Source organism: Achroia grisella, unplaced genomic scaffold (genome assembly GCF_030625045.1).
Source record: "Achroia grisella isolate CSIRO2021 unplaced genomic scaffold, CSIRO_AGI_Agris_v1 utg474, whole genome shotgun sequence".
Classification (NCBI taxonomy): domain Eukaryota; kingdom Metazoa; phylum Arthropoda; class Insecta; order Lepidoptera; family Pyralidae; genus Achroia; species Achroia grisella.
The window spans coordinates 1,279,328-1,411,556 of NW_026712878.1; the positions used below are offsets into that span (position 1 = coordinate 1,279,328).

General features: G+C 32.5%; 6 protein-coding genes and 2 long non-coding RNA genes across 9 annotated transcripts; 6 read left to right on the plus strand and 2 right to left on the minus strand.

Annotated features, from left to right (window-relative positions):
- Positions 1 to 19,648: 19,648 nt before the first annotated feature.
- On the plus strand, positions 19,649 to 23,324 carry LOC131845560 (peroxiredoxin-2-like). Its single transcript, XM_059194634.1, has 7 exons — positions 19,649 to 19,813; positions 19,924 to 19,972; positions 20,280 to 20,421; positions 20,780 to 20,915; positions 21,306 to 21,408; positions 21,785 to 21,913; positions 22,738 to 23,324. Exons 1-7 carry the CDS (start codon positions 19,781 to 19,783, stop codon positions 22,827 to 22,829), a joined length of 684 nt encoding a protein of 227 aa, XP_059050617.1. The 5' UTR covers positions 19,649 to 19,780; the 3' UTR covers positions 22,830 to 23,324.
- A 509-nt stretch (positions 23,325 to 23,833) lies between these two features.
- LOC131845499 (protein SHQ1 homolog) lies at positions 23,834 to 26,584 on the minus strand. The gene has a single exon (XM_059194565.1). It carries the CDS (start codon positions 26,324 to 26,326, stop codon positions 24,914 to 24,916), a length of 1,413 nt encoding a protein of 470 aa, XP_059050548.1. The 5' UTR covers positions 26,327 to 26,584; the 3' UTR covers positions 23,834 to 24,913.
- Positions 26,585 to 27,337: 753 nt separating this feature from the next.
- On the plus strand, positions 27,338 to 29,792 carry LOC131845515 (uncharacterized). Its single transcript, XM_059194585.1, has 2 exons — positions 27,338 to 27,671; positions 28,556 to 29,792. The coding sequence occupies exons 1-2, from the start codon at positions 27,488 to 27,490 to the stop codon at positions 29,326 to 29,328; spliced, it is 957 nt and encodes a 318-aa protein (XP_059050568.1). The 5' UTR covers positions 27,338 to 27,487; the 3' UTR covers positions 29,329 to 29,792.
- Positions 29,793 to 32,096: 2,304 nt separating this feature from the next.
- On the plus strand, positions 32,097 to 42,454 carry LOC131845482 (wolframin). 2 transcript variants are annotated; one of them, XM_059194545.1, is made up of 9 exons: positions 32,097 to 32,284; positions 32,679 to 32,783; positions 33,277 to 33,376; positions 35,827 to 35,946; positions 37,343 to 37,464; positions 38,346 to 38,471; positions 38,811 to 40,000; positions 40,461 to 40,969; positions 41,702 to 42,454. In XM_059194545.1, the coding sequence occupies exons 1-9, from the start codon at positions 32,251 to 32,253 to the stop codon at positions 42,066 to 42,068; spliced, it is 2,673 nt and encodes an 890-aa protein (XP_059050528.1). In that variant the 5' UTR covers positions 32,097 to 32,250; the 3' UTR covers positions 42,069 to 42,454. The 2 variants fall into 2 exon arrangements, with proteins under 2 accessions (XP_059050528.1, XP_059050529.1); XM_059194546.1 differs by lacking the exons at positions 32,097 to 32,284; positions 32,679 to 32,783; positions 33,277 to 33,376 and adding an exon at positions 34,446 to 34,521.
- Positions 42,455 to 44,976: 2,522 nt separating this feature from the next.
- On the plus strand, positions 44,977 to 52,170 carry LOC131845517 (myrosinase 1-like). The gene is made up of 6 exons (XM_059194588.1): positions 44,977 to 45,172; positions 45,670 to 46,242; positions 46,600 to 46,842; positions 50,021 to 50,178; positions 51,187 to 51,428; positions 51,969 to 52,170. Exons 1-6 carry the CDS (start codon positions 45,094 to 45,096, stop codon positions 52,114 to 52,116), a joined length of 1,443 nt encoding a protein of 480 aa, XP_059050571.1. The 5' UTR covers positions 44,977 to 45,093; the 3' UTR covers positions 52,117 to 52,170.
- Positions 52,171 to 54,558: 2,388 nt separating this feature from the next.
- On the minus strand, positions 54,559 to 68,249 carry LOC131845493 (serine/threonine-protein kinase pelle). Its single transcript, XM_059194560.1, has 10 exons — positions 68,060 to 68,249; positions 63,891 to 64,122; positions 62,878 to 62,942; positions 61,520 to 61,609; positions 60,964 to 61,129; positions 60,206 to 60,343; positions 59,917 to 60,043; positions 59,484 to 59,648; positions 59,080 to 59,273; positions 54,559 to 55,161 (listed from the first exon to the last, which is right to left on the minus strand). Exons 1-10 carry the CDS (start codon positions 68,177 to 68,179, stop codon positions 54,986 to 54,988), a joined length of 1,473 nt encoding a protein of 490 aa, XP_059050543.1. The 5' UTR covers positions 68,180 to 68,249; the 3' UTR covers positions 54,559 to 54,985.
- Positions 68,250 to 88,848: 20,599 nt separating this feature from the next.
- On the plus strand, positions 88,849 to 89,689 carry LOC131845541 (uncharacterized). The gene is made up of 2 exons (XR_009357640.1): positions 88,849 to 89,012; positions 89,315 to 89,689. It is a non-coding gene; the product is annotated as an uncharacterized LOC131845541 (long non-coding RNA).
- Positions 89,690 to 100,292: 10,603 nt separating this feature from the next.
- Positions 100,293 to 116,378, plus strand: LOC131845533 (uncharacterized). Its single transcript, XR_009357639.1, has 3 exons — positions 100,293 to 101,574; positions 115,956 to 116,092; positions 116,179 to 116,378. It is a non-coding gene; the product is annotated as an uncharacterized LOC131845533 (long non-coding RNA).
- The last annotated feature ends 15,851 nt before the right edge of the window (positions 116,379 to 132,229 follow it).

The window sequence follows — 132,229 nt, forward strand, 5'->3', positions numbered from 1 at the left end:
GCCTAATATTATTTAATTTTGTATTATTCCTTATTTTAAAGGCCACATGAGGGTTAAATAGACATTAATTCAAGAGTACCAAATCAGTACTCCTAACCCGACTCGCGACATTCCCACCTAATTGTAAGAATTGCCTGCAATAGTAGATATTCTCCTAGTTCTCTGAAGCTACAAAGTGCTGCGCAATTTACAATCCAATTTGCATAAGGTCTAGAAGTCTTGAACTGAGGTAATTGCGAAATTTAGTCGGTCGTCGATTTAACTTAGTTCTCGCTTCTATTACTCGTGACAAGGCAACTTGGCAATTTCCTAGCAAATAGTAGGAGCGCTGACATTCGATCTGTCTGTGTTATTCTGGAAAGTTCATTATCTATTTATAAATATGTTTACCTGCTATTCCTACCACATCTCCTTTTTTAGATAAAATACAGTTCTTGTGGTATAATTCATATTCTTTCCTTTTACTAAAATCAAATTAGGTAGTAGTTTATTTGTAAAAAAGTAACAAACAGATATTCGCATTTCAATATTAGTATGAATAGAAAGAAATTATTAACATAAAATAATGCATTGGTTTTCTGTCTTTTTACTAATACCAACGACCGACCTCTAAATATTTACGCATTTACGACACTTTCATTTCGAGGACTCCTAGGATTTGAGCGTAATAGCATATCAAATATTTACGCAAGCCACGCCACGAATAAAAACTAGTAAATAATGAAAACCAATTTGCTTCCGAAATTATCTTCGACACCCACAAACTGCTCACTTTCTTAATAAGATACACAAATTAGATACAAAATTTGATGCACACATACAATTTTGGGTCGATTAAGTAGATCTAATTTAAAAACAGAGAGAATTGGCTTAATTTTAAGTATGTTTTCAAATTAAATGACATCTAGAAAAATATTATACGCCACTGCGTCGCGTATAATATATATATTTATAATTCAACACATCATCTATTGACAATTATCAAACAATAAAATAAAATAAATTAAATGATTACCAGTTGTAAAAATATAAAAAAAAACTAATTTACCCCTTTATTTTTGGAAAATATTAATACAAAAAAAAATACAGGGGTAACCCTTCTATTTTTTGACCTTCATTTGACGACATTATTAAAAAATTTCTTCATCCTAATCCCTCCAGACACTTTTACATGAAATCTTAACACAGAAGCAAATAAAGAGAAAAAAATATATAATTATGACCAGGCGAAAACAATTTGTCGGTCACAATTTTTCAATGTTATTTTATGTAAAGTTGTTCCTAATATTTTAAACCCGAAAGTTTATGAGTATGGATGTATAGATTAACGTTTTGATATTTTTTCACACAATAACTACTAAACAGATTTTGATGAAACTTTACAGTAATATAACTTATAGGTACATCAGAATAACACATAGACTGTTAATGCGCACGTGTTAATTTATTAGAATAACATATAACCACAGATAACATAATATTACATACTAATAAATTAACACGCAAGTGATCACCACTCGGACAACTAGTGTTGAATAAACCAATTACCTATTACCTTTTATAGAAAGCATTTACTATCTGCTAAACTACAATACAAGATACAAACAATCATAGTCATGAATACAACCGTTTGTGCCATACGAGGAATCAAACCAGCGACCATCGGACGTAAAGCGGTGTCTACCACACCGCTAGACCACCGAGGTCGTCAAAGTCATTGTAATTCCTATTAATACATAATATTAAGAAAATTAGGGGCGTATTCCTAATGATACTATACGTGCTACTCTATTTTCTGTACTGCTTATATTATTATTCAAATCTTCATAGGATCATTTTCACTGCGTATTTGCCTTTCAAATTACATACTACAACAAATATAATTTGACTGTTGACTGTACATTCTAATTTCAAATATTTCATACAATTAGTTCCTTCTGTGAATATACACATCATTCTAATTTCAAAAATAAACAACATTTTCATGCATTTGGTACTAATAAATAATTGGCAGCGTAGTTTCCGTGCCTCTTGCAACCAGTGCCGGATTAAGTTAGCGCGGGACTTCTAGAAAATTCTTTTAGAGACACTTTTGAAAGATAGGTTTCGTTTCGGGTTTCGGTTCTTCGGTTTGAGTTTTAAAAAGAAACAACATTTTCAAACTTTCGTCTTTTACTTAGTTTTTATGTAATGTACGTACTATGTATAAACCAAAAAAAATTAAGGTTTTTTTTTTTATTATTATTGTTTTGTGTTCAGACAGGAGTGAGTGTGCGCTGAGGGTTTAAGTCAAGATTCGTAGGTTCTTTCTCTTGATATACCTGCGACTACAACCGCGTGGAATTAAACTATTTTTATTAAAACAAAAATAATTTCTAAAATAAAAGTAGCTTAATATTCTCCTTATAACATTAACTATCTGCAAGTTAAATTCACGTCAAAATAGATCTAGCCGTTTCAGAGATTAGCAAGAACAAAGAGACTGACGGACAATTTTTTCTATGTATATAAGTACTGTATATGTTCTTTCATATGAATTTAGGGAAGAGCTGTTAATATGAAATTACAAACATACAATTTATATTTATTTGTATAGAATAGACCAAGAGCTAATCCGGCACTGCTATAACTTCCTATTTCCGTCTCTCTCTAACTCTACTCGTTCATAACTACATTAACATGCCGAAATACAGAAGTGTTGCTGCCTCCTAGTCACGTTTCCACGGCCTAATAACTTAATCAATTTTTATGCTATACTCAAAGATGCTATAGCGAGACAGATCCGCTTATATCAGTAGCTCTATCTCACTTATTCATGTGACATAATAAGATCCTAATGTATACAATATCGAATATTATTACAGGGGATGAAGACCGTCTATACAATTGAAGTGAGACGGAAAATTATACTCATGACATCTAAAATGTACAGTAATATTTTTTTAATAGATTTTTTAAAATGTAATTTCATGAATGGCTTAATGAAATCAATTTTTATGATTAGAAAGAATTCGTTGAAAAATAAAATAATACATAAATTAATAGTTATTAAAATTGTATAAAACTAATTTTAATATACAGTAATTTTCATACCAGATAAAGCTGGCAAAATATTTATGCATACTGTATTGTAATTACGTTTCAACAAAATAAAATCTTATTAATATTATTAACGCGAAAGTTTATGAGTATAGATATATGGATGTTTGTTACATATTACGCAAAAACTACTGAACGGATTTTGACAAAACTTTACAGTAATATAGCTTATACATTAGAATAACATATATAGGCTATAATTTAAAAATATATATTATAAATGAAGCGACATATAATGACAAATGTCGAGTATTATTAATAAATTATAATTATAAGACAGAAATTGTGCGGGTCTGCTCGAATAAAAAATAGTGGATGAGCAAGAAGACAAGTCAATCAGCCCATAGTAATGAAAGGATCAGAAATAAACCATGATAGTTACCGGAGAGACCGCGTGATGGTCGATCTGACATAATAAATTTGTAACAATAAGGGCACTAGTCGCCCCTATTGATCCCTCCTCTTCCTATAAAGGAGAAAAGATAAGTCAGTAGAGCATGTGCAATAAATTATTAAACGTTATAGTATTGCAATGCATTTGTATATATTTCTACCCGTAGGTCACATTCCATGCGCAAACAGCGACAGTAAATATAGATAGAAATATAAATTTCAAACAAGCAGAATCAATACTGCAGTATTATTGTCACACAATGTAGATATATAACACTACTTACCAAAGGTGTATTACCAATGGTACAGGTAAGATAATATTACGTATGTGGTAAGGTTGTCTATGGTCATCATAATCTAGTTGCGCCTAGAGTTCCTGACTAGTAACTTCCATATTACGACCTCCTTGGTATCAATAACTTGACTTAACGTACTAAGATTCTCCAAGATAAAGTGACAACGTTCGATCTTACTAGATTGTATACGAGATTGATGAAACTCTGCTAATAAATTTAAAACGATACAATATCTTGCACTCATTTTATAGATAAAAGAGGAAGATATTGTACAAAGCATGAATTATCACCTAAATAACTAATTTGCATGCTGTATTAGCTGAATATATCAAATATTCTGCTAATACAGTTGACCCGGTAAACGTTTTGCCACGCCAATTAGTTTCAAAAATAATTAAAGTACTAATATCGCTAATAAACAATAGGAGTTGATGGTAAGAAGCTGTAAATTTTGGGTTATATGATTTTTAATTCCGAGTCATAAGTTTTTTTTTTAAAAACACTACTTGTTTAGCACTAGGCAACTTTATTGATCTGATAAAGAACACTATTTTAAATATTAAAATAAAACTTACTTCATTGAAGATTATTTCTATTCTGTTACCTATAGATATAGATAACCCAATATTATTATAGCATAGGTTACAAACAAGCTTATATACCTGATTGTAAGTTATTACCGCAGCCATGCAGCAGCAGGGGATTTGCAGGTAAATACCCGTCCATTTAAGGAGAAAAATTCTCTTTTCATCAAGGTATATCGATATATCGGTAAACATCGATAAGGTTCATGTTATATAATGCTTAACTTCTTTAACAGAAGAGTTTACCGAAAGCTGTACAAAAATAGCACGTCTAAGAATACATCCAAAATACAATAAGTAATTAATAAAACAATTAACGTTCACCTGCGGTTTTACACGCACGAATGAAAGTACTTAACCCTCGTTATCCCAACATTACACACTGGGATGAAAACGCGGTAGAGTGGTAATATTGTTTTTAGTAATATCGTTGTATGAGTTTAAGTATTACTTTGGAGGACAGGAATTGTAAGTATGATAATAGGGAATATTAAAAGTATTGGCATTGCTAATAATATGCCCGAATCAGGTCGATTTTCATACGATCCCCTCGCCTCGGTTGGTTAATGCGTAGTTTTGTAAAGAGATACGTCAATGGTGCCTTATCAACAGATGCCGTTAGCGCTATACCTAGTTACCCAGATATGTAATAAAAATACACAAAAATGTAATATACATAGATATACATAGAGTCGAAGCCAATACAGTTACAATTATGAATAACAATAAATATATTGCGCGAGAATCAAACTAGCGACCCACAAAACTGAAGGACAGTATTAAGTCACTACAAAACAAGTCCTCATTTATGTGGAAAGACATACACATTTAGTTCCTCATTGTTTGATGATTGGATACTCTCCTTTTATATCCATTTTTTTCGGTCATGCTCTTCCTTTTCATCCAGCCGTGTACATGTTATATTATCAGGCATATTATATATATATATATGTATGTACTTAAATTTATTCCACAGATACTCAACTTTAATATCCTAGTTTAATATCGTTTCACTTGCTAATAATATTTCTCCATTAAAACAAGAAAAACTATCAATATTAAACGGTTAGCTAACTGACAGAGAGCGTTGCATAGTTAAGTTTTAATCTACAAGAGAAGCGTACTCTTAATTAATTCTCAACAGGGTGCCGTCTGGATTTCATCGATATTAAAAATCAATACATATTCGATGTCTTTATTAACACGTTGACTACTACGGTAATTTTTAGAAATCTCGCCTAAAATGAAAATTTTCTTTAATCACTTTACATTATTGAAAACTCTAATTCTAGTGCAAAGATATTATCAAAAAGCGTAAAAATGTATTTTTAAAAAGTTCGACGAACAATGAAATATTATTTTATTTCTTGAATTTGAATTAATATATTGCCTATAATTATATTTTTGTTCGTTTTGTAAATAATTTTTCTGTTGAAACTCCAGTTAAATACAGGCCAGACGTTTCAGAGATTAGCAAAACTAAACAGATAAACAGGTAACAAATTTTAAATCATTTTTTTATTTATAGACTTTAATACGCATTTAGTGAAAAGTTGTTAATGCTTATATTGTATCTAGTTTATTACATATATAATTATTATTGTTTACATAAATTGTAAGTTCATATTATACTTATTATTATTTTCCTTCATCAATATATGTTTGTTATTTTTTTTAATTTTCTCCTGTATGTATATTACTCTACCTGTTCATTTTTCAATCCGTTTCCCAAAGGTTGCCTTGAGAAGATTGCTTTCAGCAATAAGGCCGCCTTATTGAAACTATACATGTCCTTTAATATATTGTTTATGCCTTTTCTTTACTGTGTGTTACAAATAAAGTATATTCTATCTATCTATCTATCTACAAACAGACACTCCAAAATTCATAATAATGTAGGTGCTATATTACTGATATTGATATATTTTAAGGTCGCTCTCTAATGGAAACAACTATTAAACACAAATAATGGTTTCAGACTCCATTCCAGATTCGTTACAAAATAGACATAAACCATGGTAGCTACATATCAGTTATATAATAATATAATCATTAACGTCATTTCGTTCCGTCTCCTTATATTGATATTCCATAAAGTCCATTACGTTTTGTTGGTACGAAATAAAATCTTAGCGACATCAAACGAATCGGCGACAAATATGAATTCGTTTGATAAATTATTTCTGGAAGATATTGCAAATTTTACAATAATAATAATATTATGGAAACCAGTTCGAAAGGAATGGAAACAAGTTAAAATGAAAATGTCAAGGGAACAATGAAATCGAATACAAAATATTATTAAATAACTTTATATTACGGACCCGTAAGGAGCTAGCATATACAACAAAACATACACTTTATGCATCTCTCACTTTGTGCATTTTCATAAGTTCATACAAGACAAATCATATAATTTAATGTAATGTTTATTACAGACGATGATGTAATTTTTATTACAGACACATATAAAGATAAATCTACCATTACTTCGGAGTGCAATTTGAGGAAAGGACTTAGAAGAAACTTTGTTATTTTATAGATTGTTAACCGGGTCTTAACACGAATATTTTTATGATAAATAAATTGACAATAAGCATCTCAGGCTGAAACGGCTAGTGCAACCTAGTCAAAACGAGAGTGATAAATAACTTTATTTACCATTTACAAATTATTACCCCTGAAGCATGTACCTATACCTTTTTTTGCATATTTTTATTATTCATAAAAATCTGTAAACATTTATTTAGTGAATTTATCTCTTCATTTCTTTCCTCGTGAATTCACAATAATCTATTTAGGATGTAGCAGCCGAAATCTTCTGAATAAAAATGGATTTATCCCGTTGTACAAATAAGATAAATAAATTATTATTAAATCACATATTTAATTCACAAAGTAGTAAATTTGCGTTTCATTCAACTTCCATAACTGGTATTTCGTTAAACAAATAGCTCAATGAAAATTCCGTTCATAGGTATTTTCGGTTCCAACAAACAAGTTGAAGGCAGAAATATTTGACGAATCCACCTATAATGAAAAACTGTCGAAAGTCGATCAGGTATGTGAACACTTGGGGGCTGGAATTCTTAATGATTCGTAAACATGCAATTGAATGCTTCAAATTAATTTACCGTAACAATACAAATTAATCTATTATTGATAATTACATTTTGTAAAATGAGCTGAAAATTAAATTAAATTTACGTCCAATCCAATGTTTGCATATGACATCAAATGAGCGTCTAAAATTCATAATATAAATAACTATTATTCTATACATATATACATAATTTATTTAGGTACACTACACAGCATAATGGAGGACGGAAATAAATGGTACAAAATTTTATTTTCATTTTCACATATTATGCAGTTGCCTACTAACTGAAACCCACTGCAGTAAGAAATTATTATATTTGTCAAATGTAGTATATTTATGAAATATTAAATTACATTCCAATCTAATGGTTTTTGCATAAAATAATAACAAAAATCGATCCTCATAATATTTCGCATTTATAATTTTAATCTAATAAAAAACTATTGACTACCTATTTTCGTGTAAAATATAATAAATAGATATCTAAATATAAGTACTGTAATTATGTTCTTATGCTGTGTTTTGTCACAAAGATATATACAAAACAGTATATAGGGTAAAGGGTCATTAGGCCAAAACAGTCTTGAACCTTAACACCAGTCCAAGGAGAAGAATAAGACCCCTATAGCCTTGACAATCCGTCTTCATTAACAAAAAATTACATTAAAGAAACCAAAATAAACGCCATGACGACCCAGGACGGATGTGCCTGGCGAAGAAAGAATAGGAGAGCTTTTATATTGCTCACAACTTCAACAAAAACAATTTCATATCGTGTTACATAATTAGCCCACTGATCCAAATGGAATGACAAAAGTCTAGGCAGAGTGGGATAGTATATGGGGTAGCTAAGTTAAGCCTTAAAGTATATTTATTTCAGAAACTAACAAAAAAACTGTACATACAGATAAACAAAAAACCGAAACCATATAAAGAATTCTAGTAATCTACAGAACCCAAGGAAATGACGTAAATCCTTTTAACTAATAAAAAATGCAATTTACAGACACAAACCTCAACCCAAATAAAATTACAATCGATACGGTCCCTCTTGTAAGGCTCACGGATTAAACGTCAAGGCAAGCATACCCTTAAGTCGGTACACTTCACTCGGCGATTGCGGGCGACAATATAATGTAAATGAAAGATATAGCCAATGAAATGGAAACGTCGTATGTTTATTTATTTGCCATACATACAAACTATTATTAGCTACTGAATTAGACATCATGTCTAATTCAGTAGCATGACAATGGAATTGAATGCAAAAAGTCTTTATTCATATATTAGCTGTTTTCCGCGATTCCTTCTTTTCATTTAGATAGCCTGAGTCTACCTCGTGGTATACATAATTTAAAAATAGTTGTGACTGTTTTTTAGTAAGTATTGTAATTTTACCAGTCATGTGGAAGGTTAGAGGAAAGGACAACAAACTCTTTGTCCTTTGAATTTTTATTATTTACGAGCTGTGCCCGAGGTTTCACTCTCGTGACATTTATAGCCTATATGTTATTCTAGTGTATAAGCTATATTACTGTAAAGTTTCATCAACTGAACTGATTAACTGATCGGATGTTCTGTAGTTTTCATGTGAAAGAGTAACAAACATCCATCCATACTCACAATCTTTCGCGTTTATAATATTATTAAGATAATCTCTTCTCAACTTTTTGTTATAATACCTATGGCCGCAAATGGTCTTTACAGCTTTACCGTGAATGTTTTGGATTCTTTACCACGCTCGAGCAGTTATTCGACTACATTTATATCCGTATTAAACCCTTAATCTACAGTTGTTAACAAATTGTGAAACCCTCGACGTCATTTGCAGTGTTGCTAAGCCTACCTACCTAATAAGACCATTGTTTGCATTTCAATTACCACCAACTTTGATTAGATACCTAACATTGAAAATATATAGCTATGAAAGGATAAATATACTACGTCCTGCCTACTAAACTCAGAGAAATACATATTACAACTAAAATATCTATAACTATTCCCTCTGCTGTGTCCTAGAATTTTCGATAATTCAATAAAAGCTATATATCTATTTGATTTTATCTGCGATTTCGCATTATTGACGCGAAGTCGTGTTAGTAACGATCGAAGAATGAATGGAGAATCAATATATTCTTCGAATTCTTCGAATCTATTGCTTGTTTTACAAAGGTTGATTGTGCCGTTAACTGAAATAGGATAAATATGCAAAGTTTCAATAAAATTTAATAAATATTTTTGGAACATCATCATTTACTTTACCTAATCCTATATCATGGAGGGTTTGACATAACATGTTTTTCTCTTCCATTCACTTGTGTTCGCAGTCATCTCATTCAGTCCCTTTCTTGCTATATCATCTTTCATACAATTCATTCATATCTTTTTCGGTCGGCCTCTTTTTTTATGACCATCCACATTCATACGTAAAACATTACGGCGCTACTTTCATACTTCCTCTGATGTACCTATTCTTTATTTTGTCCATTGTCACACCATTGTCCACTTGTCACACCACACTTTCAAGATTACCAAATCGTTTAGAAACACTTACAGTATCTAGGAGTATAAATATGTCCTTATACAAATAAGATATTTACACAGGAGAGAGGAAAAATATATCGAGTTAAATGTATGCGTGTATAAATAAAATTATAATAAATATAATATTTACCTACTTTACGCCAGGCATGATTGTTGTATTCATTATTTCTATTATGTATGATCAGATCATTATTTTTCAATAGCTCAATACTTACTCGTATACTAACAAACTGCGTGAATAATTTTCCAAGAATCCAAAACGAAAATGTTTTCATTTTTATTTTTGTATAATTCGAATGGTGCGGAGGATCATTCCGACTTAATTTAACTGCTTATTATTTCTTATTAGCATATGAACTCTAAATATGTTTCAATATTTAGTGACATGTAGATATTGCTATAACGGAACTATTTAAGAGTTCCGAACTAAAAAGTTTTAAAAGGGACTCTATGACGAGACTTCTTCTGTCCGTCTGTCTGCCACAGCTTTATTCAATATTTCAGAACTACTTATGTAAATGATATTATATTTGTTATTTGTATACGTTAGTCTTTTTTGTGTTTCTTTTGCTATTTATGAAAGTTATTAAATATAGTAAAAAAAAATCGATTACTAGTGATAATAAGAGAAACTTTACGGTCTACACGTCGAGAGTGTGTCGGCATAAAAAAAAAATATGTACGTATTAGTACGGTTTCGCCCGGATGTGCCTTATAAGACATAAGGCATAATAAAATAACTTAGTTGCCATTAAATATTTTAACAAAATTACAAGAAGTTGCTACAATATGGTCACACCACTATACATTTATTGTGATCCTTATATTAATTCAGCTTTACTAAATAGTGGTTACCGAGCAATAAATTTACTTTATTATTGTATGAAAGTTCTATTTTCTCAACAAAAGTTGTTTGAGGTATTTACTATGAATTCGTAATTAATTTGAAGTTGATATACGCACATAGTTTATTAATAATATAGATAATTTGAATTTAGTTACTGTTTGTTCGATTTAATAAGCCCACGAGTAATTATGATATCTCGTGTTCAAAATTAAATCTGATGTTAGTTAACCATTTTAATTGTTAGCTATTCACATTAATTAGGTAAAAATTATGTAAATTTTTAAATAAAATTGTTATCTTATGGGTAAATATAATCTATTTATTGCATTTATTGCTTTAATGCACAAATATAGATATAAAGGTGCGTATGGCGAACATAACAGCTTAAGGCATTTTTCTCCTTGACAACCATAGAGATTAGAAGGGGATGCATTTAAGTAAATAACATATAATGGTAACACTAATATGTTTTTCTAACAATCCCTGTCCTTCCTACTTTTCATACAAGTTTTGTAGAAACGAAAAAAACTTTAGCAAAATAACTTTGTACAAAGCCATCATAATATAAACAAATATAGAATACAAATCTTGCATAGAATTAATATGTTAAAAATTTTATTCCATTTTAGTTAATTGTGTAAATGTTTATATATTGTAAATATAGTCACTTCCGTTGCCCGTTCGCTTAGATATTTTAAACTACCCAACGAATTTTAGTACAGTTTTTAGCAACAGATAGAATGATTCAAGAGGAAGTTTAATATTTATAATACATGTAGGTACCCCTTTGCGAAATCGAGGTGGGTTTCAAAATTAAAAAATATTTATTCATGTAGGACATTTTAGCCGCTTATGAACGTCAAATTTTTACATTATAATTTTATTTTTTCCCTACCGTCCGGGGTACCGTCGTGGGTAGCTAGTAAATAAAATGTTTACCTCTTATTTTAAATTATGCACCTCTTTGCAATATAGACGTGGATATACTCAGATAAAAAAATACCTCTATATCACCTATTTCAGTTGAAAACCAACTAACTTTATAATCTGTGTTTCGGTTGAAGATAAGGCCGGGGTATGGGAGAATGACATCTTAGTCATCCGTAATAAAAACGCATGAGTGGTACCACGTAGATATAGTATGTTATCAAAGACATGATATCTATAGTTCTATTCAAACACTAAGACGGCGGTTGGCACTTACTGTCAGATGGACAGTCGTAGCTAGTTTGCCCATCTAGACAAATAGAAGAAGTCACTAAACGTTTTAGAAAATGCTATTATAAGTTTGAACAATTTCTTACCATTAAAGAGGAGCGAATATGGAATAAATCATAAGAGTTGAAAGCGCTTCTTAATGGCAAGCCGGGAAAACGTTTTCCACAGAATTTCAGAAAAGTTTTAATAATTCTCTTATAAAAATAGTTGAAAATCCTACTTAAATTAACTCATAAAAATGAATTTGCAGTACTTTACTTTTTTAAACATTTTATTTAATAAATAATTAATTCAGAAATAAAGAAAAGTTATTTCAGAAAAAAGGGTTATGCTTCCGTATAGGATGGAATGGGAGAGAATTATTAGTAATAGGGCTCTGCTATTACTGCAGTACATTCATCAAATTAAATAATAATAAAAAAAACCGCGCGGTTTCGCTGGAAATCATCATGATTTATTCCTGTTAAATTCGCCATTAACTAACTTGACTTCATGCTCATCGTAACATTCTAAGCTGCTGCCCCGCTTGCGTTATGATGGGCTAACTGATCGCATAAACCTCCAGCATATATAACTTATGCTTTAGCGCAAGCGGCTGCACTATCATTATTTAAAAAAAACGAATTCGAAACACAGCTCGGAAACATGCTGCTTAGCAGCAGATAAAGGTGAAATAAATACAATCATGTAGATAATGTTATATGGAGTCTACTTCGCTGAAGATGCAAGAAATACTGGCCAAATCTTGTTCATTTTTCAAAAAACAAACAAGAATATCGTCGCAAACTCATTAAATGCTAGCTCTAAAAATAAACAGCTTGGAGACTGAACAAACACTTCATTTTAATATCAATTTAGAATGACAGACGCAACATTTGCATTTCGGAGAATCTGATGCAAATTGCGATCAAAGCTGCTTTCATACTGGAGAGGAAAAATATTATTGTTAATGACTGAGACTAACTGCGGTAACGATTTTTCTTCTCTTCCTCTCAGCGATTCTATGTATACTATTTTTTTTAAAAGGATGATAATGAAATGGTGCAACCGTCAGCGCTAACGGTATACGCTGTCGGAGCGTCGGTGGAGGATAATAAGATGAATATAAGGTCAGATCAGTTAGCCCATTGTAACAATTTCACTAGAAATTTATCATGATGGTTTCCAGAGGGAACCGCGTGGATGTCAACCGGACATGGCACTATGCTAGCAATGGGGTCATTAGTCCACATTACTAACAATCCCCTTTCCCCCCTGTATACTAATATTAAAAATGCTAAACTGTGTATGTATATATAGAAAAACGCACTTTGACACGAGAAGATACGTTTGTTACCTTTTCACGGCTAAACGAATAGTTATTAACCGTGAAGATAAATCATACCACGATGACCGACATCAGCTATCTTTTTTTTTTAAAAACCAGAGAAAATCGTGCATGATATCCTTATATGATTTTGTTTGTGGACTGCTTGAAATTAAACAAATACAAAATGTTACAGTGACCAATATTCTGAGTACTATTTCTTCGTGTTGCTTCTTTAAGCTTTGACTGAATATTGTCGCATAACATGCACACAAAAAATATCGTCAAATTTGAAAATATAACGTATAGTCGATAGAAAAATGTATGCATATTGTAAACAGAGCCTAAGTGAACACGAATAGAGCGCAGATTATGAAGAAATGTTTTAATATTTTATTATTTGAAATGTATATTTAATTTTATTTTTCAATATTCATATTTCAAATATTTCTATTAATTTTATGTTACTATAAATCTTGCTAAAACATTTTAATGGATGACAATGCAATGGTGCTCCCGTCTGTTCTAACAGTTCACGCTGGCGAGACACCTGTGGAAGATGATAAGGTGAACATGAGGTGAGGTCAATTAGGCCATCGTAACAAATTCACCAGTTATATCATGATAGTTTTCAGGGTGAACCGCGTAGAGATAGATGCATTGTTAGCAAAGGGGCCAACAGTGCACATGACTAACAATCCATTTTCTCCCCAAAACATACATTAATATGATTACTATTAATAACTATTAATTTATGTATGGCCATTCAAAGAGGCAATATTGGATTACAATGATTGTTATTTTTTCTGTTAATGTTTATATATGTAACAATTTATTGCTGACAATACAATGTATATAACAATGTTTACTTAAATAATTTAATACGATTAAAATATCCTATATAATATTTCTCATATACCTATATAATTTACTACATCTATGCCAATATTAAAAAGAGTTTGAATACCTATAATGTGTGTGAGTTTGGATGTTCAGAATAATCCTACTGTTCTAATTTTAAAAATTGTTTAAGTGTTGGATACCACATATATTGAGAAAAGCTGTATAATATCAAGCTACGACCAAAAAATAGTGACAATCAATGTTGCATAGATAGAACAAATGTGACGCAAATGAAGTTCTGCGGATCAACCAGTAGTTTATATTATAAAAAGGAAAACAAGATAAAGTTTCACAGCGCTAGAGTCCACACAGTTCGATAACGAGTTTGACCAGCCGATTGTCATGTTTCATACATAATTCATTATTTCAGTGTTTCCTGTTCTCTGAACATTCTTCTTGGCATTTTTCTAGCGGATATATTTTACCTTCAGTTGTGTTTTATTAATAGTGACATTCTATTAAATTCTCATAACGTATTTGAAGCTATACTGTATTATGTACTTAATACCTTTATTGTCCACTTCAATGTCGACTTTTAATTTTTGCTATTCCTTTATTATATTTTCAAACTATTTAAGTTTGAGTGTGTTCGTTGTTACAACAAGAAAATTAAGCATGGACGACATTTAACAAAATGGTAAATGTAACACACAAAATATCCTAAATATAATATATTGTATGACCTTAATAAGTAAATATTCTCTGATAATTTATTTTATTTGGGTTTTAACTTTGCCCACTCAATAAATAAATCATGTAAATAATCTATAATACTTATTCATAAATGCAGCTAAATGACTAATGAAATTTTTGTGTACGTAAATGAGAGTCTATACTGTAGCATTAGTAGCATTTAAGCTGCTTAAACAAGCAACGACGACACTCTCTACTTGTATATCTATAGGTAGAGCCTTGTCACATGCGTCATAAATCATGTTCCAATTAGAGCATCCAGGTAAGCTTCAGAAATGGAGGACCGTTATAACATCATTTGAAGAGAAGGATGATAACGTATTGATAGTCTTGTAACAAGAGATTAAAGACGATTGTAATAAAACGACAAAAAAAAATACCGTATATTTTTAAATTTACCAACTAATATTATAAAACAGTATAATTATTATAAAAACATAGACAATAAAAATATATACTATACAATAGTTTGCAACACTTGGTGAATAGTGGTATACCTACGATGGCGGGAATCTGTATAAGATCACAGGCAGAGGAAGAAATCAGATTAGTTAGACAACAATGGCGACATTAAGGTATATTATAACCTATAAATTATGTATATCTAGCCGTATATATATAAAATATTATGATATAAATCTGGGATCTGTACAAACTTTCATCTGCTATTTCAAATCCTCTCCTATACCTACATATTTTTAGATAAAAAATAGCCTATGTCCGTCCTTGTAATACTATCTAGTCATGATAAATAAATAAAACCTGTTTACCTACGTCGTAAATTGTCAACAAACAGATGGATAGACAGATACACTTCGCATTTATAATATTAAATATAAATTAATGCGATATGCTCAAGTGGCCAATGAATAAATGCTTTTGAGTTTATTCAAATTATATAATAATTAACGGTAGAACAGTTTTGTGGTCCATGAAACCGACCATATTTTGGCATAGTAATAATGCAAATGTGATGAAGTTTCAAATTATACCGTAATCTCGCCAAATAACTGCGAAATAGGGATAAACTTCTGTGTAGGTACATACCTACCACAAGTTAGACAAAGTTCTCGCTGGGTTCGCTTTCTGTCTGTGTGTTTTGGTTGAAATACAAATATTGACCGTAAAATATCTACAAAGTTTTATAAATTTCCTCTGTATATAACTACAGACTACATATATGTACAACTACATACATACATAATGTGTACCTACGTGGTTGACCGTTAAAATTTCATAATGTTAGGTAACGAAATGTAACTTTGCAGTCGGATAGTTGGCATTAGACATATATTTATATTATAAAAAAATATAAATATATATGTCTCATGTCAACTATCGGAAATATATTGATATTACATGCATAATAAATATATTATTAAGTACTATTGTGCTCGCGGTTTGCAAATTTCAATAACAAATATAGCCTATGTGTTATTATGAGCCATAAGTACTAATGCTGAAAAGTTTTACCAAAATCCGTTCAGTAGTTTTCGCGTGAAAGAGTAACATATATCCATACTTACAAACTTTCGGCATTTATAATAATAATTAATAATACGATATAATACAACACAAACATAATACTCTATGTATTATGTTTGTGTGGTATTATATATAAAATAACCATATATCCACCACTGCGTCTAGTATACCATTCGCGATACAACTTTTGCTCCACTTTCGCAGATAGACCGATCAACAGCATAAAAAACTATATACCTGCAGGCACATTGTAAAACAATGTAGTTTACCAAATATTATTTTACTAGACTTTAAAAAATAAATATCATAGAAAAGAAATAATCTGCTGATAGACTACCAACTGGAAAATCTGAAACGTGTATGTTAATTGCAGTCCTGTTTCTATTAAAATCGAACGGATTTAACTTCAATTAGATAAAAAATATCTATATGAATTGGCGATGCTCTGAAGTCCTTGTTTGTCATCTGAAAATATCTGTATCATTGAACTGTTGCAAGCCTAATCAAATCAAATCAAATATAATCATTTATTTATGTAGGACATTTTAGACGCTTATGATCGTCAAGTTATATGTGGAGGATCTGCAGCATATTTGGAATACTAGTTTGATTTTTGAGAATAAATTGAAAGAGGAACAGAGAAGCAGGGTAAGTAAAAAATACATTTAATTATTGTCAAAGTATTTATACAATGCCACTTCATGTTGGCAATTCTTTTGAATAGTATCGTATTAGGTAATAATCAAAATATTTTGTAATGTTTCTTTCATGAATGATGGCCGTTATATCCGCACCATGGTATGCATAGGAAGTTGTATGAACAGGCCTAATCAAAAAGTTTAATGAAATAACCATCAAACTTGCCTCAGACGCTTAACCGACCACATTGAATTGCGCCAAATTGAAGTACCTAACTTTGATATGACCTACAAAAACTTGTCTAACTTCTGCATCGTGTTTTGTAATAGATTTTCTTTGGTGTTAATGAAAGAGCTTATAAGGTCTTAAGGACAGGATAATGAAAACTTTGAAAATTCCATGTAATTTACGTTGCGAACAATTTTCTACGCAATTTAGTTATCAAGGTACATAAACCGATTTTATAATAATTATTATTATTTATTCAGTATACCACTGTACTGTGTGAAAAATATAAAAGAACTTAAAAACTAATGCTGCACTAAAAGCTGAAAGAACTTCCAGTCAGCTGGTGCAACCTTTAATTTCAGCGCTGATTCAAAATTTAATTATTCTTGAAAAATTATGTTTATTTGAAAAATAGGTACTGTACATTATTCTGAATACCTTTACATGGGCACCGTTTACTATCGCACTGTTTGCCATCGATAAAGAATTTATTCCCATATACTGGAACCTAAGTGATACTACTCGGACAGTACTATTTCAGAGGAGCTTCGTCCCGCGTACCTACACTTACATAAATCTTGGAATGAACTACCTGCCGAGGTTTTATCCAGAGACTGCAGCTTGGAGTTTTTCGAGAAGGGTATTGCATTAACTGAAGAGTCTTGTGTAGCTGTGTAAAACTGAAAAATATATATTTCATAATAATTATATTTGTAGTATTGTACCTACAATGACCTACATACATTAGCGAACTCGCGAGACTAGTCCATGGTATAATAGTATAATAGTTACTATGATAATTCAAATATTAATTTTAGTTTATATAAGTATATATACCTACTAGTAATATAACTTTAGGTATAATAATAATAAGTGTAATTCATTATTTATTATATTATGTATTTGTAATTGCATAAAGTAAAGTAAGTATATATATAAATGATTCAGATTCAAATGCTACATTCAGCTATTGCATTCATTCTTTTTTCTCAATAATGAGAATAACAAAAGCACATTAGCCAGTAATCTTTTGTACAGGCACTTATCCCAAAAAATCCGATGGTCCAATCTGGGTCATTCAATTAAGTAATCTTATTGACGTAGTAAGCCGTCAGTCTACTAGCGGCCGCCTTTTAAAGGATCTTGGCCTATTCATGCCTTTTTGTTTAATGTATCCAACGAAATCCCATAGTGCTTTTATTTATACTTATTCATAGTTTTCAACTTGTTCATGGCTTAAAACACAAAAAATACATATGATAAGAGTCTTGTATGAATTTACATACATGATTGTAACTTCATTCATATTACCAGAACATTACCTACATAATGAAGACGCCAAACGCATTGTTTATTTTTTTATTAAGTACAGAGTTGGTAAAAACCGCACCCCAATCAGTTTAGCCGTTTCTAAGATTACCGCGCACAAATACACAGATAATGGTTCTAATACCTACGGTAATAAAGTATTCTTGAGAATACTCAAGAATAACAATATTTCTCATATATCTTCCATGTAGGTACAGCGATCAGTTATTTTTATTATATTTTTATTACCTATACGTAAATCTGAACAATAAAAAGTAGTCGTAGTATTATAAAGCCGATAGTAATGTCCTTTGCCTTAGCGAGTAGCAATTTTCTAATAGTGTTAACGGATCCGTAGTTCCTCGCTTAGGAAATGAAAGAGAACGGTGCTCGATTAATTGATTTCCAATATTGCATTGCAACGTACAAGTGACATAATTTGGCCAATTTGCTTCAGAATAGTAGGTAACTAATAGTAATTAGCATCACGGAAAGAAGAGTACTGAAAATAATACGTTGATACACAGTCATATTCACATATACTTAAAGGTATATAAATATTTCTATGATTTGTGAGGGTATATCTATAAATTAGAAACTCTTTCGTTGACTTTCGATTTAAGAGTCCCTAAACAAAAACAATTTGAAAATACAGAAAAAAAACATATACGCCTAGAAGTGAACTGCCTTTTTCTCTTTTTAGAATCGGATGCGAATAAATAAAAAAACGAGCTAGTTCTCAAGAGAGTTGCAGTTTAAATTGGACAATCCCTGTTCCGATTTATACGCGAAACTAATAATATAGCTAGGAAAATATAATAGGTACAGTTTTGAGTGATTTATTTAACTTAAGAATTAATACATTTTAATTAAATAACAATATTGATAACGTTTTCCCGATATTTTAAATATTGAATCTGGCTACACTTGTCGAAACTTCAGTTGAATAGCTCGAAAATTACGTCTATTCTACCCAAAGAGTAAAGTACATATACCAAAAGGATTCTACCCAAAGCCTTAAAACAAATAAAAAATATTCACTTCATTTCAATTTCTTATTTTTTAGTGTAGTGATTTGTTAGTTCTTCATATTTTAGCGATTCACATATCTTTAATTCAACATACTTATTAATAATGTCTGTTTTTGTGAAACACCTAGTGCGCAAAGTGAGTGTCATATTACCAAATAAATAATTTAATGTCTATAACCTCTCAGATACCTACATAAACATTTTAATTACTAAAACTTCATATTTTTTTATTATTTGTGACTTCAGGTACTGTCGCCTGCGCTTTCAACTGCATCGAAGACAAATTTTTCTACAAGTAAATACTTATTGGTTTTACTTTAGCTTATTGTTTTATTACATAACCTCTTGACATTCGGCTTTTTACTATCACAAAAATACTATGGTGTTCCATATAATGAACGAACCTTCTTCATCTTTTTTTACACACCTACAATTTAATTGGGCGCCTATATTTAATATCAAGTATTATATTGTGGATGATGAAATATATCATTGTCTTACTGAAGAACAAATGAAACGAGAAGCTACATATATTTTTGCAATAGATTGTAATGTTGTCAATAAAGACTTTATAATTTAAACCATTAAACATTTCATTTCAGCCAGTGCTGCCTTTGTACCAAGGGTACAAAAACCTGCACCAGACTTTGCTGCAACTGCTGTAGTAAATGGAGAATTTAATCAGCTTAAATTGTCTGATTTTTCTGGAAAATATGTTGTACTATTCTTCTACCCATTAGATTTGTAAGTGGACATAGTTAATTATTTCTTTTTATATATTTTATGAAAATGAATGAAGCAAATAACTGTAATCCTAAATGGGACACACTTCAAGAAAAATATTAGCTTCATTCTACTGTCTTCAATTAATGTATATACTTTATTTTAATATGGAATATCAATGTTGTTAAATAATGAATAATGTAATAAAATACATCATCAATTACTCGAGAATCAATTATGTTATCAACACAACAAATTCATTACTATTTGGATTTTTTATGTAAAAATTAAATCTTTTTAATTATTACATAAAAAATCCAAGTATATAATATAATATATAATAAATAGAATATTAATTGACAATTTTTTGCCATTTCAGTACATTTGTTTGCCCAACAGAGCTGATAGCATTCAGTGATAGGGCCAAAGACTTTGCCAATATTGATTGTCAGGTCATTGGTGTCTCTACGGACTCAGAGTTCAGTCATTTAGCCTGGATTAATACACCACGAAAAGTAAGTTTACATTTCTTCTTAAGTCATGACAAACTTTTAAATAATAATTAATTATTTGTTGATTGATGGTTTACTAAACATTTATTATCTAAAGAATGGTGTAAATATTTGTTGTCACATTTTTCTTCTCATACTGATATTCTATTTTCATAAAGCCTACCCTATTGCAACCCAGTGCCATTATTTCACATTCATAATTCATCTAATATATGTACTGGATATGAAATTTAAAATAACAGTTTCTAATTGCATGTATCTAATCTTACGCTGTAGTAACATAAATTTGGCAACTGTTAACTGAAGCAACTATCACCTGTGCCATGCTACATCGCTTAGTATAAACTAATTCAATATTGTAATGCCCTTAAATGTATAATTTATTATTTACAGGATGGTGGTTTAGGTAAACTAGACTTTCCATTACTGGCTGATTATAATAAGACAATATCCCAGGATTATGATGTCCTACTTGATGGTGGTTTTGCACTCCGTGGTGAGTATATCCATAATTCCATACTGATATTCTATAAACAGAGGGTGAGAAAAATATGTTGTAATATCCTGTAAAAGGAGTAAAGTCAATGGTTATAGTAGTTGAACTCACCATCTTACTTTCAATGCTATTTTGGCTTGATAAAAACTGTTGTAATCAGTTAACGCTAAATTATGAAATTATTATATTTCATAATTTAGCTATATAAATTAATCACCTGTGTTTAGGAATGTCAGCTCTGACACCCTTGGTACAAAATGCTCTATTTCATTATGTTTTAAATATATACTCTGTTTAAACATCTAGTCACATAACACTCCCACTATCTATGATTAGTGTATGTTATTATTATAGAGTAACAAATATATTTTTCCAGGTCTATTCATCATAGACAGAAATGGTATACTGAGACACTTATCGATTAATGATTTGCCTGTAGGCAGATCAGTAGATGAAACTCTCAGGCTAGTAAAAGCCTTCCAGTTTGCTGATAAACATGGTGAAGGTATGCTTATTAAAAATCAATATTATGTACTATAATTAATACAATATATTGGTAATTGTTACTATATGCATAACATGATGAAAATATTCTGTTTGTCTTATATATCTGCATAGTAATATTATAAATTAAAAGGTGTGTATGTTTATTATATTTTAAGACTTAATGGCTGAATAGATATTAATAAAATTTTATATGAAAATAGATTGTAGATAGGATATATGCTGCATGTAATCTCTCAATATTATTTGTGTGGAGGAAAAAGTATAAGATGAACTTTTGCATATGAAATAACAGCTGTTATACATTAAATCAAGATATTTATCTTAAAAATCACTACCATGTGTATAAAAATATAAATTAATATAAAAAGATTTTATTTACAGTTCTGGATAGATCTTAGCTTGATTTTACATTCTGATCTGTATTTTTTTAGTCTGTCATTTTCTCATTTCACTTGTGTTGTTATGTTTTTTGGTTGTTTGGTTATTGTATACAATTTTAATCTTATTCTGAGATTCTTTACTTATAGGCATATTATTTAATATATAAAAAATATACACTGTAGTTTGAGTTTGTATTTAAAATTAACAATTATTATGTTTAACAGAAACAGTGCATAAACCAAATGGGTCATTTGTAATTGTAAACGATACAGAATTGTAAATGGAGACATAAATTTGTCCAAGACTTAACCTCCGTAAGATTGTGCTGTTTAATCATAGTTACTTAATTTTTGCATACTTTTTATTAATTTTATTTTTTATACTTAGATTAGAAATAGATTTTTATTTATATTTACTTATATCAAATTTATTCTTTTTCAGTTTGTCCTGCCAACTGGAATCCAGACACAAATGCTGACACCATAAAACCAAGTCCAAAGGAAAGCAAGGAATATTTCAAAAAAGCTAATTGAATATTAGAATGCAATAATAAGTGGCTACTTTAAATTACTCTGGTAAGTAATAATGAATATGTACATCAGTTTATTTGATATTGTTATTGAATTAAATAATGGTAATTCAATATAATATTATGTTGTGTAACCAGTAACACTTAATGTAGAAACGGAGGTCATATGATAGTTAAAAATCTGATATTAGTTTTATAATATATAGAATCTATTATTTTATTTTAATGTAGATATCACAAAAATCAGTCATTTTGTAGTTGGGACTCCATTATTAGTATTTTTGTGATAGCTAAATTCAGTTGCTGAATTGTTTGAAGGTTCCAGGTTTATGTTGTTGATATATATGGATTACAATTAGTACTATTTATTGCTACTTAATCACTATATTTTATCAACAAAGTATAATCTCTATTGATATGTATCAAGCAGTTACTCTATGAAATCACATATTTTTTACAAATATTCACAAAACAATTGTTAATAATAATAAATAAATAGTTTGCAATTAAATGATTTGCGTTAATAATGTAATCTAGTCCATTAATCTGACGGTTGTAAGGAAAAAATATTAAAAATATATATATACTTAACGTTTATGTGACTAAAATGTCGTACAGGATCGATTTTTAATTTCACTTAATATTCCACCCTCAATTAACATTACACTGGGCTATAGTTACAAAGCAAATATTATTATTTATGTAAAGCATGGTTTTTAAATCCCTAAACCTATCTTCCATGTCAAGGCCTGTATAACCCACAGTATACTTTTTTGTAGGTTTTGAATCCTTTCATATACTCCGAATGTTATTGAATATTGTATTTATTGTATAAAACTATATAAAAGCATTTATAAATAAGTGGTATGGGTAAGTAAGTACTGATTGTTGTAATTCTCACCTTTATTTTCTGTTAGTTAATAAAAAACTCAAATTAATTTTCAAGTGTTTTATTTAATTCTCCTTTCAATACATAGACTACATATTTAACTAATATTTTGATTATTTAATTCTAATAGTATAGCAGAAACTACTATCTATAAACTACTAATAAGATTGTAACATTGCTAACTAACCACTTTACCAAGTGGATCAAAATTCAAAATAGTATATATGGTAGAATTACATTTAGAATAATCACTACCTCTAAAGTGATTAAAGAATTGTTTAAATTGGTACAGAATTATTTTTGAGATTACACCCCATAACGCGCTAATAATAACATTTCTACTACAACTATAGATATTACATTTGAACACAATACTCATTTAACACTATCTGACCTACAAGTATTCTACAGTTATACATGTATTAATCAGAAACATTAATTTACAAGAAAACTGGCATATATTTATAATTATCTTCCATGGTGTATTAAGGCCATGAGTTCTACCTGTATTACCTGTGAGTATTAAGCCATTATTATAGAAGCTAATACTATTAGACTATGTAAGCAACTGGTTCATTAGTTCCAGAGACAATAAACACTTAATGTAGAACATATCTTTTAAATATCTTTGATTCAATAAGGTTTTCTATACATAATAGAATTTACCTATTATTACATAAAATCGATAACAATTACACAGATCATTTCCAATTATTAATATATTTTCTGATGGTTAGAATAATACATTTACTTATTCAAGTAAGTGATAGAAGCATTACAATTACTATGGTTACACATAATTTATATGTATACATTTACTGCTAAGCACTATTTTTATTGTAAGTGTTCCAGTATTCAATATCCAGTAAACTATTTAGTTAGCCCATATGTAATGCATATGGTATAACTAAATAGTTTGTTTACATCTATATTTTTGAGAAACATTGAATAATTCTCATATATTCCTAATATGTATAATAACAAGAGTTTATATTACATTGATATAATACCTAGCTAGGATCTGAAATATCTATGATAGATATTTATAGACTCTTAAAATAGATAAAGGATAACCCATATATGCATGACTTTATATCATTTATATGTGTTCATTGTTCATGTTTGTCACAATGGTTCAAATGCAATTTGTAACTTTTCAACTATTACAAGCCTTTGCTTGAACAGTCGAAGTTCTGATGTTATAATGGGTCATCATCAGAATCCAGTTCCTCAGAAGAATCATCAGATGAATCGCTGCTGGAGTCTGATGAATCACTGCTGGAATCCGATGAATCACTACTTGAATCAGAATCGGAGTCAGTCTGTTCGATTATCCTATTCCTCTTTGGTAATAAAGACATTGATGCAAGCTGTAATGCCATCTGATTCTCCATTATTTCCAGTTCATCCTGCTGGACCAATCTTCCTGCCATTTCAAATTCTTCCAAGTCCAAATTTAAATCAGTTTTTGCAATTTCTGTATTGGCTATATTATTACATAATTCATCAATTTCATCAGTATGACATTTCTGGAGGAATATTAGGTAGTCTTGTATATATAATTGATTTAATATGTATCGAGCATCATTGCTTGTAGTAAACATTTTATAAATTTCAATAACACATTTAATCACAAATTTCTTGCCTTTCCTAAACAATGTTACTACATCATTCTTCACTTTTTCACATAGTTCAAAGTTGCGAAATATAGGATAAATTAGTGCTCTCCGGTAACATGATATCAAGGTCTCCTGTACATTGTTGAATGCACAAAACCAACTTAATGTTGAAGATAACTTATTTATGGTCCAACTTGATTCAACAGTGCTTTCATTTAATGTTGTCCGTTTATCATAGCAGTAGCCATAAAGAATGTCAATTAGACCATATAGTACTTGTTTATATTCATTTTTACTTAACAAATAATTTTTATTGGGCAACTCTTTCAACACACCGACCTCAGCATCAGTGAATTCTATACTGTTAATATCTAAATTAGTCCAATTAGGTGATGAGGATAAATATGGTGCAATGAGTTCCTCATCAAAGTAATCAGCTAAGTAGTGATCCGATGAGAACTTCCTATCTTCATAGTCAATTCTAATTTTATTCCGTTCTGCAATTGAAACTCTTTCAGGATACCGCAACTCAAATATCTGAGGAAATTCTGTACCTATGTCTTGAAACTCTGTAGTGACTTTATTTGCAAAACCATAGCTATATTTGTCACCACTATCACTGTCGTCGCTGTTGTCAAAAGTTATCCCATTATCGTCAAGCATTTCTACCAAATCGGGATTGACAGATGGTATATCACGAGGTGCAATAAGACATGTTATCATGTCCAAGTTTTCAAAATACTCTCCAGGAACTTCCTTATCAAAGGTTAGATTGAAATCGCCAGAATCACAGGTATAGGTCCCTACCGAGTTATCCGACTGATCCACGATCTTGCCTGGAAGCTGGAGCCGGAGGAAGTACGGACTGGAGAGAAAGAGGAAATTATCACCATCTACATCGATCTCGGTATCTCTAACATTTGTATACGGTGCATGCACACATATGAAGACATGGTTGTCGTCTTGACTTAATTTGAAACGTGGAGTTAGCATCTTGAATAAGATATCTATCACACAGCTGCTTTAGAAGGACTACGGAAAATCGACTCTAACATGTATTGATCACTACCCTACCAATGAATTTAAATCTCACTTCCAAATACTTTAATTCAAACTTGATTGTATTAAAAGTGTAACAATAATAACCAATCTAAAGCATGAATCTGTATATTGAATCAACATGGCAAAAGAACATGGTAATATTAATTTATTTCAATTCAATCGAACTGGATGGATAATGATATATCTATGAATTTCATATATTTTTTTATAGAGGTAATAAGATTTGAAACCATAGATAAATATACTTAGAATATTGACGTTTGGGCACAGAACAGCAATATTTATTTTTTTTATTAAGTATTTAGAACAGCAATATTCCCGTTAGGGTGGCCAAACTTAAAAAAGTACCTCTGATAATTTTTTTTATAGAAAATTGACTAAAATTTTCGTTTTAACATTAAACTTTAATTAGTTCAGTGAATTATTGTAAGCATAATTATTTGGTATTATAATATAAGATTTTTAGAAAAAGCTTATTTTTTATCCAAAATCATTATTGTTTTTTTTCATAGTTTAATAGTTTCATACGCATAAAAACTTCAAGTCTGAGTACCGATTATACTATTTCTTGTCGTTTATGGTGTTCTCCTTAGTGAGCTCAATAACAATTTTTAGCGTTTATGATGGCCACTACAATCTGTATTGTGTGTTCAGTATTATAGTGTCTTCCTTTCTAAGAACCGATTATTTATTTATATATTATTATTTAGGTTATTGTAAGAATATTTATAGATGCGGTTCAGTACTATATATAAAGCAATTTTAAAATAGCAGTAAAAAAAGAAATTCGGTTCGTAAGTTTGTTGATTATGAGAAAGAGTTACCAAGCAAGGATGTTTTCATGTGCAGTCAGTAGATTCGCCACACATTGTTGGCAGCACTGTAGTCCTTCATGCATTTTGAAGTCGGAAACACTCATCGCAGCTTTTTTAAAACGCTGAGAAAGTGGAGAAATTTGCTGAAAAACGTCAATAAAACTTAAAAATTATTTGATTTTGAGAGGAGCAGTAGAAGCTTTGCGTTATAACTTCGAAATCGTGTGCGTTTACTAATAATGTAAATTGGTAAACCCGAAAAACCGATTGTGTAGATATGTCGTTAATTGATGTAGAACAGTTTATAAATGAAATAAAGTCGAGACCATTGTTATATAGTACTAATGCTGTATCGACGGACCCTAGAATTAGGCATGAAAGGCAAGAGTTATGGCTACAAGTATGTGCCAAACTTATATCAGGTTGGGACACGATCGATGAAAGAGAAAAATATGCTACGAGTAAGTGTTGCCCTGTGATATTTTTAATATGTCCACAATTTCAAGATTAAAATATTGTACAATTAATGTAAGAGTAATATATCTGATAGTGCAAAACTAATGAAAAACGCAGTATTCATACATAGATAGTAGTATTAGTTACTACAGTACTGTTATATTACTGGTTACTTTTAATACAAATGACTACTACAATTTTTAAGCTACAACTGTAGTCTATCCTTTCTTTTTGTAGGTAGTTAAAATTTTAGACATGCATAAGATGTTAGTTGAGGTGGGGGGAGGGGTGTTTGTATTGGACACTAGTGGTCTCATCACCATACTTTTCCTACTTGTAATATACCATATCAGGTCCACATCCATCCAGTCCCCCATGGGATTTTGATTTTTTGCTCATATCAGCATCCTCTACTGGTGGAAATGATAATTATTAAAAGGAGGTAGTAATGTCCTATTTGTAAAATGTACTTTAATAATAATTATTGTATTATTTTGAATTGTGATTTTATATTTGAATTTATTTTAACTTCAATATTAGTAATTATGTCACTATAATACATTTACCAGATACCTCCTTTAACAAGATAACTACAGTAATTACAAATAAACAACACTGGACTTCAGCACAGGTGATATATGTACTTATTTTGTACTCTCTCTATTTACATAATTTGCAACAATACTAATAACTGGGTAATGTACTTTAAGCTTAGATACTAACCTTAAGACTTTAATTATAATGAATTAATTATATTATTTTTAAAATGTTTATACTTAAAATAACTAGAGCAGTATTTAAAAACACAAAATATTTATTTATAAGCTAATGGATTGGTACACCTGCCTGAGCTAACAGTATTTAGAAGTTTTATAAATATTTGTTATAGGTAAGGAAATGCAACACAAATGGAGGCATATCCGAGATAATTATCGAAGAGAATTACAAATACAGAACAAAGTAAAACGTGGCTTACTTAAACGGACTAGGAAAACTTACAGGTATTACACACAACTGCAATTTCTTAATCCTTCTAATACCTGCACAGGTAGTGTAACGTCTGGTGATAGAGCATCACAACAAGAGTCAGATGAGGACGAAACAGACAGTACTCTAAGTACAAGAATGAAGATCTTATTACGCCATAAACGCCGTAAGAAAAGTAAGAAAATACAAATCATGGAAAGGTCTACGAAAAGTATAACAACATCTGTAGAAAACAATGCTCAAGACTTAGTATCAGATCATAATAAAAATGACCATGAACAACAAGAATGTGATGAAGACAGAACTTTTTGCTTATCATTAGTAAAATCTTTCAAGAAAATGAATGAAGAAGCAAAACTAAGTGCAAAGATTGATATTTTGAATGTTATCCGTCGCTTCTCATATCCTCAAAGTAATTTTCAACAAGTTTATACTGATCCTTTGACATATGATTCACCGAGGCAATCACAAGATTCAATTTTAAACAATCAATGGCAAGTAGAGAGTTCTCTTGAAGATTCTGAAGATGAATTACCTCTTGATCTGCATTCTATGCATAGAGAGAAAAGAAGTGGTCGATATGTAAGATCAGTAACACCTGATTCTGCAGCTAGTTGTTCAGCATTTGACATCAGCCCAACAAATTTCCTTTCATTTTCCCATTGTCTAAAATGACCCAGCCCAACTATTACCAACTCAGAAGACCGCGACTTTTGAACGGGTTCAGCAAACAGTACCATATTATTATACTTATTACTAGCTGACCCGGCAATCGTTGTTTTGTCATCTAAATTAAACTTACTATTAAAAAATAGGGGTTGGTAATAGAAGGATGAAAATTTAGGGTTGTATGAATTTTTTAATGCCACATTATAAAAAATTAAATACTTATCACTTAGGGGTATGAAAAATAGATAATAGCTGATTCTCAGACCTACTGAATATGCATATAAAATTCATAAAAATCTGTTAATAAGTTTAGGGCATTTGTTAACTTACATTGTGACACGAAAATTTTATATATATCAAGTCTATAGTAAGTAAATATCTAGTCAATGTCACTATTCGAGAGCATGGTTATTCTTCTAAGAAAAATATTTCTCTTAAAATCCTTCTAAATTAAAAACATAGTAGAAACATCAATATACATACCATTATGTGGTATAATATAGTTCATTTTCCCTGTTAGTGTTTGCGCCAAGTATTTTTTAAGTGGATAATGAATGATGCAGGAATGGTGCTCTCGTTTAAGCTGACAAGTCTATATTGTCAGTCCCTCGACCACATACGTGGCCTGAAAAGGCGTAGGTTACTGGAACCCGATGACTAATCAGGATCACCTAAAGAGACACACTGTAGCGTTAGGTATATTTGATGTGATGAGGTGTCGCACCATAATATATTGTTTATTGTAGTATGTAGGTAGTGAGTGTACCGGTGAAATAATACTATTTATTGTACATTAGACATTTAGTAAGTTTATTAGGTAGTGTGCTACATGGCTTATTAGTAACGCCGTAATTCGGACAGACTTTAAATCAACTCCAAATCTATGTTATCTTGAGAGGTAGACTAATGGGATTGTGCGGAATGTTGACTGAAACATTACAAGACGCTGATTCTGATGGGAATCACACTACCTGCTACGTAACTTTTACCACATCTATACATAGTCTTCGTTGGACACAAAAAAAAAATGTCGTATATATATGCTGGCCTGTCCAAACATACTTAATAAAGTCAAGTCAGGTGGCAAATTCAGCATCGTGGGAATTCGCTAGTAATCATACCACGATGTTTTCGCGTGGACATGGATGTAACATCACTATCCCACCGAAAATTTATTACACATTGCTCCACACAGGTGCTCCATTGCTAGCAATGTACCATGTCAAATCGACCTAAATGTTGTCCCCTTAACAGGATCTTTGTTAATTCCTGATAAATTTATTATGATCATTTATACGATGACTATGCACAATATATTTATGCAGGTCGCAGTGCTACAGGTGTAAGAGCCTGACAATAGACCAAAACCCTCAATAAAAACTGACCTGACTTCATGATCATATTATCCAACTCTTGTGCCCCGGCGCCATATACTTTTAGCGCAGGTGAATGCACAATTTTATTACCATTATTCATTATATAATAACCTCAGAGCTATAAACGCCTAAATTTAACTGAGCCAGCGACTTAATTGATTTTAGAGTAAAAATAATTTATATATATTTTTATTTGTAAACCAATTTTAATAACACAAACTACATTATAAATTAAAGTTTATCGGTTATGATTCTGAGACACAGTAAAAGTGCTAACAATTATATTTTGGGTTCTGTTAAGTCCATAAAGTCACTTAATAATGTCTTCTCAAATGTATTTAATGTACAGATAGCTGTCAGTTACAACAATAAATTATGAGTGAATGAATCACCACAGTTGTAGGAACCCTGCGGTTTTTTTACTTTTCACCGCATCGCAACGCGTCACCCGTCTTTGTTTTTACTTCGTTTACTCTGCATTGATTTTTATATTTGCTCGGATACTAAAAATCTAAAGGGCAATGATGAATGCTACATTCAAATAGAAATATGTACAAGTTTTGTTTTACATTTAGCTGACAGACCAGTTAAACAGACAAGGCCACTTAACTTACATTGTAGGTATACACTTAATAAAAACTAATGGGTATGATATTAAATTTTATTAAAATTAGGTGCACTGTTTAAATTAAATAACTGTTGATTGACATATTATGTCCTATATACTATTTATTACCTATTATAGTGTACCTACATACTTATTCTCTTGTATTTTAGGAAAGGAAAATAGTAGGAAGTCCTTTTTATCTACCTGCACACTACATATGTAGATTTTAAAGTTTTACCAATTGTATATTGTGTTGTTATGTTTTAAGACTTACAGTATATTAAATGAATATAGAAGTAATTTTGTATTTATTTTTATCTACCCTTTGTCGTAAAATAATAAATAGCTCAACCCACACGCGTCGTTTTAAATTTTAAGCAGCAATCAAGAGGAAGTCCTTTTAGGAGTGATCTATTTTTACATTAGAAGTCCAATATTAACAGAGGTGCAACATTCTCAGTGACAACTTGCGTAGGTGTATACCGTAGGCGACGATATTGTTAGCATTTGATTACTTAGTAGGCGTTCAAACTTGGACGGTTAACTGTTAATTGGTAATGTGGTGAAATTTTTTACGAGACATTAAAAATACATTTAGCAAATATCTGTCGAATGGCATATCGATGAAGTAATTTTGTAAAAGTCTTCTTTTAATTAATATCCTTCTATCATATCGCATTTGATTGAAAGAATAAATTACGTGTAGTATGTAGCGGTATGTTCTTAATGACTTTAGCCTGTCGACAAATTTGGCGAACATTAAAAAAAATATTGACAATTTGACATTGACATTTTGTCAACAAGAAAAAACAAATTGGCAAGTGTTGAAATAAAGTTCAAAATATTTTCCATATTATATTTTACAGTTAATAAGACAGTTTTTTCTAATAATATTGAGACTACTTAATTATATAATTTCTATAATTGCATCATCAGAAGAAAATAATGCCCGTTGGACGTAAACGGTGGAATCTTCATGGTAAGTTCATTTTATAAAATTTGTGCAACAGATTTAAATTGTATTATTTCATTAATACATTTTACATCGAACTTTCTGTGTTAGGCAATAATTTTACCTTTATACTAGAAACATAACTTTATCCTTAAATATCTAAAAGATATAGTATTAATTAATTAATAACAATGATATATTATCATTGTTGACATTCAGAGGTAACTATTATACATTACATTATTTTTATTATTAATAAAGTAATATCTTGTGTAGCTTAGGAATAAAGTAATCATGTATATTATGGTTTGCCTCCAGTGCAGGATAATATGATAAACATGAAGTTATCTCTGCTAACATTATTAACCATTATGGTGAAGGTTGTAAACAATGTATACTTTTTAAGTTTATCTCTCCTCAGATGGGCCACAAGGCTCCTTGAGGAGGCTACGTAACCAATTAGCTGAGGATGGGTGTGCAGAATCGCAAGTTGTTTTAGCCAAGCAGTTATTAGAAGAAAAATGTGGTATGATACCTACTTTATTGAATTCCAATAGCTTATTACTCTTTAGTCCTCTTGTGATCAACCTCTGTCCCATTCAAACGAGGAATACAATGAAGAGCCCGAGCTGAGGTTTGAATACTAAAGTTGTATCTGTGAGCCTTAGCTGGCTCCATGTCTGGGTTTAGATTTCATTGGGTGAAGTTTCACCAAATGAAAAGAGTGCAGAGGCAGCTGATATTTACAACTGTAAAGGCTGTGTAGGTATATAGGATTACTGTTCCTATAGTATATCCTGAAGGACTGGCTTATGATATGTTGAGATTTAAGTCAGTTGGTACTATATTTACTTTCATTAATAGAAAGTAAATATAGTACCAATAAAATACTGCCTGAGGAAAAACTACTATTATTATTAATGTTATTATTATAGATATCTTCCTATTTACTTACACTAATTATGATAGTGATGAAAGTAGAAAGTAAATTTATTAGCATTGTATAATTTAATTTTCAGAATTGGAAGCTGATAAAGTTTCAAATTTCAAACAGGCCTTAGATTGGTTGATTTGTGCTACTGAACAAGCTCATCCAGAGGCCAGGAGAATGCTGAGAAGGTACCTTACAAATATGAATTTTATTTAAATTGCAATGTATACTAGTCTTTAGTTCATTTCAATGCTTGTTAATGTATTAAAATTTGAAGTAGTTCAAATTAGCATTCAACATGATGGCAGTCAAAGTCTAATATGGCGGACCATCCAATATAATAATAATACCCTGGGATAAATCACATAGTCCAGTTTAAGGTTATCACTAGTAATATCGACTAATGACTCCATTGCTAGCAATGTACCATGTCAAGTTGACCTTCAGTGACAACACGATGAAGATACGATGTGCTAACCCAACCTCTTACTTATCTTATCATCCACCTTCATAGAATACTCCAGACCAATATTAACAATCATACTCATGACTACAAACATATATTGTATGAAAATGGATGCAACGGAAGTAAACTATTTGCTAAACTGATTATTTTCTTTTGTAAATACATTTATTATATATACATAGTAAATACATTTATTATATTGACCTGGTGTATTATATGTAGCTTCACTTATGTGTAATGTAATCCCTTAATCACTCCATTAAGCACTTGCGTAATTGTCCGAGGGTGTTCGCCCTAATTTGTGGGGATCACAGCTCGTGCCATATTGTCCCATCGTCACCGGTTCAAATGTTAAATGTCACGAGCAGTGCCGCTATCCAGAATACGTACCATCAAACTCTGAATATATCTTTTAAATAATAACAATAAACAACCCCTTCACATATTTCTTGAAGATTCAAACTAATCAGAGCTCATATTACCTGCTTCGTAAAAGGAATAATTACTTTTAAATTAATGAAGTATTGAAAGAAACAAAGAAAGAAAGAAAAAAATATTTATTTATATTTTCATTAATTTTATGTGATTCATATATGAATATACTAAGATTTTTTAGTATAATTTATTTGTATGTATTTAATCCTAGTACTTATATATTTAAAAACTAACGGTTTTATTAAAACATATAAATAGTACAAATAATAAACAAAAAAGTTTCAATATACACTTACTTGCACTGGCCAGAAAGATGTTGACATTTATGCAATTATAAAAAAAATATTCATACAACTTGGACATTGGCGTAAAACGGCGCTATTGTTAAAGACCGGCGACATAAAACAACACAACTCCACATAATGATATGAGGTAATGTTTAGAATCCACATTCCCTGGTAAAGTAAACACAAACATTGATCCATTTCGAATTTGTCATCGGACGCTAGTTGACGTAGGGCGTTTATTTGTTTTAATATTCCGTGAAGCTTCACCCATGAATATAAAAATTGACGACTTTGCCCTTTGGAAAATAAGATGGGATCGAGTCTGCGAAGAACTCCGGCGTTCTGTGTATGTATTTTAATTATAAGTAAGATTTAGCACTGCTACAAATTCGTTATAGGTCGAATGGTCTTGGTCCTCCGAAAAACTACGTTCAGGAGTATTATCATCATTGCCTTACCTTTATCCCATTATTTGGACTGAGCGCAGTATGTCATCTTCCACTGATCCCTATCGGTCGTTTTATCTAAGCTTACTCTCCTTTTATGTTAAATATTTATATCGTATATTGTTAATTAAGTCTAGTTCGTATCTACTCGTACTTGTAGAAGTGACCCCACCGTGCCTGTTACAACAAATATTGGTTTTTCTATAGTTTAGTCGTAAAAAAATTAATAGATAACTAAAAGTAAGGAACACGGAAATTCAATCCGTCTGGATTTCATACGACACCGATATATACAGATATTCGGACTGAATATTTTTTGGTCTTACACGTACTAATAGTAGAATTAAACAAAGTAATATAAATTCATTAAGTAAATATATTTATCATGAAGGGTCGGGTCATTGGGCTCCCTAAAATATGGTCGAGCGTAGTGATGGCTGGCTCATCCGTTATACTCATGATTGAGTTCTGATTGTAGGGACTGATCTGCTCTAATCAGTACGACGTGATAGTTTGTATTCACACGTTTCGACTTAAAAATGTATAGTTACAACGATTATTTAACAGAGCAACAAGTAAGTTTCTTGTTAATTCTTCTTGTGATGAGACAGCTTTCCGAATGAAGGGTGGATAAAAAAAAACTATGACTTAAAAAGTGCCTAATCTTCGGAATTGTGAGGTCGTTCTGTGAAGCCTGTGATGACGCGATGTGTGTATAAAAAAAAACTATGACTATTCAAAAGTGCTTAATCTTCGCAATTGTAAGGTCGTTCTGTGAAGCCTGTGATGAGGCTTCCTGGTGTTTTCACAAATTTCAAGGTTCATAGGCTTTTGCTGGGAGGAGGTTGGCTGGCCACTTTAGTAGTCACTGCTCGACACGCATAACGGCCAAAATGAGAGGCTAAATGCTTAAAACAGAGTCCAACATAACATTCCAATACAGGTGCCTAAATTTAAATTTATTTGTTTAATGTATTTTCTATTATATTCTATTTGAATTACAGGTGCATTCGAAGCGGTGTAATCGACGAGGACAGCGCAGCGATCGTGCGCGCCAAGTCGTGCCTCGCGGCTAGCAGACAAGAGACGGTCGCCAGGAAAGCGGCCAGAGATCTATTCGCAAGGTATAAGGGTCTACCATTTACTAGTAGCATAGCATAGGGGTATATCTCAAGGCTTAACAAATGGGACGACAAGCATCGCTATCTTTTTTATAGGATAGCGTGACGGCTTGCAGAGGGGTGGAACGCCAAAAATGATAAAAAACATCATAATCTATTTTTTTAATTAAGATGAAAAATGAAAAGGACAACTATATTTTTTATTAATTCCCTTAGCTTTAGGCGGCATACTAAAAGGGGTGGAGTGCATATCAATATTTTTAAGTAAAAAAATAAGTTTATGGTATTTTTTTTTTTATTACCTAATTAACAAAATGTATACAGTTAAGTTGCATTATTTCAATATTTCTATTTATTTTTTTGAGGAATAACTACAATAGCGTAGAGGGTTAATTTTAAAATTGAAAATGGAGAATGAACCATCCAGATGGAGATGAAAAAACCAGCGTGGTTCTTCGTCACTGGATTTTACATCTGTCTGTCAAATTTTAATTTTCTTTATAATATTAGTAAGGATAACAATACATATTTCTAGGTATTTTTATCCGTCGTTTATAAATGTTTGATACTCTGCCCACACCATATTTGGCTATCACTATGGCTATTTGTATCCACAAACGCTTTAAATAAAAAATAATAATTGTATTTAATACATGACATGTTTAAACAAATAACGAAGTGTCGGGCACAGTCTACTTAGCTTATATTTGTTTTTGACGTCATATTTTATATGGAGGCCTAGAGCAATCAAATTAAGACGGTCATTTAAACTAAATTAGTGACAACCAGTAACAGCACTTGTATAAATAACATTAACCCGCTTTTTACAATGATTAAAGTGTCTTATTTATTCATTTAAATGTAAATAGTAGTTGAATTATATTTTGAGTTTTTATATAAATTTATCATGTACCCTTTGAAATTAAGATTGTGTCAATTTTTTGCCATCGCGTATACCACGGTCATTGTGCTGATTAATCCCTACCATATAATTTATTTGTAACATATAGTGAAGTAAAGACAAAAAATATATTAAAGAATACATATATAATTACAATAAGGCGACTTCATTGCTGAAAGCAGGGTTGTCAAGGCAACCTTAGGGAAACGGATTTAAATGTCGAAAGTATAATTCTTCCTTCTTTACCTATTATTCCTTCCTTATTTTACTATTATTCCTTCTTTTTCATGTTTATTTATAATTTCGTATATTACAATATAATAATTGTTTTTTGTAAGTCGTAACTGACTTACAAAAGAGATTCTCAATTTGACCATCTCTTTTAGTGAGAACCTTCTTTATATATATTCTTGAAAAATTGTACTACAGACGCGTTTCCTCTTCAGTTTATTTGTTTGTTTGGTTTATAGTAGTATAGCTTATAATTGATAATTACAGTTTGTCTAACGGCGAGCAGTACATAACAACGGCGCAGTTGGAGCGGCGGATTCGTGAAATATGCAACACCACGCTGCGTAAAGAACCGGACGATGCGGACTCGCCGGATGACGAGGCGCCAGGTAATGTTGTATCACTTGTTTCTACTAGCATACATCAGATATACATCTTTCTACTAACATACTTTCCATTTGTCCATTTGTATCCGGACTTTTTATTTATTTATTACTCTTTATTGCACCTTATTTATGAACGTCAACCTATTTGGTAGTTTATATTTACACAAAATTCTGAATAATATTTATTTAAAAGAGGAACACGCAAGTTTTCGTTCTTCTTGAGACGAGACTACGGTCCGAATGAGTAGAATAAAGAAACATGATATTAAATTAATTTGAATGAAGATTATTTCTATTTCTTAAAAACACAAAAAAAACAATAGATAGAGTATGTAGTAGAGTAGTAGTACAAGGCGGTCTTATCTTCTAAGCGATCTCTACCAGCCAGCCTTTGGGTAGAGAAGAAAAGAAAGAAAATAATGGCGCATGAATAGGTTGAAAGAAACAAAATAGTAATAGTAATATATCAAATACATACACATATTATTGAATGTATTAATATTTATATATTGATAGGAATTAATACGTGAACAATGTATTTTAAATACTGAGTTAATACCGAAATTATTAATAACCCTGGACAATTCGCAGCGCCATTTAGTTCCAAGCTCTAATTAATAATTCCAAGCTCTGCTTAGGGTTTATGTTACAGGTACTAAACAGTAACAACAGTATAATACTCAAAAACATGTTTTATAACACACATACATAATATATATAGGAAAGCGAGCGCGAATAAGCGGCGCGCGCGGACTTTGTCGTTCTATTTGTCTATACTTAACTTATTTGCCTATATATACTTAACCTCTTCGCGCGTGAAAGATACGCTCTATCATATCGTATCGTGTAAAGGCAGCAAAATGTATTTTTCTATGTGTTTGCAGGCATGGAAGAGGCGCGAGCGCTGGGTCAGCAAGCGTTGGAGCCGGTCGAACACTTGGAACCACTTCAGGCCGGAGATCATGCCCGTACTAATGGCGCGCTCCGCACCACGCAGCCCGATACACCAGGTACACTTACGCGCGTTAATATGACAGAAAACAGGTTATGTACTACTGTCGTACACTTTTTTCTGTGTATTTAATAAAAAAAAATCGAACTATTTTAAAAACAAAGTTCTCTTTAGTTCAGTTATCGAGATATTTAATTTGGTGACCCTTTGTGAACTGCGAAATTCTGGTCACGCTTAAACTTCTAGGTTAAAATTATGCTCTTATAATTATTATTAATTTATGCCCCCGCAAGAAATGGTTTGTTAATGGCAGATTGAAAAACAATGCTCTATACCTAGAAATATCACAACCCACAGATTGAAAACCAATGCTCTATGCGCCTATTTTTTTTTTCAGATTACCCTGACACATGTGGTCCCAGCGAAGAAATCAGGAATCTCACCGTCGATAACTTAGTCACGGCCGCAGTTGACTACTGTCAGGGCGAGTTGCCACTAGTCAGCTACGAACTGACTCTAACAGACCCCAGTATCAAGGCTTTAGACCACATACCCATCCTCCAACAGGCCTTCTTACATCCTCTAGTCTTCTTACAAGTTTTATACCTCAAACTATTATACTACTTCGGTTCATTCTCATTTAGACTGTCAAATATAGAACTGTCATTATTACTAGTAGCGTATTTGTCAGTCAATGCTGACAGTTTATACCACTTGGTGCCACTAGTGTTGTACTACGTTAGTTTTGTAGTTATGGTTATTTGTACCTTTAAAATGTTGCACGCGAAAAGACAATTCATAGACTTTAGAAAATGGTCAGGACTGTTTTTAAGGTACAGCGATGGTAATCTGCAACCGGACGAATCGGAGAATCTATTCGTCCGGAACAATTTAGGTCCATTCATGCAGTTCTTCGTTGCATTATTCATTAATTTGTTTCTATACCCGTTTATAGCAACCCAATGGGTGCCGTTTTCAGAGTTCTGCGTACTCTCGTTCTTCCTAATGTTCCTAACATTGTTCTCGTTCGGGAAAAACGGTAATCCATATCCTGATATTCTCGCATTACTTTCCTTCGGTATAAACGTGCTTGCGAAGTATCCGTACGAGAAAGACACAGTTGTCCACCAAGGTTGGCGGTTCCTTGATCTCCATATATCCAATTATCCATCTTATATACTAGGTAATAGCATTGAATTTTGTTTGAATGCGCGTGTGTTTTTCTCTCTTTTAATACCAATGATATTGATAGTGATGGCTCGTAGGAGCGACTGGCAGGGTTTCTTCAAGTGTGCCATCCCGCATTGTGTGACCCTGAGTTGGTTACAGATGTTCATAATGTGCTCCCATGGTTGTACAACGTATGGCTTGATAAGGGGTACATTGGCTTTAGTCTGCTCATTCCTATTCTTGCCATTAATCGGAATGGTGACAGTGACATTACCTATATTTGCTGTTCTGCAGTACATTACGTTATCGAGAGTCTTCTATACGGTTACGATAATCGTTTGGTTTGTGTTGAGCATGGGAGTCACGTGTTTGCTGGCCAAGTCAGAAACTACGAAGAAATTTGTGACACCCTTTCAGGTTGGTTTTATGTGTGCTTATATATTAGTTTAAGTGAAATGTAGCATGTGTAATTGTGTATAATGAATTTTACTTTAATTTTAGAGGATCTATAAATAAGCAAAACAGTCCAAATCGGAAAAAATATATGTTTGTATCACGAGATTATAGATAGAAAGGTTGTATTAAATAAATACGTAATACTTATTTGGAACTGTATATTGTATAAACAACGGTTAAGCACCACGAGACAACTACACAGAGAGAGAGAGAAAGAGATGTATGTATAACAGAATCTTCTGTTAGACAGAATCTTACGTAGTCATAAATGCATACAAACATGAAGGTTATTGTTAATTCAACTCAAATTAGATGCTCTATCTCCCTCTAATCTAGTATAAGATTAAAAAAAAATACGGAACATATTGACATAATCGAATTAGTTAGTTATTTATGTTTTCTTATTTATATTATATTTCAGCTTGCAGTGGGCTTAGTAACAATCATATACTTTGGCAACCAATTTTTAAGCGAAGTGCAAGATGATGGTTTACCTTCTGGCTTGCTAGAACTAATTGGTGACGAGAAATCCGGTATAAGAAACCTATTGAAGAACGAATTTATATCGGATTATGAAGACAACAGTTATTATATAAACTGGGAAGATTACTATAATCAATGCAACAACCCATCTTGGTCGGATGATAATATGGCGACAACGCAAATAAAATGTTCAGTTCTTGAAGGAGCCAACGTAAATTGGGAGGGTTATGTTAAAGAAGTCAAATTGAAGAGTGTAGTGAATAGATGGAACGCTGTAGCCGCTTGGTTGCCTGGCATTATGCAGGAGTATTTCAAGTGTTATTATGGCGAGGAATATGCGACCTTGTGTCAAGAACCCGATGGTCCATATTCGAAGAAAGACTGCGAGTTTGTTAGGAGTGTGGCGCGGCAAAGTGGGAAAAGTTGTCACTTGAACAATCTAAACGAGTAAGTTTCTTTTCATCATTACCTTGTTTTTTCTAATAATAATGTACATAGAAATATACATTGTCTGCAGTAGAACTAACATAGAAGTTAAACACATGAAATTAATGACTCTTTACGTTCGTTTAGTAACAGTATTTATTTGTTTTTACTTTCTAAATTGTATTTCAAACATATCATTTGAATATTGTGGAAAAAATAATGAATAAAAACATTTTTTTTAGAATTCTATTTGTCTATGGTTGCGTAAGGAAAATAATGTATAATAAAAAATTCCGATTATCTCGGAATTTACTCAATATAAATAACAATGACGTATCCTAGGACTATTTTACGATTAATAAGTATTATTATTTATATATTATTAGTATTTATGTCTTGAAAAATATCGTTATTATTAATAAGGAAGTTAAAATAGTGTTCATTCAATAATGTAAAAATATTATTGTAAGAATATTATTTCAACTTTATTTTATTAATATTTGATTATTTTATTTATTAGTTGATGGTATTAACGTATGTAATATTGTATATACTATAATTTCATGAAAAAAACTATGGTCTAATCGCTATTCAACGAATGATAAGAACATTAGTAATACGGTTTTTAAAATATAAATAGAATTACAAAAGTGCTAGGCACTTAATCCTTCCCAACTGTGAGAACTTTAAATTTCTTGTAAAACATCTTATTTGTTACATCACCGAGATTAATTGATTGGTTTCTATCCCCAGATACACATATGAAGTGAAACTTCTTATGGAGACATCAGGGGGACTCTTGAAACGTCACGCAGAGATATCAGTACAATTCGAACATCATTTTAAAAATTTTACCCACCAACTACGGGCCGACGATAAAATACGGTTCAAAGGTGTCCTCAGCAATACAGAGACATACGATATCGGTGCCAAAGAATTGAACGTAAAAGGTCATGAAATACACTGCTTGGAGTGCAAACAGGCGAGCGGTACAGTCACAACGAGAACACCAGCAGTGTCCAAATTATCAGAACTCGTTAAAACCATAATGAACGATTGCATAGTTTCTACAAAGTATATATTGAATTTTCTATTGAATCCAGTTATTGTTTTCAAATAAATTGCATGTGATATATCAAATAATTTATGCTAGTATATACTATACCTGTTTTTTTTTATTGACAAGAGAACACAGGTAGGTGATTTTTTTAAATTGCCATGTAATATTAAAATCAATATCCGAAGCAATAGTTATTATATTCAAATATAACTAATTGATGAATAATGTAATGTTATTTATTTATAAAATAGCGACTGTAACGCAATGTTCTAAATAATATTTTAAATTATATGATCTCCGATATGTTTGTTATTACATTGTAATAATGTGTTTGATTTAATATTAAATCTATATATTTATAAATATCTTAGTCCGCCGTTATACGAAGTGTATTTTAATTGAAACCTGACATTAGCTTACGATAAATTTGGTTTAAAGTTAATCGTGAAAGGGCTCCATTCTAGCCAAGAAGGCAATTACCGCTTATCTATCACATTAAGAGAAAAAATATGGTATTTTGCTTGATTACTGCCTCCTTTATAAAATTTTGTTTTTATAGGAAAGTGTTGCCATTTTTGCTTATGAGTTTAGGGAACATGTCAAAAAATAGTATAATAATATATACTATTTTTTGACATGTTCCCTAAACTCATGTAGACATTCTACAAGAACTCAAATGTAGACATGACAGTTTGAACTAAACTTGATATGAATCGAGTAATTTTATAGAAATTAGAAAACTGAATTGGAAATAATAAATCACCTGATTGATAATATGTTAACTCACATTTAATTTGTTTATTTTTACATGTTACCTCAATGGACAGTTAATACTTTAAGATATTTTATTATTTAATCCATATATAATATAACCTACAATATAAATAACTAAATGAAATAATAAATTTACTGATTGATAATATCTCAACTCACAATTAATTTATTTTACATGTTATTTTACATTTATGTCACGATTAGCAATTAAAACTTCAAGATATTTTATTATTTAAGCCATATATAATATAAAATACAATATAGATTTCTAAATTAAATACTAAAATAGCAGATTGTATCATTAAACAATAGTTTACGTATTTTGTGAAAATGCTCTATAACATGCTTTAGTGATATAAAAAAATATATTCTGTAATTTAATATATCTCAATGTTAGGGTACTTTGTCATGACTTTAAAGTTATATACAAGTAAATTAATTATATTTATTAACAAACTTGCCAATGTATAATACAATGTCCTAAATTACTTGGATTTTTAAATTTTAAAGGGTAATTCAATTTTCAAACTTAATTTTTTTTATTATATTCCTGCCATTTTGTGTTATAATATTTTTTATTTTATTTTATAAATGTAGCTTTGTTACGAAGTAGTTGTTTCAACATGTAATACAGTTGACAGGATATTAAGATGATCTCAGTTTGGGTTTGTGATTATGGAAATAATGTTATACATTTTCCGCTTTTTGTCTAAATAAAATGGTTTTGTAAGCAAGTTGTAGAAAACACAAAATAAATCCTATTTTTAATATTACACCAAATTTTTAGCTAACTTACTAAGAGGTTCTAATCTGTATAATAATGACAAAATTAGTTTTATTCTGTAATGTATATTTATGACTAATTGTTTAATCAGTTAATTAGTTATCATCTTCGATTACAATTTTTTTTTATAACTCTTCTAGAATATTAATTTTAATTCCATTTTTAAAGTTTCTAGAGCACAAAGCTGGTGTTAAATTATTATTATCTGACTCTAGTATTATGATAAATCCATACTAGTATTATGCGAAATTATGTCAGTCTGTAGGTAACAGATCATGATCAAACTCTTGGATGGATATTAATATTAATATCCACCCAAGAATATGAAACTGGGTGTGAATATAGATCGTACTACGAGGATGAACATAGAATATGTGTTATCTAATAAAATCAGATGTAGTAGCTGATAACAATGTATTTTTCTGAGCATATTTTAAAGGGATTTAAAAAAACTGAATATTATTCTCTAAATTATCATTTTTTCCTTTGTAATTAAGAATGGTGTTATCGTTGAACTCATGCCATAATATATTTAATAATACGATATTTATACTGTAAAAAGTGGAAAATTCTTTATGACAAATGTTACTTTAGATTAGATATATTGTTTTTTCAATAATATTGTACCTCTATCAATTGTGATTTTACGTTTTGTCTCCAAGTTAGTTATATTTAGAATTTAGGAATTTGTAAAAGTTTACTAAATGTTATTCGCCTATAGAGTAAAAGGGTATTGTGTGTTTAAATCGTGACAATAGTCGTATGTTATGAAATAATAGTGTTAACAGATCAAATAAATGAATATTTTGATTGTATTGTTTTGTATATTTGATAGATTTAAGATTTATTTTTAAGACGACATAAATATACTATTAACACGTAAAATACAATATTTATTTATTTCTTTAACAGGCTTTATTGAGTATATAACTATACAGTCTATCCATAAAAAATATATATGTTTTTACATATTTTTCTTATTACAATAAAATCATGCCCTATCAAATCACAATATCTTTATTCATATGCAAAGATTGATTATTCATCATTCATATGAAACAATCTAGCAAATAATTTTATATAAAAGATAGACAAGTGCTCTATGGTAACATTCACACATTTGTACGATTTGTTATAGGTGTTTCATTACTGCAGAGTTAATCAGAAATATAAATTACCACGAAGTTTTCTAGTGTTGTTTAGTTTTTAAATAAGGAATATTCCGGTCTAATTCAGTATAGTAAACTATTGAGCCACAACGTTCTCGCTACATTACATTACACATTACTTACTAAATAGTGTTTAAATTTGTAATGGTATACAAATATACACTTTGTTATGAACTGTACTGTATCCTCTTCGGTAAGCATTGTTTATTGATGATAAGGATACGTCTTAATTGTAAATTATTAAGTACTGCATCTATTTGATAAGATCTGATAATATTTTATGATTCAAAATGTTATTGTGTTAAAAACTCGAGCCATTTGTTACTTTACCGTTAAAAGAGTGTAGTGTCAATTGAATATGAGGAAAATACCTGATAATATCAAATTTGCGGTAGCTTCAGCTGCTTATCAAATCGAGGGAGCATGGAACGCAGCAGGTAAAGTATCTCCATAAAGGTACATACTTTAATACGTGTCTACCTCGTAGATACCTTAGAATGGAGACCTTCGCCCACGTTAGGGTACTTGCAATGGACCATATTTTATATTTTAACTAATTGTTGTCGGTGTTTCCATCACCGGGAAGTTAGTAAAAATATAAATTGACGACATTTTATATCAACCTGCTAGATTTGAACACAATCTTCATAGTAAACAATGAATGAATATACATCCGTATATATATGCGCAAGGATAGCTTGCTAATATTACAAATTCGGTAGTTTGTGAGCGTGGATGGATTGATGTTTGGTACTTTTTCACGCAAAAACTACTGAATAGATAGATTTTAATGAAATTACAGAAATATAGCTTATACATCAGAATAACAAATAGACTATAAATTTTTACAGTGAATCCGCGGGTACAGCTAGTAATGGTATATGTACATAACAATACACAGACTACCTAAGTTCACTAAGTTCTTAAATTGCAGATAAATCACCGAGCATATGGGACACATTCTGTCAAAAGCCGGGAGCCATTATGGACGGCACAAATGGCGAAGACACCTGCAAATCGTATGAGTATTACAAACGAGATATTGAGATGATCAAGTTTCTAGGAGTCTCGGTCTACAGGTTCTCTATATCTTGGCCGAGACTCCTTCCTGACGGTTTCGCGAACAAAATAAGTAAAGAAGGCACAGAGTACTATAACAATTTGATTAACGGATTAATAGAGAATGGAATTGAGCCTGTAGCTACTATGTATCACTGGGATTTACCACAGAAACTCCAAGACCTGGGTGGTTGGGCCAATCCTGATATAGCGGTCTGGTTTGAAGACTATGCTAGGGTTTTGTATGAATTATTCGGGGATAGAGTAAAAACGTGGATTACATTGAATGAACCGAAGCAATTCGCTGTCTTTGGGTATGGAATGTCTAGATTTGCACCAGCTTTGAACATGGGTGGTATCGCTGAGTATCTGGTGGCAAAGAACTTACTGCTCGCACACGCCAGGGCGTGGCATTTATATGATAAGGAATTCCGGTCAACGCAAAAAGGTGACTAATGTTTATACATATAACGACAGTCTCTTGTCGTAGCGGTTTAGCACACTCTTACTCTCGATAGTCACGGTTTCAATTCCATCGGTACAAACATTTGTATTCATGAGTATGATTATTTGTATCGATCTGGGTTTTTCTCTATGTAAATTATGTATGTATTTACAAAAAATGAATATAAGGATTTCAATCAGTTGTTTACCATAATGGAAGCTATAGGTACTATCTTGGGTCTGTATGCCGCTGGAAGAAATTGGATATCCAGCTTTCACTGTATAATACAAATACATAAATCACACAATAAATATGCTAAATATAGTTGAAAGTACATATAAATATTATTAAATTTTCCAGGTGTATGTGGTATTACTATAGCTACAGATTATCGCGAAGGTGAGACAGACTCCCCAGATGACGTAATTGCAGGCAAAGAGGCAATGGACTTCGAAGTAGGCCTGTATAGCCATCCTATATTTTCCACTGCGGGTGGCTTTCCTGAAAGTGTGATACGCCTAGTCGGACAGAAAAGTGCCAAACAGGGCTACCCTAGAAGCAGGCTGCCGGAGCTCAGCACGAAAGAAATCAAATTTATTAAAGGTAAGTTATTCTTCTATACAATTCATGCTCCACTACTACTTTTGTTGGTTTTTCTCTACCTAAAAGCTGTCTGGAAGATTGCTTGCGAGCGATAAGACTGCTTTTTGTACTTCTATGTGTAATTCTTGTGTAAAATGCTTGGTACAATAAAAAGATTACAAATAAATAAGATAAACGTAAGTTATAACGGTTTACTACTTTAAGTTAGACCCCCAAGATCATGGATTTGAATCTGCCCAAAAATATCATCAAATAGCTTGTGTAACAATTTATGTTTACATCAGAATCCTGGACCAAATTAATCAAGCATTGTCATCAGTTTGTAATAGATCTACACGAATAAAGATATTTTGAATTTGTGTGAACTGTAATTAAACGGTTCCTTTAAAATAGCAATTCTCTATATTTCGATCGGTTTCAAAAGAAACATATTCGCAATGTAGTTATATAATAATATTATCTTTATTTACTACCCACAAGGAACTTTCCAATGTACATAATAAATGTATTATTCTGCATATGATACGTACATGATTATCTAGTCACTTATCTTTCGATGCATGAGTCACCGCACGTTTCACCTCGTAATTATATATTACGACGGCCCCGGTGGTCTAGCGGTTTAGCACGCCGCCGCCTTCTGATTCGCGGATTCAATACTTTATTTGATACAAACATTTGTGTCATGTATGATTGTTAGTATTGATCTGTGTATATTTTATTTTATTTGTTTCTAAGATTTTTGTAATCTATATGTGTAAATTATTATTTTGATTAATAAAAAGAATTTTTTAATTATATTAATAAATTATTAGGCTCCTACTGCAATTTGATACTGCGGAAGTTTTTAGTATAAGTTTCACTGTTGGACATATGTATATATTTTTTTAAGGAAAATAATGGAATGGTGCACTCGCCTGTGCTAACGGTAGGTTTACGCTAGCAAGGCACCAGTGGAGGATGATGAGTATGATGTCAGGTGAGTTAGCCCATCATGACTATTTCTCTAATAATTTATCATAATGGTTTCTAGGAGGAAGCGCGTGGAGGTCGTCCTGGCATGGTACATTGCTAGCAATGGGGTTATAAGTTCACAAAACTAACAATCCCCTCCCGCCGACGTATATATATACTATTACACAGGTATTTAAAAAAACTGTATTTCAGTATACTTATCTATCAGTGGTTTAGTGCCCATAACAGAAGTTCTGCTTAGCTTGTGAAAATAAATAATAATACACATTGTTTGCATAAACAATATATACTATTATTTATATTTCACTGTATAGTCTATAGGCACAGATAACATAATATTATTTAGATTAAATAACTGGCTTATCCAACACGCTATTAGGGCCTAATCATAATAACAGTAATAAAGAATCAGATAGTAAGGATAAAATACACTATAACGAGGTATTATAAATATGATAATTGATAAATGTCAATGAAATAATAAGTACAGGCGCCATATTGGTCAATAACCGATTGTGACTACGCCTCTTTTAATTCACAAAAATTGTAGAAACGTAATTTAAATTGATTATTTTAGGTATAACATACCTAAGTACAAGGTCTAAAGTCGTAAATGAATTTAATCGAAATCATAATAATGTAATCACTGTATAACATTATTAGATTTAGATATTGCAATGAATATAACGTATGCATTAAGATCTACATCAAAATTTTGGTAATTCCTTATATTATAAATGCGAAAGTAAATCTGTTTGCCGCTTTTTCATAACAATGACTGCTAAACCAACTAGACTATATGTCTAGAAAGGATATTGAACGGGGAGATGAAAATATCATTTTTAACCTAGAATCTTGAAAATAAATATGACATTCAAAATCTAAAAAGGTATACTTTTAAGGGATTAAATAAATAGGGAATGAAAAGTTGTAACGAAATTCTTCATTTTTTTATGCTAGAACAATGTATCTTTTTGTTGTGTTTTTATGTTAGATTATTATTATACGTCTTAATACGTATGTATCTATCTAATTTGGCAAATAATTAGGCTATATAATTAAAAATGCTATCCTAGGTAAATTTTACGTTATTTCTTGTATTATATACTCCTACGTATGTATTGCTTTCGGCGAGGACGGATTACAATTTTTTTTATTTTTTTTATACATACCTACTAAGTATGTTATTGTTGTTAATAACATAGGATTTCTTATCTACCATATTCATATCGCGATAAACCCTTGTAAATAAATTACGTGCATTTGCACTTATCAAATCAGTAATAAATGTTTTATTATTTGATTAAGTAAGTAGGTGTATGTTGTTAACCTAAATGCAACCACAGGGGGTGGGAAAGTGATTGTTAGTAATGCCATAGATAAGATAATATTACATAATAATGAGGACTATTGAACCCATTGCTAGCAATTTACCATGTCAGCTTCACCTCCATTCGTGTCCCACTGGAAACCATCATGATAAATTCCTAGAGAATTTTCCACGATAGGCCAAGTAACCTGACCTCAGGCTCATCTTATCATCCTCTACTGATGCCCCGCGAGTGTTTGTTCCGTGATAGGAATTGATCCCGCGACCATCAGACTTAAAGCGGCGTACTAAACCGCTAGACCCACCGAGGTAGTCAAATTTATTTTGTTATTATTACATATTTTATTTTATCTATTAAGCTTATGGTTTTAAGCCGTCCTTGTGGCCTAAACAGAATAACAGCGCTATGACAGTTAGATGTCATAGCATATGCTGAATATTGGTGGGCCATATTGCTAATTAATAACTATACATATTAATATAATTTTGTGTAGTTTAATTATATTTTTATGAATTCATGTTATTAGAGATTCTTTCTTCTTTCTTAATTAATTATTTTGTTATAAAAGAAAACCTGTTGTTGACGAAGGCAAACATTTTTGATAGTTTTATTATATATATTTATTATTAGTATTTTATATTTTGACGTTGTTTCTTTTCTATATACCGATTGGTTTCTAATGCATTAAACACAATATTTAGTCACCTAGAAACGTGTTTCATTTTAAACTGTATAATGAACTGGATGGTAGGGAATAATTAGAATACAAAAAAAAATTACGTTCACAACCGGCTATAATGTTCTACATTAATAAATTATTTTTTAATTTGAATTTTAAACCAGCCTAATACATTCCGTCATACCTATTACAGGAACAAGTGATTTCTATGGTTTCAATCACTATTCCACGAAGTTCTTTACGCGGAACACTTACAAGCAAGGAATGTTTCCCGTGCCATCCTACGATGACGATTTGGATGCAGTCTTCTCCATTAAGGATTACAAACCGGCTGCCGTCATACATTCAACAGTAAGTATATACTTATAATATTATCAACTGGGGGGAAAGGGATTGTTAGTAATGTGAACTAATTACTCTATAGCTAGTAATGTACCAAGTCAGGTGTGACCTCCACTGGTGTCCAGCCAGCGTAACCCGTTAGCGCAGGCGTGTTTACCATTTTATAATCATCCTTTAAAAAAAAAAATATATATATATATATATATATATATATATATATATATATATATATATATTATCAACTTTTATAATAATTATAATTCAAGAGAATATGAGACAAACGTGCTTGCGGCTCACCTTATGATAAGTGATTACCACTAACCTGTGAACCCCCGCAACACCAGGGGAATTGCAAATGCGTTGTTTTATGAAGGAATAAGCTCTTTTCTTGAAGTTTTTAGTAATATTAAATGATAAGAAAGAGAGACACTTGTAGACATTTAATACAGCAGAGCGCAGTGACAGAAGTGTATATAAAACAAATGCATAAAATCAATACTCATATTTGAATTATGAGTATCCTTTTTATATTCAAATCTACATCAAAAACTGCTACTGATTCTCATTGTAGGTAAGGTAAGTTTCAATGTCGTATTGGTTCGAAAATAACATTGTTGGAGGTTGATTCCATGGGTGCGTGGCAAAAAGTTCTAGAATAACGCACAGTTGTGACCGCCAATCATTCAGATAATTATGATGGTATGATATGGTAGATGGTTTGAAAACGGGGGAAGGGGACTATTAGTAGTGGATTCTTTTTTATGGATCATTATGTATTTGTGCAACCGCTAGTTGTGCTAACAGTTTACACTGGGGGAGCATCAGTGGAGGACGCGTAAGGTCAAGTCAGTTAGCCCATCGTGACAAATTTATCAAGATGGTTTTCAGAGGGCTTCGTGTAGAGGTCAACCTGACATGGTACAGTGCTAGCAATCTTCATACAAACAGAGTCATTCAGAATTTATTTGTCGGTAGAAAACCACTGTTATATTTTTGAAAATGAATAAACGTTTTCAGGCCATACCGTGGGGCATGAGAAAAGCGCTAAAATGGGTGAAAGACAACTGCAATGATCCAGAGATAATGATTTTCGAAAATGGTTTCGGAGATCTGGGTGGTACGGACGATGTCGACAGAATATCATATCTCACCAGGTATATTGATGCCATGTTGGATGCTATTGAGGTTGACAAGTGTAATATCACAGTGTACACTGTGTGGAGCTTGATGGATAACTTCGAATGGTGTAGTGGATTGAGGTAGGTATTTGATAATATTTTTTTAATGTACATAATTATATAACACCATGTCCTACAACAAAGTGGTACATCAAAGGGTAGGGCTACTAAAAAGCCCTCTATGGTTACAATATTGCTAAAACCTTATTAAATCTATCTTCAGTAATAGTCGCCTTAGAGACCCAGGCCTCCCCTAAACTCGACACGTCTCTCTCACGCGCCTTTCTCTTCCAGTCCACTGCATCTTCCTGGCTTATATATAGATATTTACTTTATAAATATAGGGGAAAAGGGAATTGTTAGTAATGTGGACTAATGACCCTATTACTAGCAATGTCCCATGTCAGGTTGACCTCCACGCGGTTCCCCCTGGAAACCATCGTGATAAATTCCTGATGAAATTGTCACTATGGGCTAACTGACCTGATTTCATGTTTATCTTATCATTCATATCACTACTGCTGCCAAAATCGAACCCGTGATCTGCAAAACCTCCGTGGTCATCAAATTAGAATTAATTAATTAATGATAATAACTTAATAATTATAATTTTGCCAACAGCATTAAATTCGGCATCTTTGAGACGGACTATGAAGACGAGGAAAGAAAGCGAAGGCCTAAATGTTCAGCGTTTTGGTTTCGCCATTTGGTTGCCACGAGGACGCTAGACCCTGGCTATAAAGCACTGCGAGAAGATTTGACATTCTAACAAGTTGCATCGTATTTTATCCATCATAAAGTTATGCTAATGACGACCTCCGTGGTCTAGTGGTTTAGTACACCGCTTTACTTCCAATAGTCGCGGATTTAATTCCCCGCACGATTCAAACATATATAATTGTATTATTGTTTTCATTATTATATATTATATATTTCCAAAAAAAAAAAACGTATTTAAGTATTACTATCAGTTGTCTAGTACCTACCAATAACACGAGTTCTGCTTACTTTAATAGCGTTTTTCATTGTCCGGGGTCATTATTATAAAAAAAGTTTAATAATTTATTTTAGCAGCCGAGCTAGTTATGTTTTTTGAACTTGGGACAGTTTGTACGCTGTAAATTAGGTTTTAAAGGTATCCTTACATGTCCAATAATAATCAGATCGTGCCGACGACGCCGTTCGGTTGGCACTGCCCTTATATAATATTTTATTTAGTAAATAAACTAGTGCGCGGATTTTTCATTAGTTTCATTTTTACAGACACCTTACATTTCACATCGACTGCATCGGTGCACTAGCGGTTCCGCTAAATAAGGCGGTATGCATCACCTCTGTATTTCTTATGGTCACGGGATCGATTCTTCGCTCGGTACAAACATTTGTATTGATGAGTATGATTGTTTGTACCGGTCTGCGTATTTTCCATGTATATTAAATATATATTTAAAAAAGGTGTGTATTTACAACAGTTATCTAGTAACCATAACACAAGCTCTACTTAGCTCAAAACTAGATGGCGCTGTACATTAGCCTGAGATATTATTAAAGAAATGGTTTAGTAGTAATATCAATTATACTTGCTAAATAGTATAAAAATATATCACTATAGACAAATAAAAGATGAAATAAAAAAAATATATTTATTAATAAAACATTCTCGATACAATAAAATATATCACAACTATATATTAAACATTTCAGTCGTTAAAAGTTATGTAATATAAAGTGTGTGAATGAGCACCAAGTTATTTCATTATCACATACAAATTTCATCTTATTATCGTTACTTTATAGACAACAAAACAGTTAAAAGAATTTACTATGATAATATTATCTTTAAATTATATTGATTAACCCAAATAAATTTTTAAATAATTCCATTAATTACTAAAAATTTGATTTTGGCAATAAAATGACGAAATATGTCGGCTATTCTGTTAACTATTAACTTTTAATATTGAGACCATATTTCAAGTGAATAAATACATTTAATATCAACTCCAATGGACTCGGAATGGAGTATCTGTGACATCTTTGTATTACAGCTTACTTTAAGGTTGCATCCTCAAATATTACAAAATTATCCTATGCCCTAATTATATACAACATGATTAATAACCATATTATTTTTATTGATTTACATTGGCAATTATTATTACACAATAATTACAATAACACTGAGTAAATAAATTTACAGTAAAACCGATGACTAGCTTTGCCTGCATCTTGTTTGTAGTGATGTATGCGTAGCATAGCCTTTTTATTTACCTATTATTGACTGCAGTTTTAAAAATGAATATTTTTTTAAATATTATTCATAAAAATACCCAAATTACAGTCTGCAGTTAAATATTGAAATGTTATAAAATACAAAATAGCATTTTTTGGTCATTAAAATCTTTTGACGATTGGTACTGTAGTGGTTAACTGGCCGACGTTTGTCGGATACTTTCATCGTATTATACAAGATGGCTAAGATGCTATAGAAGATGGACAGGACCTATTATTTACCGTTACTGTTTTGCATTCGTACTATTACACAATTAGTACTGGTTTCCAAATTTAAAAATTGCATTTTGCCGACTTGCCACCATGCAGTTACGCCACTGGCTACAGATTACGTAGTCAACAATAGTACCTTCAAAGAAAATAATGCAGCAGGTAATTTCGCAATCAATTTGGATCCTTACATACAGTAGTGTAGATTATTAACTATAATAATTTTATCAAATACTGTTAAATATATATTTTAAAATTACCTTCCATAAAAACAACTACAGAATTAACGGAAACAATATAATTAAACATTTCCTGCTTGTCAATTCATTGACAAACAGATACATGAATGTTCGTTAACAATGTATGAGGATCCATAACACAAAATGTTAAAACTTCCTTCTGTTTATTCAATCATCAATCAAATTGTTATATCACATTTCTGGAAAATGATTGATGTTATATTATAATAATCTGTATTATACACATATACATCTATTAATAAAAATGTCAAATGTAAATTCAAATGTTCATACATGCATATCGCGTATGCGTATCTTTGTATGTGAATGTATGACAAATTTGGTAACAAGAAACATGTCACAAAAACATTCAAGAAAAACGCGGCTAATAGACATCATATTTTAGATATCTGCCTTTTACTCGTCTAGAACTCAATACTTGAAATGAAATGGATAGTGGTTTGGCTAAATACTGAATAACGGATATTCGGCAACTTACGCACAGTATATTCGGCCCTTAATCGTGTTACACGACGGGGTCAGTTTGATATGTATATAGGCACGGTGAACGACATCCGAAATATCCGAAATATGCGCGTTCGTACGTAGCGTAGCGTGTTGTAGTTCATGACAGTTTGTGTTTCCCAGTTCGCTTGTTTAATTCATTTGTAGATCCTACATACCCCGGCATACGTAAAGAAACGTTCAGTCCTTATTGTCCTAAACTTACTTTACTTCTATATTTTATTAATTTTACCATCTGTCATCCGGCTATATACTAAATGGGTACCAGATATCCCTTTCATCTCTTCTCAGTACTATTTCATATTCTGACGTTTTCCTGACGCGCACTCTCTGTTTATAGGTCTAACTGTTTATCAGCTGATCATACTAAGGCTACATGTAGTGTTTCCCTGGGAAGTCCAGGTTATCCAGTCGTTTGTAAACTTCGAGCATGGTCGGTCGATCGCCGCGGGAGTACTTGGTGCAGTGGACACCGATGGCCACAAACTCGCGACACAGTTCTGGGTTCGAGTGCGGTGTACCTTGCAACAGACGATCTTCCAGGGTTGCTGGGGAGTCAAATGATTATATTGTAATACAGTATTTTGACTCTGCATTAATCATTACAGAGTAATTTATTTATTATATAATTAGTTTGTATCTATAATAATCAATATAAAAAAAATTCACTTATTAGTTCAGCTAGCCACTTCAGTTGCGAAGAACTGGAAAGAAACTAATCTAGTACATTTTCTATAAAGCTGCTTTTTAATACAGCTTGTATGTTAATCAATTTATAATTATATTACATACAATGATTCTGGTCAAATTTACTGTATGCAATGAAGAACGTATGAAAGGAAACATTAGTAACTGTTGTCGGATTTATGACAAGGAAGTAATATTACATTATAGCCCAAGAGCCCACGACTGCCAGACATACGTCATTTTAATAAACGTGAAAGTTCTTGTATGTGTGTCCCCAACACAGGTAAGAACGATCCCCAAATATGAAACCTGAATCGTGGTTCCTTTGGCAGGTACCAGGTAACAAAGGTGTAAAAAAAATCATACCAAATTCGTTATTTTAAGAAACTCCATATTTTCATATATAGATCGTAGCACTAATATAACTTGCGCTGCTCATAGCCAGACACGTAGTGTGGTTACCCCCCGCCGGACCCCCCCTAAACTATACTATTTTAGAAATAAACTTACGTCATTTTAATAAAGCTGAAATTTATATATATTATTGAGAGTTCTCTCAAACTGAGTATCCTAAATTGCCAGACAGTTTTCTTGGTTCCTTATCATACCAGACTCATTGAAACCGTATATTGGATAAAAAAGGTGTATACAATTTCATACCGAATTCGTTATGAAAACGGGGGAAGGGGACTATTAGTAGTGGATTCTATGGATCATTATGATTTTAAGATGCTCCATTTTTTCACATATTGCTCGTAACAGTATTATAACTTGCTCTGATCGTTGTCGAACCAAGAAAACTGTCTGGCAATTTAGGAAACTCAGTTTAATAGTTCTCTCAATAACATATATAAAGTTCAGCTTTATTAAAATAACGTAAATTTATTTATAAAATAGTATAGGTTGGGGGGGTCCGGCGGGGGGTTGGAACCACACTAAGGGTCTGGCAACGAGCAGAGCAAGTTATAATACTGTTACGAGCAATATGTGAAAAAATTGAGCATCTTAAAATAACGAATTTGATATGAAATTGTATACACCGTTGTTACCCAATATACGGTTTCAATGAGTCTGGTAGGATAAGGAACCAAGAAAACTGTCTGGCAATTTAGGAAACTCAGTTTAATAGTTCTCTCAATAATATATATAAGGTTCAGCTTTATTAAAATGACGTAAGTTTATTTATAAAATAGTATAGTTTAGGGGGGTTCGGCGGGGGGTTGGAACCACACTAAGGGTCTGGCAACGAGCAAAGCAAGTTATAATACTGTTACGAGCAATATGTGAAAAAATGGAGCATCTTAAAATAACGAATCTGATATGAAATTGTATACACCGTTGTTACCCAATATACGGTTTCAATGAGTCTGGTAGGATAAAGAACCAAGAAAACTGTCTGGCAATTTAGGAAACTCAGTTTGAGAGAACTCTCAATAATATATATAAATTTCAGCTTTATTAAAATGACGTAAGTTTATTTATAAAATAGTATAGTTTAGGGGGTCCGGCGGGGGGTTGGAACCACACTACGTGCCTGGCAATGAGCAGCGCAAGTTATAATAATGCTACGAACAATATGTGAAAAAATGGAGCATCTTAAAACAACGAGTTTGACATGAAATTGTATACACCGTTGTTATCCAATATACGGTTTCAATGATTCTGGTATTATAAGGAACCAAGAAAACTGTCTGGCAATTTAGGAAACTCAGTTTGAGAGAACTCGATTCTTCGCTCATATATATTGTCACGGGAATAATATATATATGATTGTTTTAGTATTTTCCATTTATTAAAATGACGTAAGTTTATTTCTAAAATAGTATAGTTTAGGTGGGTCCGGCGGGGGGTTGGAACCACACTAAGGGTCTGGCAATGAGCAGAGAAAGTTATAATACTGTTACGAGCAATATGTGAAAAAATGGAGCATCTTAAAATAACGAATTTGATATGAAATTGTATACACCGTTGTTACCCAATATACAGTTTCAATGAGTCTGGTATTATAAGGAACCAAGAAAACTGTCTGGCAATTTAGGAAACTCAGTTTGAGAGAACTCTCAATAATATATATAAATTTCAGCTTTATTAAAATGACGTAAGTTTATTTATAAAATAGTATAGTTTAGGGGGGTCCGGCGGGGGGTTGGAACCACACTACGTGCCTGGCAATGAGCAGCGCAAGTTATAATAATGCTACGAACAATATGTGAAAAAATGGAGCATCTTAAAATAACGAATTTGACATGAAATTGTATACACCGTTGTTATCCAATATACGGTTTCAATGATTCTGGTATTATAAGGAACCAAGAAAACTGTCTGGCAATTTAGGAAACTCAGTTTGAGAGAACTCTCAATAATATATATAAATTTTAGCTTTATTAAAATGACGTAAGTTTATTTACAAAATAGTATAGTTTAGGTGGGTCCGGCGGGGGGTTGGAACCACACTAAGGGTCTGGCAATGAGCAGAGCAAGTTATAATACTGTTACGAGCAATATGTGAAAAAATGGAGCATCTTAAAATAACGAATTTGATATGAAATTGTATACACCGTTGTTACCCAATATACGGTTTCAATGAGTCTGGTATTATAAGGAACCAAGAAAACTGTCTGGCAATTTAGGAAACTCAGTTTGAGAGAACTCTCAATAATATATATAAGGTTCAGCTTTATTAAAATGACGTAAGTTTATTTATAAAATAGTATAGTTTAGGGGGGTCCGGCGGGGGGTTGGAACCACACTAAGGGTCTGGCAATGAGCAGAGCAAGTTATAATACTGTTACAAGCAATATGTGAAAAAATGGAGCATCTTAAAATAACGAATTTGATATGAAATTGTATACACCGTTGTTACCCAATATACGGTTTCAATAAGTCTGGTAGGATAAGGAACCAAGAAAACTGTCTGGCAATTTAGGAAACTCAGTTTGAGAGAACTCTCAATAATATATATAAATTTCAGCTTTATTAAAATGACGTAAGTTTATTTCTAAAATAGTATAGTTTAGGGGGGTCCGGCGGGGGTTGGAACCACACTACGTGTCTGGCAATGAGCAGCGCAAGTTATAATAGTGCTACGAACAATATATGAAAATATGGAGTTTCTTAAAATAACGAATTTGGTATGATTTTTTTTACACCTTTGTTACCTGGTACCTGCCAAAGGAACCACGATCCAGGTTTCATATTTGGGGATCGTTCTTACCTGTGTTGGGGACACACATACAAGAACTTTCACGTTTATTAAAATGACGTATGTCTGGCAGTCGTGGGCTCTTGCTCTATTACATTATTTCATCAGAGGACGAGGTCATCAGATAAGATAGATTTAAAAATACATTAAATCAATAAAAAACACATTACCCACCACCACATGGTGGTGGGTAATGTGTTTTTTATTAGAGCAAGAGATATATAGCAAGAGCCCACGACTGCCAGACATACGTCATTTTAATAAACGTGAAAGTTCTTGTATTATTGAATTGAATTTAATACAGTTTTGTTTACTGTTGTAGTCTGTGGTCAAATTGAGAATAGATTAATATTGTTTGTCTTTAATATTATTTGTATATAATCTTAAACTATCGTAAATTTATTATTGTCAAATTCGACCATTGGGCGATTTGTCTATTGAATGTTAAATTAATAGTAGTAGTAATAGTATTTTTATTGAATGTTAAATTAATTATGGTCGAATTTCGATCACCAGTAAATAAAATTTCACTGTCAAATAGTATAAAATTATAACAGAAATATTGACAGTAACTAACCATAGTCAATCCCATCCCTGGCCTGCTGCTGTATCCAGACGCTGAGGAGTTGGACTGGCCGCTTGCGATCGATAGACGCGAGACAGCTGGCCACTTCCACCATCACCACTCCATAACTGAACACGTCCACCGCTGGCGAGAGACACCGGGATCGTAGATACTCGTCCGGAAGGTATGGTCGAGTGCCGTGTACCCTGAGACGAATTAATCTTATATATAAAATTCTCGTGTCAATGTTAGTTACCATACTCTTCCGAAATGGTTTGACTGTTTTTTATGAAATTTTATATTCATATTGAGTAGGTCTGAGAATCAGCTACTATCTATTTTTCATATCCCTATATTTTTTAAACCCTAGTTATAAGGGTTGTTGTTTTTTTACAGATTTCGAGTGTAAAGCTTACCTGGAGACCTTCAAGTGTGTTCTCTCCTCTCCGTAGGGCCCCTTCCTGGCCAACCCGAAGTCACCGATCTTCGGCATAAGACACTGATCCAGCAGTATATTCATGGGCTTTATATCACCATGTATAAGAGGCGTGCCGGTCATAGTGTGCAAATATTGCAAACCTCTGGAATTAGAATACATATTATCTACATAAAGAAATACCAATTTCTGAATGTATGTAAATATCATTTCAGAACTGTCTCTATTTCCTTTTTTCTAACTAATTCTAAGAACAAGGTTGTTGTATTAAAGGAAGTTCTTAATAACACGTACGGAAATGTGAACAATATCGATTAAATCTCTATATATAAAAACTATATTAAATAGATATTTCTCTATAACAAATGCTACATAATAAATAATATAAGAAATGACATTTTAGTTCACTATACCTGGCAACCCCATGGGCTATCCGGTATCGTTGCGACCACGTGAGCGGGGGATAATGTGACTCTGACCGCAGTCTCTGTTCTAGGGAACCACAAGCCATATATTGGTAGACCAAACACGCTTCAGCGCCTGTAAGTAAAAGGATATATTTTTACAGTACAATAGTATTGCTTAATCCTTATTAATATTACAAATGCGCGCTTTCACGCCAAAACTACTGACCAATTTAAATGAACTTTGGTACACAGTTAGTCCAGTAGGGATAATAGTAATGAATAAATAAACGCTTACCTCCAAAACTGTATGCGTAGAGCGGCAGTATGTTATCATGGCGGTACTGGTTGAGGCAAAGTTCTCTGATCAATTCGCGATTCCGAGCATCTGTATCGCGGAGTCGTTTAATTGCAACCAATGAGTTCAGCCATACTCCTGTAAGATTATTATAAACCTTGCATATATAATAAAATAATAATACATAAATACAATTTAAATAAATAAACCTGGACAATTTGCATAAAAAAAAATAAACGGTACAATCCCATCCTCATCCTTTTTTCTAAATTGGTTACGTGTTAATAATAGAAGTCAGTTGGAAAATCTTGTGAATATCTTTATTTTTTGCACTGCGACCTACATAGATCTATTTTGCTCGCGGTTTTTCAGAGTTCGCTACCTAGACCCGTCAGGGACAAGAATTTACGGATAATCTTAGGAGCGATGATTTTTATCTCCTCACAATATAGTGTAAACTATTCAAAGTAGATATTTCGTCTATGTAAATGTAGACCAATCACATAGCATGTATGTACATATCGAATTGTTTGTAGGGACGTTTCCTCTTCAGCTTGTCAATATTTTCAGACTATCGTTGTGCACAGGCTTTTTTTTAACAATCCTCATGGAAACCCGCCCGCCCCTAGGGAGACAAATACTGCCAGACCCTTCCGGCTAAAACTCCAAGGTGTTCCTTCTCTTAACCATTTGACAGAGTTACGGTAATACGCAAGCAATATTGTACAGGCCTAGGTTTGCCATTTTATTGTGAATACCTTTAAACACCTGTCCAAATCCACCGCGTCCTAACAGGTTGGCGTCACTCCAATTGTCTGTGGCCGCTTTCAGGTCGTCATACTTGAGCATTGGTATCATTAGTACGTTGCGCATGATTTCGTCCTTCACATCGTTAGTTCTATCGTCTTGTGTTGATGATACAGTCTGGAAAATAATTTATTTTTATTTATGCCATGTTTTGTAAGTTTGTATCGCTAATAGTTGAAGGGTGTAAAATTTTGAATTTTATGTATATAAAACAAAATTGGGAAGGACCACCTTTATCACTTTTATAAAAAATAAATAACCCATACTAGAATTTTTTTGAGTGGTAAACTATGATGGCCCGAAGGTCAATGAAATTTGGGTCGATCGGTCAAGCTATTTCGGAGGAGTATCTTTACAAAGAGTGTAATTCTGATTCTAAGATCGCTCTGCGCAATAAATAAAATAAGTTTATTTTGTGTGTTTTTCATGTAATTCATACGGCAAACAAGTTGATAACTAACTATACAAAACATTCACAGGTATATATACAAAACCGCAAACGCTCACCTTACTAAGATCACTGGTTGAATCATCAGTCGGCGAGTTGCCATTCAATCCATTGCTCGACGTCGGCGGCGCGTGGTTCACATGTATACCCTGTACAGGAAAATGAGAATTCTTGGAAATTACCACTACTATGTCACAATCTTATTAATATTACAAACGCGAAAGTTTGTGCGTATGGATGGACTCTTTCACGCAAAACTACTTAACGGATTTTGATGAAACTTTACAATAATATAGCTTACATATCAGAATAACACATTTATGTATACATATATAAGTAAAATTGGAGTGTCTGTTTGTAAAATTGAAATAACCGTTTGTTACATGCATGTAGCATATTAATACGGTACATACACAAAAATAACATTTTTTACAATTTTTGTCTGTCTGTCTGTTTGTTCCGGCTAATCTCTAAAATGGCTGGACCGATTTTGACGAGACTTTTATCGGCAGGTAGCTGATGTAATAAGGAGTAACTTAGGCTACTTTTATTTTAGAAAAATAAAGTTAAATTCCACGCGGACGAAGTCGCGGGAACAGCTAGTAGACAATAAAACTCAATGAATGCTCAACTTTGGCTTCAACATTTATTTGTATTCAAATTTGTTATGATAAAAATCTTATTACTATTGGATATTGTTAGTAAAAACTGAATAGTTCATTTGCATAATTCAAATATTCAAATAAGCGGCGAGTGAGTCACATTGGATGTTACAAGTGCGTCATCAGGTCAATCGGTTAAGGAAAGAGAAAAAACACTATTAGATTCTTATTTACCTACATTACCTACCTTAAACCGATTACAGTGAGGTACATTTTGTATAATATAATCATCTGAGTAGCTTTATTTTCAATTATTTCTGATACCGGTTTACTTTTTGAGGGTAAAACAAAAAAAATGCGCGCTCTGTCATTGTGTTCATTTTGCCATCTAGGTCGAAAATAATTAGACCTCTTCAAGCGATATGGAGCGGCTGACGGCCTTTTTCCTTCTGACTTTACATACGACTTTGCTTGCCAAAAGGCTGCCGACCGCAGTACTAAAGCACAAGAAGGCATTCTCGAAATACTCATATATAACAAACAGTTCGACAAAAATTAGGGCACTGTAATCTCATGGAATGACATATGGAGCGGCTGCAGGGCAACTTCTGCATGATTGACTTTAACTTCAGTGGGTAACGCTACGGGTTCGAACCTCAGCTCAAACTCATCATTTCGACCTCCATTGATCGAAATAAAACTTTGTATAGTTTTATTTCGAACAGTGGGGATCGGTATGCCAACTTTAAAAAAGTATTAGTGTGGGATTTGTTTTACATTATATAATTTACTATGCAATAACATTCGCGACATACCTTTTCAAAAACCGGCAACGGTATTGATGATTCATCTGTTTTCAATTTCTGTTTTTTTGCATTGTCTGTAAATAATAATTGAAACTATATTAGTCAGTAATATTATTTAATTACCCGTTAGTTCTAAACTAACAACTAGATAAGAGGTTCTCACTATGTTAAATGTAATATATCAAACAAACTATTTTTGATATTCATAAATCACACAAAGTTATAAATAAACCTAAATATTGTACACTAAAATGTGTACACTAAATATTATTTAAAAACAAACAATTATATATGTACACACATGTCATACTTTGTGGTTACTCGTACACATATAAACAAAGACAAAAAAGTGTTTTTAAAATTTTGTCTGTGCAATCTGATATCAAAAACAACTTAACGTATTTGAATGTAGTATTTACTAATGTGTAGCAGCAAGCATAACGTAAATTTTAGTGTTTATTGCTTTTTAATCGGTTCACAGACAAAAGTTTCAAACTCTTGTTATTCCTAATAAGTGAGGTACTGAAAGCGATTGTTTTTAACGGGGAATATAATAATATACCCCATTGCTAGCAATTTAGCATGTTAACTCGACTTCCACGCGGTCACCCCTGAGAAGCATCGTATTTAATTCCTGATGAATTTATCACGATGCGTTAACTTCCCTATCTCATGCTCATCCTAGGGATAAGAGGAATGATAGTAATAAATGTATAGAAGTAATGTGTCAGGTTGACCTCCACGCGGTTTCTCCTGGAAACCATCATGGTAAATTGCTATTTGCCAATATGGGTTAACTGACCGACTTCAAGCTCATTTTATCATGCACCACGGGTGCCCCGTCAGCGTCAACCGTTAACGCAGGTGGCTGCACTATCCCATGATCATGCATAAAAAATGCTCATCCTATCATCCTTTACTTTTGTTCCGCCAGCGTATATCTTTTTTGGTGCCATGTGCCACCCCATTCCATTATCAATTACTGAAAACATTGTATCGGGTACGTATAATTTTATACCTACCAATAAACGCAGTGCAGTCCTTTCCTCCTATACCATTCCTGCTAATTAGTTTTCTCAGAAGAGGTTGGTATCTTGCGTCCACTGCAGGAGTCAGAGACTGCATAGCGGGGACGTGCTTCATATAATACAGCAATATATACAACTCCTCCACTCGATGATTCAATTGTCCCCAACGAGTCAGCAACACTGACGTCGGAGAGATTGCCTGTCGTCGAGCTGATTGCTCAATTTCCTGACAATTTGGAAAAAAAGTATAATTGCAATGGCAAGCAACAACAGTACCACGGACATTACGTTATTATGAGACCCTATTACTGGAATGGCAACCAATGAGTTGCCATTTCACTACCATACTTCACTCTCCAGACGATATAGACTACAAAGCATATAGATTACGAATGCGGTTCGATGTAATCTGTAGAATCTACGCAGTGTTTATTACAACCGCATTTATTCTCATTCCATTTGAATTCATACACTATTCTATAACAGGTAAGATCTATAAATGTATATTTATATCGCACACCTAATACAATAATGGATTAACACAAAAATTATTTTTTTTTAATTTAACGTTTAACGTTAGAGTGGTTTTATGATATCTGCTTCACAATTGAGTCGCAAGATTTCACCCGAACCAACATAGTTACATCCTTTTTTTAGTGGAAAAATCTTCAAAAGCTACAGGGGATGGGATACACATCATCGCACACTCCTGGCTAGCTTTTGAAGATTTTTCCATACGAAAAAGGGGATTAAAAAATCATGTATTTACAATAGGGTTGTTGATCTTAAATTAATAAACTCAGGTTAATTCAGTTTTAAAACAGGACGTAGTGTACGTGAAAATAGGTGAAATGAAATTCAAGTAACTAAAATATTAGTATTATTTAATAATAATAATAATAAATAAATTTTATTTCATCTCCACAAATTACATAATTTTAGTTTTATTATATAATTGCTAACAAATAAAAATCACAAATATAATTTAATAAAATTATACCTGTGAAAACTATTTTATAAAATATAATTTAAATATCTAGTACGCTGCTTAATAACTATTCAGGACGTCCCAGGACACTACAAACAATAGGACATGTTTTTAGAAAACAGTACGGTTGCCAACTCTATCCTACGATCACCAGCCGGAGTCGCGACCTCACGTTAGCATTTAGCCGCGTTAGAACATATTATTATGTTACATTTTATGTTAAATAAAAGCTCGTAATAGCAATATGTCTATTTAATCTACACACTGATCGTAACTGATTTGAAATTGTAATTTTGGAAAATTCAGTATTGCGCAGTTTAGGACTGGTTAATACGTAATATGACCCGTCGTTCGCGTGGTTTCCACCTACATGCATGTTAACGCAATATCATATTGTGTAAGTATAAGATTGTAGAAAACTTGTATTATTAGCCGACTGCCAAAAGAAGAGTATATTGTATAATAAATGTAGGGTCATTTATTATACAATATACTCTTCTTTAATTCATAATTCAATCTAATCCCAAGCTCTGCTCAGCTTTTATCTACTATGTATACTGAAAAGCACACTTCTGTAATAACATTTCATAGAAAAACATCGCGACTAATTTCAATAGAATAACCGTTTGAATTTTGTAGGAATTGAACCTGTGACGTCACGCGTTACGCGTTTTTTAATGACATTCGTTTCGATGATTCATTTTTAATTGGATATTTTATTCCCGCTTTGGGACTTTTTTTTACAAATTGCTTATATTTTCATGTTTAGTATACCTATTCTACCTGTAATAAGTACTGAAGAGGTTTTGATGACCCTTTTATAATTGATAGATATTGCACCAGAGTCCATGTTATACTAAGTCACAATTGAATTGCTTATATAGTAAGCATTTTTAGCATTTTCTAAATACACATAGTAAACACACTACTTAGTTTTGAACTAGACGGCGTTGTATGCATTATCCTGGGTTAATTTAAAAAAAAAATGGTAGTATTAAAAATTTGTGACTAACCTTACCTCAGTGGCTTATACCTACATAAAGACAAATTGTTTTAAAGCAAAAAAACGTAGCACATACAATAACAAGTTGAACTGATTGAGGAAAATTTGTGGCGGCCGACGCATCGCTACTTAAACTGCGTCAATCCTTCATTGCGTCCTATATTTATAACCGATCATATACCTTTTGTTTCTTTTTTTTCGAACGGACTAGACCAAGTATTTATGAATGTGGTCGATTGATTTTTATCTATGCTACGTATATATTTATAAGTTAAGTTATAGGCTGGGTCAATGTGCTACGGTTGAGTGCAATGATGGCTCGCTAGATTCGTCATACTCGTGAACGATAATAAAATACATTTTTGCATATATTTACAATTTCCTTTGGAAAGAATAAAAGCTTAAAAAAAGAATAAAAAGATGTTCTTGTTCCACGTGGACAAAGTCACAGGCTCAGTTAGTTTAATACCATCTTACTAAATCATTATTAAAACAAATATTCAATCTGTTAACTAAAGTCTTAAAAATATTTCTAACAAGAAACGAGTTCATAAATACTAGTTTTACTAGTGCATTGCAAAATATGTGATGACGCATTAGGGAGGTGAAAGTCACACAAATAATACCAACTGTGACAATACTGGTGAACAGGTAAAATCATGAAATTGTTATGACATAATTTATAGTTGTACCTAATAAGAAATAATGGGCTTTTTTAGAGAATTGCAATAGAAAGATATGCAAATGACCTTGGCAAAAGTTGAACATCTAGAAGCCACAGTATATTAATGGTGAAAACATTTACTTATTTTTGTAATATACAAATAATAATAATAAAAGCCTTTATTATTATTTTATACAAATAATATAAAGTTTATTATACTTTGGACCTCGCACTAGACAAATCTGTTTTGCGGGAGTTCACAAAAGCATTGCTAGATATTAATAACTAATACAGATCATCGAATAGAGTAGATTTGACATATCACAAGGGCTTTTCTATGACAGATGTAAATCACACATACACACATCTTTTTTATAATTTGTTAATATTTTTTCTAGTAACTAAAAGTAATTGTAGGAAAGAAATCAGTAGTTTTTAGTATTGGTCGATATTAGAAAAAAGCTAAAAGAAAATAGCTCTAAGTGTAAGTTGAACATTAATCAAAATAACATATATGATAGGGGGAAGAGGATTATTAGTAACATGGATTAACAACCCCATTGCTATCAACATACCATGTCAGGTTGACCTCAATGCAGTTCCCCCTTGAAACCACCACAGTGAATTTGCCACAATAGCTAACTGACCTGACCTCATACACATCCACCGCTGGTGCTCCACCAACATATACCATTAGCGCAGGTGAGCGCAATCCATTATCATCTCTTTAAAAAACAGTCATGGCAACCATATAGAGCACATTATAGAGTATACTGTAAAAACCATACCTCATATGTGATAAAGTATTAAGATTTCATAAAGAGTAATTTTATTGATTTTTCCAGTCTGTACACTCAAATAGGTTAGATTAGTAATGACAATTGATATTGTCTGTAAAAAAAAATCATTTGTCTATTAGTAGCAGTGGTTCAGGGGTTTTGCACACTGCTTTATGATCACAAAGATGATTATGGGCTTAATTGCTTGCATATTTCTAAACAATAAATGTATCTAAGTATTTCTATCAGTTGTCTATTACCCATAACACAAGCTCTGCTTGGCTTGAGTCTAGATGGCACTGTGTCAATTGTCCAGTGATATTATTATTATATTAAGTAACTATACAGTAGATATGTAATTTTATTTTTATATCAGGACTTAGACATATATTATTTAAGATATATTTCAAAAATATATCTTAAAATAATCCCAGAGCTGAATCATTTGTAGGTTTTCATGTTTATATTCGCAAAAAAATATAGGCAGGACTATAAATGATAGTAATTCTATTAAAGTAAACAAACAGATAGGATTTCTGTGAATGATTGCGATACTCAGGTATTATGAAACAGTTTTATTTATTACAAGTCTGAACAAATTAACAAAATAATGGGGTTACTGTCACCTTTTGCACTACAAATTGGTATTCCCAATAAACTGGTTATAGTAACGTAATGTAAAGCGTTGGGATGTGGGAAAGCCCACGGCAAAATATTTTAAATACTCACATTTACTTCAAAAGCGGTGTATTTCATATGAATACCAGCCAATTCTTTCCAATCATCATCATTGTCAAGTAACCTACACAATTCTCTATTAACACCAAAGGGTAGATCGTAGATATACATTTTTTTGCAATTTTTCCTGTACAAAATACAAACGAAGAAGTGAACACAAACAAAAAGCGTAGTTAAAAAATTAATTGTTTTTTTATTAATAATATGTTTTAAGGCTCTGGATACAAGTCCTTTTTAGCCCAATCTCGAAGTTTTACAATACATGTTACAAAAATTAAAGTCAATGTCCGATATATGTCAATTAGAATTGTTTCGTCTGTCATTTCTCTGTTCTAACAAACTTATCTAAAAAATTCTTTGCATGGCATGTCATATTACTCTTTTCAAGTGGGAAACAGTGAATCAAAATAAAGAATAAAATAAAATGAATCAAATTACATTTGTACAATTGTAAATTCATTCACAGAGTCTGAGTAGTAACAGATAAAGTACTAGTATGTACTAGTTAACAAACCAAGTAACAAAGAATACTCGTTACGTTACTTTTGATATAACGACAGTGCACTATTTTTTTGAACCGTAATTGTTTTTATTTATGAACCGATGATAATAAATATATGATATATCTTGTTCTTTTAAGACCGCAACCTTTTCTTTTTAAGCAAAATTTACAATGCCTGGAAATGGTAAAAATATCCTATGTAAATAATTTTTTTAAAACTATTTAAGGAACTAGAATTAATAATGCTACAAGCTGGTAAGTTCGCCATTTATAAGTAATATACAAGTACTATGTATGAAGAATATAAAAATAACAACATGCACCGGATACTGTTCCGTTGCTGGTACGACACCTACCCGTACCAGTTGTTTTGTTCTCAATATAGCACTGATTCAATTTTACCATAGCTAAATATATAGATCATTCATTAATTCATCCTTTATGCTGTATGAATTTTTTTTATTAAATTCGTTTACGGCATTGAATAATCTTTAACAAATAATCTTATTTACTTCACTTATTTGTGAATATTATGTTACCTGTTGTAGTAAAAATAGTTTTAATAAACACCTTAGAGAACGCTTTATAGAAATTAAAAAATTCAATTAAGTCACAATCTTTTTAATTAAAATTTTAATTTTGTATACATAGCAAGTCTGCAGCACATTGTAAAAATTGATGATACTGTTCATTTCTGGCTAGGCACATTTCTGTACTCAAATTTGTTTATTTTCAATCTTACCGTAATTGCGTAAAGTTTAAGGTTGTATAGCAAATTAATTGATGTCTGAAATATGCACCATATTCCTTCTGCAACAATATCTAAAAACTGTAATAAACTTGCCATAAGAAAAAAAACATTACTTTTTGAATGATTGGAAACTGTCTCCTTGACTGATCAGTTCTTGTCATTCTGTTGGATCAGTCACCTTCAGTTAATGATTGTAATTTGTAACCATTCTAGAACTCGTTTTCTTTCTTGACGTTTTTGTCATTAATTTTTTAATAAATTTTAATTTAATTTTTTAATTTTTTAAGTTTTTGTTGTAATTTAGTTTAATTACATTTTGTCTTGTGTCCTATTTCATGAATTGACACATTAAAATATATTAAAAGTATGTGTCTAAACATACTTTTTTTTAGACTACTCTAATGCTGTTGGCTGCAGCCTTTACAGCTACACCGGACGATTCTAAGGATGACAATAAATGTAATTATCTATAGCTGGTGCAGAATTATCAATAAAATCCTATTTGTAAACATAATCTAAGACGGCGAGGATACGAATCATAAAAATTATAAAGTAATAAACTTAAAATTATAAATTACGTAAATAAAATTTCAATACAAAATAAAGGCTACCCGCTCTGGATTTGCACGGGTTTACATCTATTATACATAATCCTTACTTTTTAATCACAGCTAAAACAGCATTAAAATTCATTGCGTAATTTAAAAGACTTAAGCGAATAGACAGTGGAAGCGACTTAATTTTATACTATGTAAAGATTTTAAAAATATCACTACTAGTGCCTAGCGCGCCCGGGCGCTCCACACCGGCGCGGCGCCCCTCCGATCGATCCCCCGTCCAATTCAAACGGGGATCGATATTACGACGGCCGGAGCCGAGGTCGAACAGTCGAACCCCTAGTGCTGCCCTCAGACTAAAGTCGTATCCGTCCGGCAGGACTTGGCTTTCAGCCGCTCCATAAGTCCTTCCGCGGGTTTGAATTGCATTTACACATCTCTATCAAATATTTCAATTTTCTAATTTCCATTGGATTGAAATCTTAAGGAATTTAGAAAATTAAGTATTACATGGAACATTCATAGTTGACAGTATAATCTTATATATAAAATTCTCGTGTCACAATGTTAGTCGTGTCATAATGTAGACAAACCCTAGTCCTCTGAAACGGCTTCACTGATTCTTATGAAATTTTATATGTATATTCAGTAGGTCTGAGAATCGGCTACTATCTACTTTTCATACCCCCAAGTGATAAGGGTTGTCCACCCCTAACATTTTTTTTTTTGGGCAAAACTTTATTTTTCATTTTTTATGTATGTGTCATTAAAAATACATACAACCCTGAATTTTCACCCTTCCAACCCCTATTTTTTTTATAGCGATTTTAATTTATATGGCAAAACAACGTTTGCTGGGACAGCTGTCCCGGTTAGTCTATATAATTAACTATTTACCTACCCATATGTATTGTACTCGTAGTTCTTATATTGATAGATAGAATATACCTACTTTATTTTCAACATACAGTAAAGCAAAGACATAAACAATATAGGTATGTATAGTTACAATAAGGCGGTCTTATTGCTAAAAGCAATATTTTCAAGGCAACTTTACGGAAACGGATCGGATTTAAACCGAATAGATAATATGCAAACAGAGAATAGTAAAAATAACAAACATATATATCCTTACTCCTTACTAATATTATAAATGCGAAAGTAACTCTGTCTGTCTGTCTCGCTTTCACGCCAAAACTACTGAACCGATTTAAATGAAATTTGGTACACAGATAGTCTAGACCCTGAGAAAGGACATAGGCTACTTTTTAATGCGAAAATAGGGTTGTAGGGGGTTGAAATTGGCGATGAAAGATTGTATGGAAGAATCGTCATTTTTGAAGCTAGAAGATTCAAACTTATTTTTGAGGCTGCTAATTAAATATAAATAAATATGTCATACAAAGTTTTTAAAAATTTTACCCTTAAGGGGGTTAAATAAGTTAGGGAATATTATTTTATAAGGGGTTGAAAGAGTTATGTATGGAAGTGTCGTCATTATTGAAGCAAAAAGGATGAAACTTTTTCATTTGGCATTTTGTTGATGCGTTGTGCGATATCGCTACTGTCACTACCACATTCTAACGCAGAAATGGAACGAGTTTTCAGTCAAATCGCATCTAGTTAAAAACAAACTTCGCAACCGTTTATCAATAAAAACTCTAAATGCCATTTAGTAAATCAGATTCGGTCTAAACATGGAAGAGCATCTATATGTATCATGAAGAATTACAGTTTCGACAAGGAAGCTTCCACATCCAAATCAGCAGCATCATCCGTCGAAGATGAAGATCAAGATATTAATATCTTATTTGAAAACACTTGATTAAAACATAAAAGTTTAGATTTTCTTAATTATTAAAGATTCACATTTTTTTTATTCATCAATTTAGGAAAGGCAAAGAATCTAAGACCATACATCCAAAAGATTCACAATTAAATGACGTTTTATTTGACATTGGAAAATGTTGGCATAATTTTAAGAGCAATTTAAGCATATTTTGTAGTAGAGCGTGTTGGCAACACTGGTTTTCAAGGTAATTTCTTATCACACATATTTACTTCTGTGTTCTTTGATTATATATGATTTCCCACTACGGAGAGTCTGACAATTGTGACAAAGACGAAGCGGAAGGGGGTCAAGTAACTTATGAATGGCAACTTATCTAGAAGTCATTAGACTGTGTTCCTTCGGGAAACAGATTTACCTACTAACATTAAAGAAATATTTGTCTCTGAACCGATTGGAATGCAATAAAGTTTCTGCTGGTTTCTGCTAAGCTTGCTGCTACACAACAGTGAATACTGCATTCGTCTTGGTTAAGTTCTTTCTGATATTAGCTTGCACAAAATTTTAATAACTTTTTTTGGCCTTATGTATGTGCTACCATAAATATGATATGTGTATATTTAGATTCTACATTAAAATTTGTTTGATATAGCAGGCACCAGTGTTTCAATTCCTAAAATAGCTACTGCAGAAGCTGCTAGATATTTTAAACATGAACCAACGTCATCAAATACATACATAAAATCCCCAAAGACGGTAGAGAAGAGATTGGCATTAAAGCAAAGGTGAATAGTCTAAGAATATTTTTATCATAATTTACAAAGCAGTATATATTTTAATATTACAATAAAACCTTAAACTTGTTCAATATGTCTATTGAAGAAATTTAACTATGTCTAATAATATTAAATACTTTCTACTTTTTTCCTCATAAATGTCAGGTACAATAATCATTAAGTTATATAGCTTGTATAATTGTTAGGAAATACGTAAACATTTACATGAATAAGATAAATAATCTAAAATAAATAAAGAGCACTGCTTATCCTAAAGTACAGGGTTACACCTTATTTTTAAGGATAAAATGCAACATTGTATTGTGCTGTCAATATAAATAAATAAAAATAAGTAAAGAACACGGGTTTTGTTTATCATTTTATTTATTCAATTCTTTGCATGAATTTTAAATATTTGACCTTCAGGGATAACTAGCAATCCTTGGCCAGCCATCAAGATTTCTGTCATGTTTTTGTGTTCAGTTCATAATCCAACTCCAATGGCTGTTCATCAATTTCCAGTGAGGCTACCAAATTGTGATTGTTAGTGAGAACGAGAGAGAGAGGCGACTGCGGCGTGGAGCTGTAACAGTATATTGTATAATAAAAAAAGTAATATTACAAATTACAATCTTCCTTATTTCAGACTATAATCATATGGTCGAAGATAATTTTTTTTCAATAACTTTGTATATAAAATTTACATGCAACAAAATGCGAATTTAATGCTAGACGTATTCTTTACCAATATGACGTTCGGTAAATACAATGATCATTTCGCAACACTGTTATATATAATGACAACCAAGCTGCTCTAAAATTACCTAAGTGAAAATCCTATGATCACATCGAAGTCGAAAAACATTGTTTTAAAACAACACTATAATCGTTATTGTGTTAAAGACGGAGTGATCCAAGTAAAATACAAAAACGATGGAAGCTGATCTTCAGGACCACGACTATTATATATCACGATTGAGAAGTCGGGCATCACAATCTAGTAATAGTGTTCATCAATCAAGCATATAATGGGCATGAAGTCAGGTCTGGTATCCCATTGTGAGCAATAGAGTCACTAATCAATATTACTAACAATCTCTTCTCTGACTTGACATTAAATGTCCACATTTTATCGAAGAGAAGCTAAAACAAACGGAAAATGTGACAAACAAAAGCAATCCTTGGATTAAAATGAGGCCGAAAAATGTAGACTAAATTGCGTTATGTTTGAACAATTGTACTGAATATACAGGTATTATCTGCTCTGAATAATCGATTATTATTTGAAATTTACGCTAACGAACGACCGAACGACCTAAATCAACATAGTAATTATAAATACCTATCCATATTTCGACAAAGTGGTGTATTCACGACTACATCAAGTAGATATTGTACATTATATTCGCTTCGTGGACGTGGTCTCGCGGGTTCGATTTCCTCGCATGGCACCAACATTTGTATATGAATATGATTGTTTGTGTCGGTCTGCGTGTTTTCTATGCATATTATGTATGTATTTTAAAAAAATCTATGTATGGAACTAGATAGCTTTGCGTGAATGGTCAAGTTCACTATTTATTTATTTTTAGGTACAAAAAAAACAGACAAAAGAAAGTAGAGGAGTATCTTAGTATGTTTCTACTACTTTCTACATAGGGCAAAAGATAGAATAATTTACCGGTTCCTATTATGCCATAATGAAAATTCATCATCATAATCATTACGGCCCGGAAGTAGTCCACAGCTGAACAAAGGCCTCCCCCAAAGATCTCTATGGCGATCAGTCCTGCACTGCTCACATCTAGCGCCTTGAAATGACAAATTATGTCGTGATAATCGTACGATATACAGTTTACCTCATTTGTTTGTTTTTTAGGACAAAGTTTCCAGCTGTATAAAGAAATTGTGACGATAACTTTATATATTTCTTATCGTAGTTACATGGAAGACAAATATACGCCCTGTAAATGTAGATTTCATGATAGATACTTACTTTACTGGATTATGTGTCATGCGATAAATATGTGTTCCAAATTTCATAAACACATGTCAAACGGTTATATAGATATTAATGTCCAAAAATCGACATTTTTATCACAGACTCAACTAAAAATTAAAAGTAGAGATCCAAATTGAACCCAGATGACCTAGGAAGTTCAAAGTTGGCATGCAGACAGGTGAATGCAAAGGACAAAATCAGAAACTGGTAAATTGTTATCGTTTTATAACTATATATGAAAACTAGGCAAGTCAGACCTTCAGGTAGAATATATTATCCTAAGTTATAAGAAGAAATGATCTTTTATATTGTTTTAAATACATTTCAGGACAGACCATTGAACTTGGCACCCATTTAGATCTCATCTCTTTTGTCGTAGAAGTCAACAATCAAGGCATACCTATATCATAATATTGAACTTGGCTATTATTTCACATTTATGTTTTTGATGGGATACTAAATAACACCAAGGTGTTCTTTTATAATATATTTTATGTCTTGTCTTTATAATCACGTATTACCTATACATGAAGAAAAACTTTTGAACACTTTAAAAAAAATTACACGGACGCAGCAATATGAAATTGTGCACTGATAGTTTATAGGGCGTAGGTGAATTTATACGCAAATGCTAATATTATTTTTTAATTATTCATAAAAAATACATTAAATGTAGAAAAAAAACCTTACTGACTAACATGTAGATATATTTAACACAAACACACACACATAAAATTGAAGTCTTTGACAATAGAACGTCAAGAATGTTCAAACTTATAGGTAATTTAAACTAGCTGCACCCACAACTTCGTCCGCGTGGAATTTAACTTTATATTTCTAAAATAAAAGAATTTTATAAATAAAAGTAACCTAAGCTACTCTTTATTATAAAAGCTACCTGTCGAAAAAAGTCCCGTCAAAATCGGTCCAGCTATTTCAGAGATTAGCTAACGCTATACAAGTATATAAGTGCTATACAAACACACAGACAGATAGACAGACAAAAATTGTAAAAAATGATATTTTGGTGTATCTATGTAGTGTGTATCGTTTGGTGTATGTATTGTCACTCTGACATTATACCTACTTGTATATCAATAGGCGTGAGTGAACTTTCCGATAAATTTATGAGTTATATGTTATAGTTATTAGTAAAAATTAATTATAACTGACGCTAATTAATAGTGTACAAGCTGTTGATTACCTAAATAATAGTTATAACTTAATCATTATAATAATTATAAACTGAATGTCACCGTGGACACCAGGCCAGGACCACTCTCATGAAGACATTGTACTGTAGTCTATTATAAATAAACCGAAATAAAAATATTTACTACCTACGATAAATCAACTAGACACGAATAGCGTCGTCTGTCGTTAAGCCGTATACATGTATTGAAAATAAAACTAAGTACAAAAGGCGTTCTTGTCAGTTAATAAATATTAAAAACGTACATATATACAAAAATGTGTTTCTGACAACTAGGAATGCTTTGTCAGCACGTACCTATGCGACAGAGGCATTTCATTAAAACTGCTTTCACACCTTGGGTTTACTGGTGCAATTTATCAGTAAATATGTATATCAGGACAGTCTAAACGACTTGCGTATGTCATCTATGCCTTGACCTTATCCCATTATTTGGGGTCGCTGCAGTATCTCTATTGCTTTCTTGATTCAATTATTTTAGAAATATGAAAGCGTAGCGGGTTTTGTATTAATTGCCGCATGCATTCTTATGTGAAATGTGAATACTATAAACATCAGATGGCAATTGTGAGTAGCTATGACGTGGCCTGGTGTTTTGAGTAGTCATGCTCACTAAAATGTCCAGACTTGTGGCGGCGTGGTGGGCCGGGTCATTGGGCTCCCTAAAATATGATCGAGCGCAGTGATGGCTGGCTCATCCGTCATACTCGTGAATGGGTGCTGCTTGTAGGGACTGGTCTGCTCTAATCACTATGACTGATTTCCTCTTATTAATTGTTTAACCAGTTGGTTATGTATTTCTTTTTTGAGTATTTAATTGAATTAGTGCTAATCGGTGGTTAGTATTCACACACTTAAACTTAAATTGTAAGTAAGAATAAATTATTTAAAAGAGCAACACACAAGTTTCTTGCTTGTTCTTCTTGTGATGAGACAGCATTCCGAATGAGCGGTAGATTAAAAAAAAAAATGTTATGACTATTCAAAAGTGCTTCAATGTAAGTTTATTTGAATAAATGATTTTCTATTTCTATTCTATTGGCCGTCATATACGAGCATACTCTCCTTTATATTATTCATCATATTTTTAGGGCGTCCTCCCCCTTTCCATACATCCACGTTCATATTGAACACTTTCCTTAAGACATGATCCTCGTTCCTCCGTATAACATGCCCATACCAGCTCAATCTGTTACCTCGTATGTGTATATACGAGGTAGTTTGAAAGCTGTGCCTTTTCTTATTCTGAAATTCCTGGTCACCCCACACATTCATCTCAACACTCGCATTTCTGCCACATACACACGCCTTTTGTGTATCCCCTTTACAGTCTATTCAAATCCATAGAAAATGACAGGTCTTATGATAGATTTATAAACTTTACCCTTTAGGGTTCGCCATTTCCAGCACTAATTCTGTGCCGTAAGGCACATTGCGGTCTATACAAACATTGAATTGACAGAATAACTGAAACGAGGTACCGAAAATTAGAGCAGACTGGAAGCATTACACCGTTTAGGCAGATAGGCTTGAAACTGGAGAGACAGCCGTACTCGCAGAATAGGTATTCAGTTTTAGTTCTACTGATCTTCAAGTCAACACTCTCCAATTTTTCTTGCCATCTGTTTGTTTTTTCATTCTGTTTGTCTTTCCTCGAGTCTATCCTCACCAACAAGCACAATATGTCCTAAATGTTTGATGTCAGAGCATCCGACTTACGTATGTGTATGACAAAATTATAATTATTGTAACATAAAAAACTACTATTACTACTAATACTATTTATTAATAAAAAATATTAAACTAAAATCAATATGTTGCTATTTTCATAATTTTATTAATAATTTCATCGGTACCAGCAAAGTTAACATATTCCTAGCAGTTTTTTGTCCACATGCGTCATAATTCTCGTGCACCATATACGCTGGAAAATCACCAGCGAATGATAAATAGATTAGAAGAATATAAACAATCTTTATTCGAATAAAATTAAATTTTGATTCTTTTAATGATAGGACGAGGATAAAGAAGTCAGATCAATTTGGCCAAGACGTGTAATGGCAAGGGATAAACCTTGTGAAATTGTAAAACGCTTCTCAGTAACGGAAATTATTAATTGTATTACTAGCAATTGTTAGGTGAACTATGTATGAATGGTAATATTATAAACAAACACTCCAATTTTATTAATGTCACTTTGACTTCATACGCGTGAGTGATCTTTCCGATAAATTTATAAGTTATTTGTTATAGTAATTAGCGGTGTACAAATATTGAAGAAGAGAACAGAAACAAAAGATAACCGTAATCTTGAGAACAAAGCGTTCTCTATTTGAAAATTATGAAATAAATTATTAAAGAGGCTATAATAATGATTTTTATTGTAGTTTCAAACACTTGTCATATCTGAGGACTAGCTGATATGCCTCTGTCTGTACTATATAATTCTACTTCTGCTTAATTTACAGTACATTTACAACATATTATTATTAATTTTTACTGCCCTTTTTGCATAGTACAAAAGGAAACTGCTGGCGCCAGATGTAGGTAAAACAGATTTTCTACAATATCACCCTCTGTCTTGCAGACTGGGAGAATAATATGTATTTGGTATCATAAGAAAAATGAAATTATAATAATTCTTGTGAGTTACACGTATCCTATGTTAAATTAGAACAAATATATGAGACACTTGAGCACACAAGAAACCACACGTATACAGGGCTGTACTAGTCACTATAGGCGATAAAATCATTATAAATTAATAAGTTTATTCTTTTTATTTATATTTCTACTATAATCTATTATTATAAATTATTAAATTTATCATTTGTATATATTATATTTTGACTATATCCATTAAGATCTTTGTACCCTCTGTACTGCACAAATAGAGAACTTGAATTTGATGCGAACGTATAGCTTTGAATATGACGACCCCGGTGGTGTAGCGGTTTAGTACACCGTCTTACTTCCGTTAGTCGCGGGTTCGATTCCTCACAAGATACACGCATTTGTATGAGTATGATTCTTTGTATTGGTCCGATTATTTTCTATATATATTACGCATGTGTTTACAAAAAATAATTAATATGTGATATAAGGTAGGTATTTTTAATGCCGCTTTACAAAAAAATAAAGATTTTGTAAAAAATTTAAAATAAATAAAAGTATGGATATAAAGGATGATAAGGGTTATTATTTAGACACCAATCAATTCAAAGACCTACCAAGTATACATATGAAATATCATTAAAATCGGTTAAACCGTCACACTTTTATATGCATAGATTTCTAGTTTTTTTTATATATAGGTACAGCTAAACTGCTCTATTTATGTGTGTACTTAGTTAAATATGGAAAATGTATGTTTCTGTTTTGTTTTCTTATACAACGTTAATGTCTATGTTATAGAAGAGCATTCTTTGAGATTTTTTCTCTGTTACAAAGTTAATTAATCATGTAACGAGAAACATTAAAACTATGTCAAAGATAAGAAAACTTAAATAAAAATATTTGCACCGATATCTTTGTATTTATTGTTGATAAAAACTTGAGATTACTCACGTCAATGTTTGTTGTCAGTTGTCCATGTTTGCGTTGTCTTAATCTCTATTGACTACATATTAGGCACTTTTTTCGATCCATAACATTTTTATTGCCGATAATATTATAATAGGCTTAATTTTGAATTTCCGATTCCACGACCTCGCAGATTGTATGAAGGTATTGAAAATAATAATAATAATAATATAATAATATTTCAGGACAATTCACACAGCGCCATCTAGTCCCAAGCTAAGCAGAACTTGTGTTATGGGTACTAGATAACTGATATAAATACATGGATACATTTTTTTTTGTAAATAAATACATATTATACATAGAAAACACCCAGACCGATACAAACAATCATACTCATGAATACAAATGTTTGTACCGTGCGAGGAATCGAACCCGCGACCATCGGATAGTAAAGCGGCGTGCTAAACCACTAGACTACCGAGGCTGTCATTGTCAAATGTTTACAAGTGTGTACATTCGGTTTAGTAAACTCTTCATACTCGTATTTAACCCAATATAAATCTATACATATAAATAAAATTGGAGTGTCTGTTTGTAATATTGAAATAACCGTTTTTTACTACGTGCATATGGATATGAATGTGGTAGGTACATACACCAAAATAACATCTTTTACAATTTTTGTCTGTCTGTCAGTTTGTTCCGGCTAATCTCTGAAATGGCTGGACTTTGTCAGGTAGGTAGCTAACGTAACAAGGAGTAACTTAGGCCACTTTTATTTTAGAAAACAAAGTTAAATTCTACGCGGACGAAATGGCGGGTGCAGCTAGTAATTAATATCTTTGTATTGTTAACTATCGTGTGACGCACCATTAATTAAAAATGGTAAAGTCAATATCATGTAACCTGAAACGGAACGTCAGAGGCCAGAGCCAAAGTAATCTATGTGACATTGACAAGTGGATGACGGATGATTGAACGGAGGCAGCGGGAGTTTTGGAGCGAAAGTGTTGATATTATTATAAAAACAAATAAGAGATAGGTAATTGTGAATATTGTAGGCATTGAGGTGTTTCTCTCCCTGACTAACCGGCATTACGCCTAAGTCGTCAGAATACTAGTGATTTTAAAAGTATAATGGATGAATACAGAATGGTGCACCACGGATGAAAATAGAATGGTGAACCAGTCTGCGCTAGCGCTACATTATACTTATCGCCAGTGGAGGGTAATAAAATGACCACGAAATCAAGTCAGTTACTTCATAGTAGCGAATTCATCAAAAATTAACCGGGAAGGTATATAACAATTCTCGCAATTTGGCCGTAGTCCCCTTTATTAATAATCCCCACTCCCTAATAGATATTAGTTGTTGCTCGTGTATTTAAAAATCTGGATACAGCCCTGTGTTCCGAAGGCTGTACAGCATGGTTAACAAGACCTACATTGCGGGACCGCAAGTAATCTCAATCGCAGTTACATTTCGATCACCTCATGAAACAGATCTGTATCCAACAATATTGATTTTATTTAATTATTTCAGTGCAATGGGCTGTAGGTTCAGGTAAGACAATCATAAATATATAATACAGAATGTTTAATATGGCCACAATTAGTACTAACGTAATCGATAAAAAAAAACGAAAACGCAGTTTACAGGGACGTTCAATGTGCCAGTAGATATAATAATGCGATTTTAGTTTAGATTTTTTTTATTTAATACTAGCTGTTCCCGCGACTTCGTCCGCGTGAAACTTAACTTTAGTTTTTTAAAATAAAAGGAGTCTAAGGTACTCCTCATTACATCAGCTACCTGCTAAAAAAATCCGGTCCAAATGGGTCCAGCCATTTCAGACATTAGCCGGAACAAACATACAGATAGACAGACATATGTACCGTATTTATACTCATTCAATATTACAAACAAAAACTCCAATTGTATTTATATGTATAGATGTATAGATTGGTAGGTAGAGTTACCATCTTATTTCACGGTTTTGTTGCACTGGTTTTAACCGGATTGTGAATTATAGTGTTCATGAGTAATTAATTAATTTTAATATCTCAGATGACGAAACTGTAGTAGTCTTTCCATTGTTGCTAGGGTATAATTTACTATACAAAACACTTTTATGAGGATGGTCATAATGCCATAACGCTCGGATAAAATGTAAAGTTACTAATTCTAAATAAATTAGTATATAATCTAAAAAGAGTCTATAAAATTTATTTCAATATATAAAATCTAATTTTGTGTAAAGACTAAGCTAACTGTCGCGACTTCATCTGCGTCACAATTTATAAATACGTTATTGCAGCTCCGCTCCTGTAAGTGGTGGCGTGATGTACCAGCTGATAAAAGTATCAATTATTAAAAATCGGCTCAGTGTGTAGTTCTGGTTAACAGTTTGTTCTGATGTAACATAGACCTCAATAAGTTTTTCTAAACATTTCTTTGCTCTTTGACTCTAACGTTTCCTGCTTCCTGCATAATATTGTCATCCCCTTTTAATTTGTCTGCCTCTGCTTCTTATGTAGCCTCTTGGGTATTTTTTCCCTAACTACATGGCCTGTCCACCTCCACTTCATAGACTTTCCTTTGTTGATGTTATATTGATTTTGTCCCTAATTGTAGTACCAGTAACACTTCTTTCGTTCCATCTATCTACTTTATCATCTACATGTTGTCAAAGATCAGCACACACTTTGTAGGTAATAGACACCAAAAACACTACCATCCCTGAAGTAAAGAAGGGTACCTATTGTTTTCATTTTGACGGCCTTGATGGTCTACCGTTTAGCATACCACTTGACATCCATTGTTTTATTATTATTTTGAATTTCCGGTTAATCGGTGGTGATAAAATGAGGATAACTTGGTGTAGTTTACCTCATTTTATCATCCTCCACTAGCGCTCCGCCAAAGTATGCCGTTAACGTCGTCGGGTGCGTCCTTCGATATTCATACAACAATTATATTAAGTACGATCATTTCTATATAAGCCGAATAAATGTAATTCGTGTCTTTTCAAATTTCGTTGGGTGCAAACGAGTTTCACGTATGACGAGCCACGCAATGTTTATTCAAGTGATCTAAAGCATTGTCTTCACAGACAGACATCCAAATGCCAACAAGTATAAAAGTTGCAATTGTAAATATATCGTTAGGTAACAAAATTCCTCAATTGGTGCGTAGTTATTCATACATATGTATGTATAATAATCAATCCTTGCATTGCGTTTGTTAGCATTAATCTCAACTATATATTAATATGTGAAGTAAAAATTTTACAGCCCTTTTTATGAATATTGCGCCGACGGTGGAGTATGACATTTCGCACACTAATCATGATTATTTTTAGTACATAGTATTAAACCAAGTCGCTGTCTGTCCCTAAGTATGCTTAAATCTTCAAAACTACGCAACGAATTTGAAGCAATTTTTTAAATAGAGAGTGATTAAAGAGTAAGGTTTATGTATAATATATGTACACCCGTGCGAAGCCGAGTAGCTAGTAGTTTATTCATATCTATTAATCATGCATAAAAAATACATAAAATAAATAAAAAAACATTACACACTCTACCATGTATTTGACGCGTACACATATATTATGTACTATACTATATTTTGTTTATTCTTGTTTATTAGTCTGTGATCAAATTGATAATAGATAAATATTATCATAGTCTTATTGAACGTTAAATTAATTATGGTCGAATTTCGACTACTAACGCGAACACTAGTAGGTAATAATAACTAGCTGACCCAGCAAACGTTTTTTGCCACATACATAAAAGTACTAAAACCACTGTTAAAAATAAAAGTTGATGGGAGAAGATAGTCCTAAATAATAAAAAATAATTGCGGCGTGCTTCACTATAATTATTTTTATCACTTAGTTTACATAATAATCTCAGGCATGTTAAATATTAACACAATATTTCATAAAAGAGATATTTTTTATTCAGATAAGGAACTTAATATAACAAGTACTTTTTTATAGTCACATATTTTAATCTATCTATAACAAACCATAAATATCACTGTATGGGACTGCGTATAGGGTGTTGGGGTCGGTGCAGCCAACGATGGTGGTAATTAAAGATGCAATATGTAAAAGTAACAGTATATTATAAAAATATATGTCGTAACAAACCATATGAAAGTAAGAGCAATAGAAGGAATAAGGAATAACAAAACCATAGCCAATATAAAATATAAATATTTAAAATTAGGAATTGTCGTACCAGCCAGCGGCCTGAATGTAAGGACCCCTGTACAATCACACTATCCTGAGCAGATAAAAACCATTGCTCCTAAGAATATCCTTCAATTCTTGACCCTTATGTCGAACCGACCTGTGTAGATTGATGGATATTTTTAGACACATACACACTCGTATTCACTCACCACTATTTTGTCAATTATTATTGCCTATACTATCATTAGGCAGTAATAAGTTGTATATCTAGTAAAGATGACATAGTATCGGAGCACTATTCTACTGATAACAAACCTCTGTTTACTAAAATTTCAGATTCATATTTTTCTCCATAATGAAGATACAGAAAATGCCAAATTGCAATGCAGTGATTTGTAATGGAAGCCAGAAATGCCAACTGTACTTTACCGTACTAGAGCAAGAGCACACGACGGCCAGACTTACGTCTTATTAGTAAACGTGAAAGTTCTTGTATGTGTGTCTCCAACACAGGTAAGAACGATCCCCAAACATTAAACCTGGATCGTGTTTCCTTTGGCAGGTAACAGGTAACAAAGGTGTAAAAAATTTCATATCAAATTGGTTATTTTAAGAAACTCCATATTTTCATATATTGTTCGTAGCATTATTATAACTTGCGCTGCTCATTGCCAGACACTTAGTGTGGTTTCAACCCCCCGCCGGACCCCCCTAAACTATACTATTTTTAAATAAACTTACGTTATTTTAATAAAGCTGAACTTTATATATATTATTGAGAGAACTATTAAACTGAGTTTCCTAAATTACCAGACAGTTTTCTTGGTTCTTCATCCTACCAGACTCATTGAAACCGTGTATTGGGTAACAACGGTGTATACAATTTCAAATCAAATTCGTTATTTTAAGATGCTCCATTTTTCCATATATTGTTTGTAGCAGTATTATAACTTTTTTTTTTTATTTTTAAATACAATTTTGAGAAAGACATATTCGTCCGTGCCTTTTTTAATTTACTTTAATATTATTATATTTATAACATCTCCAGCCGAGATGTTACAATTTGCCTAACAGTGACACCGAGGCAGACCTTATCCGTCTGGCCCAGAACCACCGCTGGCCGGCCGGGTGAGTTGACAACATGCAGTGTCGCCCATCTTTATTAGGAGGATTAGATTTACCAATATGCATATACCATTATATAAATCTTACACTACTACTAATTTCACAGTTTTCATTACATGGTGTTGTATTGTTACATTATGAATTCTTACACTGCATATACAATTATATGAAATCTTATTTTAACATTATTTTCAAAGTTCACTATTTGTTATAGTCCAGGTTTTGTTTAATTATTGATTGTTTAATTTCACAGTTCACTTTTTGTCGTAATTCGGCAATTTTTTTTTATCCCCTTTTTTTCCTTTTCTTTTCCTTTTTTTTTTATTATACTTTTAGCGAGCATGTTCCGGCCTTTCCAGTCCAAAGCGCCCCGCCGATGCATCAGCTGTTCCGGTTTTCTATGTGCTGATTATTTTAGCGCAATCAGCGCATCAACGATCGCCCTGTCTCTATTTTTAATCGCCATCTGCAGTGAGTACTCACGAATGTCCGAGTGAGTCGCGCCTTCGGCCTCTTGTATAAAACGAGCAACTGCGTCTTCTCGATTTCTCGTATAATATACGCCTGTGTGTGTGTGTGTGGTGATGGCTACCACGGCATGAGAGTAGCTGCCATGCACTTCCAAGGGTTTACTTATAGTATTGATGATAATAACCCTCTCCGATGTCAGTCCCTGGGCCTCATGAATCGTCAGCACTTTAGTCTCCTCGTCCATTCCATATCCCTCGGATATTAGCTTTGCTTTCTCCGCTTGGGTATGAACCAGGTATAGAGTCCTGTTTTGGTCCGATGGTATGACCTTGCTGTCGTATTCCATGAGCCTCAGCGACCTAGTCCGGACGTTGGTCGAGTATATCCCATTGTATACTTCTCTCAGGGCATACGCTACGTCCAAGGGGTTTCTGTGAGTGCATAGAAACTCCCTAGTAATACCTGCTGATTTGTTAGGTCGCTCGTAGGTAATTTCAAAAGGTTATGCCTATTCCCCCTAACTCCCCTTTATAGATAGGCATAGTATTATAACTTGCGTTGCTCATTGCCAGACACTTAGTATAGTTCCAACCCCCCGCCGGACCCCCCTAAACTATATTATTTTATAGATAAACTTACGTTTTATTTTAATAAAGCTGAAAGAAGCTGCTCGTGGGCTATACGATTTTGGTCTACGGTACGAGAATTCTTCCGTTATTGTACAAGTTTGTACGAGATTTCGACCTACGAAATACGATGTACGAGGTTAAATTGAGCTAATGCCAGATTTTTATCAGATTTTTTACAACTTACAATTTCATTGTAATATCTCCCCCTACAACTGAAACACATTCAAAACTTACAAAGCAAACTCCTTGGCGGCTAAATAACTGCTGTGGTACAAAGTATCTATGCGTCTATGCTAATAATTACATAAATTTTATACAATAATAATTACAATTGTAAACAACCAATAATTTTATGAATAAACAAATATGAATGTATGAATATTATTCACATTCACATTCACATACATCTACGTACAGAGACACTGCAAGTAACTGATTGTCTGTTAGGGCTTGTTTATATGTTATGCCTATTGATTCTCTTTGTGTTATATTTTCGGTCAATTGTAATTCCAATAATTGTAAACTGTAAGAGGAGGGAACTGGTACGTAAAACAGGGTTCTACTTAGTTTAGGTACCAAGGGACAATGTAAAATGTAAATTATTAATAGTAATACAATACAAATGTTGATGTGATATCTCCAACTACATACACAATGCCGATATCGACTTGTGTGAACATACATACAAGTGACGCGTGATCGATAAAGAATGCAAGCTTCTAAACTGTTTTCATGTGTTTATTTATTAGTCATTATCATTTGTTTCTGTCGGATATTTATAATAATATAATAATATTTGTTTATTATGACATCAATGGCCCATTTGTTAGTAATTTACATATTTTAAATCTAATGTTAGTAAAATCCTAATTTTATTACAATATATTTAGTAGCACTACACTAACAGTGGTTACAAGTTGTTACATCTTTGCCTAACAAGTATACTAACAAAATGTTGTGTAATTTGTATGTTCCATATCATGTTCTTAAATTACTTATAAAATATGTTAGTAAAATATGAACATAATAATAATAATAATTAGGGGGGAAAGAGGATTGTTAGTAATGTGAAGTAATATGAATCTCACTGCTAGCAATGTACCATGTCAGGTTGACCTCCACGCGGTTTCCCCTGGAAATCATCGTGATATATTCCTGATGATTTTGTCACGATGGGCTAATGTGCTATGGTTCTTGGCTGAATATGAACATAATACATAAAAGTAATATTAACAAAAATGTATTTTTAATCTTTAAATTTAATGTATCCTTGTAAAAGATTCCTAGTTTGTAACTATTGTTACTTTAAAAACCAAGGCATAAGAATCAACTATTTTCATTAAATCACTTTTATGAAAACAAGGAAATTTACACTGCACATTACAATTTACATTTCGTGTATTATATATATTATTTCTATATGATGTGCCATGTTCATGTGTATGAAAATGTTAGTGCTTATTATTGCGTACAAAATCCTATTTTTAACTTCTGATAAATGTAGACCTACTACATTAGAAGTTAAAAATAGGGTTTTTTCGTTTGCTTTGTGTAGTTTGTGCATTCTATTGGCATCATTGGGCATAAGCGACTTCAATGTGATTTTCGCAGTACCATTATCATCCATTACAAACGTAATGTGTGAGGTAGGTATATGTATATGGTACAATATGGCTCGTGTGTCGATTTCTATGTAGTATCTACTTGTAGTCGTTAATAAAGAAGAAAGAAGGTACGATGATGGGGACACCGAAGATTTCTTTGTTAAGCGAAGTTGGTTTGTGACCGTCACTAACGGGCAGTATCATGTGAAATTTGCTCGTTTTGACGATCGCAAAATGAACTCGCTTGACTATATTCTACAGAATGCTGACGTCATCATCATTGGAAGTGTTAATAATAATGGCCGGCGAACACTGCGTCGCAATTTAATCGCAGTGGCCGGATGCTGCCCCTGCGCGTCGCCGAAATTTTATATACACAATAATACACATGTATCATATTTGTTAACTTTAGACGTAAATTGTGTTTACTTTAGATTATTTGAATTACTACTTTATTTACTTTAGAATTACTGTTTTTTATGTAATATATCTATATATAAAACTTCTGCTTACTTTTCAGATATTTTTATACCTGCAACTTGTAAGTGCATAGACTGTAGATGATACTACATGTAGAAATAGAAATACATAATCTTAATATAAGCACTTTTTCACTATTGAATATTTATGTATACAAACTGATAAATAGCAAAACTGAGAAAAGTAGTTTTACTACCTAAATATAACAGCTATTTGAGTAACAAAATAAATCAATCTTAGCACTGCTGACCCATCGAACCAAACCAACCACCACTGCGCTCAATTCTATTTTAGGGAGTACAATATAGGTTATTTTTTTATTTTATTTCTTATCTATAGCGAAGCAGCTATAGTTATGGTTACATTTAAACCTCTTTTTTCGCACTACTCTAATGCTGTTGGTCGCAGCTGGCTTTACAGCTTTACCGCACGATAGAGGGTGAGTGCAGATGGCCGTCCAAACCCGCGGAAGGCCTTATGGAGCGGCTGAAGGCCAATTCCCGCCTGATGGATACGACTTTAGTCTAGGGGTACGAACCTCGGCTCAAGCCATCGTAATTTCGATCCCCATTTGAATTGGATAGGGGATCAATCAGAGGGTTATTTAAACGTTTACAGTGATATATATAAATGGTGAGACTAGAATCCCAGTCCATGCTGTCAGTTCATTCAGCAACGTTGAAACGAATATGCATTCCATAATTTTGGGTCTGCGAGACTAACCTCACCAAAATCGTCACTGAATACGTGATGTTTTTATATTGTTTTAGCGGTCCGTACTTACTTTCACTATACAGTACTTTAGTTTGGTAGAAAATGTGCCACTTGTAAAAGACATATTAATGTAATATGTCAATACTGTAGTGAGAATTGTTGCACAGGACTTTAATACGTAAGTCGATATATTGTCGAATCCTACTGATTTGGTATTAGACTTATCAATATTCTATAGGTATATTTCAATTTCAGTACAAGGATAAAGAAAAGGCTATTGCTTACTGCCGTTATAGATTTACGGTGATATTTTTTTTATAGGTGATTTTGTTGGGTGGGAAGACTTATGAAGTTGTTTATTAAAAGAATTCGCAATGACTTCCGGATTAGTTCCGTTCTGGAATATAGTGTACCTCTATATATTTTAACGCTATAGAGTCACGTGGGGCAAGTGTGCGCAGCGGGTAAGTGTACGCACTCGAAGTATTTCAAAAACGGTTTATAGGTACGAACTGATAACACCCCTCCTCATTAGCGCACAAAAGGCTATACTTAGTGCAACTTTTTCACTGTCCGCCGGTGAACCATTTTGTTTCCGTAAGTGAGTATTGTTTTTTGCTTGAAATATTGCGATTTTTGTCTTAAATGAGAGACTCATTCCTTTATAATATATTTATATTTTGAAATCATGCTTTATACCATCGAACAGTACATTTTATGTAATATAAGCCGTGTTTAATCTTTTGGTGATGATGATTATGTAATATTGCTCAGTTCTGGTTAAATTTTATTTTGATGGTTTGGGGTAAGTGTGCGCATACGAATGTCGGGTAAGTGTGCGCATGCGAATACTTACCCCGCTCCGCTTTGGCTTTGTATTTATTATGCAATTTGTTATTTCAGAGTTTAATTATACATAAAAAATGCCTCGATTATAAAAGAAATGCCGGATAGAAGTGTTGTCACAGAGGAACAGCTAGAAGCTGTTAAAAGATTAATTTCGGAGGTTGGTAGCACACGACAGTGTGGCACCCGCAATAATGAGTGTACCTTCGTCTAGGAATGAATATGTACGACTGTCATCCATCCAAGAAATACCGAAGTTGGCCTTAGGCATTTCTTGGATGAATGACTGTGATTCAAAATCGGCGAAAGAAAGGCAAAAAGTCAATCATTGATACTGTAAGTCCTTATAAAGTAGAATTGGAAAAACAAAAAACAAGAGGAAGAATAAATTGCCAAAAAAGAAGATACGACTTGATCTGAAAATAAATAAAATGATGAGCAGGAATTATTTTGCCCACTGTGTGGAGAAAAATACATATTTCCACCGAATGAAGACTGGATCCAATACAGCATCTGTAAGAGCTGGTGGCATGAACAATGCAATAACTTTGAAAAGGAATTATTTGAACTGATGTATTATTAGGTTGAAGATGTCTATTTTGTGGTTTATCATATGAGTCTGACTCTATTTACTGTATGTTACATGTTGCGTACACTTACCCGCACTACTGCGCACACTTACCCCTATACTTGGGTAAGTGTGCGCATTTAAACAGTTTTGATTTTGTTGATTTCCAAAGAATTTGTGTGAATGATAATTATTTATTTTGCGTTTAAGTTGTTGATTATTAAATATTTTATATAATAAACCTTGTTTTGTTCCAGTTAACTTCAAATATTTTATTATATGATACTTCAAACCTTAAGTGCGCACACTTGCCCCACGTGACTCTATATAATAAATATACCAAAAGGAAGATAACTCACAGAATAACGGTCTTGTTTATTACCATATGTGGTCACGACGCTCGATATATGCGTGTGACTCACAGTTGTTTTCTTAGTTGTTATTGCATTTTTTATTAATATTGTCGACACGCTATTAATGATATTAAAATATAAATACATATAGATAAAACACTGGTTTGCACACATTTAGATCTTAATTTTGAGGTACCTAACTTATAATCGGAGATATGACTTTTTCACATAAATTTAACTTCAGTTCAGAATAAAATAGTAAGGAGTGTTTTAGTACCAAACGTTTAACGTTTAGTACTTAAATTTAAAGAATTTAAATTTAGTACTATTGTTTTATTTATTAGATACATAGATACATAATTAATAAAATAATATAAAAAAACTCTTGACAAAAGATAACTTGGAGCGGAGTTCTCGAGCAGCGAGGATAGAAATTAGAAATATGGGCTATATTAGGAAAGGAAAGGAAATCCAAGAAATATTTATTAGTGTTATTAGAGGAATTCGGAATATACGAATATAATTAATCATATTAATAAATAAAACAAGGAAAACAATTAATATCACGTGGGAACATATCGATATAATCGTCGAAATATAGTACTCCAAAAATGACAGAATGAAAAAGACGGTCCAGTCCGCATGTTAGAAAGATATAATGGCACTTCAAAAATATATGTGACCAGTTCAATAGCTGCTGTTAACCTCACCTATATTAGTATTAATATTTTGACATAATTATTTATGTCTTAAGTCATATACACACACACACGCTCATATGTAACTTTTACATCTTAATCAGATTAATTGCGATTTATTCTCATAAATTTAATACGTACACATAGAGACACACTCTCAATTACAACCTGTCACTTCTTCAAAAATCAAATCCCTTGAGGTGTATAATTCATTAATATTGTATACATCCTTATCGTCAGTGTCCAATAATCCTAATGAATTATGAATTTCCTTTGCTTTTCTATGCTGAGAAAGGTTATAGTTATAGCACAGATAACATAATATTACATGGTTATAGTTTGAAATTGTTGTGGTACATTATTATAATCGTAAAAAAAAGACATGGAAAACAATGAAAGCCTCAAGTAAGTAATTAGGTATAAATTTACTTTTTATTTAATAGTTTAGACAGTGGCCTTATTATTACCTACATATTTTAAAGTTTGCAGTGGTTTTATTATTATTAGGAAATACAGAAGTTATTATTTTATATTACACATAGGAGCTCCTTTAACATATTTAATCCTTGACATATTTAATGCTTTTTTTTTTTTAATAATGCTTTATTCATGACCATGGATACAAGTCCTTCAGTCGAATACATTTTTATAATGAATTTAATACAAAACATAAGAAATAAACTATTATACAAGCTTAGACAGTACAATTTTAGTAATTATTCATTAATATTAAATTTTTTCCACAGTATGTACAATGTAGTTATATATTGGAATAAAATATGCAAAGTGAGATAGCAAATCTTGAACGCGGCGGGGAATACTTTGTGAGTGTTCCTTTGCGATGTCACTAATGTCACTGACAAGAATCAACCGTTGTATGTTGAAAACTTGGCATTCAAATATAATATGGTTTATGTCAGCATTTATCTTGAAACAGTGGTTGCATCTGTTGTCATTTGTGATTTTAATTCTGTTGAGATGGGATGGAACTAAACAATGGCCGAAACGTAGACGATTGATGATAGTGATAAATTTTCTATTGTAATATTTGAATTTGCTGTACCAAGGTGTCACTGGTAAGTCTGGCTGTAATTCTGCATACCATTTTCCTTTATTTTCTGTGGTTATGTTCCAGTACTCTTTCCACACTCTTCGTAAGTTACTTTTAAAATATTGGTAATAGTCGGTAAATGGCACTTTCAAAATGTCTGTCTGATCTTCATCATATTGTTGACGAGTTGCCAAGTCTACGACCTCATTTCCAGGTATGCCACTGTGTGAGGGTACCCATACAAATTCTACATTCTTATTTTTACTTAAAGTTATTAACCTATTTTTTATTTCATATATAATATAATTTTGTTTATATGTACAATTGCCACTGGATAAAGTCTCCAATACACTCTTCGAATCAGTAACTATTAGTATATTTACATTATTTACAAGGTTATTAACATATAACAAAGCACTTAATATAGCATAACTTTCGGCTGTAAAGATGCTGCAATTACTTTTGAGTTTAATACATTTAGTATATTTCTTTTGTGGATCATAATAAGCTGCTTTAACATCATTTAAATTTTTAGAACCATCGGTATAAATAACATAAAATTCTGATTTCTTATTTAAAAATTCTGCAAAGTCATATTTGTTATATATTAAATCTAAATGAAATGTAGTGTCAAGGAAACAGATTAGTGAATCATATGGACATTTGTATACTGGCCATTTGTCATTTATATATATTCCACCTGTAGCATTTTTAACATGTGTCATTATTATTGAAATTTCAGGCAATGATCCTGAAATAATAACAGATGCTGATATGGGGGAACCTACAACTAACTGAGAAAGCTGTGCAGGATATAAAATATTTTTAAGCACAATACTATTACTGGAAGATAATTCCTTTATACAAAATTTTCTGCCAGTTGCAAACGTCTTAGAGACAATGGAGGTATACAATTTTCAACTTCCATACTATTTATAGGCGTGGAACGCATAGCTCCACTAATGATTCTCAACCCTATATTTTGTATAACATCTAATTTCCTCAACAACGTGGTACTAGCAGTCATATAGGCTAAACTACTATAATCAAAATGACTTCTGACTATGCTTTTATACAGTATATTGAGTGTTTTGGGATCAGAGCCCCAGTAAGTTCCTGCTAAACATCTCAAAATATTTATGCTCCTCATTGCATTTTGACAAATGTAATCTATATGTTTATCAAATTTTAATTTATTGTCCAAAACTATACCTAAAAATTTGTGTTGATGGACAATGGGTATTATTTTGTTATTATACATAATTTTAAGATTAGTTTGTGTGAATGTATCTCTACTAAATACTAACACAGAGCTTTTTTCTGAACTGATTTCTAGTTTTAGAATATTTGAATAATACTTTTGTAATTGATTTAGTGCAGTATTTATATTATTTATAGCCAAAGGCAAACTTTGACTCTCAGTGTATAAAAGCAAATCATCTGCAAACTGTAGTATGTTAACTTTTGTAGTATCCACATAATTGAGGATTTCAGATGTATACAAGCCATACAATAGAGGGGACAGGGTTGCTCCCTGCATTGTTCCCCTGTTAACATATTTAGGTCCATGTAGGATATTATTATACTTAACATAAACAGTTCTGTTTATTAAAAAATTAAAAATCCAGTTTAATATTTTGCAGGGGAAATTTAAATTATGTAGCACATGAATTAAGGATTCTATATTTACATTATCGAAAGCACCTTTAACATCTAAAAATACACACACAACATTGGAATGACTTAATTTTGCTTTTTTTAATATGGATATAAGAGTTACAAAGCTTTCAGAACAACTTTTGCCTTTTCTGAATCCAAACTGAATATCTGGCAACTTATTCTGTGTTTCAGTAAAGTAGTCCAAACGTAATTTTAACATGTTTTCAAATAGTTTGCCTAGACACGATGACAAGGAAATGGGCCTATATGATGATGCACAGTTAATATCCTTATTTGGTTTCAAAATTGGAATAACACACTGGGTTTTCCAGGATTCCGGTATTATTAAATTCTCCCAAAGTTTATTGTATATATCTAATAGTATTTTAATTGCATTTGGATGTAGCTGTTTTATTAATTTATATGTAATATTGTCCAAACCTGGTGTTGTATCTTTCCTACTCTTAAGCGAAATATGAAGCTCGGCCAGTGTAAAGGGTCTGTTGAGAAAGGAGTCACTGTCATTTTTATCAGATTGATTCAATATATCAACTAAATTTGCATCATTGCATTGTGATGGAGCTGTCAACATATCTAAGAAACTTTGTACCCAGTCATCATTAAAATTTTTGTTGGAAGATGTACCTATCTTTTTAAACTTTTTAATGGAACTCCATATTTTTGAAATAGGTGTCATTCTATTGAAGCTACTACACAACTCTTGCCAGGAATCTATGCGTTGTTCCTTTAGAATTCTTTTTTTTTTAGCATCAACTTTTTTATAATTTATGAAGTTAACAATTGTTGGGGTAACTCTATATTGTAAAAGGGCTCTCTTAGACTGTTGAACAGCATCATCACATGTTTTGTTCCACCAAGGCACTGGTTTTCTTAAAGTGTGTATAGTTTGTTTAAACTTTGATTTTGGTACTGTCTTGTCTCTGATGTCATATAAAATATTAACAAAATTATTATAAAATTGTAATGGTGTGTCATTATTTACATTATTATGTACATTTAAGTGGGAAAAAATACTTTCTGATAAAGAAAAATATTTCGACCAGTCTGCTTTATTATATAAAAATTTTTCTTCTACAGGTCGGACCTCATACACTGATGGCCTCACATTTACACTTACCTGAGTTGGATAGTGATAGCTGCCCATCGGGTCATCATGGACTTTCCACTCACAGAGAGGAGCTATTCGGGGACTAACTAATGTTATATCTATTGCTGATGCCTGCCTGTTTGGTGATTGAATGGTGGTTGGACTACCATCATTTAACACACATAAGTCAAGTTCATCTATGAGATTGTATATGTTATTACCTCTACTATTGTTTGTATGACAACCAAACAAAATATGATGTGCATTAAAATCACCCATAATGAGACATGGCTTAGGAGCACTAAGTAGAACTTTTTTCAGTTTGTTGGTATCAAATCTTCCATTAGGAGGACAATACACACATAGTATGTTTAATTTGCCTATGGATGTTTCTATTGCAATACATATATTCTGAACTGATTCATAAAAAGTAGTAGTTATGATATTATATTTAAAATTTTCTTTTATTAAAATACCCACTCCATTGTGTGTATTTACTGAGTTTTTGAATATGAAATTATAGGATGTAAATTTAGGAATTTTACTGTTACTTTTAAGCCATGTCTCATTAATGAGACAGATATCAATATTTTGTTCATTCATGTATTTTTGCAACAGAGCTTTTTTACTCTGTAAGCTTTGTATATTAAACTGGGCTATATTTAAGTATGTATTCATTAAATTAAATTTGACAACAATATTTCTTTTATTGTCTTATTAGTTATTGACATTTTCTCTTTGTTGTTACCGAGAGCAACAAGAGATTTAACTAATGCATTAATTATAATTTCATTATTTACAATTTGATCTGCATTGAATGCAGTATTATTATTATTTACATTTTGTTTAAATTGTGAATTATATACATTTAAAGATTTCTCTAAAGTGGGATATACTTTTGGGGTTGTACTACTTGAGGGCATACTCACAACAGCGGCATAGGAGTGATTGACATATTTACTTCTTTTTTCTTCAATTTTCTTCTTTTTAATGGGACAATCTCTCGAAATTGCTAAGTGGTTACCACTACAATTGATACAAACGATTTCTTCTACATCACATTCTTTGTATGAGTGTTGACCAGCACATGATGAGCACATCTGTGAGCTACGGCATACTTTAGCTGAATGGTTAAACTTCAGACATTTGTAACATTGGACTAATGGTGGAATATAAGTGTGTACAGGATATCTAAATAATTGTATGTAGGCATATTGTGGTAAAGTGGTAGCTGCAAATGTGACGGCTACAGTGCCCAATGGAGATAGTTTTCCCTCTACTTTTTTCATAAAACGTTTGATGGATATCACTTCGGTATCACAACTAATACTTTTATAAATATCTTCGTTGGACATGTCTGTCGGTACGTATCTTATGATACCAGTTTTTTCTGTGATATATGCTGGTACAAAAGCCTTGAATTTATACTTGTTTAAAAAATTGTCCATTTTTAAAAAATTATTGGCTGGTGCGGGCTTTCGAAAGGTCACACCTATTTTATAGGCGTTTACTCTGTGTACACCTGCAATGCCTTTCACATTTTCGGTGAATAACTTTGTTAAAGTAATGGGGTTTTTATTCCCTACTTTTTCATTTTCTGTAGATTCTACATAGACAACACAATCTACACTATGATTTTCAGGAAACTGTCTTTTGTAATTGGGTTTTGTATACATTTTATAGTCCTCGGATATAATTAAATGATTCGGCGACATCTTCCGTTTTTTGCCGCGTTGACTTTTCCACGGTCGACGGGGTTTCCCCCGTCGCTACTATCACTCATTTTCTTTGCTTGATTTATTATTTAGGTATTTACAATAAGATATACAATATTTACAATAAAATTACAATTAAAATAAAAAAATCAAAAAGGAGAAAATTTAAAACACCCGCTCAATTTGACTTCCCGCCAAAAAGTCACATATTTAATGCAATCTTACAGTGTTGCCACATATAGTCTAGGGTTGACAGTACAATAAATTCTATTTACCAATACTACAACATAGTACAGTATAAACTACTGTCATAAGACCAGACCTGATATGGGCCAGGGTGATGTAGATTTAAAAGAACATATTTGTATGTTTATAAATTATAAAAACTATATGTTCCTAATAAATATGTTCTAAAATTCATAAACACATTGATATTTTTAATCGTTCCAAGTATCAATGTATTATTATACATTGATACTTGGAACTTAGGATATTCCTAATAAATCAGATATGATTTTATAAAAAAATTAAATTGTACCTACCAACTAAACAGATTATATGCAGGAAATTCAAGACATGTCGAATTCAAATTATTTGCAGTATCTTCCAACAATGAAATATTAGGTTTACATTAAAACACTATAATCAAGACTACATTCTACGATTGTAAACAAAATAAACCCTGTACGAATCTATCGTCCTATTAAACGCCACCGGCCACATTATGGAGATTATTAATATGAAAGGCGATTACTTTCCTATTTAGCACCGAATTATGGAACATAGAACTTGAATAACACGTGATGGGCATATGTTGAATCAACGCAGATAAACTTACTGCTAACATTTTTATAACTTACTCTGATAACATTTTTATTGACTTGCCGTCTGCGTGAATATATCAGTTTCACTTATTTTAGCCACTACCAGTGTTGCCAACACTTAATACAAAATCTGCTAAACTGCTAAATATAATAATACGTCCTCAAACCCCATGTCTCCCGCTCCAGCTGTGCAACAGTTCTCTCTCCCCAAAGAGCGTAACTACCTGCCCATAGTGGCGGAGTGCCTGCCCAATTGGCAGGTGCCTTTCGCGAAGTTAGAGGAGGAACTGTTCTCAACGTTCTCAATGCCCGTCCCTACGGCCACAGAGTTCGCTTTATTGCAAAAAGCAATGTAGAATTCAGAGTCATACAACGGTACGGTCCTTTCCCTGGCGGATGTGGCACCGGCGCTCAGCTAGTATTACCACAGAGGCTGTGGCTGCCAGCTCAAGAGCGCTAAGATTTGATGTCTGCCATGTCCGCCCTATCATAGGTAGAAGAGGCCATCCTGGCGCGCCTGAACAAGGAGGAGCTTGCCAGGTTATACGGCATTAAGGTCCTGCTCAGGATGCTGGGTGTGACGGTGGAAGCATGGCGGGCCGCCAACAAGATAGCGCAGGGCCATCGGTGTCAGGCGTTCGGTCATGCATCGTCCAACTGCCATCACCCTATCAGATGCGTGAGATGTGCAAGTGAGCACCCCACGGCCGGTTGTCGCCCCCGCGACGCCTCACCCAGCTCACGTAGCAGCGGAGACTGAGAGCGGATGGCAAGTGGTAGCACGTGGAGGAAGGGGGGCGATAGCACCTAAAGCAAGAGCCCTCGAAATCCCCCCATCGTCAATCCACCTATTTTCATCGTCTACTCACAACCGCAAAAAAAAAGATACGACCTATGGCTTCGACCCCTAGTTCTTCGCTTCCAGTGGGAGTGCCCCTTAGCGCCGGCCGTAGACCAGATGAGCTTACTCGTCGAGCTGCCCTAGGGTAGCACTGCCATATTAGTTGCTGCTGAACTGAGAATGTTATACTGGAAACCAGGGGGCGTTAAGAGACATAGTACAGGGCCTCCGGCTGCTCTCACAGCAGCAAGACACAGACGTTTTGCTGCTGGGTGAAATTAAATTGGCTCTCGGTGTGGATTTCGGCATTCCCAATTATTATGTCTATAGGAGGGACTAAGTCTCCACGCGCGGGACGCCCTACGTCCGGCGTACGTTAATGATTGTGCGGGAGGACTCCTTCGGACTGCCGCGCGACTCCCAGGGACTTTCTGAGCTCCTAGGGAGAGATGACATTCTATCGCTCTGTCGACGACGCGTCGTCGTACTAAAAGAATGTCGCGACGTGGCCCACTACGTCCTTTTTCCCTTCTTCCTCTTTTTATCCTATTCATTTCCTCTTCCTTTCAACTTCCCTCTCCCGCGTTAGACAGTCAAGGAGACAGTTTCCAATCAAAGTATTTATAAGAACTTATAGAGGACACCACTTTCCAAACTTCAATTAGTTTGCAAAAATAAACAAATTAGAATATTGAAGTGTGCCCCCTCTGGTAAATAAAGTAATATCCTCTCTTGTAGAAATTAATGGACAAGAATCATTAAATAAACATCGATTTTTATTTATGTAATATTAATCGATTTGTCAACAATCAATTTTATTTAAATAAAAAATCTATTTTTGCGAAAAAATCTATATGCATTTCATATTCCAATAATACCCCTAAGATATTAACAATTTATTTGATTAAAAATCAAATAATAATAAAAAAATAACAATTTAAAACGAAAAATTGAAGCATTAGCTTCGATTTTTAGTCTTAAACTTTCAAGGTAAGAAAAAGGAAACGAAATATCATTATTTATACAATTTTTAGTATCATTAAACGTTTTATTATAATAAAAATGAAACGATGAGGATCCCAAAAAATGACAATCTTATTGTCTCAAAATTTAAACATTTATTTTACATTCGACTAGTTTTAAAATAAAGTACTAATAAAACGAAAACGATAATAAAAAAAATAATTACTACGTTGTAGTCTCAAAAACTAAAATATAAAACAAATATTGCGTTAATCTTTTAGTTTAAACAATTAAATGACGAACAATAATTACTTGCAATAATTTTCAGTATTAAAAACGATAAATTAAAACGCTGTTTATTAAAATCAATTAAAACACGTAATTTATGTAATCGATGGATTAAAAATCGATTAATATTACTATGAAAATCAAGTATTAGAAATTAATAATCGATTTAAAAATCGATTATTTTTTAAAATGCCTACCTTCTGCACTATTGTGTTCACGGATATTGGTGTTCTGTGATTGTGTTACATTCATACGTAATTTCATTTGTTATTCGGTTATTGTTAATTCATAATGTCTACATAGTTTGATCAAATTAAAATTAAAATTATTAATAAGTACTTTTATATTTATAAATCGTCTATCAACATCTTGTGGATATATACAAATATTGACTACGTATGTGATAAATATACTAAATACTTAATAATTCTTAACCTATGATTATGATAAAAGTACGGGTTTCTGATGTGTGGTAAGTATTTCTCTAATTTTATATATATATTTTTTAATAGTCACTAATTAATATACATGAAAAATATACACAACATATTTATAAAAAATATAATAACTACAAATATAAGCCGTCTAGAAATTTAACTCCGATGAGTTGAAATTTTAATGCTTTTGGTCTGTGAACTGTTTTGGTGTGTGTCTGTCCGTCGTAATCAGACGTAAATCCATTTTTAATTTTAATTAATATCCTTTTAAACATTTATGGTCACATTGTAATTATTTTGGTAATTTTCATCTTAATTTGTTTAAAAAATTTTTAGGTTGATTGCATCATTTTTTACTTTTAAAGAAGTTTAAATTTTGTTTCAAAATATGATCATATTAAGGTAGTATATTCTTTGATATTAAGCATCAATGTTTTTTATCTGTCATAATTATAACTATTAAGATGTGTTAATGTAGTCATGAATAATTATTTTCATACAGTGAATTTAAACATTTCAATCATCTTTATAACACATTTCTTTTGAATATGCCAAAAGTAGTTCCAATGAAAAATTATTTGTTTTTATTTCAATTAATCTGTTGCATAGCTAAATCAGACTTGCATCACTATTCACAAATTTTCTATGAATATGTATACCAATTTAATTAGGTATAAACACAATGTAATTGCAAGCAGTTGTTAGCATAGATTCATAATTTAAAAAAAATAAAAAAATAAATCAAGTTTTGTATGAAACTGTTGTTTTTAAAAAGCATTAGGGGATACTCATACATTTAATTTTTGCTCAGTTCACATAAGCACGGTGCTAACTCATGTAAAATGTAGTGATAATTGTTCTGTGAACTAAATAAGTTTGTCTTTCTATGTTCTCAAACTTATATTATTCTTTATTTCTGTTTAGAATCACATGGAAATACTACTGAAGATTAGGCTGTATGGTCTCATGCCTTTGCCTATCCACTTGTGGATAATATATACTACTACTTATATTATTCTGATGATGAGGGAGAAAATAAATAAAATAACTATATTATGTTAAATCTTTGCGAGTAAAAAATACATATTATCTTTTAGATAATAAATATATGAATATTATTTATTACAATAATTGTAAAATTTTCATTATTCTCTTTTTTATAGAATATATTGTGATAGTGTAATCAATTATTCAGGTTTTTATATTAATACTATATATATTATATTTTTGTGAATACTCTTTTATTCAATTTTATTAAAAAGAGTTTAAGGCAAAAAAGGGCTAAGTGGAATGTTTGATAATGTCTTTATTGTAGGAGAGATAGAAATAATATAGACAAAAAATTAGAGATTGTGTCAATTGTGTTCTGTCAGTCCTCAAAATATTATATGCAGTATTTAACACATTTTGAAAGATAGTGCCTTATTAATAATTATAAAAATGAAGTACTGTAGTAAAATCTAAATAAATGCATTAACATATTGATCATATTTATACATATACTACCTTAGCTATCTAGCTACCTTTTATAATGGCAAACTTTATAAAAAGTACCTATTTATGATACATTGATACATTTCATGTTAATTAAATTTATGACTAGAGTTATTTTGTGTAAACCATACAACAGTTTGAAACATCCATAAAAGCATAATTTTTTGTGTTTTGTGCATGCTATGCTTTGGACATCTCCACATGGACCAGTACCATTGGTTCATGCTTGCATATGCTAAGGAGTGGCCTGTGTAGCAGTGCAATGGACAAAAGTGATTAAGAGTTAGAGAAATTAATCCAATTTGGCACCTGACATAGGTATGTATATCTATTGAAACACAAACTATACTTTCAAGTGTATTAATGGCCATATATTTTTTAATAACTGATTGTGGTATCTCGTACCAACCTGCGGTAATGGCAAATTCTGATGGCACACTAATGGAAGATATGACCATGACATTCATCTACCTGAGCTGGCAGTTAGATGAATCTGACAAATACATAAAAATTTTATAGGACATGACATAGTACATTGTTAGCAAATAGGGTCATTAAACTATATTACTAATACTAATAGCATTTAAATACAGAACAAATTGTAGCAGTAATTTGCTCTTCTGCAATTTGTTTTGTTTGAATATTTCCATATTCTGTTATTTATATTAAACAATGGAAACAGCTGATACATATTTTTTACAATATTTGTTATTGGACAACAGTTACATGAGAAGACAAAATTTTAATGCACAAACCACAAGCACATGCACAAAACACAACCACACATCTATGTGTTGAGGCCCAGAGGGTGGGTGGTTTTATTATAACTTTTTTTCTTTTGTCTAATTCGTTGTTGTATTATATTAAATAGGAATGTACCTATATATATGTTAAAAAAATATGTGTGCGTAGACATAAAAAATGTAAACTTTTACGTCTTGTACTTATTTAAAACTTCTCTTGAGCTTTATACAGTATCTACAAAGATAACATACAGTACATGTGACGAATGTCTTCTCTATAATTGTACCTATAAATATCAATACCTATGTATGTACTATAAACAATTCAAACAAAAACACCATACCATGACCTTAGTTTAGAAGTTTTTTTTTATGGATAATAATGGAATGGTGCACCCGCCTACGCTAACGGTTTACGCTGGCGGGGCACCAGTGAAGGATGATAAGATGAGCATGAGGTCAGGTAAGTTAGCCCATCGTGATAAATTAATGAGGAATTTATCACGATGGTTTCCAGGGGGAACCGCGAGGTCAACCTGACATGGTACATTGCTAGCAATGGGGTCAACAGTCCTCATTACTAACGATCCCTTTCCCCCCTATTTTAGAAGTAGGTAAGCGGAGAAAATTTTAGACCAAAACAACGACTTTATTTTATACTATTTGTAAGTATGATATATACTGGTTGGAAGGGACAGGTGACAGGATACAAAAACAGCAATTCTCATAGGAAATGCACTACTTCCATATAATTAATTATTCCTAGTTTCGGCGCTACGCAATGTTTCTGAAATTTTACATCGTGACGACTGTGTGTGTGAGCTGCACACGACACGCGAATCTACATGGCACGCCTTATCTCTAATGTATGGACGCGTCATAATAATCGCGGTGTACTTAAAATAAAATCAAATTTATTGCATTACAACAAAACAACACATTACACTTTAGAGTTAGAATAAAGGGAATATTATCACATATTAGTGTAGTATTACATTTTTTTTATTACATATTATAATACATATTACATTATGCACTGGTGTCTTTGCTAGGTCATTATAATGGCTTGTATGAAGGATATCCAGATACAATCCCTAGGTGAAAATTTTGGCTGGACACGCAACAAGTCTAACAATCCGGACGTCGGCAACTCTTATTTCTATAGCAGACATAGGTGCTGCTTGTAGCATATGATCACTCGTTTATTTTATTTGAAACTAGCTGTTCTCGCGACTTCGTCCGCGTGGAAATTAACTTAATTTTTCTAAAATGAAAGATTTTTTAAAACAAAAGTTACTTCTTATTACATCAGCTACCTACTAATATGCCATTTCAGAGATTAGCCCGAAACAAACAGACAGACAGACAAAAATTGTAAAAAGTGTTGTTTTGGTGTTTCAATATTACAAACCGACACTCCAATTTTATTTATATGTATAGATATATGCCTGCGCTTACTTTAATATGAACCATACCTAATAATAAGCTAATTGTCATGCATCTAAATGTATTATATATATATTTATGATTACATTTCTGTGTTTAAACATGTATAAAGGTAACCACCGAATACCGGTCTTAACCTGTTAATCGGGCAAGACGCATAAATGCGTCAGGCGTAATCAATATCCGGTACGGGATATAGGACATGTGAATACATACGTCCTCGAAAATATGTTTATATACATCCTATATTTTCGTCGTCGTCCGAATTGTTGGGTAGCATTATGTATTAATAATTGTTTTAAAATATATCACACAGAAATTAAGTTTTGAATTTTTATATGTACCTATTGTGTAATTCTATTTTGTTTACGTGCTTTTACTTGTTTTGTGATTCCTTTTGTTATTCAAAAATATTAATAAACGATAATATATTTAATAGTTTTTAATTTATTTTATGTATAAATTTAAATGTAGAAATATGAAATGACGGTCTCCGGGCGTGACGTATTGACATGTCCTAGCGAAACAATACGAGCCCTGTACATGTTGCATAATTTGAACGGGAACTTCCCGGTTAACAGGTTAATATCTCCTACACAGCATTTATATGTGAGTGGAGGAGATATATTTGATACAAATACATTAGTTACTAGTACATTGGTACTCCAAAATGTTTTATTGCATTTATATTGTAATGTGTGTTATCATCAAATAAACATATTTTCATTATTTTTAATCGGGTTTCATTATTAACAAAATGCCATTCCTAGTTAGTATCATTCCATAATATTGTCATCATCGCTTCACTGTTTAGTACGGTACAGAGCCCATACGTTAAATTCGCGATTAAACCATTGCAACAGAAATAGTAATAAAAAAACAACCAAGCAGGGTTTTATTTTGATTGTACTATTTTACCACAAATAATTTTAGCGGCGCAGTAATTATAGTTATACTACGTAACTTCTTGCTATAGCCCAATTTACACTCAGCCCGAGTGGGCAGGGAAGTGTGCGCCAGAGTGTAAACAGGATACTTCCCATGCCATTGGCGCTGCTACTTGCGCTGCCCGGCGCTTCCTTGATTGCCGTTTTTCCGTGCTCGAGTCAAAGGTCTGGCAGCGTGTGTTTACATTCAGCCCTCTCGCTCAGTTGTCACCCGGCAATATTTCCGGCACCGCGAGTGGCAGGGGAAGCGGCTGAATATAAACGTAGCATTTGGATTGGTTTTATCGCGAATTGAATTAGATACGCTCCCACATGGAAGTTCTCCGTACTGTACAGCGCGCCATCTATGTTTTTTAAGCGGAACTTTCATAACGAATATAGTTATGCTATAAGCAAGCATGGATACTTGATTCCATACATCTAATCATGTAAGCATGGTATGAATAAAAGGGTACCAAGTATGTTCATATCTATAACAGAGGTCTCTGTGAACATTCCGATGAGTTATTTTACTGCACAGCATTGGTATTCTGTAAGCATTATCAACTAATTTCACTCATCGCTTCACTCAAGGCACTAGTATCCATTTGTCAATATAAAGTGCCTACTGAGTACTGAGCTATCGAGTTTGCCTACATTTCTAATAAAATCATCAGTGCCTGTTTTACCTCCATCCCGCAAGTGGCGCTGCAGTCGCTATCGAGTTTTACAGAATACCACTATACAATCTCACTTCGGATTCCGCTTTCGAATTCCTAAGTGTCGCTTACAAAATAGCTCTCTCTCTCTCAACAGGTAGCAGTAGCTTGTACTTTATTATTGTACGATACATGGTGCATTCGCCTCACGGGTTACTTTGACGTGGCACCAAAAGAGTATGATAGCCAGGGGTAATAGGAAATCATTTTTATATCTTACTTTATATTATAATGTGGAAGTTTGTGAGTGTGGATGGATAGATGGATGAATGGATGTTTGTTTTCACGCCTAATCTACTGAATGGATACTATTATATTACTGTAAAGTTTTTATCAAAATCCGTTCAATAGTATTTGACATCTAACCAACCCATCTATCCATCCATACTCACTTTCTCGTTTATAATATTAGTAACATTATGTGTACAATAGTAAAGATATATATTTTAATTAATTTATTTATTTGCTTCAGGCAACTCAATATTATTTATACAATAATATTGGCCCAAATTATATACCTTATGGACTAAAACTAAAACTAATATATATATAAAATACAAGCTGGGACCAGCTTGTATTTTTGACATATAAAATGAAATTGCTATTAAAAAATAAGAAGGTGAAAATTTAGGGTTGTATGTATTTTTAATGCCACATTATAAAATAAAAAAGTGTCAAAAAACTAAAAAAATGTTAGGGATGGACAATCCTTGTCGCTTAGGGGTATGAAAAATAGCTAGTAGCCGATTCTCAGACCAACTAAATGTGCATAAATATTTCATAAAATTCGGTTAAGCCGTTTGGGAGGATTATGTTAACTGACATTGTGACACGAGATATATGTACCTTCTTATATATAAAATTCTCGTATCACAATGTTAGCAGCCATACTCTGAAACGGCTTTACAGATTTTCATGAAATTTTATATGCATATTCAGTAGGTGTGAGAATCGGCTACTATCTGTTTTTCATATATTTATTATGTGTCATTAAAAAATTCATACAACCCTAAATTTTCACCCTTCTACCACCAACCCCTATTTTTTATAGCGTTATATGGCAAAACAACGTTTGCCGGGACAACTAGTAAGATATAATATAGATAGTGCTAAAGCAAATTAGCAAATATGCTTTAACACAAACGGAAATGAAAACCTATGGTATTTGTCAGGCGCTTGTGGCATGTTTCTTATCACATCGATGATAACATTGCGATAACATGTTGAAGTTGTCACTGGCTGCGTTGTGACGCAATAGAAAAATGTATAACACTTGTGACATTTTAATTAAATGAAACAAATCAAATTATTTCACACTCTGCTAAATAATTTTCATTATACCAAGTTTCACCCGGTACTATAGTATATATATGTAATGTATGGTAGATGACAAAATTATGTTAATTTATCATGAAATTTTAAATTATCATTCAAATTATTCTAACAGTAAGTTTGTAGACGCGTTCAGGTCTGGGATCAGGGCTGTGTCTGTATTATTGTATTTTTATATTGACCCATTTTTCAGGAATTTTTTACTATAACAGTTGTTCGTTACCATGGATACTTTCATATCCATGCGGCTACCCTTCCGACTGTATGATAGGGGGAAATGGGATCATTAGTAATGTGGATTGATAATCTTATTGCTGCTAATTTTCCATGTCAGGTTGACCTCCACGCGGTACCCCCTGGAAACCATTCTCATAAATTCCTTACGAATTTGTCACGATGGGCTAACGGACCTGATGAGCATGGGGATGAGCAAGAGGCTCATCCTATCATCCTCCACTGGTGCCCCGTCAGCGTAAACCGGCTGGCGGTCCACTCAGTCTACAATAGTATCCGTCAGGCAGATGTTGGCTTACAGCTGCTTCATAAGTCTTTCCGTGGGTTTGTAGTGCCTTAGACCAGTAACATCGTAACTGCCATGCGCATGCTATCATCCTTCACTGGTAACCAGTTAGCAAAAACCGTTAGCGCAGGCATGTTCATATACAAAAAATATTGCTGAAGTTAGTTTTTCAAGATAGCAGATTTAGGTATCAGATTTAATTGTAGGACAGCACAGCAGTCAAGAGACTAATCTCAATATATATTATATGCCCATTAATTTTTGAAGTATTCTTTTAAAACTGAATCATGATTAAATCGACTTAATAAAATACTTTATAATCAATTCATGTTTGTAAAATATATTATTTAATTATAATATTTTACAAACATGAGTTGGAGGTAAAATAAAATAGGGGACGAAAGTTTATACGTTCAATTCGTCGTTCGTCGTCTATTCGACGCGGACGAAGTCGCGAGCACAGCTATACACAAATATGCATCAGCCGGATAGAAGAATAAGTATACTGTTTACAACATAAGTATATGTAAAAATAATAATCATTTATTATGAAAAGAAGGAAAATATTATACTAAGAAATTAAATTAAACTTATGGAATAATGTATGTATATATATATTTATAATTATAATATATATTAATCTAATATTATAATTACTAAAGGAAGATTTAAATTCGAAAATCACAAACAAATCGACAGTCTGTTTTTTCCGTATAACGAATATATCCGTATAGTCCGGTACGTTATTTGTTAACCCAATTAAAATCACATTTTTACTTGAAAATTGTTACAAAGTCTCAAATTTGATTAATTTGTAATTGTAACATTACGTTCTGTACTGAAATTTCAGCCAACATGACTAGTATCTGTGACTCCACAAATGAAGTAACGAGCCTAGCCACTATACGGGGTTTTCTTACTGTCGGTATAGGTTTACGGTACCCCAAAATTAGACAGTACAAATAATATAATTTAATTCTAATAGTTCCTATTCAATTAGAGAGTGTTTATATTTGTAAACAGATAATATGAACCAAATAAATCAATTAGTAAATATATGTTCATTAACAAATGATCTAATAAGTAATGCTAGTATAAAAGAAATTTGGATTGGTCTGAGTTGTATTATATTATTGATAAGAGATAAGGTAACATCCAGTCGTTCTGTTTAGTTGAATCAAATACGCAGCCAAGAATGCTTGGAAAGTACAGTGTTCTTATATAAAGGTATTTTTAAATAAAGTACTTAACTAACACACTATGACTAATCTCGAATCATTAGAACATATTCGCAATTAATGTGCGTCTACATATCAGTGCTGTGAGGCGTGTCGGTGGATAAAGTTTGTTGGAGGCTTGGAACAAAACATGGTGACGTTTGGAGGAGCGTAGCGGTCATCAATGACCTTTAATTGTTCCCCTTTCATTCTTACTGTGAGTATGTAATATTATTATATCTGTGCTTTGAATAACCACTTCTTATACTAATACCAGTCGTTACTCGAGACTTCGTCCGCGAGAATTAAACTTTTTTTAATTAAATTAAATGTAATGTTTATATATACAATTTCTAAAATAAAAGTAGCCTAAGTAGAATATATATGTTAAAATTTATTCTCATATAAGCTGTATGCGCGACTTCGTCCGTGTGGAATTTTGCTTTTTTTTTATTTTATTAAATAAAATATACTTTCTAATATAAATAAAAGTAGCTTAAGTATAATATATTCATATGTGTTTTAATTTATTCTGACTGAGTGAACATAAAAATGTACACAAGGCATTAGTAGACTGCAGACATTCGATCTTTCAGGACGTATTATTATTATAATAGCCTTATTTAATTCCTTAATATTTTAAACATTATACAATATAATATTAAATGCTTACGTAAATATTATATTATAATTTAATTTGTGCACTATTTTTTGTATTTTATTTACAGAATCATTGACATACCGATTGTTACCTATTATACGAGTAACTTCTAATAAAGCTGCTAATTTGTACCGTCTTTAAGTAGATCAGTTCCGACTTTTTTTTGGTTGCTAAAGTTGTTTCTGTCTACTTAAAAATGTGTCCACATTAATCAACAGAATAACAACGAGAATTTCAGGATATTGTATACACATAAGGACAATGCTGGACTGAAAATGTAACTTGAATCGTTTTTAAGTAGGTCCCGTCCGACTTTAGTCCTTAAGTAAAGTCGATAGGGTCTACTTTAAAACGTGTCAAGTATAATCAACAAAGATGTTTGCAGTTTTTTTGTGTTATCAACCGTACCTACCTATTCATGATCTACGTCATATACAGTCAACCGTCCTACAACGCGGTGAGTGCGTACCGCGTTGTATTGAAACCGCGCTATAAGAAACTCGGATTTAACCGTACAAACCAGGCTAATTCGTAGCGCGTTCTATGGAAACCGTCTACCGCGTTGTATGGAAACCGCGCTACAAGAGACTCAGAATAAGTACAAATCACATCATTCGTACCGCGTTATATGGAGACCAATAAATACAAAAGACAAGATAAATTATAAATTATTTTTATTGAATTGAAGAGTATGAACTCTTCAATTCAATAAAAATAAGGAAATTATGAAAAAAATGAAACAAAAACTAAACTAAAAAACTGTTTTCCAACAAAAACAAAAGAAAGACTTTTGTAAAATGATGTAATCTTTCAACACTCATCCTCACTGTCAGATATGAGTCGCCTAACTCGCCTTCTTTTAATGGGCAAAATGTCTTCCCTATGATTGATCTTCACATTGGTTTTAAGCGGCTAAGACATAAGCAGAACGTAGTTTTTCTATAGTTCACGCGACAATGTAGTCAAAAGATCACATACATCTTTCATGTTACAGTTTCGTTAGACACACACACGCATGGCACGCTGTCGATGCGAAACTATTTAGTTAATAGAAGTGGAAGATAGCGCATGAGGAGCCCCACCCGTGAACCACGCTGATATAAACATATCCAGTTAAAACCATTCATTGGGTGCACGGAAAGAACTGATGGGACGTTGTTGAACGGAAACCGCGCTGTAACAGTACCGCGTTATAGGAGGGCTGTCGCAATTTCAGCTCCGCGTTATATGGAAACCGCGTTCTGAGAGTACCGCGTTATAGGAGGGTTGACTGTATTTATACTATAAGAAGGTAACGGCGTTATGCGGCGATACGCCGACGGCCTCGCGCTTGAGGGGGCCTCGAAATATTTTTAATTATTTAAAATTTATTTATACCTTTTTATTAATTTTCACACGGTTGCGCGAGTAAAGAGAGTGATTAGTAAGTACTTTACGGGATTTAAATATATCCAATTGTTAAATAACAATTAGAATCATGCTCACAGTTCCCGTCAGTACAGCTTCCGCTGAGAGAAACTTTACAAAGTTACAATTCATTAAGACCTAATTGAGAAGCACAATGACAAGAGATATATGCGCTATCAGTTCTATCAGTTGATGCTGAAAAAGCGGCTAGTGTTAGCTATGACGTAATCCTAAAAAAGTTCAGTGTCTACACATAAGGACATTGCTGGACTGAAAATGTAACTTAAATCGTTTTTAAGTAGGTCCCGTCCGACTTTAGTACTTAAGTAAAGTCGATAGCTTCTACTTTAAAACGTATCATGTACGATCAACAAGCAATGGTATTTGCAGTTTTTTGTGTCATCAAATATATTCGTGGTTTACGTCATACATTTATACTATCAACAAGAAGGTAACCAGGTTAAGCTTAATTACTTAAATAAGAAGATATCTTCGTAATGTTGATTAAATCTGTTATTTAATTAAATCTGTTATCTCAATAAGATTGGATAATTTAAAATCTTGTAAAGAGAAACTATGAAACTTTTTTGTAACAAATTATTAGGGCATATTGTGTGGCATAAGATACCTGGTTATACAGTAGTGTGTTTATCTGTGAATATATGGGTGTGTATTATAAATTAGTATTAAGTTTTGCGCTTTTGCTGCAGACAAACTGCTGAGCAGTTTTACGACTTGTTGTTTATATTTTATTATTGTATAAATGTGTGTGTAAATAAATAAAAAAAAACAGCTTTACTTAAAAATGTGGCAATAATAAGATTACAACAAAGTTTTAGAAGTTATCAACATAAAGGCTGGACTGAATATGTTATCTTGAGTCGTTTTTAAGTAGGTTCCGTCCGACTTTTGTTCCTAAATAAAGTCGCCCGGGTCTATTTAATGTCGTATCAAGTACACTCAACGCGCAACGATTTTTGTCAAATACTAACAAAAAGTTAATGTTTTCAGTCGTTAAGGCAAATAAAAGATATTTAAAATTTAGCCGTAAATTGTACATCAGTTCAAAGTTATATCGCCCATTCGATCCCGACCTGTCACAAATGCAAACTGACCGGCCGGCATATATTTAAGTGTATTTAATAATAATATGTTTTATAATATTATTGATATAGGTTTGTTGATGTTCCTGTAATTTTATGAAGAAACGATTTTTGATCCGTTTTAAGTAGATATTGTCCATCTTTTGTTTTATTAAAGATGGTCATGTTCTACTTGCAATGTGTCAAATACTGTCAACGAGAAGACAACCAGTTTGATAATTGGAAAATAAGATCCTACAACAGATAAGGTAATTTAAGATAATGGTGTAGTTATAAATTAGACAAATGAGTTTTGACTATCAACATATAATAATTTATAACTATTACCTGTAATACGATGTACAATGATGTTATATCTCCATATTCTGTCATTTCACAATTTATCTCCACCCCTCCGATCGAACCTCCATTCAATTCAAACGGGGATCGAAATTACGGCTGAGCCGAGGTTTGAAACCCCAGCGGTTTAGCACACCACCTTACTTGAGATGGTCGCAGGTTCAATTCTTGGCACGGCTGTATTCATGATCATTGTGTGTATCGGTCTGGGTGTTTTCTAATATGTATGTATATATATATATGTCAATTATCTAGTACCCATAGCACAATCTTAACTTGGGTCTAGATGGCGCTATGGAAATTATCGTAAAAAATAAATTAAATATTATTAAAAATAAAGTTGCTCTGTTGATTAAAAAAATCTTCAACTTTGATGTAGAGTAATTGATTGTTAGATGTATTTTATTGTAATTGTAGTCGCCCAGTGGTCCATAAATATTACAGAAAAATTAGGAATAAACTTCGGTACAAAATATGTACATGTTTTATAATTATTCTTTTACAGGTTTATTGATGTTCCTGTAATGATACGAAGAAACGACTTTTGATCCGTTGTAAGTAGATATTGTCCATCTTTTGTATTTCTAAAGATGGTCATCGTCTACTTGCAATGTGTCAAATACTATCAGCGAGAAGACAACAAGCACATTAACTGTTGAACAGGAAGATATCTTTGTCGTAATGTTAATTATATATGTAACTAGCTACTCGCCCCGGCTTCGCACGGGTGTACTTATATATATAAATCTTCCTCTTGAATCACTCTATCTATTAAAAAAATCCGCTTCAAAATCCGTTGCGTAGTTTTAAAGGTTTAAACATACATAAGGACAGACAGCAACAACGACTTTGTTTTATACTATGTAATGATTATGTAAGTCGAATTCGTTAATTTAAAATAATGATATAAATATTGTTTAGGATAACTTAATGTAGCTTAGCGTTTCTACATCATTATTGACAGTAGATATTCAGCACATCAACGGCAAAACCGGAGTTGAAGACAGTCGCCGTTGACGAAATCGGTCGGGATGACATCATCATCATCATCAGTAGATATGAAGAAAGAAGAAATGCAATCTTGTATCGTTTATAAGTAGACTGTGTCCGACTTTTTTTACATTTAAAGCGTCTCGCGTCTGCTTATAAATACGTTACATGAATGTCGTCAGATATATAATCATTTGCAATCGTTATTATCATTTCATATTGTTTAAATTACCATTTTTAGATACTAATTACCCGGCCAGTGTACTTACTACATGTTTGTTTATAGGATATAGAGTTTTATAACCGAAGTTATATCCTAATTTAATGATAAATATTATCGACCCATTGATGGTTATAATAAATACGCAAAGATTATTAAAATAACGCAAATTAAAAAAAGTATATTTATTACTTATGGCAGTAGTTTATGATATAGTAGCTTTACTTGCGGTTTCATCCTCGTGAAATTAAGAGCCTATATGTTATTCTGAAGTATAAGCTATATTGCTGTAAAGTTTCTTAAAAGTCCGTTATAGTTTTTGCGTAAAACAGTTACAAACTCACAAACTTTTCCATTTATAATAGAATATATTATTAGTTAGTCAGTAAAAATGTTGATATTTTGTTTTAAAAATATTTGTGTTTTTTTTTTCAATTAAAAATAATCCTATGTACATTCTAATACGTCTAAGAACATGAGTACAAAATTCCATGATGATTGGTTCAGTAGTTTTTGCGTGAAAGTGTAACAAACATCCCTATTTTCACATTTATATTATTAGTAAGAATTAAGATTAAGATATGTAGTTAATATATGAAACTTTTTTGTAAAAGTAACCTCCACGATGGTTCCAGTCATTGTTAGGTCTCCCATCGGCGTGGATACATCCGCCGTCAACGGTGGCTGAGCAAAGAGTGGTTCTGGTGCGCTCTGGGCGGTAGGGTAATAATGCCTGTGGGTAATCATTACCTTATTGGCGAATGGTCCGACAAGATAGGTAGCCAATAATCTACTGCTTATTCGGAAAGCTGTCTCATCACAAGAAGCACGACCAAGAAACTTGTATGTTGTCTTTTAAATAATTTTATTGTTACTTTACATTTTTAAGTTGAAGTGTATGAAAACAAACTACTACAAGCACTAGTTCAATTAAGTAATCAAATAGAGAAAATATTGAATATTCAACCAACTGGTTAAGTATATAAATAAGAGTAAATTTGGTGTCTGTTATGGTTAGAAATAAATAAATTTTCTGTTATTTTTCCCTGTTCATTCTCTTGTTTGTTATTTTTCTTTTCATTTGTTATTGGTGAGTCAGGTTCGGTGGATTCTTTAATCCACAGCCGGACAAGTACTTCGGTGCCACTGACTAGCATCTGGAACTAGTCGCAATTCTAACACGAGGTATCACGAATCTCACTTTAATTTTTTAAAAATTTGATTATGTCGCGGGTAACAGCTAGTATGGATTTATTTTTACTTTACATATACATTTTTTTAACAATATGAGTATATGAGTCTGTGTCAAATACATGGTAAAATAATATTAATTAGCAGTGCAATTTATTCCTCCCTCATATTTATTGTAAACAATTATTAATTCTATATGTATAACTAACTGTTGCATCTTTGTTTCCGTTGAATTTAATTAAATTAAAATAAATAAGAATGTTTAGCAGAGTTATTGATGTAGTGCACAGTGGAATAATTTATATTAAAGATGTTTTACTTTTAATAATCATTTTATTTAACCATTTTACAACAACTTAGTACAATACTCCTACATTACAGAAACTAGAGAGAATGTATAGACAATGAGTTACAGATTAGTAAATCTTTCTGTATCACCACAGATTATACTGTAACAAATAACATCTCTTGAATAAAGGTAGCCTAAATTATTACTTCGGTATACCTAACGTTAGCTATTTACTTTCATTTGAAAGTTCCGCCAAAATCGGTATAGCCGTGTAATAAATGAAACCATTTATTAGCAAGACAGATTTATTTATTATACAGACAGACAGATATAAATATTTTAAAATAAAAATCTCTTACCCCAAATTACAAACAGACACTTCAACTATATTTATTTGTATAGGATGATAGTTTTTAGTTTTGTTCCATTGCTTAAGGTAAGACACACAGACACCTTAATTACATGCCTTAACTATATGAATATACCTACTAAAATATTCAACTGGTTGACCTATTCCTAGTACCTAATAAGCCTTAATAAACTGCAGTAACATATAATCAATTTACCATTTTTATTTTAATACAGTTATCAGGAAGCTAGCTACGAGCTCCTTATAGCATGCCATAAACAGAACTGCCCTGCTAAGGGTACTACGAGCTCCTTATAGCAGGCCTGCTACAGGATTGTTTTCATAAACCGTTCACCTTTTTTTTTGTATGAACATTTTGAAACAATTCGTACCATGACGTCACATTTGACAGCATCTTAACGATTATTGCACGGCTGTTATGTCAAATAAGGCAATCTTGAAAAAGTTACTAGAGTAACTTACGAGTAACTTTTACAGAATTGTTTTCTGTTTTTAAGTGGATATTTGAGTATCTACGACCATATTACATAGCATTATTATCATTTTAACAAGTGGCAAATATGAATGGCGCTTCAATATTGGAATTATTAAAATAGAGGTTTTTTGTATACAAAAACTCGGATATGATACAAAGTGTTAAAATCGTGCGATGGACATGTTATAATACTTTAAATATCTTACTCAGTTTAATATCGTAATATAATATAATGTATTATAGCTATACGACAAGTACCTATGATAAATATTTCAAAATTCAAAATTTCAAATTTTGAATTTTGAGCGAACATTGAATGGAGACAATAAATAGGCGAAATTAATAACCCTTTCGTATCAAAGGATGGAGAATTTATAAGTGAATATAGGTAGAAAAAATTATTAACTTTTTATATATATTATTAGGCAGTAATTTATAATTATTATTTTCAAATTTCGTTTACAGTACTGCTACTGTGCTAGCTGATGTATATAATTAATTTTATTAAGTGATTACCAAGAATTTCTACTTGCTTCATTCAATTGTATTAATATAGCATCCATACTTTCCACCCACTGCAGTTATATAGGTATAATATATAACTGACCATTAACATTGTATATTATGTATTTTTATTCATGATTATTTATAAGTAGGATAAAGCATTTAGCACTTTAATGAGATAAATAGCACTATGTGGTAAATATTTATAACATATAACCTACTAATGTATAATATATTGTTTTTACAGATTTGTAATGCTGGTCAAGATATTATTAGTGTGGTTGCTAATCATCCAGGAGCATGCCATGATTCCTTTATTTGGAATAATCATCTGCTATGATCACACTTGAAAACTACAACTGAGGCAATATGGCTTTTAGGAAGGTATTAATGGAGTCATTAAAATAAAAATTTTAGTGGTATATTTATTAAAAATAATAGATATATTAAAACAAATATCTTTATTACAGGTCCACAGAAGAGTTTCAACAACAGGCTTTGATGTAACCAACTGTAATATCTCTTTAAGAATCAGTAGAGCAGCAAAATCCTGAATTACAGGTGGACTTTTCAGCAGGCTACTGAAACAAATAATATTTTACATAATAATAACTTAGGATACAATACATAACATTTGCTTAATGATTTCGTATATGATTTAGACCTCTATATACTTTAGTATTTGTAAATACTATACTATACTCTAAATATTTCTTTCATTATTCTTTTTAGGTTTTGCTATTGTGTTAAGTTAGAAAGAAACACATAATATATATAACTTTATAATTAGTATTATAAAAAAATAGAAATGTATGAATTAACTATGAATGCTTGTATCGAGAATAAAATATATGTATCATTATATCACTTTATTACACATCTACATTACCTTCCAAATTAATGTCCAGTCAAATCTCCTTCCCATTTCCTTCCTCACTGGTCATGTTTTGTGATGAGCCAGCATTAATAGGAGCTAGACTGTAGAACCTAAAAAATAAAATTCTATGATATACATACACCTAATTTTAACCTTAGAATTATTTAAAAAAATTGTGTAATAAATACAGGTATTATAAGTTAAGTCAAGTGAAATATAGCATTTGCCTCGCTTACAAATGGTTGTACACCAGGATAAATTTTCACTTAATATGGTGAGAAACTTCAGTTCAATTTCTGATAATTCCTCACTTATTGCAGGCCTACATTTGGCATCTCTTATGAGGCGATTGTTTCTTTTATTTTTCCCTTCGAGTTCACACAGTACTAGAAGAAGATTTGTTTATATACACCATAATTAAAGGATTTAGAAATAGAATAGTCTAAGGTATCTCTCATTATGATTTTCATACCTTAAACCATTCAGGTACAGATTTAACAGATCCCTCAGCTATTAACTTAACCTAACCTTCAATTAAGAAGCGACTCTTAGCCACATACATTTCGAATCAAATGATCTCATCTCGAGATTGAGTGGATTTGTTATTCCGTACTGCAATATTCTTAATATTAATTCAGAAATTCCCACAAATGTAGTTGAATGTAAACTCGTCGTCTACTTTGCTGTATTTCTAAAACTATGAACATAAGGAATATTATTTTTAGTGTAACAATAATATTGTAGAGAGTGTAGAAACTCATGGTATATTTTTTGTTTAAGTAATTTTTATTCAATATATTCCTTTAAAAAGGAATAGTTTCCGGTGTGCTAAACCTCTTATAGACTGAGGCAGTCAATAATGTGATGCTTTTGTTTGATATTATTAATAAATATATAACATACAGCATGTTGGTCCCCACCGATATTTTGACCACCTTCGTGAGGGAGGACTACTAGCAGAAGGGAGTGGTGCATCGACGCTACCATGGCAGGTTACCATCGTCAGTACTGTTGACCACGGTTGACCGTGACAGTGACCACGGTTATAATATATACTTTATTATTATTTCATGTGGATATTATAAATTACTCATAGATGAGTACTTTTTTATATTATTAATATGAGTAATTTTTTATACATTCTAAATGTAATATGTAGGTAAATAACATATCAATAATATATTATTTACGTACGTAGGTATTAGGAAGATAACCAAATAATAGGTTTAGTTATATGTCCCGAAGAAGAATCGGTGGTGATTCTTAAAATGCATGTTAAGTGCTGGTTTAATTCATAGATAAACTTCACTATGGGCTAACTGACCTAACCTAGCATTGTCCACTGGTGCAAACAAGTCTCGATTGTGTTCGCTATGGTAATCGTTATCCCCTAAATTCTGCTCAAAATTCCGGCTTTGAAGAAAAAATCCCCAATAAATAACATGTTTAGCATTATTTAAATTATTAACCGGGTCTTAACACGAATAATTTTATGGCAAATAAAGGTATTTACCTCTCTCGACGTTTCGACTAGGTTGCACTAGCCGTAGTCACGAGCTGACCACGGCTAGTGCAACCGAAATAGTCGAAATTTTAAGACCCGGTTACTAATTTAAATAATGTATGTATATTAAACACGAAAGTTTAAAATGTTTAGCATTACCTACGGCTATATTTTAGAGTGGTGTATAAAAGTAACATGTAGTGTATAAATAAACCGTGTGTTTTTAAATGATTTATATCATAGTACTGTTTGTAATTGTAAGTATATAATAAAGTTGTTATTATAATTACAATTTTGTTTTTTAATTATTTTCTCAAATTTTGACTGACGACCTTCCTCATCGCTAGGTTTTAAATGATAGTAATAAAATACTAAATATTACAATTTTACATTTGTACTATCTCACATCTAGTCTAGCTGCCAATGACCTTGTTCTGTATTTAAGCTGTATTTAGGGTTACAGATATAGGTATTTTACAAGGTGCATGATAACTACGTGGGTCATGAGTCCACATTACTACCAATTCCCTTCCCTCTATAAGCAATGATTTTTTTATGGATGATAATGGAATGGTGCAACCGCCTGCGATAACGGTTTACGCTGGCGGGGCACCAGTGGATAATAAGATGAGCATGAGGTCAGGTCAGTTAGCCCATCGTGACAAATTAACCAGGAATTTATCACGATGGTTTCCAGGGGGAATCGCGTGGAAGTCAACCTGACATGGTACATTGCTGGTAATGGGTGACCCCACAAGTCCACATCACTAATAATTCCATTTCCCCCTGTAAGCAATGGTTACCACTTACCATATTTTATCTGTGCCATAAGTTACATAAAAAAACTAAGCAAAGAAAAAACAAATGTTGCTTTTGAGAAGGTTTAAGAAAAAGTTTGTCTATTTATTGGCAAATCTGTTATTTATTACATTGATAATGTACCAAATACAACTGAGTTCAACCGACCCGCCTACATATATCACAAAGGCGACAGACAAGCGTCAATAAGGAAGGAAGTAATCGTTTAGTGTGCTCCGACCCTAATCGAGTTAAATCACCACAATGCTAAGAAGTGGTGAATGAACTCAGGATTTCAATTCAGAAATACATTGTTGCTATGCCTTTTAAAGCGTGGAAAATTTTCACCACCAAAGCCCATCCAACAGCAGATGGGATAGGATTTTATCCCTGAAAATGGGGCTGCCTTGGTAGTCTAGCGGTTTAGCACAACGCTTTACTTCCGATGTCGCAGGTTCGATTCCTCGTACGGCATAAACATTTGTATTCGTGAGTATGATTGTCGGTCTGGGTGTTTTACCAAAAATTATGTATCTATTTGTATCAGTGGTCGTGGGTGTTACCCATAACACAAACTTTGCTTAGCATGGCGCTGTGTGATTGGTCCTGAAATATTAAATATCATAATATTACTATGGTTTTACCGAGGTATACTGTAAAAACACTGCAAGGGTGACTCAATTTCATACATTTCAGCCGCCAAGCAGCTTGTTTTGTGAGATGGCTTTCGGTTGTAGGAAGAAAAAGGTAATGAAATTACAGAATAAGATGTATGATATCTTATTCATCCGAACATAAGAGTAGTATCACGAGCATCACATGATAACGTGAAATTCGTTGTGTTATTCATGTATCGTATAGGCGACGGTTTACCAACAGGTGGGCTCTCAGCATATTTGATCTTATACCTCGAAATGGAGTCGCCAGTATCATGGATTTGCGTTAGTATTCTACCATAACTTAATTACTATATCTGGAATTAAGAACATGTATAGATATTCAAAGTCAGCAGTTTAAAGAATAAAAAAAATCTTATCTTAATATTAATTTTTAATAATATTAGGAACGCGAAAATTTGTAAGTATGGATGGAGAGCCTGTTACTCTTTCACGCAAAAACGACTCAACGAATTTTGATGAAACTTTACTGTAATATAGCATCAGAAAAACATATATGCTATAAATTTCAGGCGGGTGAAATCGGGGGCACAGCTAGTATTACATATAATTATAGAATATTGTTCTCAAATTAAAAAAAAATTTCAAATTTGTACAAAAACTTCTGCAGCTTCGTCCCATCTGTTTCAGCTGCCAAGCAGCTTGTATTACAAGCTGTTTCAATAACTTTTTTTATGTTATTAGAATGGCAAATAAGCTTTCGGCCCACCTGATAGTGCGTGGTAACCGTCGCCTAAATATATGAATAGCACAATGGACGTTACAACCCAAATTTAAAGTAGTTTTGACTACCTACATAATAGAAATATTATTCTCAAGCGACGTTGGTGACGATAATACATACATCGAGTCTTCAGTAGGGTTGCCAACTTAAAAACAATACTTATTACATACACTATATTAATTTGGCTATTAAACCATCATCACTACACCCACACACCAATTTTATTCATATGTATATACCTAAACAAAATTGGAGTGTCTGTAATATTAAAATAACAGCTTTTAACGGTTTTACCGTATATTTACATGCATTTGAATATAAATATATGGTACATACACCAAAATAACATTTTTTATAATTTTTGTCTGTCTGTTTGTTCCGGCTAATTTCTGAAATGGCTGGACCGATTTTGACGGGAATTTTATTGGCAGGTAGCTGATGTAATAAGGAGTGACTTAGACTACTTCAATTTTAGAAAAATTCTTTTATTTTAGAAAATTAAAGTGAAATTCCACGCCGACGAAGTCGCGGGAACACCTAGTCATTAAATAAGTTAAACAAATTGAGTACCTATATCTGATCCTCGTTTATACTTGCACATACTCGAGATACACGTTTCTTACACGAGGATGTGAATGTCTTCGTACCCAAAATCAATAATCTCGTACCTGTACGAATATTCTGAAATGATTGGCATCGGTGTCGCTAATTTCATTACAATGTGAACAGATTGTAATAATATATAATAATCCATAATCTCCGCTGCTTATATCATTACTATTCGAATGCTATAATTATATTGATATATATATTTATATAATAATACAGATGTATTATTATATAAATATATCTATATAAAAGATAAGTAGTTGGGTTCCTTCATTAAAAGTTTAAGTTAAAAATGAAAAGTTCCCTGACCCCTACAATGTTACTTGCTTAGCTTTATCCGTTTCTATCAACTCTGCTCTCATTTCACAAAGGAAATAAAATTCAATATCATTTTTGATATGGTAATGGGTGTATAATTGAACTACTTTAGTATTATCACTCAATTGAAGAAGAAACATAACCGTCATTTGATATATATTATAATGATTCTGAGTTTATCCTTACTAATATATATCATAAATAAGATAATATTACATACTAATATTATAATGCGATTAAAAGATCACGAAGCCAAGGTCGAATTAAAGAGAGGCGTGAGACAAGGTGATGTGATTTCGCCCAAACTCTTCACTAACGCACTGGAAGACCTTTTCAAGTTACTGGATTGGACAGGTATGGGCCTAAACATCGACGGTCAATACCTAAACCACCTCCGTTTCGCCGACGATATTGTGCTGTTGGCAGAAAACCCAGAAGACTTAGCTAAAATGCTCGGTAGCCTAAGTGAAGTATCTGGTCGAGTAGGCCTAAAGATGAATCTGCAAAAGACTAAGTGGATGGGTCCCTCAAACACGATATCGGTTTCAATTCAGGGAACCACCTTAGAACACGTGGAAGAATACATCTATCTAGGCCAGAAAGTCCGACTAGTCCTTGGATGCAGAGTTAGATAGGCGAATTCAGCTAGGATGGGGCACTTTTGGGAAACTAAAAGATGTTTTTAAATCCAAGATCCCGCAAACTTTAAAAACAAAGCTCTTTATAACCAATGCGTTCTCCCAGTGATAACATACGCTTGCGAAACGTGGACTCTAACCGCCGAAAGGGTCAACAAGCTACAAGTCACCCAAAGAGCAATGGAGCGATCTATGCTCGGTATCTCCCTACGAGACAGACTGCGGAATACTGAGATCAGAAGGCGCACTGGAGTTACCGACATCATCCAAAGAATCGCGCAGCTAAAGTGGCGTTGGGCTGGTCATGTATGCCGAAGCAAAGACAACAGATGGACATACAGATCCTTAATGTGGCGACCTAGGATGGGAAGCAGAAGCGTAGGCAGACCAACTGCCAGATGGTCCGATGATATCAGGAAAACGGCAGGACCGACCTGGACAAGACACGCCACAGACAGACTGAAGTGGAAAATTATGCAAGAGGCATACGTCCAGCAGTGGACAAATATATGCTGAAAGAGAGAAAGAGAATATTATAATGCGATAGTGACTATGTCTGTTGCGCTTTCACGCCAAAACTACTGAACCGAATTAAATAAGATTTGCTTTTTAATGCGAAAAAGGGTTGAAAGGGGAAGTTATATGGAAGTCTTGTAATTTTTAAAGCTAGTTGCTCAATACTTATTTTTAATATAATAATAGATATAAATAAATATGACATTCAAAGTTTGAAAAAAATTTACCCTTAAGGTGTAATACGGTATGCATGGAAATTCATCGTTCGTCTGTTCCACGGGGATGAAGTCGCGAGCACGGCTAGTGGTGTTATAAAAATTCTTTCGTTTTTTGTTTTCCTCTTAAAATTTATAGAGTACATTACATTGTATAAAACAAAGTTGCTTTCGCTGTCTGTCCGTTCCTATGTATGCTTAAATGTTTAAAACTACGCAACGGATTGTGAAGCTATTTTTTTAAATATATAGAGTGTTGTTGTTGATTTTAATACATACACTGCTCTTGTTTATCAAGGAATACTGTAAAATGACGATATAATTATTTAATTGAGATAAGGGCTCGGTACAGTTTTCAACTTTATATCACCTTTTCATGGGCATCACATGACTACGTGGTGTTTTTTTTTGCGGAATACTTTAATGCTGGCCGTTGTTTACAACTTCACCGGACAAGGATAGGGAGCGAGTGCAGATGGCACTCCAAATCCGCGGAAGGACTTATACTGTAAGCCAACTTCACCTGACGGATACGACTTTAGTCTGTGAGCTAGGGGCTCGAACCTCGGCTCAGGGCGTCGTAATTTTCGCCGTTTGAATTGGACGGGGGATCGATCAGAGTGATGTATCTATTTGATGTATATGTTATCCAGTATCCAATCGATTACTTCAAAAATGAATGAGTTTTTTTTAAATGTTAACCATTTATGTGTTAGAAATGTTAGATTGTAACTTATGAGTAGTTTTGATGATATTTTTAGTACCGCTACAATTTTCATTGAATTAACGGAATGTTAACTAAGAAAGCAAATATTTTCATTACCATATTAATAATTGTAAATATTAACCATGTCTCAGACTGGATTTTTTAATCATTTATTTTTATTTGTATAACTGCATCAGGCAGGTAATAGATATAGAGTAAAAGTACATATAGCGGACCTAACACATTGTGGTTTACTTTATGATTACTTACTATTAATATTATTACGTGTACATATTTGTTTATTTAGTTACTCAACTATAGTTAATTAGGTTGCGTATTTAATATTTTCTCTATATGATTATTTATTTCTATTGAATTAGTGCTTGTTGGTTGTTGGTGGTTTGTATCAACTTAAAAAGTGAAGTTATAGCTAAATTATTTGAAAGAGCGATGAGACAGCTTACTGAATGAGCGGTAGATTAAAAAACAATGCGATGACTATTCAAAAGTGCTTCAATGTAAGTATATTTGAATAATTTATTCATTTTATTATTTATTTTTTTCTATTCTATAAGTAGGTACTCGTAAATATAACACCATTAAGATAATCAATAATACAGATTATTGTTGAAATCCGAGAGAAATACGTATAAAATAAATTAAATTGATTCTCGTGGTAGATGCATTTGAAATGGTCCTCTTATACGGGTCTCTGTCAAACAAGAGTATAGTCAGAGGCATGCTCCCCGCGCCGGTTTCAATGAAATAAATGGATAATGTGGGCACCACTATTTAAAGCTAATCAAACTCAGTTAAGAAGCAGTTGGTCCCCGTACGTTGACCATATGCAACGTCAATTCCCAGTGGAATCTATCTTGTGTCGGTTGTTTCTTTGTGCATAAATGTGTGGTTATGTGAAGTGGGATTGTCCTTAAAAATGGGAGGGGTAAGTATCCCAGCGTCCTCGTTTTGTATTTGATAAAAAAATACAATACACTCCATCAATTATCTTATGGTTAATGGCTGGTCAATGTCTAAACGATACAAAGCACCAGACACAAATTAAGAAAGCAAATTGTTTTGTAGATGTTAGTTGTTTGTTTCATTAATGTAAGAAATACATTACAAATCATCAACAAATATTATTACATTAATGTACCTATTTGAATAATGTGATAGTGTTTAACAACCAAATGTGATAAATGTATAAATTAAGCATATCAGAAATGTACCTATCTATACACAAAGCAATTAATACATCTACATAAATGTTAAGTAAACGGTGTCCATTCCTTCACAGTTCTACAGGACTTTCCAATTTATATAGGTTCCCAGTGCATTCGATTTCATCTTCGCCGTCACAATAGTTTTGCTTACTACCATAAACGTATTGAAGTAATACTTCTTTATTCAATACGCCCACTAGCAATATTATAGTCACAATATCCTTATTTACACAGTCTATTCCTGCTGATATAGACCAAGCGGTTAAATACCAAATTTTTCTCGAAGTTTCATTTCTGTCTGTCCAAGTAGACTGAACAAAACTACATTGAAAAAAGGTGGAGCGAGATCAGATGGTTGAAAGTTCTTCTAGTACTACTTCTCTTTCTGTTAAAATATTCTAACCTTGTACGTATTTGAATGTAGGTACTTACTTCTATGGTCCATCGAATTCCTAATTCTGAAACCAGACAGAGTTCGCACTAACGGCGTGAAACAACTGACAGAAATACCTAAAGACATTTGAAAAGAATCAGATCAATGCAAACATTTGTACTCATGAATACAAGGTTTTGTCATGCTGATATAAAACCTAGACTTAAATGACAAGGTAGTGTGTTAAACCACTAAGTATACCACCTTTATCATATAGGTACGAGTGTTATAAAACTCTTTTCAAGTACATAATTCGTTTTTTAATATGTTCTATTTATTTTTGTGAATGAGTAAAGATGATGTAGCGTTTATTCCACCTGATTTAATAGAGTTAGAGGAGTATTTATTAAGAATACATGATACAACCAGTGTACCACCATGAATCCATCTAGAATTGACCACAACGTCGATAACTCTCTTAACTTCTGACAATGGGACTAATAATTTTGATTGTTAACAACTGCACAACGAAGCAAAAGTACTTGCCTCATCCTCTACAGTAAAATAAAAGGTCTTAAGTATTCTGAGATATCGTCTTGATGTAGGTCCTTCAATCAAATATTAATAATATATAAAAAAACAATTGCCGACCGTAGTTATGTATGTACATAATATCAGAATGGAAGCACCTGTTTGAATCTTTTTTGTAATTACACAAAGATAGGACAAAGTATCTGTAAAAGAAAATGTATGAATAGTCCTACGGAAATTTGAAGAAAATGTCCTAAAAAGTATTGAATTGATTATAGAATTGACAGATTGACATTTATATATTTGTTCAATGTTTAATCGATACATGTTACCGATTCAAACACAATTGCATTTGGACAATATGTTAAATTCCAGACTGTGCGAGTAACATACTGTTTATTTTTCAAGGAAAACCTATATTGAGGATAATATTGACCTTTCAATTTCATTATAGTAGTACACATGACGTCATGTGGTTATTTAGAGCGTTAAAAATGTAAAATAGTGAATCATAGATCAGTTTGAAGCTAATTGTCACGAACGGCTACCAGTGTTACAATTATGATGAGCGTTGTACTACATTTTTTAATGGAAGAGGCAACGAATGCATTGAGTTGCCAGATGTTTTTTTATGGATGATAATGGAATGGTTTACCCGCCTGCGCTAACGGTTTACGCTGGCGGAGCACCAGTGGCGGATGATAGGATGCGCATGAGGTCAGGTTAGATACCCTATTGTGACAAATTCACCAGGAATTTATCATGACGGCTTTTAGGGGGAACCGCGTGGAGGTCAACCTGACATATTACATTACTAGTAATGGGGTCATATGTCCACATTACTAACAATCACCTTTCCCCCATTTACCACATGTTATAGTGAAGTACATTAAAAATTGTATACATTAAGCTACAGCTAAAACTTGTAATATAATAAAATCAGAATAACTAAACGTAATTTGCAAGGAAATGGACTGTAAAGTTGTCTGCGTAGGTACATCAGTCTAACCTATCTGTAGCTTCGGCAACAGTCATGACATCTTAGTCCTCCAGAATGACAACGCATGAACGGTCACCTTGTGGTTGTAGGACTGGTCATACAATATAGACGACGGTTACCATTTTACATTACGTGGGCCGTCATATTTCCTATTCCAATTACATTAAAAGATCTTTATAAAATCTATGTGTACTGTAAAGAGTGCACGAAAAAAAACAACAGAATATTTACAAAAAAATATTTATTTTTATTATTATTTCTCTAAAAATCATTAATCTACTCCCTGACATATACTGTAAACGCTGGGCGGTGCACCGTTTCATTATCATGTATACCTATATAAAAATTATAATAATAGCTACATTATACCTAGTAGAGCTAATGTATAATCTATTATTTTATACTTAATACCAAATGGTTAGCTGTTGGTCTGTCAATGAACAAACAGCTCGAGAGAACCGCAATACTGTTCTTCGTGTCAAGATAACTCGATGGCAACGCTACCAGAGATATGAAGGGTTATAAGTCATGAATTAAGTGTGTATAACCAAAGATAACGTAGACGACAGTATGTTGAACTGTACTGAACAGTTACTTGTTTGTTTTTATACGATATTGTTTTTATATATCCAGCACTTTGATACAGAGATACAATTATGACCATAAACAACGTCATGTATATATTTAATAAATAATTCTAAAATTTTAATAGTAGTATAATGTGTAGTAAGAATAATGATATTTTAATTTAAAAAAGTAATTAGGGTTCAGTACAATTCATAGAGCCATCTAATTCAAAGCTATTCAGCTTGTTTTATGGGCACTAAATACTAATATGTGGACACATTTCTTTTATAGATACATAGAAAATATCGTTACAAAGAGTAAAATACATTAAAACAAATATTTGTAGAGGAATCGATCCCGCGGTCATAGAAAGTGAAGCGGTGTGCTAAACTGCTAGAACTCCGAGGCCGTCAATTTAATGAAATTCGCTTTAAAATTGATGAAAATATTGCGTAATTTGTAAGTACAGTTGGATTGATAACTTCCTTTTCATTAAAACTTTTAATACCGATTTGTTTATACGACTAAATACGATCGTAAAAATAATTTCGTTCATAGACATCAAAATGTTTGTACTAATAATTATGACCTATTTTCACTGTTAATGTTACTGGCTACTTATACGCCACAGCAATTAAAAAAGTAATGATTCAATATTTCAAATAAAGAACGAGCAAGCGCTCCCGAAAACGCTTAGTCTCTGGTCATTCATCCCGCAGACATATGAGCACGCACGCTGCGTTTATACTAATTCTCATGAGTAGACCCGACACGTGCATTTACTTACAAAGAGCTCATGTGAGTAATGAATGATCGATCAACGAAAATAATTATTAGTATTTTATATATTCAGGGCGGTTACACTGTAGGGGGTAGTTAGAGACAGCTAGCTGTTGACGTGTACGTAACACTTTAACTGCCCACTATTTCTCTGGGTTATTTGAAATCCAATTTGTGACGGATTCGAATGAAATTAGGTACATAAATAGATAATATCCTGAGATATAGTGTATGTCTGTATAGGTCGCTCAAATAAAAAAATGACTTGTCTCCTAAGAAATAATTGACTAAGTAGAATCTGAGTGATGATTAAATCTGAATTGGAATTAATTTCTTTGGTCGAATACTTAATTGGTTGACGAGTCCAATAGTTTTAGTTGTCTATGGTCTATATAATTATATCCGCACACAATTAGCTAAATATGAACAAGCGACAAATATACTTTCTACATATCCTTTCCTAAAAGATAATACGTTAAAAGTAAATTGTACTAAACTTTATTTACGCGCATTCTGATTTTTACTATAAATTCTTATCAAAACCATCAAATTGATGTTGAATCTACAATGACTAATTATACCTACTATTTAAATAATATTTAAGGATCTTCCTTAGTAGCTATATCACTAAATTAAGATTTCACCAATGTTTGAATTGTAAAAATAAAATTCTACACTTGAATATGCATAATATTATCTTATATGTGTTCTCATCCCTTTATGATTACTATGTCTGTTATTTCGGGAGTTGGTCAAACTCGCAGATGCTTAGTTCTTAGTTTAAAAGAAACTCCAAACAGTTGTACAAATTTTATTTTATATATATTTAAAAAGAGCAACAGTCAAATTACAACCCTATACTTACTTCTTGTCAAATGTGCACTTCAAATACGGGTGTCGAGTCAAAAAATTGTATTCATAAGTGCTTTTGAGAAGTATGGACGCATCATATCAAAATCAATCAAATAAAAGTGTCTTTATTCATGTAGGTCTATTACAGACATTTATGATATGTTAAATCTGTCATCAGTTCGGAGTTTAGACTAGCCATGTGTATGGTTCATAGTGCTGTATCTGTGACACATGAGTATTACGTATACTGCGGGTTCATATAGGAATTACATTCCCAAATCCGCTTATAGTCAGTATGTGTTACGAGTATATACGACCTACTTATTAATTTGTTATTTAATATATTACGAGTAATCGTTTAGTTGTCAAAATACAAAATGTAGATTGACATTGTTGTAAAAAGAAAATTATAAAAAGAGACAATACAATTATTCTGCTGTAAACGTATATATTATTTATTAGTAAACTCACCATCTCAACAAAAAAGAACCCCATCACAACATCTGGCGACCGTGACTTAGAAGAAAAATGTTGAGATTAAGAAAATTAAGAACAAATTTACGCCGATTATTCACAAAGACTGGGAACCAGTTATCAGAAATATTAAAGGAATACGAAATACTGCGGAAATAAAGGTGTGTCATTCAATATTTAAAAGTAAAGCAGACGAATTATTTAAAATTGATAAAGATATTTATAATGAATGGTTGAATGACGACGAAACAAATGAAGATGAATTTTACGCAGATTGTGAAACGGCCGATGAATTTTTGATTAAATGGATTACTCTAGATAATATGTATCAAGACGTAATACAACGGCAGAATAAACATCAACCTGCCTCTCAGTTACCAGTTGTATCACCTGAGAGACAGGATATAAGTCCAAGAACTTCAAATAGAGATGACAATGAACAGAGTGTGATCAATTATAAAAGTACGAGAATTTTAAAGAATTCACACGAAGTGAGTGTCAGTAGAGACTCGATGAATAAAGAAAGAGACGAAAGAGTCAAGTTAGCCATGTCAGGGTTTATAGATTATATGAAAGAAGTAACTGAACCGACAATGGAATATATTTCATCGGGTAGGAGTAAGAGATACGAGGGAGATAAAAGGATAGAAAATTACGTAACGAAACATTCTTTGAAGTATGAAAAGATTACTTACGACTGTAAACAAAAGAAGGAAGAACAAAGACTAGCTACAATTTTGACATCCGATGATTATGAAGAAGTGGAAAATAAGTCAATAATGATTATACAAAGAGAATATTTTCAAGCAAATGACGAGTTTAAGAAATTGAAAAATAAGACTATTTTTACAGACGAAAAAAGTATGATAAAAATGAAAACTAAACTAATTCTGAGCCAAGAAGAAAATAGATATATTAGATGTTTAATAATATTGCCATGGAGCAGTGTAATTCTATTTCGTCTAGTTCAAGACAAGCATATCAGCTGGAAATTTAAGCCACCGGACCCTACTTGGTGGAGGGGAGGTTGGGTGGAAAGTTGGTACGCTTGGTGGGAAAGATGGTACCCCTGGTGGGACGGGATAGAGAGAGTAGGCAAAATAAGATAAACTCTAATGTATTCAAAGCTCATTTACTGTAGGCTACCTGAAGAGCACTTCATGTCTGTGGGAGGATGTTACGAGTATATACGACCTACTTATTAATTTGTTATTTAATATATTACGAGTAATCGTTTAGTTGTCAAAATACAAAATGTAGATTGACATTGTTGTAAAAAGAAAATTATAAAAAGAGACAATACAATTATTCTGCTGTAAACGTATATATTATTTATTAGTAAACTCACCATCTCAACAAAAAAGAACCCCATCACAACAGTATGGTCGACTACGTCCCGAGGAGACATATACGACATACGAGACAACGCGCCCGAGGCACGTTCTTATTGTTCCCGACGACCCCATAATGGTAGTTAACCTGCCTATGGGTTCACCTGTTCCGTCCCGACCACACTTTTACACACACAGTCACACACGACACCGTCCTCGCCGGCGAAGACGACGAACTCAAACACACCATAACGCGCAATCAACTGGACTCCTGCGCGCGCCCAGGCGCTCCACACCGGTGCCCTCGGTCACCTTTTCAATCGATCCCCTATCCAATTCAAATGGGGATCAAAATTACGACGGCCTGAGCCAAGGTTTGAACCCCTAGCGGTGCCCTCAGATTGAAGTCGTGTCTGTCAAGCGGGAGTTGGCCTTCAGCCGCTCCATAAGTCCTTCCGCGGGTTAGTAATACCATCAGCACTCGCCCCTTATCGTCAAGTGAAGCTGAAAAGGCCAGCTGCGGGCAATCATTACAGTAGTTCGAATAAAAAAAAGCAATTATATTGCACTGTTTATATATATAAATTATTGCAGGCTATAGTTGTCATATTCCAACAAATGTACTTTCATCTTCTTTGTCACCCCAATCTCTAATAGATAAAATTCTGATCACTGTGTTTATAACAAATTTTCTACGAAACGACTTGAACGATTCATACAATGCTAAATTTTCACCTCCACTACCAACTCCTATTTTGAATAGCGATATGTACTTTAATATTTTTCTACTCTCAGCTGACGTTCACTGATTAATTTATGGCAAAACAACGTTTGCCGGATCGGCTAGTTATTATAAATATAAAAATGTTATGTACTTACTTATACCAATATTATGTAAACAAATTAGTGGATACTTTGTCACAGTAGGTACCTACCGTTATTAACACTGAACATTTCATTCTACCTACTGGATACCAATAATTGTTTTTAAAATGATGCATGACATTGTATTATCTATCATGTATTTATCGCTAGGTTCCTTAATGAGGTAGGTATAGAGTAACGAGCACTATTGACTTTTATCCCTAACAACTCTATCTTCAAAATGAATAAAAGTAATGTCTCCGTAATCACGTACAGATATCTAATAACTGTTGTGTCTGAGCTTACTGTCCTTTTAATCTTTGATTAGCATCTTTCACATGATCGATTATTAAAACTGGAAACGAAATTAAAACGGTCCGAGCCGAGAATTGCAATGGATGTCGGCATACTAAAGTCATATCCTTCAGACAGCAATTGACCTTCAGTTGTTCTATGAATCTGGTTTGGTTTTTTGCCAAGTAGGGATTTTGAAACTTATTGAGTGCAAAAAGCGTCTTCTAAAGATGCTTTAACGCAAAAATATGATATTTTAAATGAGATCGTTAGATATAATAGTTGAGTCATGTTCTCCATAGCATGCTGTACGCACGTTCGAGTTATCCCGAATAGCTGAACAGAGCCTGTCCCGCGCGAGACATTTAATTTTGATTTTGAACTGAAACTGAAAGTCAACAACGGCAACAGATTTAGAATTATTAGAAAAAAAGTTTCAGTTTTCTGTAATCGTTTTTAGAATACTTCATAGTCATACGGTCACTTGATCAATTCTGTCATCAAATCGGAAGTTGTGACCAGCAATGATTTTGTTATCTGAGAGCTAAGTAGAAACTATATTTATTTTTGAAAGGGGATTTGTTAGTAATATGATTAGTAGACTCTTTACATCTACGAGGTTCGCCTTGGAACCCTCGTGATGAATT

Bases quoted from the DNA above. Each gene is read 5' to 3' on its own strand.
- LOC131845493 (XM_059194560.1), bottom strand. From the start codon at position 68,179: ATGTATATCTACGATCTACCCTTTGGTGTTAATAGAGAATTGTGTAGG. The intron at 62,943-63,890 runs GTAGGTATAAAA...TATTATTTACAG, and splicing joins GGACTGCACTGCGTTTATTG to ACAATGCAAAAAAACAGAAA. The intron at 61,610-62,877 runs GTATGTCGCGAA...TTTCCTGTACAG, and splicing joins CGTTGCCGGTTTTTGAAAAG to GGTATACATGTGAACCACGC.
- LOC131845515 (XM_059194585.1), top strand. From the start codon at position 27,488: ATGTCGTTAATTGATGTAGAACAGTTTATAAATGAAATAAAGTCGAGA. The intron at 27,672-28,555 runs GTAAGTGTTGCC...TATTTGTTATAG, and splicing joins AAGAGAAAAATATGCTACGA to GTAAGGAAATGCAACACAAA.
- LOC131845499 (XM_059194565.1), bottom strand. From the start codon at position 26,326: ATGCTAACTCCACGTTTCAAATTAAGTCAAGACGACAACCATGTCTTC.
- LOC131845517 (XM_059194588.1), top strand. From the start codon at position 45,094: ATGAGGAAAATACCTGATAATATCAAATTTGCGGTAGCTTCAGCTGCT. The intron at 46,243-46,599 runs GTGACTAATGTT...TAAATTTTCCAG, and splicing joins ATTCCGGTCAACGCAAAAAG to GTGTATGTGGTATTACTATA. The intron at 50,179-51,186 runs GTAAGTATATAC...AAACGTTTTCAG, and splicing joins CTGCCGTCATACATTCAACA to GCCATACCGTGGGGCATGAG.
- LOC131845560 (XM_059194634.1), top strand. From the start codon at position 19,781: ATGTCTGTTTTTGTGAAACACCTAGTGCGCAAA. The intron at 20,422-20,779 runs GTAAGTGGACAT...TTGCCATTTCAG, and splicing joins TTCTTCTACCCATTAGATTT to TACATTTGTTTGCCCAACAG. The intron at 20,916-21,305 runs GTAAGTTTACAT...TATTATTTACAG, and splicing joins GGATTAATACACCACGAAAA to GATGGTGGTTTAGGTAAACT.
- LOC131845482 (XM_059194545.1), top strand. From the start codon at position 32,251: ATGCCCGTTGGACGTAAACGGTGGAATCTTCATG. The intron at 32,285-32,678 runs GTAAGTTCATTT...ATCTCTCCTCAG, and splicing joins TAAACGGTGGAATCTTCATG to ATGGGCCACAAGGCTCCTTG. The intron at 37,465-38,345 runs GTAATGTTGTAT...ATGTGTTTGCAG, and splicing joins GCCGGATGACGAGGCGCCAG to GCATGGAAGAGGCGCGAGCG.